We start from the raw sequence: 137,708 nt of genomic DNA, 5'->3' as shown, positions 1-137,708 counted from the left end.
AAATGATCATCATTCCAGTGAAGATTCCAGGTGTTGACTGCAAAATGGAGGTGGGCTCCAGATCTTCCTTTTCTATTATCTTGGAAACTGTGATCCAGAGTCCAATATGGCACCTGGATCCAGCTTGCCTCAAGCTGACTGCTTGGAGATGGAGAGGGAACAGTTGAAAAGAAGGGGCTACAGTCAGGAAGTGACAGACACTATACTATCATCCAAATGACAGATGACTAATAGAATGTACAACTATACATGGAAGGCCTTTATGAAATTGCGCAGAAGAAAAAAATGTCAGCTACCTGTCATCAGAAATTAAAGCCATCCTGCAGTTCTTAACAAGACAAAAGCTGAAAGCATCTGCCTTAAGTTACCAAGTAGTAACCTTGGCATTGGTTATTCAAAGGGAGACCGTTATTGAAGCATCCTCATATCAGATTTCTTAAAGGGCATCGCAGAAGGAGAGTCTGACAGTGAACCGATGATTCCCAACCTGGAATTTGAAAAAGGACTTACGAAGCCACAGTTTGAACCAATACCGTTCACACAGTCACCTTGGAGGACCCATGTGACACCAATACTTCAGGAGCTGCATTGGCTTCCAGTTGAATTCTGGATTAAGTTTAAGGTGTTGGCATCCATTTATGGCATCCGCGGTCTGGCCAGTGCCAACAGGCTCATCATTGTTCTGGGTCCAGTGTATCTAGGGGACCGCCTCTCAAAGTATGCCCCCCCCCCCAGACAAGCATTATGTTACACCAGTGCCAATAGGCTGGTGATCCCTGGCATTTGGCTTCGACCATGGCCAGGGCCTTTTCTGCCCTGGCCCGGTGGAATGAGCTCCCTAGCGAGATCAGGGCCCTGCCCGAACTCCAGCAGTTCCGCAGGGCCTGTAAAATGGAGCTCTTCTGCCAGGCCTCTCGCTGAGGCCAGCACACCCACTGCATGTTGTATTTTAGCAGATTGACAGGCCTTCTCCTGTATACAGCCCTCACACACACACATCTCTGTGTCAACATCATACAATGCTCCCCAGTATCCGGTTGTTTACACTTCGGGACCACAAAAGATATTAACCTGGTTTTTCCAGCTGCTGAATGTCTATTGTCTTTATTTTAATAGGAACTCTTTTACTAATTATAGTGTTATTATTGTATTATAATTAAAATGTTGTTAGCCACCCCGGGATGCAAGTGAGGGGCGGGATATCCTTAACACTATTTCGCGCTCTTATATTTGGGAAACAGCCTCCTGGGAGGACACTGTCCAGGGCCCTGTCCGTCCAGGTCCACCCTGATTTTTTTCAAACTTTCAAACAATATTATTAACTAAAAATTTCATATTAGTAGACATTCAAATAAAAAGCAATGGGTTGGATCCACTTTTTTTTTTTTTTGCTTAGTTTTGCCCAGTTGTCTTTCTTACCGCAGCCTCCATCCCACGTAGCTCCTGTGCATGCAGATTCCATTATCCCCAGAAAAGTCTTTTAGGGGGGTCAAATGGGGTATCTATTTTTCTCTAGTTAGAGAAGTTGGTTGGATCCAGCCTAGAATTTTTAATGTTGGATATAACAGGTAGCTAACCCTGGTGGACTTACGGCCTGACACAGAGGTCCCTAACATGGTGCCACAGTGCCCGCCAACATCTTCAATCTCACCCACTAGTTGGTTTCAGTGGGACTTCTGTCCAGCTGCACTTCTTATTGGCTGTGCAGATTAAAATAGCATTGTTTCAGCAGATGCAGCCACCACAGTGAATTTCTTTCACAACACTCTTTTCTGCTGGTTTTTTAAAATTTACTCCTCCTGTCTCTTGCACTTAGATTTTCTATGTATGTGAGATGTTGCCCATTTTGCTGCCAGCTCTGCCTCCCATTGTGGCCATTCTGTGGTTGTGCCCACTGCCTGGTGTCGGAATTCCAAAGGTGCCAACAGGCTCAAAAAAACTGGGGACAGCTGGTCTGACAAAGTAATCCTCAATGGTATAAGGACAAAACTCACTAAGTGAGCAGCATTGGATGAAGATGTATTAAAGTAAAAAAGACAAATACCCTTTCTGTCCATGACAGGGCGAGTTAGCTCAGGTCAGCCTCATTGGTCCTCAGAGACTTGGTCCTCAGGGACAGGTGTTAAATCCATGCCACATTTTCCAAAAATGCTTCTGTGTCCGAAGACACATCCCTAAGTAATAAGAGTGGAGACCAGCCCCACATAGAGACACTCATCTTGGGAGTGAACCATGTCCATGTGCCACAACCTGAATTCTTCCATTGTTCTGAGGTTTAAATCCTTACTGAGCACCTGAACAATGACAGACACGTTGTGTTATCTCCCCCCACCCCAAAAAAACTGCACCAAACCTTGTGAACATCAACAAGTCTTTTGAGATGGCAATTCCAAAGCCTTTTGTCTCCCTGAGTTTCTGAACTAATGTGGTTGAAAGCAGATGCGTGTACGGATTTTTAACAGCATCGGCTTTTTAAAATATTCACTTCCTATTCAGTTTTTAATTATTTTTTGTTCCTCCGTTTTTCCCTTTCAATTTACTAAAAACCTAGAAATGTAATTAGAGGGAGGCAGGGCTGCTCGAAAGCTGCCAGCATTTCTACATCATGATTAAATATATCAGCCGTTTCTTTAGTGAGAGAATGGAAAGGGGGGTGGGGTGGAAAGAACCAGGATTCTCGTAATTATCTCCCCGTTATCCAGAGAAGAATCGGTAACACGTACAGATAGACTTATTGAAAATGCAACACTAATTAAAAACTCATATAAGCTCCTGACGATCAAGACAGTACAAAAAAAAAAGTTGCAGTTATTTAATTATTTCCCTCTGTTTGCTAATCTTTGTTTTAGCAAAACAAACAAAAAGTACTCCAAACAAAACCCCACCACTGGTACACTTGGAATGACTTAATAGGACTTTTATCTGTGCAGCAGTCAAAGTAGACAATGGGAAGCTCAATTTGATTCACCTCTCCTTGGGAAATCATTGCAACTGGGTTTCCGAAGGTAATGTAAATAACAATGTGTCCAAAAACAAAGCTTAGCTACCTTCAGAAGATAGTTCTATTTCTAAATTTCATTTATTTGTTTTTCTCTTAATACTTAATTTCTTAATTAAAAGTCTTCTCATGTGCCCAGAGGCATCAGTATATCTTTTATTACTTTATATATGTTGACAAGCTATTGTGCTCCATCTTTCTATTGCCCTTGTCTTTCCCTGCCTCCGTGTGGAGTCAGAAGGAAGGCCGTCTGGTATAGGCATAACTGGTGAGATCAGAAGCTAAGCAAGATCGGTACGTGTATGGAAGACCACCAAGATGACTCTGTAGAGGAAGGCAATGGCAAGCCACCTATGCTTCTCACTTGTCTTGAAAGTCCCTTTCTAGGGTCACCATAAATCAGTTCCACTTACACGTGTGTACCCTTAAGACGGAATCAAAATACCCATTAACATGAGATGCAAATAACACTCAACTCACAGCAGAAATTCCTAATCTTGATGAACATGTGGAATGTTTAAAAGGGTAATCATGATCAAATAATGGCTGTTGTGGGACACATGGCCAGTTGCAAACTACCTACCATGATTGGGCGAAAAGAGACAATAAAACAATGTTGGGAGGTTCCAAGCCAAGTGCCCTCCTATGATGCAGGGAGCTTTTCCCAAATGGGTACTTTATGCTTCCTGAAGCTCTTCCCTCTCCAATGAAGTGGAAAGAAGGCAAGATTGGCCCTTCGCTTTGGGAAAGAAGAAAAGAGCTGATAGAAAACATCAGTAATTATGGCTACAGTTGCCAAGGTGGCACCTGGAGATCTCCCATTATTACGATTGATCTTCAGACAACTGAGCTGCATTTCCCTGGAGCAAAGCTTGCTGTAGTGGAGCAACTGCGTCTCACAGGGCGTCTGTTGTGGGGAGAGGAAAGGGAAGGTGTAAGCTGCTTTGAGACTCCTTTGGGTAGAGAAAAGCGACATATAAGAACCAACACTTTTTTATCACAGACTGCTGAGGTCCCTGCTGTCTCTGAACTCTGCCCTCCCCGGGTTCTTTCCCAACCTAACACTGGCCACCCTAATCATGGCTCCCACAGGCTCCGTATTGAAGATTACTGCCCAACATGATTGAGGCCATGACCCTTCTTTCCTCTCCCATATTTTTTATGCTTCCCCCCTCCCCCTGGAACATACTTTGCTATTGTAATGGTCAAATTGGCTACCTGGACTGTGACGGTTGGTGGGGGGTGGAACCCTATTTTATTGTGGTGTTCTAGTGTTTTACTGTTTCGATACCATGTTTTGATTCTATATGGTGTTTTAACAATTGTTCTAAACTGCCCTGAATCCACTCTGCAAGGATGGGCTGCATATAATAAAATGTATTAAATTATAAATAAATAGCCTGAACTTATTCTCTACTATGGGCAAAGAAAGTGACTCTGTTGTTCCCACATCCTCCCAAGAGCAGGGGGGTTATTTGGGGGAGGGAAATAACCCAGCTTGAGGGCAAAGAGGACAGCACAGCTATCCAGAATCAGCACAATGGAGAAGACTGCCTCACCAATGCAATTTAGGATTGTGTTGCTCCTATTTTCATGCATTAATTAGAATGGAATTAAGGTTCCCTCTCTTGATCGGATGGAATCGGGACCATAGCATGCTCTCCCCCTACATTTAACAGCATTTCCCCAGCCTCAGAACATTATCTGGGATTCCTTAGTACAAGTGTTACAGTACAATCCTGAGAACACATTCTTGGGTGTAAACCTTATTGAATAGACCAGAGTTGGGGGCCTGCTTAGGATTGCGCTTTTAGCAATACTATGGCATATATGTTATCCCTGTTGCAATTTGTCTCTGTACTTTTTATGAGCCTCTTGTGGTGCAGAGTGGTAAGGCAGCAGACATGCAGTCTGAAAGCTCTGCCCATGAGGCTGGGAGTTCGATCCCAGCAGCTGGCTCAAGGTTGACTCAGCCTTCCATCCTTCCGAGGTCGGTAAAATGAGTACCCAGCTTGCTGCTGGGGGGTAAACGGTAATGACTGGGGAAGGCACTGGCAAACCACCCCGTATTGAGTCTGCCATGAAAACGCTAGAGGGCGTCACCCCAAGGGTCAGACATGACTTGGTGCTTGCACAGGGGATACCTTTACCTTTACTTTTCTACATCACATCTGTATTTTAATTCCAGCATTTTGTGGCCCTTTGACCGTGCTGTTTTTATCTTTTTGCTTCCTAATTATGTGCTTGGTAAATTGGGAATTGCTTCAAGCATGTGATCAAATGTATCCAAATCTTCCAGGTTTACACTAGATCAGGGGTTCCCAACCTTTTGGCACATGGGGGCCGTATTAGCATGCCCAGTGTCTAAAGAGGGCCACATCTTAACCCAAAATTTAGCAACATTATTAACCTACTTATTTAGATCAAAAGTAAACATTCAAAGGTAAACAAAGAAATGTTAATTTTAATGCAATCCATTTGGAAAAATATTTTACTGTGGAATCCTTTTATTTAGCTACAAATGCTTACCTAGTCAGTGTGATTTTTGTGGCTGTTTTCTGTTAGCCGAGGCATTGATGTCCAAGTCAAGGTTTGTGACAGACACTCTTAAAATGTCACGTAAATATTCATCTGTAAGCCTTGATCTACACTTCAATTCCACAATTTCCATCTTGGAAAAGGTTTGTTCACAGATGTATGCGGTGCCAAAGACGGTGAACATGCCTGCAGCAAATGTCTTTAGGCTGATAAATGTATCAGGTGGACCAGAATAGAAATCAAACAGACTATTTTCTCTGTAAATGTCTCTGAGATTATCACTGGCTTGCAAATCAATTAGTTCCATCTGAAAAAAGTTAATGGGACAGGATGAACAGCAGTAGATGGGGCCTCCTGAGGCAGGAAGAATGGGTTTGAGGGAAAATGCCCTGAGGGTGATAGCAGCAGACAAGCAGGTTGGAGGGCTGCACGGAAAGACGTCCGGGGCCGTATGCGGCCTGCGGGCCTCAGATTGGGGATCCCTGCACTAGCATAACCATTTGTTTATATTTATGGTGCCACAAGTTGTGGGACTAATATACTCCCCCCTTGAGGGTAGGCTCCTAATGTAAGGAATGGTATTCCTCCAAGGCAATTCCCCAAATGACATTCAACCCTGTCCTCTCCGTGACACATGAAGCACTGACTATGCCACGTGTTGGTGAAAATGGAGAGCAAAGCATCTTGCTAAACTCTCAGCATGTGCATTTCCAGCTGTGGAATTTCCACACCATGCCATCACCTGCAGCATCAGGGAGGCTGCCATTCTAACGTATGTAAGCGGGCAGGCCTTGTTCAGTTGACATTTAGGCTTATTGTTATTACCTCTAAATGAGATCTGGAGATTAATTGCGTTCCATTTGTGTGATGCTCTGTCTATACCGTTGGGGAGGGGAGGGAATCAAAGTTCGTTTCTTAAAGAGGCAGACATTATACTTTAAAATATGCAATTGTAGGGAATCAGCTCCCCGGTGCCTTTGAATCCGTTCTTTGTTTCTCATTAGAAGCATTGCCGTCCTCTCTTCCCTGGTGAGGCTGGCTCTTGTTTTCCGCAACTGGTTGCCTTGAAGATGCTTTTGATCCTGGATTCATTAAAAGTTGATCCTGCTGCTTCCCAACAGTCCTAATGGCGTGTGAAATTATTTCCTTCTCCTGGAAGCCCCGGCTAATTCAGCTGGTTGTCCATAGAGCTCGGGGAACTCACAAAACGTCGTCAAAGCCCCTGAGTTATTCTGATCTGCTTCCCTCTACAGGAGAGAAATTAATCTTCATCGTTATCTTGGCAATCCGCTTTTGCAAAAGGAGAAATGGGTAACTGACTGGAGGCTGATGGGGGGGGGAGCGTTTATTGGTGTGTTTTCCTTCTAGCTGCAGGTACGCACGGAAGGATAATTGGCCAAAGGGCACGGCAGAAGAAGAGGAGGGTGATCTATCTAGTATGACAAGTGGCGATAAACCAATTAAAAAGCAACCACCACCACCCCAAATAAACGCGAGAAGAAAGGAGGCCTTAATGGAAAGATTGGGGATGAAACAAGGGTGGCAAGAAATGTTGTGCAAGGGGACAGTTATTGGTTTATCGATGCCTGAGGAAGAAAGAATAAATGTGTTTAAAGGGCCAGTAACTCTTAAAAAGAGCACACACACACAGAACAGTCTTAAGAAGGATTCTCAACAGTGAATGAATTTCACTGGCTTTCCTCACTAGATGGGGCTGGAATAGTTCCAGGAAGACCAAACCGTCCCCAAACAATTATGGGAAGAATTAGATGATGTTATGAGTGAGAAACTCCATCTCCCAACCACTTCATCTCCCATGCTATCTTTTAAGTAATCTAGCATGGTCAACACTTCTAACAAACAAAAGAGGGTTTAAAAAAAAAACGTGAGATTTCCTTGAAATCAAATTTCCATTCTGTAATTTGGGGTCCCCAGCATAGGGCTTGTGAGCACCATGGTGTCTGCTAATACCTTTGCTGCCTTCCAAGTGTTTTTAGGAAGTGGGTGGAATCAGTTAGGGCATTTGCCCAGCAAGGCTTCTGATTGGCTGGACAGATTTTTTAAAACGTTGTTTTGTCACAAGGATCTGCACTGTGTTCATGAAGTTAAGCTGTGACAATAATTCCATGGTTGGCTGCACCTCCTGTGGCAGCCGTTTTGTTACTGCGCCCACAGTGCTGTGCCAGAATTGCAAATATCCCTGCAGGTTCAAAAAGCTTGGGGATCCTTCTCTCATGGGAATTTTGTGGCATTTGTGAATGCCACAAAATCCCCTCCACTGATTTCAGTAAAAGTTCCCTTTTTACTGAGTTCCCTTTTTACTGAGAACCAGCCTTGTGCCACACAGAGCTGCTGGCTCCCAGATGGGAAATTCTTGGACATTTGGGGTTGGAGACTTAAGAAGGGTAGAATTTGGGGAGGGAACTCAGGAATATCATGCCACAGAGTCCACCGAGCAGAATCTACCATTTCCTTCAGGGGAAGTACTCTCTCTTATCTCTCCTATGAATCGTAGTTCTGGGAGATCTCCAGCCCCCCTGGAAGCATGAATAAAGAAGAAACATTTGCTTCTGCCCACACTGGATAGAAAAACTCAGACTTCCCCAGTATCCACTGCAAGATCGTGCCTGCCTGCCTCCCCTTGCCCAGCTCAGCCCTGTCACACGCACTCCTCCTGCGTCCAAACAATTTTATGCGTTAAGAATACGAAGCTGCATCAGGGACCAACAAAGACAGGGCAGGATGAAAGGAAGAAGAGAACACGCTGCCAAGTACTTTCCTCCATGGATTGGTTGGAAAGCAGATAAAGCTTCACCTTTCTTAGCCTCTCTATCAAGCGGCCCCTTCCCCTTGAACGGGCCCGCTGACCCAGAAGCGTCACAATCTGTTTGATTCGGTAGCCATAAGTAGAGTCCACTTGTGTCTGTGGAACGACCAAGAGCTGACAAGGGTCCTCCGAGACTTCCTGCCAAAGTGTGATTTTTCAGAAGCGCAACCAGCTTGCGGCATCTTGACAGCAGGCCCGGCCTCTCCTGTTCAGCTTCTCGAGGTAAGCCATCCACTTCTATTAGGCAGGCCACGGCTAAGCCGGTCATGATGGGAGCATATACAACAGAGCAGGGGTAGTCAACCTGTAGCCCTCCAGATGTTCATGGAGTACAATTCCCATGAGCCCCTGCCAGCGTTCGCTGGCAGGGGCTCATGGGAATTGTAGTCCATGAACATCTGGAGGACCACAGATTGACTACCCCTGCATCAGAGGACACCTAAAGCATTAGAAACTCAGTTATCTTCCCTGAGAGGTCTAAAAAACATCACTCTGGACCACTAGGAGGCTAGCGTAATTACAGTCAGGGCTGAAGAGAAAGGGCTGGTCCTCAGTAACCACCCGGCCTCACCTTGCAGCCTCCTGTGTACTTTGGAGCAGGGGTAGTCAAACTGCGGCCCTCCAGATGTCCATGGACTACAATTCCCAGAAGCCCCTGCCAGCAAATGCTGGCAGGGGCTTCTGGGAATTGTAGTCCATGGACATCTGGAGGGCCGCAGTTTGACTACCCCTGCTTTGGAGCAAGAGAAATCACAGGTAGCTGTAGTGCAATAAATAAATAAATAAATAAATAAATAAATAAATAACACTGCTGGTGACAGGAATAACTAATTACTAACACAACGTAACCACTGTGCATAGACTTCCCAAAACAGTGCTACAACTTGCATTTGCTTCGATATTATGAACATTTCTAAACGGTATCTTGCTTGCTAATCGGTACTACGAATTTCAACATTAGATATTGGTACAAAAGTACAATATCAGACCAGCTACCAGGTAACACTGTTGCTTCGAAGTGTACTTCGTCAACGATTGTCAATTTCAGAATACAAACGACAGAGAGCTCTTCACAGCCAAAAAGCCTCCAATTGCTCCAAAGTAGAGACCAAACTATAATGCAGCATGCGTGCTTGCAAGGCTGAATTTACTATCGCTGATTAAGAACACTTGAAACACAGCGTTGACCGAGCCTTGGCTGATATTGTCCTTGTATACAATATCATTGTTGAAATTTATAGTATTGATTAGCAAACAAGATACCCCTTTTTAGAAATATCATAACATAAAATCCATACCATCCTTCTGATGATGAGCTGAGCCTCTAACAGGCCCTCAATGGAGGACATGCCCCCAATAGGGTTATGGCACTCCCCCACTGCTGGCCAATCAGAGGCTCTTTCCCGCCCCCCCCCCCCCTTGTCCTCCACCCTGCCGCTCCTGGATCTTGCCATGAGGAAGAGTTGGCAGGAAGTAACCTGGGGAGGTGGGAACAGCCATCCCAGGGTCCTTTGGCCTCTTGGCCACCAGGTGGGTGGGGAGGCCATCTGGCTCTGTTCCATTGTGGCTGCACTGAACTCCCCAGCCTTCTGGCTGAGGGGTGGGTCTGCCTGTGCTCTGCCATGCGTGTTCCATGCTCCCAAGCCCCACCTCTCTCATCCCCACCTACATCACAGGTTGTTTTGGGGAGATGAAAGGTTCACTGTGCCAGAGAGCCATGTCTAATCAATCCTGACACATTTAAGGTTTTTTTTAACAAAAATATTTTTAAAAATGTAAAAGGATTTTTAATCACCATGCTCAGAAAGTTGATATTAATGAGGTCCTGTCTTAAGTGTCACACTAATCCACATGAAGATCCAGTTCACTTCGTTTCGCCAGACTTCTGGTTCTTCATGAATAAAAATGCGAAGCCTGCAGACTGGATGGGTAGCCGTGTGTGTGAACGAGATCTTGGGGGTACTCTTGGACTGTAAGCTAAATATGAGCAGACAGTGTGATGTGACGGTAAAGAAGGCAAACTCAGTCTTGGGCTGTATCAACAGGGGCATCACATCAAAATCGCAAGATGTCATAGTCCCACTGAATACCACATTGGACTGACCCCACATGGAGTCCTGGGTGCAGACAAAATGGAGAGTGTTCAGAGGAGAGTGATGAGGATGATCCAGGGCCTATGGACCAATTCCTGTGAGGAAAGGCTTGGGAATATTCAGCCTGGAAAAGAGGAGGCTGAGAGAGGATGTGTTTGAAAGGTGACTGTTGGCAGCAGAGGACAGGGAACACAGTAATGGCTTTACTCTGTGTGTAGAACAGTACCAGGTAGATATCAGGGGGAAAAATTTCACAGTCCAAGTAGTTCAGCAATGGAATCATCTGCCAAAGGAAACGGTGAACACTGGTGGTCTTCAAGTAACAGCTGGACAGCTAGTTAAGGATAAGCTTTAAGCTGATCCTGCATTGAGCAGGGGGGTTGGATAACCAGTGTGGTCCCTTCTAATTCTATGGTTCTACAACATCTGGAGAGCCACAATTTGGCCAACCCGCCCCTATAGGGTTGCAATAATCAACTGCAGCTTGACTGCACTTCATGTTGTTGCGCCTCCATTTTATCCTACCAACAACCTTGTTGAGGGAGGTAAGGCTGAGTTGAACAATCTTCCCTGGCAGAGTGGGGATCCCACTTGGGTCTCACAGATCCTAGCTGGACACTCTGGTTTTGGATTTGTTCTAGTAGACAGGCCCAGGGATTCATTTCCAACTCTTCCCTGCAAGTCTTTTTCTCTGTTACTGAAGACTCGTCCTGCCTAACTCTTCACGGAGAAGCTCGGAGGCAGCCTCGGAGGCAGGGGGAGGCAGCCTCATTGTCTTGGGAAATTGCTTCGGTGTTGTTGTTTTTGCGCTTAATGAGTATTGACATAGGCAACTGGATCTGCACCTTCCACGAATCTACGTTTCCCTGTGAGTTTGAAAGACCAGTTCTGGATTGAGAAGCAGAGTGAACAGCAAATACGTTGCTTCTGGCAGGTTGTTAAATCAGCGTCCACGGCTGCGTCACATTCGTTATGACATTTGGGCTTTTGCAGAGCCTGAAGTGGTAATTGCAGCATGCACGGGATCCTTCCTTTGAGCAAATCAAAGGCAAAGATAATGTGTCCCCAGGGACTCTCCGCTGGTAGTTACAGCCTGCAGCCCTTATCCAAAATCCCTGGCACTGGATTTTCTTTCCCACAGTGGTCTCCATTCATCATAATGTCGCTCGTAAAGCGTAGGGATTCTTTACTAGGAAACAGCACATGGCCAAAACAAGAGTCTGTGAAATTGTAAGGCCCCGAGGCCAAAGAGGAGCTTTGCACAATGCTGGCAAAAGTGCAGAATTTGAACTGTTTCCAGTTCTGTGGGTGTTTTGAAGCTGAGGTTTGAGGAATACCCTGGCAGTCCCAGGTCAACTTGCCTAATTCAGTCCCCCACCCCTCCCCACTGGGACACTGTCAGATGAATGTCGGCAGGGAAATGAGTCACCATTTGCTTTTAATGGTTTCCGCTCAAATTAACATCAGCTACAACACACTTCTCTGTTTACTGAACAGGCAAGACCCACAAGCGGCAGATGGTTAGTCAAAGGTGTTTAAACAGGCGGACATCACATTTCCCCCATCTTTTCTCTTTTTCCCAGGAACCAGATCTGACTAAGCCATGCACCTCTGCACCTGCTTCATGTTGGCTGACAGCTGATCAATCATGCCAGTTGCTGTTACTTAAATGGGCAGCCGGTCTCCCAAGATCATGACCTTTTGAATGGCTCGTGTCAATTGGGGGTGTTGCCCATATCTGCATTGAGAGTTGCACATGAAGTTATTATAAGCGAGGTCTTGTCTTAAATGCCACACTGTATGTAATCCGCAGGAAGATCTGGTAAACTTTGTTTCGCCAGACTTCTACATTTCCAGTGGACTCAAGAAACCAAATAGGAATGATGCCTGGTGCCCCAAAGGAAAAAACTTCACATTTACCTATGAACGATTTGAATATTATGAAGAATTCTTCTAGGACATTGTAGCTGTGAGGTCCTTTCTTCTGGCACTATTCAGACATTGTTCCTATTTGGTTTCTTGAATCCTAGAGTTGGAAGGGGCCATCCAGCCCATCTAGTCCAACCCTTCTCATTGCAGGATCAGCCTAAAGCATCCAGGAGAAGGATCCGTCCTGTGTTGCTTAAAGACTGTCAGTGAAGGGTCGACTCACCACCTCCTTAGGCAGCCCATGCCACTGCTGAACTCTGCCGGCTGTGAAAAATTTTGTCCTGATATCTAGCTGAATGGAGGCCACCAGAACTGCACACAGGACTCCAGGTGAGGTCTGGCCAATGCGGTGTACAGCAGGACTAGGACACCTTGTGATTTTGAGGTGATGCCTCTGTTGATACAGTCCAAGACTGCATTCGCCTTCTTTTCTGCTGTATCACGCATGTCTGTGACTACAATTCCCATGACCCCCTGCCTATAGTGTCTTCAGCACAAGAGATGAAGTGGTTTCCCCATTGCCTGCTTCTAAAGTGAAGAAGAGCCATGTTAGTTGCTTTGGCTCCCTCACCGGGAGGGGAAAAAGTAGAAATCAAACAAATAAAAAAGTTGCTAATGCCGAACAAACTTTTGCTGTCTCCAGAATGCTTCTTTGTTTTCAGTCTCAACAGGAGTCTTTGTGGCACTTTCCAAGACACACAGAACATTCCAGCCTAAGCTTTCATGGACCGCAGGCTGCTTCTTCGAATGAACCAAAGGGAGTCTTTCATATAGGGTTAGGTGGAAAAGACAAGAGCGTCAGAATGCCAGATAAAAAGAACCCGCACTGCAGCAGGGCCCTAATCCATGAAAGCCAAACTAAAAATCAATTTATCTTTCAAGCACTAGGAGAGGCCCCTGTTCATTTCTGCTGCGATGGACTAATGTAGCTCCCTTTCTGGAATCCTTAGGCTCAGGGATTCATTTCTAAAGGGAGGACCAGAGGAGAAGAGACAAATCCCCCAACTCTGGAATTTCTCGTTCTCGAAAGAAGACAAGAAGTCCAGCGGCACCTTAAAGGCTGCCTGTTCAAGCACGAGTATGTTGCATGAGTCAAAGCTCACCTCCTTGGATGCATGAAAGGCAGTGCTGCCAACCTCCACATGGAGCCTGAAGACCTCTTGGAATTAAAACTGATTTCCAGGGTGTAGAGATCAGTTCTCCTGGATAACAGAGGACGTTTTGGAGACCAGCGTCTATGGCATTATACCCTTGTGAGGGTCTCCCTTCCCAAGCCCTGGCCTTCCCAGGCTCCACTCCCCCAAAAACTCCAGGCATTTCCCAGCACAGCAATGGCAATCCTAACAAAATGCCAGGCTTTAATAAATAACTTTAGTCTTTAATAAGTCCAGTAGCACCTTAGACTTGTAGGCAGAGTTTAAAGGAGTGAAGCATCGGCTGCTTAAAGAATAGTTTATTGTGAAGAGAAACAACTTTGTAAAGAGAGAGAGGGGGGAGAGAGAGTGTCCCAGCAGTCTAACTGACTAGCAGATGTCTTCATCTGAAGGCAAGCAGGGTGGAAGTGTGCTTAAAGGAGCAGGAAGTTTCCAGTTGAGCTAATCAGGAGAAAAATACCTGAAAGTTCCTAATCTCAAACATGCTAACTACAGATCTCTCTTGCTGTCCTCCTGCAGGGTAGTCTACATATGCTGTTGCATCACACATACTTAAATTTACAGAGCTTACATATTCCAAGCAGACTAACACAGGTCCCCTCGTAATCAAGGTCCTGGAAGTGTCCCAGACTTAGAGATGTCGGGTAAAACACATTTCAAGTTGCACCGGGAACAGAACACCATGCAAGGGCTGTTCTCCCTTTGAAAACCGTCATGCCAGCAGCTGGCCAGAGCTGACTCTTCTACACTCCCTCTCTTTTTAATGAAGCACCAGCTGGATCCAAAACCAGGAAAGCTCCAGCTGAAACTGCCAACATCCAGGTTCTCTTTCATTCTTCCCTTCTTGTTTCCAAACCAATCCGCTCCTTTGATCTTCCTGGCTGGTTCCACAAGGAAACGGTCCCCAAATTTGGCAGCTGGGTTCCATAACGAAGGACTTTGGCTAAAGGAGGGGCTATTTTCCCCTTGGCTGACCTTTAGGGAAATACAAACGGGAGTTGGTGTGTGTGTGTGGGGGGGGGGGACAGGATTATAGCAATGCCACCCAGTGTAATCTCCTCCTCAAAAATATCTCTGTCATTTGGGAAAAGAAAAGCCTAGCTGTGTGCGTGAATATTGGGGTTGTGGAGGGAGAATGGTGTTTTGGGGGTAAAGCCAAGGGATATCAGGACAGCTTAAAAACGAGCTGGAACCTGGGGAGGAGCAGGGAAGGGTGGGGAGATGCAGGGGAAAGTCAGCCCACAACAGCCACTGAGGAAGGGAGATCAAGGTCCCATCTGGAAGGGCGAGAGGCCAAAGGCACAGAGCAGATGGAGGCGGGTAGCGACAGCTGGTGGAGACGGGCTTTCATGTGTAAAGTTTGCTCCGCAGAGAGCTTGGCACTCTGACTTCGAAGGCCTCCTTCTGTCGAAAGCCCCTCCCCGTGACAGCGCCAGGGAAGGGCGCCTGAGGAGGCTCAGAGAAACAGGCCCCCAGCAGTTCTCAAGGGCTGCTAGTTAATTAAAAAGGGATGCCTTTGGAACAGCGCTGTAATGTCAGTCTTGGCCCAAGTTCGGCGGGGAGCGAGCGGGAGCTGAGCTGTGCTTCTTCCATGGCACAATAGAGCCAATCCGTCTGAAAGCAAACTCCGTCTGCCTCCGTTGCCTCTGCCTCAAGAGACTTGGACAAGCAAGTGTGAAGATGCGGACACACACCATAAACCAAGAGGCAAGCTATTATGGGTGCTTATGCACAGCCCAGGATCCCTTGAGAGCGGTTTGAATGAAGGCAGGGAGATGCTCGAACGCCCGTCCGCTTCGGCTCACGCTCCGTTTGCTGGTTGCAAACGGAGATGCTTTTTTGTGGATCGGTTTGGTCACCTGCAAAGAGTTTAGGGCTGTTTGAGCCCTTCTCATGAATTCTGGCAGTACAGAGCCCGGGCTGTTGCACACAAACAGAAAGAGTTCCCCTTTCCCCTGCCCCCCCCCCAGCTGTTTGGCTGCCAAGAGGCACACAGCAATACTGTAGGGTGCAGTCAAGTCGCAGCTGACTTACAGCAGCCCCACAGGGTTTTAAAGGCAAGAGACGAACACAGGTGGTTTGGCTTTGCCCGCTTCTCCGATCAACCCTGGACTTTCAGGTATTAACCCGGACTGACCCTGCTTAACTTCCAGGATCTGACATGCGCCACCCAGGTCAGGGCAACTTTGTATAAACAGTGCAGAATCAATCATCTGGTGATTATTAACACTGTCGTTTTGGAAAAATAAAGGCCTTCCATTTGCTGTTGACTCAAGTCCGTGTTGCAGACATCAGCTCATGCAGGGGCGTTTTTGTACAGACTTATGGGATGGGGTTGGATACCTAAAAGGTTGAGGGTACACGGCGCATACATTCAAAAAGATTTAACAATATATATATATCTTTAATAATACAATGCACTGAAAAAGTTCATTAAAAACTAAACAGGCCTCGAGGCCACAGAAGTCCCACCCTCCTCTGAGTCAGCTTGGTTGAAGTGGTTAGGAGTGTGGACTTTTAATCCGGTGAGCTGGGTTTGATTCCCCACTCCCCCACATGCAGCCAGCTGGGTGACCTTGGGCTCGTCACAGCACTGATAAAGCTGTTCTGACCAAGCAGGAATATCAGGGCTCTCTCAGCCTCACCCACCTCACAGGGTGTCTGTTGTGGGGAGAGAAAAGGGAAGGTGATTGTAAGTTGCTTTGAGATTCATTTGGGTACAGAAAAGCAGCATATAAGAACCAACACTTCTTCTTCAGTAATATCAAGGCTCTCTCAGCCTCACCTCCCTCACAGGGTGTCTGTTGTGGGTAAAGGGAAGGTGATCGTAAGCTGCTTTGAGATTCCTTTGGGTAGAGAAAAGCGGCATATAAGAACCAACACTTATTCTTCAGTACACATGAGAATACAGTAAACTCTAGGCTGCATACTTTAAATATACATAACAACAGACTATAGACTTAGCAGCATTGATTGGGACAATAACCACTGATATTGGATCATACATATTTCAGCCACAAAAGCCTCCTTCAGTGGTTCCAATTTAATATCACAAACGCATTGTACGAAGGAATCTATATGGTAGTTAGCAATGGAAGATATTGTGGGGGCTTTCCAAAATCTATATTGTGGCACTAGATTTTGGGAGTGCTACATCTGACTCTGGCCTGTATAGCCACCCCAAAGGGAATGAGAGAAGGTGTAATCATACTGAATACAGCAGTTCTTTCACCCACAGGGCACAAAAATCTGTTCTGCACTGGTTAATTATTATTATACGTAATATAGTGTGTAACCTCTATGGCCTAAAGGCCCATTTTGTGTTTAATTACCTGTATTAATAGAGATACATTTTGCACAGTCTTTTTTACATATGCTTGTAACCTCAACCATTTAGGTATCCAGCTCCATCTGGGTTGGGGTTTTGCCCCTTCCTTGGTATTGCTCAGCCTTACAGGAGGCACAGTTCCTCCCAGCCAGGCCACTCAGTAGAATCAACTCAGCTCCTGAAGAGATGACATAACAACAAACAAGAAGCTAGTTTGGATCAAGCCCTTGGCCCATCCAGTCCAACACTCTGGAGTCACACAGTGATCTAAATCCAGGTGCCATCAGGACGTCCATCAGTGGGGCGAGAAGTCCAGAAACCCTCCCACTGTTGTCCTCCAAGCATCAAGAATGCAGAGCATCACTGTCCCAGACTCCATCTCCATCTTGTGGCCAATAGCCACGGATGGACCTTTGTTCCATATGTTTATCCAGTCCCTTCTAGAAGCTGGCTATGCCTGTCCCCACCACTTCCTGCAGCGGTGGATTCCACGTGTCAATGACTCTGGGTGATAGTAGCCTCCACAACACGAGGAAATGGAATTCGACCATGGCAGCTACTCCATAGCTGCAAAGCAATAGGCTCAATGTTCAGTTCATGGGCAACCAATGTTCAACATGGCACATCAGCTGCAAAGTTCACAGTATCCCTCACTGGAGCTTGCCAGAGCAGCTTCTCCACTGCAAAATTTATTCCCTTCCCTGCTTTAAAAAGCAACTGTTTGTTAAGTGGTGTAGCACTATGCTTTCTTTTCCTTTGTCATTTTGAGCAAAAAACACCTACACCACAAACTGTTCCTATAAATGGCTTCTGACCCATATAGCCCAAATTATATGGACCATTTCTCAGAAGATCACGGGGCAGGGGAAGGCAGTGGGATAGTGATTTGAATATCAGAACTAAAAAAAAAACAAACAGAAAAGGTTGAAGAGGAGGTAGAGTGGCATTGTATGTGAGGAGAGGGCTTGCCTTCAAGAAATACTAGAGGAGGAGAGTGACACTTCTTTGGAAAGTATCTGGTTGAAGATAAGGGAGGGGAAAGTGGTTGGCCTCTGCTACAGACTGCCCGACCAAGGTGAAGCTGTGGGTGCTGCTCTCCTTGAGCACCTTGATATCTGGGCAATGGGACCTTGTAATTATGGGTGATTTCAATCTCCTTGATGTGTACTGGGAAACAATCCGTCCAGAGTCAAGCAACTTTCTGACCTGCCAGCCCAAGATTTCATTTATCAAATGGTGGGAGAACCTAGAAAAGGCTCAGCCATACTTAGGTTAATACTGACCAAGAGGCAGAAGCCGGTAGAAGGGGTGAAGGAGGTGGGAACCCTTTGGGGGAGTGACCCTGTCCTCCTAAAATTCCTATTGAGATGCGGGGCCAAGGAAGTTCATAGTCAGACATATCTGTTAGACTTTAATAAACTTAATGAGACTTGATGAGAGTCATCCCATGGACAATGCTGGAAGAGAAGGGAGCTCTCCTTAAATGAGCTATTGCATGCTCAAGCCATGACTATTTCAGCAAGATGGAAACATGGCAGGGATTCAGGAAGCCCATTTGGATGAACAGAGAACTTCAGGAGTAGCTAAGGAAGAAAAAGGAATTGTTCAAGAAATGGAGGGAAGGACAGACCTCTAAAGAAGTGTATCTTAATAGACACTGTAGGTCAGCTGTCAGAGAAGCCAAACCTGGGAGTGAGCCGAGACTGGCCAGAGAAGCTCACTAACAAGAAAAGCTTCTTCAGATATGTTGGAAGGAAACATACAGTAAATCTCTAACCACTATAATAAGTGTGGTAAGGGGTCCTGGGAGGAGTTGGGCCTTATCGTTTAAAGCAGGGGTAGTCAAACTGCGGCCCTCCAGATGCCCATGGACTACAATTCCCAGGAGCCCCCTGCCAGCGAATGCTGGCAGGGGGCTCCTGGGAATTGTAGTCCATGGGCATCTGGAGGGCCGCAGTTTGACTACCCCTGGTTTAAAGGCTAATGGGCACTCTTGACTGTGTCCTGCAGCTTGATTGGCTGCCCGCCTGATAGCCAATGGGTTCTGCAGTGCATAGCTCAGGTCTACTATCAGACTCCCATGCCCACTGCTTTTGTATGTCCCACTGGAGAATAGATTTGTTTAACTAAATGTCAATCTTCCTTCTCAGTGATCCGAAGGCGGGGCAGTCTACTTCTTCCCACCCCTTAGGATGACTGGGATTCTGGATAGCCCTGGATCTGTTCAGCAGTGGGAATGGGACACCCATAAAGTGTGGGGAGGGCAACTAGAGATATGATGGAACGACTTGCAGGTTTGTTGATGGACAGCAACAAGTTTTCTGAGTCTCCTACCGTATAGACCTAGGGGAGAAGGTTGTTTTTTCCTGTAATGGACTGCTCCAATCCGAACTGAGGACTCCTGGGAGAAGCCCCTCCCCAACAGGGATTGCAAGAAAGCTCTCGGCCCTGCCGCCTGGAAGATGAGCTTATCTCAGGTGTAAGGCTGCCCCGCCTTTGGACCACCAAGAGGGAAGATTCATGGTGAATGAAATAAATGTTCCGTCCCAACCGGTGCTGATCATGGGGAAGAACTGTGCAGACTAGGGGTAGTCAAACTGCGGCCCTCCAGATGTCCATGGACTACAATTCCCAGCATTGGCAGGGGCTCCTCGGAATTGTAGTCCATGGACATCTGGAGGACCACAGGTTGACTACCCCTGGTGCAGACAATTGTGCAGAGACAGAGATTGGCCCATTGTCCCTCCCTGTGCATACAGTCAATTGTGTATATGTGTGGAGGACTGTCTGTATGGGGCAATAGGACCCCCCCCCCTGTAGAAAAACCAAAGATTAAAAGAATACACCGGGGAGAACAGAAATGGAGGCACAGTTCTCATTCCCCTCGTTTTATTTGTTTTAAAGCATTCCTCCCATTCTGTTAATCATTTCATCCCCTTGTAGCTGCCCATCAACCCCAACTCTGATTGCAGGGGGGGTGTGGAGTAGGCAGGGCACTGGGGGGGGGGGAGTTCGCCTCCTTGATTGTAATCAGCCCAGCCAACCCAAAACGTTAAAAAAAAATATAATAGTTTGGAATTTAAAAAAGCAAGAGACAAAACACACATCTGCACCCCATCCTCCCTCAAGCGCTTGTCCTGAGTCCGTTCTGACAATGGTCGCAGAGAAATAAGATATTTAAAGTTAACAGTTTGTGATGCTTGAGGCGCTGAAGAGAGCCACCCAAAAAGACTTCTCAATGCGAGGTTTTCTTGGAAGCTTTCCCAAATTTGGCATCCAGTCCAAGTCCTGCAAAGAAACCAAAGGAAAATAGTGTTTTAAGGGATCGTCCTGCAGAATGGTTGAACGAAAAAGTTAGGAGCTCTGTTAGACCAAGGCCAGTGGTCCATCTAGGCCAGTGGTCCATCTAGGCCTGATCTAGGCCATCATCCCATTTCACACACTGGCCTGGAGGGCCAACAAACAGGGCAAAGAGGTCAAGGCCATCCCTTCCATGGAGGCCACCAGCAGGGGATGGGATGGGTAGGGGTGCCAGATCCCAGTTTGGGATACTCCTGAAGATTTGGGGCTGGAGCCTGGGGAAGACAGGGACCTCAGTGGGATACAAGGCCACAGAGTCCACCCTCCAAAGTATCCATGTTCCCCAGGGGAATTAATGTCTATAGTCCTGGAGATGAGATGTAATTCCAGCGGATCCCCAGGTCCTACTTGGTGGGTGGCATCCCTACTTACAACACTGGGTTTCAGAAGTTTATTACCTCTAGATATGGAGGTTTTCTCCAATAATCCCGGCTAGAAGCCACTGACAGATCTCTGCTCCATGAATCTGACTAAACCCCATTTAAAGTCATCTCGCCTGGTTTGTTTTATTTCATTTATTTATCTAATAGGATTCAAAGCCTGCTCATAAGAGTGAGCTTTGAAAGAGGGGGGACGCGGCAGCCTCCAAACCCCTGACCATCTTTGTTGCCCTCCTCTGGACACCCTCCAGTTTGTCTACCTCCCTCTTCAGCTGTGGTGCCCAAAACTGAACACAGGACTCCAAGTGAGGCTGAACCAGAGCAGAGTACAGCGGTACCATCACCTCCCGTGATCTGGACACGATACTCCGTTTGATACAGCCCAAAATCCCATTTGCCTTTTTAGCCACTGAGTCACACTGCTGACTGCTAGATCCTTTTTGCACATGCTACTGCCAAGGCAAGATTCCCCCATCTTATACTGGTGTATTTGGTTTTTCCTACCTAAATGCAGAACTTTACATTTGTCTCTATTGAACTTCATTTTGTTCAGTTTAGCCCACTTCTCGAGCCTATCAAGATCATCCTGTATTCTGATTCTGTCTTGCAGTTGTGTTTGCTACCCCTCCCAGTTTAGTATCATCTGCAAATTTAAGTATCCCCTCTAATCCCTCATCCAAATCATTTATAAATATGTTGAACAACACAGGCCCCAGGACGGATCCCTGGGGTACTCCACTTGTCACTCTTCTCCAAGAGGATGCTGAACCATTAACAAGTACCCTCTGGGTACGATCTGTCAACCAGTTATTGATCCACCTGACAGAATAAGGTTCCCTACTGCATTTTACCCACTTGTCAACAAGAATCATAGAATCACAGAATCATAGAGTTGGAAGGGGCCATACAGGCCATCTAGTCCAACCCCCTGCTCAACGCAGGATCAGCCCAAATCATAACAAGAATATCATGTGGATATTTAAAAGGTTCTAAACGGTCTCCTAGCTCAGGCTAGCCCTATCAGAACTCAGAAGCCGAGCAGTATTCGGATGGGAGACCGCCAAGGAATAGCGGGGTTGTGATGAGGAGGCAGGCAATGGCCAATGACTGCTGAACGTCTCTTGCCTTGAAAACCACCTGGGGTCCTTCCATTGGGATGTGGCAGCACTTTCCAGCACCAAACATTTCCCTGGGGTGCCTCTCTTTCAGGACACCTAATCAAACCAGTCCCCCCCCCGTCCCCCCCGTGTTCTCACCCCTCCATTGCCCGGAACAGCAGTTAAGCAGCCCTCACTGGGTGGTTGTTTTGGTTCCTCTACCCCCTGCTTTCCTTTTACTTTACAAACTAGTCTTTCCCCCCGAATATGTGGGGGCATTAATAAACTCCTGACTGTTTCCTTGGCCTGCTGAAAGGCCTGGGGGTCAACCAGCCTGCTGTTAGAGAGATAGCAAGCTGGGTCTCCGCAAGCAAACTGTATGGGAAGGATCAATAAATTCTTCCCCTCCATCTCCCCAAATCTCCCCCTACAGAACTGTAGTAATTTCCAGAACCTGAGCATGCCGATTTCTCCATCTCTGCCCACCCTTAAAGGGACATTACAGCTGCTCTGAACATCCTGTGCCTCCTGAAGCATCCTCGGTCCTCATCAGACTAATTTACCAAGTCGAATTTCTCTGCAGATGCAGAGAGTCCTCCAAGGAAGCAGAAACCTCTGTCTCTGTCAGCGGGTGGCCTGGTTTTACTGCTTCTGTGATCTTGGCAGAGGCTAACCTCTTTACTATCAGAGGCAGCAATGACTATCTGTAGGAGAGTTACAGCCCGGGATCAGGGGCAACGAGTGAGTCTCTGACATTTGGCCTCTTGGGTCTCTTTCCTTCTGGTCATAGTGATCTGGCAGGGTGCTCCTGGGCAGTTCTGTTTCTTCAAGGCTCGTGAATCTATTTATGGCTTCATTACAGATCTGCCTAAACCACTGGGCCTCAGTACGAGTTAATCAATCTTCCTAGTATTCTGTTGTTCTACAATGTTTATTACTATCACTATCTTGTTCTCATTGTTATTGTTCTTACCACATCACTATAAACTGAGTTAATTGTACTGTTCCCATTTTATGTAAACCGCCTTTGGGGTGGGCGGTATATAAAATAAATAAATAAATTTGAATCTAAGTTCTGTTTGAATGCTAATTTCAATCCTTGCTGCAAATTTATTCTGTTTTATATAAGGGTATATAGATAGATGATATCTTTCTTATATTCAGTAATCCAGGAGCATTTGATGAATTTATTATTTGCGCCAATGACTTCCACCCTATTATTAAATGTACTGCAGCCTCTAACTCCTTCACCGTTTCATTTGGGGTCCTGCTTTATGGGCAGGGGTTGTGTGACAGGGTCCTAACCAGACTGCCCCACGACATGCCTATTAAAGCTTCTGTCTCAAGGGGAAGTGGGATACAAACCCCCAAAGGCAGAACAAACAGCGGAAGACTAGCCAGGAGTCCAAACCTTACCCAGGAACACCAGAATGGTGCCCACCCACTGCAGGTTGGTGATAGGATTGGCAAATAAGATGACCGAGGCCAGGATGGTGAAGAACTTGCGGGTGGTGGTGACAATCGAGCAGGTCAGAGGACCAAAGTAGACCACAGTCATGAAGATGAAGCTCTGGATTGGAAGGGAGAAAGGAGCAGGTAAGGAGAGGACAAACCGCTGCCTAGCTTCGGGGATGGACAACTAGAGCTGTGAAAGCATCATTCTTCCAGCTTGAAAAAAGGGGAAATTTTAGGGGACAAAAACCCTTTCCATAAAATATTCTCTGGTTTTAAATGTAACATTTCTAAGACAATGTTTTACTCAAATGAGTGGTACGAAGACTTATGCACAAACATTACAGAAGCATTATTGCTGTGTCAAGAGTATTCAACACAGCTGCAAGGATATGTGGTTTAAATGGCACCAGTGTTGTTCCCACAATGAGCAGGACAGACTGTGCAGATGACAATGCATGGTTGAAGAGGTCAGCGTGTTCAGTGCTGTTACAGCCAGCTCTGATCCAAATCTGCAGTCTTTAAGAGGGTGACTGTAGGTAGCCTTTCAAGTCCAAGTAATGTACCTTCTTCTGTTTGCCAGCTTGGGGGAGTGGCTAAGAGTGGTGGACTTTGATCTGGAGAGCCAGATTTGATATCTCATTCCTTCACATGCAGTCAGATGGGTGCCCTTGGACTAGTCATAGTCCTGTTAGAGCTGTTCTCGCAGAACAGTTCTGTCAGAGCTCCACTTACCTGTTTTGCCCTTTAGGGTGCCTTCCAAGGCAGCTCACTTCAGTGCTGCTGAATTTGGACTGGACTTCAGGGGTTACCAAATGTCATCTCTTGCTCTTCCTCCTCTTGAGATGCTTAAAAAGGGATCACAAACTAACTCTATCTCCTCCTGGTCCAAAATAAGGGGGCAGAGTTTGCATTTCCAAGGCCAAAACTTCCTGAGCTCCCTCATGGCATGCAAACCCAGGTTCTACTTTTTCCCCTTGAAAACAGAATGAAGAATTGGAACAAATAGAAGGCTGGCTTAAAACCCAGGACATGCCACTGAGGAGGAAGGAGTTGGATTTATACCCCACTTTTCACTTCTCAAAGCAGCTTACAATTGACCTTTCTTCTTTTCCTCACAAACAGACACCCGGTGAGGCTGGGAGAAACTGCTCTGTGAGAACAGCTCTAACAGGACTGTGACTGGCCCAATTCACTCAGCTGGCTGCATGGGGAGGAGGAGTGGGGAATCCAACCAGGCTCTCCAGATTAAGAGTCACCACCCTTAAAAGCGCCATATAAGAATCAGCTCTTCTTCTTCTTCTTCACCACTACATGAAACTGAATCACCCCCTGGGAGGCATGTTAACAGGCAGCTCACCTGGCCCAGAGCACTTGTGAGTCCAAAGAGTCCAATGTTGTATATGATGCTGGGGTAACGTTCTGTGAAGCTCAAGAACTCCCAGAGCTCTCCTGTGAATAGGATACCTGCAGGGGAAGGGGGGGGGGGAAAGACTTTAAGAACCAGATGAACTTCTTTGCTGTTTTGATCAACCAGGTGCCAGCCTCTTAAACCTGCATATATCTCACATCTGTGGATAAAAAGCACCAGAACTGGAAAAGAAGCCTGAGCAACACTAACAGTCCTTTATCCAAGAATTCAAAGCAAGACACACAGATCACGTCAGCATTCTCAGGTTGGTTCTCTTTTTCCCTCACTGGCTGAGGTGAAGCACTGCCTTCGGCTCCACCTCTCGCTTATGTGTGTCGGGTGCACACGTGCAGGCAGAACACGGATTATTGTTGCAATTTAGCGAGCTCCATCAAACACCCATGGCACTTTACACATGGCGACCCAAACATCCTACTGTTAATGGTGTTGCTCGGGTCTTGAAAACTGAAGTTTGTGTGGCTTCCTCTACTGAATCCACCCATCCCAAGCTGGGTCTTCCTCTTTGCCTTCAACTTTCCTAGCATTATTGTCTTCGGGGGGGGGGGGGGGGGTTGTAGCAAAGGGTTAAAACCAGTATTAAAGCATCATAAAACCCTAAAATTGACAAGGCTCACCCACCGCCATTCACTTTCAATCTGGCCTGCAGAATTGACATAAGCAAGGTAAATCATACCAAGCAAAAACAAAGCCCCGCTTGCTCCCAGATCCCAGTCCAACACCCAGCTGGCTCTCTGGCACAAAGCGGGGGGGGGGGGGGGGAGAGGGAAGGAGTGAGGGACACCTATGAATGCAGCTAAATTTCCCCTGGAGCCAGTTCAGAGCTGGGCCATTCAGACAACACGACAAAATCTAGTTAATGTGCTTGCTTTCTTTGGTGTTAAGCAGGTTTTGTAGATGGCAATTACTAAAGGGCTGGCAGCCTTTGGCAAGGTCCACAAGAGCAGAATTTTACAGCCTGATCTCAGCCAAGCAAGTTCAGCCCTGGCCAGCACTTGGATGGGAGACCACTGAGGGAGTCCAGAGTCACTACACAGAGACAGGCAATGACAAGCCACCCCTGAAACCTCTTGCCTGGGAAAGCCGACTAGGGGCCCCTATATGTTGGCTGCTACTTGACAGCAGATAATGTTTGTCACTTGTGGCCCTTCTTTGCATACCCAGAGAACTGCTGATTGCCACTGTGGGATGGGAGGTGAATTTCTTCCAGGCCAGGCTGGATTCTGGAGATTTTGGGTGAGGGGGATCATTTGGGCATGGAACTGGGGTCACTGTGGGTAGGCAGGTAGTTGTGAGTTCCTGCTTTGTACAAGGGGTTGGACTGGATGACCCTGGAGGTCCCTTCCAACTCTATGATTCTGTGACATCACTCCCCAGCCCAATCAGCTGCTCAAGCTCTTCTTCTGATGTTCCAGAACATGCCCAGCAGAGCAGGAAGGCCAGCTGTTCACTAGCAGGCCCTCCTAAGACTTCAGCCTCATGGCCACTGTGGGAATAAGGCCTCTGCTACACTTCCCAGGCATGGGGATCTCTGCAACACCCTTTCATTTATCCACAGTCTAGATAGGATCTTGCTGGCAAAGTGGAGGTCAGTCTCTTCTCTCCACTGACCCACCTTTGCAACTGCCCGGGCCTCATTCTCCAGGAACCCATACCTCTCCCAAACATTTCTATCCACCCTACTCTCTGAGCTCGAATGGTTCACCTGTAGCCACATCCTCGTTCACCGGGCAAACCGGTCCTCATCCAACATAATGTAGAGGCCGTTTGCCAGGGAAGCCCAGGAGGACACGGCAGCATCCTTTCCACTCCAAGCTCAGGGTGCCAATTTTGCCTGCCTGAGGTGAAGGACATCCTCATCTTAGGGATGTGACACATTCCTTCCAGCACATGTCATCTTCCAGACACACCCAAAGGCCCTGAGCTGCTTCCACACAGGCAGACATGGCTCAAGCCCTCCCCCAAGGAAGATTGCTGGGTGACTCTGGCCAGTCATTCTCTGACTGATGTCCCAGGGCTGCTACAGGGATGGGGGTGGGAGTGTGTGAATGAAAACCCCATCCCTCACTACGAACACCTGGGAAGGAAGGGCATGAGAGGAACCACCCAAATAGAGAAATACAAGCAAACGGATGAAGAATTGGTTGTTTTCTCCCGTATGAAGCCTCAAATTAGCTGATGACGGCTTCCCCTTCCTCTCCCCACGGCAGGCACCTTGTGAGGCAGGTGGGACTGAGTGGCAGAACTGAGACTGGCCCAAGGTCACCCAGCAGGCCTCATGGGCCTCAAGTGGCTTACAATTGCCTTCCTCTCCCCACAACCAGCACCTTGTGGGGCTGAGAGAATTCTGTGACCAGCACAGCAGGCTCCATGGGGTGGAGTGGGGGATCAAAGCCAGTTCTCCGGATTAGAGTCCCCCACTCTTACCACCGCTCCACCAACCAAGGCATACGCCTGATCTCAACCAGTCACGGGCGTTTTCAACTCACTGCGGTGACAGGAAGAGCTGCCGTAGTAGTTTCTGGGGCTCTGAATGTCTTCATCCGGAATTTCAGATGCAGCCTGTCACAGATACGAGTCCCTTTCACTTCCACAAAGGGGGGCAAGGTTTCTTTTCCTCTAGGATCATGGTGGTCAACCTGTGGTCCTCCAGATGTCCATGGACTACAATTCCCATGAGCCCCTGCCAGCAGGCAGGGGCTCATGGGAATTGCAGTCCATGGACATCTGGAGGATCACAGGTTGACTACCCCTGCTCTAGGACTCTGGTTTTCAACCTTGGGGTCCCGACCCCAAGTGGGGTTGCCTAGCCGTTTCCACAGGGTCACTAGGACAGGTTGGTGGCAGCAGCAGAGCCATGGCACTGGCCACCTCCAGATTGTTGTGCGCTTGCATGCGTGCCTACGTGCGCCGCCCCCACCGCCGCAGATGGGGTCGCGGTGTTACAGAGGTTGTCAACCGCTTTTCTAGGATGTAATTTCAAACTCGCATTGCCATCTCTTAGGCTGGTGGCAGGCCTTTTTGGTTCTAGCCCCAACCCTTTGGAACCAGTGTCCAGAAGAGATCCATAAACGCCTTCTTGGCCAGGCATCCAGGAAAGCTCATAAAGCTGTTTCCTTTAGAAAGGCCTTTTGACCACGGACACTCAGATTTCAGAGGCTGTCCCTGGATCTCACCAGCTTTTTTGCTAGTGAGGAAACAAAGAGTGGTTTCCTCCAACTACCCCAAAAAAGCTCTGCAAGGGATTGTGAGACCTTCATAGAGAGAAATCACACAGGACCAGGGCTGGAGAAAGGAGAATTGGGCAATATTGGTTGGTAAGGCTAGCTGGATCCATCCCATGATGTTTGCGAATCATAGAACTGGAAGGTACCTCCTGGGTCATCTAGTCCAGCCCTCTGCACTAGATAGGACACTCACAACCCTCTCGCTCATCCACTGTAACCTGCCACCCCTTGGAGCCTCCACAGAATCAGCCTCTCCATCAAATGGCAATCCAGCCTCTGTTTAAAAATCTCCAAAGATGGAGAACCCACCACCTCCCAAGGAAGCCTGTTCCACTAAGAAACCGCTCAGGAACTTCTTCTGGTTGTTTACATGGAATTTCTTTTGAATTAACTTCATCCCATTTGTTCTGGTCCGTCCCTCCGGGGCAAGAGAGAACAACTCTGTTCCATCCTCTATATAATTACTTGAAGATGGCTATCAGATCCCCTCTCAGTCATCTCCTCTCTAGACCAAACAGATCAAGCTCCCCCAACCTTTCCTCATACACCTTGGTCTCCAAACCCCTCACCATCTTTGTTGCCCTTCTGTGGACACGCTCCAGTTTGTCTAGATCCCTCTTCAACTGGGGTGCCCAAAACTGAACACAGGACTCGAAGTGAGGCCAAACCAGAGCAGAGTAAAGCGGTACCATCACCTCCCGTGATCTGGACATGATACTCCATTTGATACAGCCCAAAATCCCATTTGCCTTGTTCAATGTATGGTCTACTAAGACAACTAGATCTTTTTCGCACAGGCTACTGCCAAAACAAGTCTTCCCTATCCTATATTGGTGCAGATGGTTTTTCCTACCTAAATGCAGAACTTTACATTTGTCCCTATTGAACTTCATTTATTCAGTTTAGCCCACTTCTCAAGCCTATCAAGATCATCCTGTATCCTGATTCTGTTTTTTTCCTACCCCTCCCAATTTAGTATCATCTGCAAATGTAATAAGTACCCCTCTATTCCTTCATCCAAATCATTTATAAATATGTTGAACAACACAGGCCCCAGGTCAGATCCTTGGGGTACTCCACTTGTCACTCTTTTCCAAGAAGATGCTGAACCATTAACAAGTACCCGTTGGTTACGATCTGTCAACCAGTTATTGACCCACCTGACAGAATTAGGATCCATACCGCATTTTACCAACTTGTGAACAAGAATATCATGTGGAACCTTATCAAAAGCGTTACTGAAATCCAGATAAACTATGTCCACAGCATTCCCCTGCTCCAGTAAGGTAGTCACTCTCTCGAAAAAAGAGATAAGGTTGGTCTGACATGACTTGTTCTTGCGAAACTCATGTGTGGACTATTTTTAGTGAGCCACCTTGGAATCCTTCCACTGGGGGGGGGGCACATATATAAAACGCTTTGATAAATAAATGAAACAAAAATGTAATGCTGGATTTAAAACTTTGCTCTTGATCCTACCTACCCCTACGATTCAAGCCATGTTTCACAGAGGGAGGGAGCCTCCAAATCACTCCCGTTCTGTGGAGTTTGGCTGCAAATGTTCAGAGGCAACAGGCTTTTTTTTTCTTTTTTTTGCAGCTTCAAGTGGAATTGAGCTTTGCGCTTTTCCCCAGCCTTTTGTGTTCTTCTTTAAAAAAAAAACACTATAGAGGGAAACAATCATTCTCCAAATTCATCTGGCTGCAAGGGACCGCTCCTTTTCATTAATTATCCAACCCTCGACGGAGAACTTTGAACAATTGCACGCAGAAATAAATGACGAGGTTTCAACGCGTGCCTGTCGAGCAGAATGGGGAAGAAGGCAGCCCCGCCAGCCCCCTCCCCCGGTTGCTGGAGCAAGGGAGACCCCCAATGATGGCACAGACCACTAATGAGCAAGAGCAGACAGCAGACAGGAAGGGCGTTCTGCGATGGCAGCTCTGCTCCAGGGCTGTCTGAAGAAGGGCAGAGGCTGGCTTGGTGGCTTCCCCTTACTAGTGGAGGGGTCGAGTGGAGCTGGGGCAGAACACAAGCACCGGCCTGCTGGGTTTCACACTGACCCACTGGCCCATCTCACTGCCCAAACAATACTGTACGTACCTCTGCGTACATGCACACATCATAAACAGAACTTTTCTGGCCATGTGAGAAAGGCACATGAGTGAATCGCTGCCACAGGAGTAAGCATACTGGACCATGACTGTGCATGCTTTAGAAAAAAGTTTACGGCTGACGTTCATTCCCTTGGTCATGGACTATTATTGCCAGGCTACAACTTGATCATTGTTGTAGTGTTATTAAGGGCTGAGGCATGGCTGGTCAGGGACGATATTTGTCAGTTTTTTTTTGTATGTCATTACAGAGCCTCTTGTGGCGCAGAGTGGTAAGGCAGCAGACATGCAGTCTGAAAGCTCTGCCCATGAGGCTGGGAGTTCGATCCCAGCAGCCGGCTCAAGGTTGACTCAGCCTTCCATCCTTCCGAGGTCGGTAAAAAGAGTACCCAGCTTGCTGGGGGGTAAACGGTAATGACTGGGGAAGGCACTGGCAAACCACCCCGTATTGAGTCTGCCATGAAAATGCTAGAGGGCGTCACCCCAAGGGTCAGACATGACCCGGTGCTTGCACAGGGGATACCTTTATCTTTACCTTTTTAGAGATTATCAATGACAACTGATGTTATTACAAAAGAGCGGAAGAGAAGTCACACAGGATCAGGCCAATGGCCCATCCAATCCACCACTGTCACACAGTGGCCAAAGCCCAAGGGCCATCAGGGGATCCAGCAGCAGGACCGGGACTCCAGAAACTCTCCCCCTGTGGCTCCCCTAACATTAAGAATGCCAAGCATCACTGCCCTGGACACACAGTTCCATCTATACCAAGAGACTAATAGCTCCTGAGGGACCTCTGCTTCATGTTTATCCAGTTCTCCTGATGCTGTCTATGGCAGCGAATCCCACAGGCCAATTATTCTTTGGGCAAAGGAGGACTTCCTTTTATCCCTTCTAAGCAGTCATTAATTTCACTGACTGCCCACTAGTTCTGGGCTTGTAAGGGTCAGCCTTGGTTTTTAATCTATTGTGAAATAAATACCTGTATGTGTTACTTTTTAGTTGACCAACGGTATCATCTGCCCTGCTTGTTTATGTTCTCTTAACTTTTAGGTGCTCAATTCCATTTGTTTTAAGTCAAGGGTTTTGGGGGAGGGCATCTTTTTCTGGTTTGCTGTCTTACCACCCATCAAGGAAATATCCACCCTGACCCACGAAGTGCAATCCATTAAGAGGAGGAGATGTTTGAGCACAGCAATAAACATGAGGTCAGGGAAAGACTGTCTCTTTTTTCGGTAACAACATGTGTTTTAGACTGTGGTTTTTAATTGTAAGCTTGCCTCATGCAAGACTCTAGATGCTGCATAGAAATAGTCTAAGCAAATCAATCAGCAAATGAAATAGTAGGCACAGAATGATTTTATGATTTGATCGGGATTCTCACTGCACCAAAAAAAAAACATGTGCTGGGCCACAGAGGCACAGCAGTGTCTGTGCAGCCTTCCACTGGTCCCACAACATGCATTTCCCTCCTTTGCACTGCCAATAGAGTCCTTACCAGCTCCTAGGAACAGCGTGGACCAAAGATTAACGTTCAGCATCATGTGATTGGAACCGGTCTGGTAGTGTGCTCTCATGTGGTCTTGAGACACTCCCGTCAGTCCGTCCAGTGTCAAAGACAGCAACTGAAGGGGGGGGGGGAGAATCACACACAGGTGCTCTTTACACACACTGTAAATAGCAGCTTGCTTAGCAAGTGGGTTTAACACACGTGTAAATGCATGCTCTGCACAGTTATAATGGCATAAATAGGGACAAATACCTACCCCTCAAAGTCAAAAAATGACTCCCATCAGCTAAGCTGGTCAGTAATAAAAAATATAAAAAGTGGCCAAGTTTTCCACAACATTCAGCTCCCAAGATGTGCACTGCTGCAGTACTTATGGCCACCTGCCCTTCACCACCCCCATAAATATCTCTAACCCCTGCCCATCATCTACTCTCTTTAGCAGACTGGCATGCTGTCCACCTCTGCCACAAATAACAAGTGACACGTTAAAGGCTTTCCAATCAATATCAGGCTGCTGGGTGGTTGATATCCTGTGGGTTGGTCTCTCATGGCTGTTGATGGAGCAGGTCCTCATCTCATAGGACCATGTAGTCTCCTCTTGCAAGACCTAAGAAGGTGCCTAACTGGGCCTGGGGAGGTCTATAAAAGGGGGAGGGGGCAAGGAGGACAGGCCAACTCTGGTTCCCAGCTCCAGAAGGATGATGTTGAGGGTGGCCAAGAAAACCCCTTTCCATGTTTCTCTGATGGAGACTGGGTAGAGGATGCAAGGAATGAAGCCCTGACACCAGGCTTACAAAATATGACATGACAAAATTTGAGCCCAATGGCACTTTTAAAAGATTTATTCAGGGTGTGAACTTTCATGTGCAGGCACACTTTCCCAGATAAAAATGGAACAAGAATCATGAGAGTACAGATATCTATTAAAGGTAAATCAGTGGCAAATTAGTAAACTGTGTCATAGTATACGAATTATGCCATTTGATAATTCTTTGCTAAAACAGCTCATCAGTCCTTTTGAGTTCAGCTGCAGTTCACAAACACACTGGAGGAATAAAACTGTCCATGTTAGTAATTCATGGCAGACACTTTCCCAGTTGTGTAAAGAAATAATTAAAAGAGACTAGTTGCTTGCCCTCTCCGTCTCCACCCAAGCGTGGAAGCATCCCTGCAAGAGACAAGCCTTGCTACCCAGTTACCTTCTCCTGAGACCAGAGAGTTAAATTTGAAATTACATTACATATTACCAACATCACATTACAGTCACATCATCCCCAAAAATTAAAATAAAAAGAAGAGGGGATTGTAAGGAATGTGTATATGAATTGGATGAGGTTAGTATGCGTAGTGAGATTAAAAAATACTATGTCCTTGTTGAGTCCAGGGTATGACATTGTTTTGAGTGTTGTAATAACTTGCATTTCTGCTATCTCCCTTTCTAGCCTGTTCTTGAAATTGGCACAGACAACCTCCCAATCTCAAACAATTCACCCACAACAATGCAGGATCTAATTTGAACATGGACAATGGTACGGGAGCTTGCAACAAACCCAGATGCCAACTTTGCCGACACATACACTCCAATAGCACAATCACTGACCCTAACAACATCACCGACACCTTCAGAGGCCTATTCACGTGTGCATCTTCTAACATTGTATCTGCCATTAAATGCCAACAATGCCCCTCTGTTCTCTACATAAGACAAACAGGTCAAACTGTCCACCAAAGAATTAATAGACATAAGGGGCCAGCCTCGGCCAGGGAAAGGAACAGGATTCCTTTCCCAGCAGCAAAGCCTCACTCGGCCGTGCGCTCACCTCTGAGGCCAGGAACGTCTAGGCCAGGCCAAGGGGCCAATCAGGAGCCGCACAGACTGACATTCGCTTTGCGGCTCCCGATTGGCCCCTTTGAGTTTTTATCCTGGACTTGCCCCGCCCCTTTCTCCGCCCCCAATGCCCTTACTCTTTTATTTTTACTGCTCCCGCAGATTATCATATGGCATAATGTGGATACTATGACAAGTTTACTAAATTGCCATTAACTTGCCTTTTCCATATATCTGTAGTCTTGTGATCCTCGTTCCATTTTGTCTGAGGAAGTGTACCTGCACTTGAGCGCTCACGCCTTGAATAAATCTTCACTAGTCTTAAAGGTGCTGTTGGATTACATTTTGTTGTGCTACTTCAGACTGACACGGCTACTCACTTGAAAACATGACATGCTTAAGGTGCACACCAGGGGCTCCAAGCCCATGAGTACCATGGGGCCCACAGACACCTCCCCTAATGCCCACCAAGTGTTTTTGGAAAAGTGGGTGGAGACCAGTGGGGCTTTCCCCACCAAGGCTTCTGGTTGGCTGCTGGCAATCTGATTGGCTCTGCAGACTTTTAATAATAATGTTCATTTGGCAGCACCTGCAGCCACCACAACACAAGGATCTCTGCTGGGTGACGGAAAGCAAGCCGGGGCTGCCATTTGGGTGCTGGCTCTTGCAGCAGCTGCTTCCTGGCTCCCACCCTGGATCACTTGTTCGAAGATGCCCGTAGGGGAGGGGTAGTCAACCTGTGGTCCTCCAGATGTCCATGGACTACAATTCCCATGAACCCCTGCCAGAGAATGCCCCTGAAAATCATGCTGGACTTGCCCTGACTGTGAACTTCCCCACATATCCCTATTTCCTTCTGTCTGAAAATGAGCAACTGTTGCACCCGCTTGTGACCCCCTCTGCCTCGTGCCAAGAAACAAACTGGCACCCAGTTAGGGCCTGCCTTGGGTTTCCAGTAGCAGCTACCCAGTCCCTCCTCTCACCCCCCCCCTCCATAACGGGAAACAGTCTCTGCAGCCAAAACGGGCTTCCAAGAGGTCAGAGCTTACCAGCAGGAGCTCCCCATACCCAAAGAGATGCTCATCCACAATGTCGCCTCCCTTCTTCGGCTTGTACATGAAAAGGGCCACGCCTGTGACAATCAGTAAGACACACAGGTATTTGGACACGGGGTACTTCTTCCTCAGAACGGTCACCCCTAGAAGCATGACTGCAGAGAGAAGGACTGTGAGGAAAAAATACTGAACAGCACCCCCAGAGGGCCCAGTTCAGAGATGTTAACCAGCCAGTGGCCACTGAAACCGTGTGCCACACCCACTTCTACGCAGCAGCAAGGATCCCATTTCTCACAGCAATGCGTGTGAGTGCCCATCTTTGGCAACAGCTGTAAAAGCCCTTACCCCTCAGCAGGGGGCGTCATACTACCACCCTTTCCCTCTCCTGTTTGAATGCAAACATGGCAAAATTATTCCCCAAACTACTTTTTTATGATTGCAGAGTCAAGTTTTGAATTAGCAGAAAATGAAGATGGATTTGGTTATCCACAAGCCCTCCTGCCCTCACTCTCCAGGGGACAAATCTGTGGGAATTCTCTGATCCTTTGGCAGAATCCTGTTTGAAGAAGACACATGGATGGCCACTTTCTAAATTGTCCACTTGTGGATGCAAGCCAGAGTATCGCACCAAAGGTGACCTTTTACAGAAGAAACACCAAATATTAATAATTCACCAACTACTTGGTCTTCCTCCTGATTCTAGAAGCTCCCAAGGGGTTAGATCCCATGATCTGGACCCAAAAAATGCTGTCATGGATCTTCCACAGGAAAATTAGTTGTGGATCCGACATGAAGTAACAGCCACATGAGTTAGGGGAAGGGGGGGGAGAGCTATGATATGCTAGGGGGAGGGAATGTAATCCTGATGGGGGTGAGATTTTGTTACCTTTTGCCCTCCATATTGCAGTTACCCAACCCATACGGCCACAAAATCTGTACAACCCCAGAAATAAACTTTCTTGGGGTCAGCCTCAGAGGCTGATCTTCTGTATTTCTCCTCCCATTGCAGCCCTCTGAAGAGGCATTTCTGGGGGTTGCAGGACCTGCTCTGGCAAGATGCCACTGAGCATGGGGGCTGTAGAGTAGACTGGGCAGAAATGGGGCACAGCAAAGTAGGGGTGCTTCTGGTCAACTTCCCTTCCTCACTGCAGCCCACCCACAGCTCGATGTCCAGGTAGAGCCCAGGACGCCTAGGTTTCTGGAGATTGCAGAAGACAGCTGTAGGAGGAGCACCTTCAGTATGTATAATATCCTCTTCCCTTCTACCCTATGAGCCACCTGATCTCCACACCAATTCCCTTCCTTGTTCCCATTCCTCTGCCACCCCAGTATACTGCAAGCACAAGGCAACTGTCAATTAAGAACATAAGAAGAGCCAAGCTGGATCAGACTATGAGTCTGCCTAGTCTAGCACCATGTCTCATAGTGGCTACAAAACCCAGGTGCCATCAGGAGGTCCACCAGCAGGGCAATGGGATATCGCCTCTGTTCATCTCTTGCCTGGACAACCCAATGGACTGATGGCCTCAGGAATAGACAGCTTTAATCTATCAAGGGCTACTAACCATGGTGACTGAAAAGAATCTCCACATTCAAAGGCATTAAGCCTCTGCATCTTAGAGCCAGGAGGCTGCATCCGTGGAAGGCCTCAGCCTCCATGCCGTGCTGTTGGCCACTTGGGAACTGATTGGCCACAGTATAGGACAGGAGAGTAAACAAAACGGACCACTGGTTGGATGCAGCAGGGCTCTTCTTAAATTTCTACACCCTCTTGCAGTAAATTCCACATTTTAATCAGTCTTGGTGTAAAGTTGTCCTTTTGTCTATCCTGAACCCACTATCCATCAGCTTCATTGGAAACCCTCGAATTCTAGTATTTTTCGGGGGGAGAAAAAGTTCTCTTTCTCAACTCTCTCCACCCCATGCTTGTCACAGACTCTTCAGGTTTTCCTGAGGGAAGGTGCTCCAGCCCCCTCAACATCTAAGTTGAAGCATGATCCCAGGGGTTACCTGGCACAGCATACACACAACGTCAATTATAGCAAACAGGCATCTCACCTGGGATTGGTTTACAGGACTTCCCAAGGACCTATACAAGAGAAGAGAATCAATTATTTAGTTTGCAAAGACTAAATACGCCGCCTGCCCATTACATTAACATACAAGGCAGCTCACCTAACATTCAAGGAACCAGGCACCAACAAAAACTCTCAGCTCATAGAAGCCAACAGGAGCCCCCCAGATGAACTACAATTCTAGTGTGTCCTCACCTTTGGATCTAGCAGGCTGTCTCAACTGGAGTTTCGTGAAAGCCTGGGGGGTTGCAACAGCCCCAGAAGGGTTCAGCCAATTGAATGGGAGTTGATTTTAAATATATTTTAAAAACTTTTTCAAAAATTAACAGGCAATATGACCATATATGGTCTTGTCAGCCTGACCCCCCTCCCAGTGGCCAATGATGGGCATGGAGTGGGTAGGGATTGGCCCCGGCCATGCTAATCCTAGCTGGCCGAGGCTTGTTGCGTGTGGTAGTGACTGGAGTCCAGAGAGGAAAGCACTTTCACTTTAACTCAACTGTGGAGAGGAGGATGGAGTGCCACAGTCCTGCCCCAGGCTTGTTGCTGGCATTGGGGTGGGTGTTGGGGCCACATAGAGCCACATAGTCCTGCTCTGGCCATTTCTGTAGGCTCTCTTTGGCAAAGAAGAGCAGACTGGCAGGCAGCCTAGAGTGCAGGTATATTCACAAATCATATGAAAGGAGTTCTGTGCTGTCACTTCCTGTGCTATGGGAGTGTCCTGGTGTTGCCACATCTGGTGGGAGTGTTTGAGTGATGTCATTTCTGGAGACATGTGACTTCTGGGGGAGTGGCCAGAAGGTGTGGCCTGCTGACATGACTTCCAGGTTTCTCGAAGCCTGAAAAATGTTTCAGGGATTTCTCAATGGTAAAAAGGTTGAGAAAGGCTGGGTTATAGAATCATAGAGTTGGAAGCAATCATACAGGCCATCTAGTCCAAGCCCCTGCTCAATCCAGGATTAGCCTAAAGTATCCAGGATAAGTATCTATCCAGCTGTTGCTTGAAGACTGCCAGTGAGGGGAGCTCTCCCCTGATCCAGCAAGGTAGTAACTTTCTCAAAAAACGAGATAAGGTTAGTCTGACATGACTTGTTCTTGAGAAAGCCATGCTGACTGTTAGTAATCACAGCCATTCATTTCTTACTAACAGGAGAAGCAGAAATCCTGCTTCACCACTGGTATAACTGGCAAAGGGCTGCACACTGGTTTTAAGAATCTTTGCCCCATCTCAGAATTAGAGTTGGTACCTAAACAGCAGCCTTGCCCTGGTTGGAGCCGCCTAGCCCGATCCTGTCAGACCTCAAAAGAAGAACAGTTGGTTCTTATATGCCGCTTTTCCCTAACCGAAGGAGGCTCAAAGCGGTTTACAGTCGCCTTCCCATTCCTCTCCCAAGCAAGGTTGGTTCTGCTTAGTGTCTGGATGGGAGACCACCAAAGAAGTCCAGGGTTGCTATGCAAAGGCAAACCTCCTTTGCTCACCCTCTTGCCTGGAAAACCCTATGAGGTTGTGACAAGTCGGCCGCAACTTGAAGGCACTTTCCACCATCTCCAACCAAACAGTAAATCCATCAGCAGCTACCTTCCTTTGACGAAGGTCTTTTGCTCTTGCTATATACTTTGGCATTGCTTTCAGCACAAGAGAATGCTGAGTGCTCTTAGCAGAAAGGAGGTCTCTTCCATCTGCTCTGACCTCCCCCACATCTCCCCCTTTGTCAGCAACCTCCCCCACTTCACCTGTGTTGGATAGTTGACAAACTGCAGGGCCGAGTTGCTGGACACCATGGCTCCCAGGTAGGAAAGGGAACAAGCGCCGTACAGCCAGTTCTGCGTCCGATCCACCTTGACGGTATCGAAAAACTGGATCACTGATTGTAGAGGGGGAAAAATACGCAATAGGTACATTGACTAGGGCTTCATTTTATGGTGTGTGTGGTTTAAGACCAGCTGAAGGACCAGGAATGTTCCAAAGAGTGAAGGAGGAGGATGAATTTGAGAGCCAGCATGGTGCAGTGGTGAAAGAGCAGTGGCCTCTAATCTAGGGTTTGAGTCTCCACTCTTCCTTCACCATGGGCTAGTAAGTTCTCTTGGAGCTGTTCTCTTAGAGCTCTCTCAGCCCCACCTACCTCACAGGTTATCTGTTGTGGGGAGAGGAAAGGGGTTTTGCACGTCACTTTGGGACTCCTTTGGAGAGTGAAAAGCGGGTATAACAAAACAGCTCTTCTTTTCTAGGGCCCACCTGAACTTCAAATGAAACTGAAGCCACCCAAGGCAGGCAGACCATGTTGGGAGTACTTTTAGGGCTGCCTGGGAGGGGGGGGGGTCATGAAGCAAACACAGTCTAAGGCAGGCTATCTCAAGAAAGTTCAGCCCAAACCACGTAGGGCTCTTAGGGTCAGAAGAGGCACCTTGTACTGAGCCTGGGAACAATCTGGAAACCAATGTAGACAGTGCAGCAATGGCTTACTATAATAAATAACAATAACAACAATAGACATTTATAACCTACTCATCCCCAAAGGCTCAGATTGGGTAACAACAAATGTGTAAACAATAAAATAATACAATGCAATTATATTATACTATAATCATAAGTATTAAAATCACAAATTAATTACTTTCCCGTTTAAAATCAAATCATTCTAGAAGCCAGCTCCTTCTCACTCTAGGGAGAGAGTGGTGTATGCATGAATTTGACAATCAGTGTTTGATGGTCATTTGATGGATGTTTTGAGAAGGAGGGCCAGCATTTCAGTGTTACTTCTAGCCTCAACCGTGGGCCTGATGGAGCAGCTCTGTCTCGCAGGCCTGTGACCCTGTCCTTGGTCTCACAGGGCTCTGATCTTTCCAGTAGGAAAGGCCCTAGTCCTGCTTGAGGCCAGTTTAACCTCTTTGGGGCCAGGAATCTTAGAATCATAGAGTTGAAAGGATGCTCCAGGGTCATGTAGTCCAACCCCCTGCACAGTGCAGGAACTCACAACTGCCTGCTCACTCACGGTGACCCCAATTTCACCCCCAAGTGATCCCTCCAACAAAAATCTCCAGCTTGGCCTGGCTCTTGAGCAAATTGTAATAATAATTATTTTTTAATGTTCAGGACTTGTAACTGATGAAAGAATCTCACTGAAAACGAATATTACCGTTTTGAAAGAAGTCCTACAGAATAAAGAAATAAGGAAATCTACAAGGGGAGGAGGTGGTCCTGCAGGTAGTGTTTATTGCTTTGAAGGTGATAACCAAAACCTTGAATCGGATTCGGTCCTCAATATGGAGCCAGTGCAGCTGGGAAAGCACAGGTCAAATGTGTGCTCTCCACTGGGCCCCAACAAGGGACTGGGTCATTGCATTCTGGGCCAGATGAAGTTTCCAGGGCAACTTCAACGGCAGCCTTGTGTAAAGTGAGCTTCAGCAATCCAGCCTAGAAGTGATCGCTGCGTGGATCACAGTGGCTAGGTCTGGTGCCAAAAGGTAAGGAGCTAGTTTATGTACCTGTCAAAGATGGTGAAATATCTGGCTTGCAATGGCTGTGACCCTGGGCCTCCACAGATGGGGAGGAGTTTAGGATCAAACCCAGGCTCTTAACAACGGCCAATGTTGTTAACTGGACTTGTCAAGCTGAGAGTTGGCTTTGCCTCATCCGGAGCACACTGACCCAACCAGAGGACCTCCGTCTTAGCTGGATTTCACTTCAGCTGACTCTGCTTGAGCCAAAATACCACGACCTCCAGACAACTGGCCCATGAATTCCCCCCTCACACACACTCTTCCACACAATTCCCCTTTCGCCCACCTTTGGGAGTGATAATTAAATATTGGCTCTAAATCTTAAAAAATGGTCCTTAAAGCCAAAAAAGAAAAATACCATCAGGCAGAAATTCACCCCCACCTGGGTTTTGATTTTCTGAACTATGGCAAAGGCTTGGAAAGGCAGAAAAGAAAAAGGGCACACCCTCTTTGGGGTGTCTCACCCCACTTCCCTTTTTTCCAGCCATTTATGAAAGGACAGAAGTGGGGAAAAGGTCACAAAGGGTGGATCAATGATTCCCACCCCCCTGCAAACGGAGAGGGAGTGAAACATGTTGGCAGCTGAAATGGGAGATGGAGGAGAAAGAGAGGAACAGGGGAAAACATCTCTCTTAACAACCACACTAAGAAACCCTTCATTTTCTCCCTGAGTGAGAGACCCAGGGAAACCCAGTTTCTCCCCATGTGCCCAAAGAAGGGATGATGCAAGCAAGGATGCTCCAGGAAGCATGGCGGGAAAGCTTAGCGAATGTCAGGTATTAAGGCAGCTGAGGCTATGCAAAACAGCAAGCTGTGAAGGACATACCTGAGTGAGAGGTAGGTGAGGCAGCACAATCTGAAGGACTGAAACCACATCCAGGGGTAGAAGGGGTAACAGAGTAGCTATGCCAGAAGGTGGGGAGGAGGCGGTAAGAGGGCTCAGCAAGACAACCAGCTGAATGGTCAGCAGTGGACACTGGCAAGAACGACTGAGAGAAAACCAGCCTTTGAAAAATGAGGCCTCAGAAAAGCTGTACAAGAGGATGCTGGAATAGGACAGGTTGTACCCTGGTTAAGGCGCAGGGGAGGAAGAGATAAGGAAAAGAGACTGGGGAGATGAGGAAGTAGGGGCACGGTGAGCCCAGCAAAGGCAGGAGGATGTGAAACAGTATGCACTAAAGACAAACGGGAGCCACTCCAAGGCAAGAAGGAACAAATAGTGGCAAAAGGAACAGGATCTTTGTTCACTGAACAACCCCAATGTATTTTGCATGCAGCTTGGCCAGGGGGGATTTACTTTCAGATTGATTTTCGCTTCCTTTCCACTTAAAACAGAATAAAACAGTAAGCACAATTAATGCAGGTCCCTTGTGCAGGATTAGTACTGGTCAGGGTCGGGAGTATGCATGTGGGGGCAAATATTATATTCATTTTGCATTGGGAAGTCCAGCCCATAAAATATCAGGACTTTTGTTACCATTTTGCAACATTGAGTTGGGAAAGCTTACTCTTCCTAGATACCAGGAAAACACCTGATTTACTATACAGTCCCATTACGCCCTTCCTGAGCTTGGTAAATAAACTGAAACAATAATTCCACGAGGCCCTCCTCCTTGAGAGGAGGCAGGGACAGGGAAGAGAGGCAAGGAAGTGCCCCCAGTTAGCCTGCTCAGACTGCTGATGGCCCTTTAAATCTTAAAGTGCCAAGGAGCTGAGGGTGAGCAGCAGCATGCACTCTCCTCTCTAGCTGCTTCTCCTGATTACCTGACACAATTCCAACATTATTGGAAACAGAAATAGGGGATCCAGAAATATGCTAGGATGGGGGACACTTTCACAGAATTGGATGCTGCCCACCCTATCCTGGAAATCCTGCATTTCTAACCCAATCAGCAGTGGGGATCCTGCAGCTGCAATACTTTCCTTCAGTACAAACAGCTTCCTTTCGACAAAAGGAACTGAGCCACCGGGCCCAACACATTTCCTCCCTAACTGCCCCTCCCCGTCACAGGCCCTGGGGCCGTTGCCTCAAACCCTGAACAGTTCCCAAAACGTTTTGTTTTAAAAAATTAAGCTAAGAAACACAGCAGGCTAGTGTATGGTTCCTTTGGAAATACTTACATAGTTTGGCAAAAACAGCATTGATCACACACTGGATAAAGACCAGGGACAAGGCATACCGGAATTTCTCCTGTTTCACTCCTTCCCCATATTTGCCTCTTGTACTATAAATTGAGAGAGGAGAGTCAGAGACAAAAGGTGGAGCCCTCCTGAGATACCCATCAATGCATATCTTGCATACAGATCATTTGCAAAGCACGTGTACGTGCTAGTTTCGTGGGTGGGCAGAAAAAAAGCATGGCAAGGTACATTTCATTCCTTAAGTGTTCCAGCTGCAGCCACTGGGATCTTGTTTTTTCTTGAGATCAAAGCATTTTTGTTTACTGAACAGAAGCCAAATATTCCTACCCTGCCTGGATGGTGTTCAGCTTAAGGCTGTCCACGAAGCCAGGAATCTGGGTGTGATTTTGGATACCTCTCTTACAAGGGAGGTACAGGTCACAAGAGTAACTTCGCTGGTGTTTTTCCACCTTCGCTAAGCTACTAGGGCCCTACCTGGCTTTGGCGCACCTAGCCAATGTGCCACAGTCACTTCTAGGCTAGACTTCCACAATTGGCTCTATGTGGGCCTTCCCTTATCCTTGACCCGGAAAGTACAGCTGATCCAGGACGCAGCTGCCTGGGTCCTCAAAGGTACCCCCTGGAGGGCCCATATTTCTCCCATCCCTTGGGAGCTGCACTATCTTCCGGTGGAATTTCAGATTTAGTTTTAAGGTGCTGGTTCTCACCATTAAGGCCATTCACATTCTGGGCTTAGCATACCTAGAGGAACACCTCTCTGCCTATGTTCCCCGAAGAGTGTTATGCTCTGGAAATTCCAACAAGCTAGTAGTCCCTGACCCCCAGGAAGTACATCTGGCCTCAACCAGGTCCAGGACATTTTCTATCCTGACCCCTATATAGAATCATAGAGTTGGAAGGGACCTCATGGGTCATCTAGTCCAACCCCCTGCACTATGCAGGACACTCATGTTCCTATCGTTCATCTACTGTAACCTGCCACCCCCTTGAACCTTCCCAGAATCAGCCTCTCCGTCAGATGGCTATCCAGACTATGTTTAAAAATTTCCATTGATGGAGAACCCACCACCTCCCAAGGAAGCCTGTTCCGCTGAGAAACCACTCTGTCAGGAACTTCTTTCTGATGTTTAGATGGAATTTCTGTTGAATTAATTCCTCCCATGGGTTCTGGTCCATCCCTCCAGGGCAAGGGAGAACAACTCTGCTCTATCTTCTATATGGCAGCCTTTTAAATACTTGAAGATGGTTATCAGATCCCCTCTCAGTCATCTCCTCTCCAGGCTAAACCGACCAAGCTCCCCCAACCGTTCCTCATACGTCTTGGTCTCCAAACCCCTCACCATCTTAGCTGCCCTTCTCTGGACACGCTCCAGTTTGTCCACATCCCTCTTCAACTGGGGTGGCCAAAACTGAACTCAGCACTCCAAGTACTTGGTAGTATGAGCTCCCAGAACAGGGACCTGTCAGAGCTGTCCCAGTTCCGCAGGGCCTGCAAGCTGGAGCTCTTCTACCCAGCATTTGGTTGGGCCCAGTGGTCCTGAAGACACCAAGGACACGCCAGCCTCTCTAGCGAGGGGACACCCAGGAGCACCCTAGAAACCGACAACCTCCTGCAAGCCAGAGCTCCCTGCGCCAAGCAGCTTCCACCCCGATCATCTCCAAGCGACTCCTCGGGGGAGGGCGGTGCAGACCTTTGACAGAGAGAAGCGACCTAACTGCAAGGCTACCGGCGGCGGAGGCGGCCCCTGCGGGGGGACCGGGGCCGGGAAGCGCTTCCTCCTCGGGCGGCTTACATTGTCTCCTGCAGGACGCCGTACCAGAAGTAACACACGAAGACGCCCAGGCAGCAGACGGGGAGGCGCAGCCGCTCGGGCAAGAAGGCGCCCCCTCCGCCGCTCACCCCCGCGCCGGCTCCCATGGCCGGCCCCGCACCCCCCTCGGCCCCCGGCAGCCTCAGCAGCAGCGGCGGCGCCAACTCCACGCACACATCCCGCAGCGGCGCACCCGGCGAGGCCACGGGGGGCCTCATAGAGGCGGCTGCGACTACCGCCCGCAAGGACCCCTCCCGGGGTGGCTGGCAGCCTGCCTGCTGGCCGCGCCGCCTCAGGAGCGAAGGCGGCTAAACTGGCAGAGCGTCCGGGAAGGCGAGCCTCGTCGGCCGAGAACCTGAAGACTGTGCGGCTTCCCACACACCCCTTGCCCCGTTGGCTTTGGCTGGCTTCGAGGGAAACGCCTCTGCAGGCACCGTGAGGGTCGGGCCCTCCGCTGGGTCCTGAAAGAGTTAAAGGCGACGGCATTCTACGCCGGCAGATGTGGAGCGCGCCGATTGCGCCGCGGAGGAGGAGGCGGGGCCGGCCGGCCGGAGCGGCCCTTCGTGGCGGGTTCCCATTGCGGGCGCTGCGCGGAAGTGGGCGGGGCGAAGGATGCCGAGGGGAGGAAGGAGAGCCCATGTCGTGGGGGCTGGACCAAGGCTTTGGGGCACGAAGCCCTGGTGGATAAGAGGCTAGGGCGGCATAGTGATGCACCTTGCTTGACCCTGGAGGGGTGGCCAAACTGTGGCTCTCCAGAAGTCCATGGACTACAATTCCCATGAGCCCCTGCTGGAGAACCCAGCTTGACCACCACTGGATCCTTCACAATGTTGTGAGGATTTAAATCAGGGGTAGTCAAACTGCGGCCCTCCAGATGTCCATGGACTACAACTCCCATGAGCCCCTGCCAGCATTTGCTGGCAGGGGCTCATGGGAGTTGTAGTCCATGGACATCTGGAGGGCTGCAGTTTGACTTCCCGATTTAAATGGGGGAGGGGAAAGGACAAAGCCCTCCCCCCCCCCAATCAGGGAGAAAAATGGGATAATGGTGTTTCTAGTGGTTGGTTTTGATATTGAACATTTATAGCAGCCTGACAAGTATGAGGTGGTATAACATTTTCTAAATAGGTTCCCATAGGGCTCGCTTTGTAAAGATGAAGTGGAGGAATTGTTGGAAACAGCTCTCTGTGCGATGACTCCTGACTTGTGAGGCTGCATACAGGGACTCTCCATAGTGATATAGATAGGGACACTGATCGCTCACCTTTGATCTCACTAAGCAGTCGGTGCAAACTTAAATGGACTTCGAGGAATGGTAGAGGACAGGAAGGCCTGGAGGATCATTGTCCATGGGGTCGCGATGGGTCGGACACGACTTCACACCTAACAATAACAAACCTGTCCCTAGAAGGTAATTTCCCATTTCCCCAGTCTCTCTCACTCTTCTCCATCTCCCAAGTCTGCAACATGATGGAAAGGAGATGCCTCGAGCATCTTTCCACCCAGCTATTTAGACTCGAATAGGAGCCTTATCTTTACCTGTATGTATGTATTAATTATTTGATTTATATCCCGCTGCTCCCGGCAAGCCATCTTTCGGTGAGTTATAGATAAAATCCCACATAAAATGTCAATATAAAACCCCAATTAAAACTCCCCAGCGGCAACAACTAAGTATGTAGAATTATGTTCTCCAATAAATAGTTCTTATATTAGTTAAGTACCACGTTGGTGAGCATGTCTTTGTTGTCTGACTGTGTGCACTCTGCACTACTTGCATATTAAGGCACTCTGCTAATTTTTGGCATATTAAGACTTTACCAATGCTCAATATCCTTCAGGAAGGATGGGATACTGACCTAATCATTTCTCATTTCTTGCTCCCTCTCACAATGTTCCTTTCAAAAGATATTTTGTTTGTGACTTAATCCCAGAACAAAATACAGGTTTAAGCTACAACAATAGCTGCTCACTAAAGGCACTACCAATAACTGGTGTGGGAATTTTTGCATTTGCGTATTTTTTTGAATGCAAAAATACAGAAATCGGACGTCTCTGATAGCAGTGGTTCTTCTGGAAATCTTCAGGCATGGAATCACTCATAATTTCAGATGAGCCTGCCATAACCAACCTTTTTGCAACCACTTGGTTTAATTGTACTTAGTCCATATATACTTGCAGTAAACGGCATATTACTTAGCCCTCTCTTGTAACCTCTACATATCCAAACTCAACACATGTGCTATCCTTTGTGGCTGTTAAAAAAGAGGACCTTAAAGATGACATACACACTTCTGCATATTGGACCCTGGGAAATCCAACAAAAAAGTCTTGACTCATGACTAGCTGAATTAGAAGGGACCGCAGGGACATGCTGCCACACGACTAAGCCATGCATTCTCTAAGCTATTCATTCAATTTTGAGAGGTACTTGGTGGGCTGAGCATTTTAGCCAGTACAATAGCCATAAGAAATGCAGAGTGACTCCCATCCCAGCACTCCCATCCCACCATTGTATGTCCTTATGCTCTACTCCCATTAAAATGACTAAAAGCCTTTAAATGCCTGACAAGTTTATTTTTGGACTGGTTTAAAACCGCCAAGATTTGCAAAAACCTCTGAACAAGTCAAATCAGTGAACTTCCCAGGCTAACATTCTTCCATAAGCTTTTGTGATACATCCTTTAATATACAAAACTTCAAAAGTAACTGCAAAAATACTGTCTTCCAAAAATATATATAATTTCTACCTCGGATTTGAAAAAAAAAAGAAACCTTTCTAATGCAATCCTGAGGTTTCGCAACAAGATAACAGATCATTTTCAATACGATTTAGAATCAAGGCATCACCAGGTTTAAGGCCTCCTGTGGGGTTGGCAGGGGGTGGAACAGGATAACTGTACAAGTGAACCTGGGATCTTTGGAGTGTTCATCTTCTGTGCAGGAAGAGGAGGGTTAAAGCTGTGCAGATTCCCCAACCTCACTGGCTAGAATAGTAGCAGTGTCAGTCTGGACTGGTCAGTTATGATCAACAGGAAAGAGAGATGCATGCTGAAAGAACTAACAGATTCATTCTATCTGAGCGCTTCAGACCCTCTTTCCCAAGTATCTGAGCAAGGAGAATCTCCCCGGAAACCATGCTGAGGGAGTATTTCTGCACTGCCTAAAATGGAGAACCATCTGAAAACATGCTCCCTCCAGAAAGGCATGCAAGTTGAATGCCTGCTTATTCAACTTCTTATCTGGGTACAGTATAATCAGCAGACTTTTAGGACTTGTGTTTTCCATCATGCACTCTACTGGGCTTGCTCTGTAGGGAGCAGATATCCCTGCTGAACTCTTGCTCAGTGGCTATCTGCCGCAGCAGTACATGTCAGCTCCTTTCACTACATGTGAACTCTTTTTGTGTTCCATGTTCTACACGAAGCCCATGCAACTCAGAACCATGTGAGAGCGCCTACCTCAGCCAACAACCTTGTGGATATTGGTGGTGCCCTCTTTGGACATCAAAAGAGCAAAAGGAAATTGCCATGAGGAAAGGAAGTGCTTTAAAGTACCAGAAATTGAGGGTGGGGGGAGAAACCTACAGTGGCTATAGAGCATCCACTGGGTGCTCAGTTTCTCAGTTCCAAGGCATTCCTTTCTCCACGGACCAAAGTGTGCTAAGGGGCTGATGATTTATTTTGCCTCCGCTCTGCCCATGGACCTTCAGACGACCAGGGAACTGTGGAAGAGGATAGTGTCTTCAGCCTGGTTCCGCTTCCAGGACTCCAGCGACGGCAAGTGAGGGCTCTCACTGAAGTCATCGCCCCTGGAGTCTTTTTGCAAGGCGAGGAGTGGGACCTTGGAGGTGGGCTGGCATGAGCACGTGCCCGGGGGCGCAGGGCTCGGAGAAGCAGAGAAGTCTGTGAAGAGGAAGTTAACGCTGGGAATCAGAGGCTTCACCAAGCTGAACTGGCAAAAGGCAGAGCCAGTTGGGTTGAAGTGGACTTTGTTTTTATCCGGACAGGAAGGCAGGAAGGTCTGATTGAGGCTGAGTGGTCTGGAAGGAAACAAAATCAAAGAAAAGGGGGGGATGAGTGCTAGTAGATTCTGGCTGCTCTTTGGAAGAAGACTCTTCTGCAAGAGACAGAGATTCTGGGTTTGGCACTTCAGTCATCTAGGAAGAAGTCACAGGGAAAAGCACATGGCGTGGGGCTGGAAGTGTGGTTGCCAGCACTGGGCAGGGGGGGGTTTGGGGAGTAAGGTTGTGTGCTCCTGCACGGTTTGGCCGCTTTGGCAATTGCTGAAGTAGCCGAATCACGCTGAAGCACTCAGCCCTATTGGGGAGTGGAGCCTGAGGAGGGTGGGGTTGAGGAGGGGAAGGGCTTTTGTAGGGTGCAAGGATCTAAAGTCCATTTTTCAAGTGGGCCATTTTCTCCAGGTTAACTGATCTCCATCACTGGGAAAACAGCTATAATAGGGGATATCTCCAGCCACCACCTGGAAGCTGGGAAACCTAGCTGGCTGGCATGAATGGGTACTTAGAAAGGGTGCCTAGCAACACAGCAGTAGATCTAGAAACCACATAAACAATCCCATGGACTGAACCAGTAGGCATCTGGGATCTTTTCACTTCTGCCCCTGCAAGTCCTGTTTCACTGAAGGTCCTGAAAATGACTTTCTGCACAGTAATTTAATTTAAGTAGATGCATAATCTTCATGACCACGAGAACTTAAAACCATTCTTCTGTCATTCACCTCTGCCACTGCTCTACTTTGCCATCATGGTACACAGGAGACATAGCATTGTTATGTAATCTTATATCAACATTGTATCTTGCATATAAAAGAGGCTACGGGGGGAGGGGGGCTTACCATGGAAATAGGCACCTTATGCAATCTGATGATGACGTGTGGGGTGCACTCCTTATCCTGTCTGTCCCAATTCTCACCTTTTAGGATTTTTTTTTAAAGATGTATCTGTTTCAACATTTAGATCAGCTCTGGATCACCCAGTGTCAATGAAACCCAACCTTCCTTCTACTCACGCGGCTTCCTCATAGGCACGGATTTTTTCGCAGCCCTCTGGAGGTTCCCTCTTGAATACGTAGGTGTGGTTGGGGCGAGGAGACAAGGCAAAAGCAAGGACTGGAGAACTGTTGCCAATTTCTAGCCAGAGGGAAAGAAAATGTGACAGTTTAAGTCAAGAGAGCCTAATACTCCAATTTTTAAAAGAAATGCAGAAGTAGGATAAGACAAGAGGGACTCCCATGAAAGGATAGATTTTAGGGCCAATTCAAGGTTTTGGGATACCCTTTGCAAAAGATCCTCAGGGTCCCCCTCTGCCCACCACCAGGTCCCCCTTATGTCTCCCCTTCCCCCTGGCAATCACAGCTGCTTGCACTGCATGCATGCCCCTCCCCCAACGGCAGTGGGTACTGAGTGGAAGCACCACTGCTCTGGCCAGTGGGAGTGCTGCCCCTGTACACTCCCCACACAAAATGTGCCAGTGGCACCAGGCAGCACGTGCTGCTAGGATTCTGCAAGTGAGTGGGCAGGGAATACCACATTCAGGTAGGCACCGTCCTTGTGAAGTGTGTCAAAACTGTATTTCAGGTCTTTTTAACTATCCGTTTTAAATATTTAAATCCCCTTTTAGTAAACAAGAATGGACACCTCTGAGATTTGGTTCCTCCTGAGTAGCTGTAGCAAGGTCTCTTAATTGCTTCTTTTCACAACTGGGAAAACGTCTGCCATTAATCACTAATCTTAACATTTTTATTCTCCTTATGCTTTTGTGAACAGGAATTGAACCCAAAGGACTGATTAACTCAGTTTGTTATTCTATCAAGGCTAAACATCTTCATTGTGATGTTGAGTATCTTCAGGATGCTGTTTACTAATTCACTTCATTGTGCAGGGGGTTGGACTAGATGACCCTGGCGGTCCCTTCCAACTCGATGATTCTATTTCATTATCTGAGGAAGTGTAAATGCCCATGAAAGTTCACCCCTTGAATAAAACTGGACTCAATTTTTTTTCTGAATTCCTGATATTATTGATAACGTGGCTTTTTTTTTTTTTTTGCAATGTGCCATAAGGCAATGTGCCTATATTTTACTTGGATTTTTAAATCTGTTTTATATGCCATTAGAGGTTTGATTAATTGGGTGGGGGTGGCAGTAGCCCCCCCCCAAAGTTCTGGGCTCCAGCGGTGGGCCTGCCTGAGGGTGTACTAATGCTCTATCCAGTTCTCCCATCTCCAGTTTCAAGATCTTCAAAGGGAGAGTCCCATATGAAACTGCTAAATGGGCCCCCCCCCCTATATTCCCTGCCCCTAGACCTGGCTTCCTCCCTGCGCAAGGAGCCACAGCCCAGTATTAGAGCAGTAAACGTCCCCATGCCGACACCGACAGGCGCAAAGTTCACTTTTGCTCCCAGACTCAGCGTCATCTGTGCAGCTTCTCCTGGCAGAATGCGACAGGGCCTCCTTCACTGCCAGAAGGTTTGCAAGTCTGGTAACCCATATAAGGAACGGGAATTTCTCAAATGAATTTTGAAGCTGGGTTTTCTCTCTTATCCACCCCCTGTCCCGAGGAGTCAGCATTTCATATTTCCTTTACATTATATAAGGGGGGCATGTGTGCGGAACAGGCTTAGAATCCTGTATAAGATCTGGAATGAAGTGTGAGAGTCCTCGTTTGAAACGCCAAGGCAACTTTGCTGGAAATGCAGATTGTGATTTTGTTTTAAAGCACAACCAACTGGAGCCTCTTCAAGAAAATGTCAGTGAAGCATCTGGCTAAAACAGGAGATGATGAACCATGGGAAAAAGCCTATATTCCTTTTAGAGTTTATACGTGGTTACTGGATTGCCAACTTAAAACAATGTATGGAACAGAACAGCACGAGGTCTTGCCTACTCAGAAGCATTCTGTCGGAAGCATTCCTGCTGCCTTCTGTCCACTCCCCTCCTACCCACCCCAGACAATAGTGCTGGTATTTGCCCAGTACAGGCTTAGTGGTGTGATAACTCATCGGCAATCTGGGCCTGTAAGGCTGGGAGAAAACTATCTCAAGGTGGACACGAATCCCCGCAGGCCAACCGCCCGTCCTTACCTTTCCCTTTGGCTTCCAGCGTGGGTGTTTCTAAGGCACCAGAGGAAGGATCTTCCGTGGCTGTGCAAGCAGGACTATGCGGGGACCACCCCGGAGCAGCAGAAGGGGATGGGGAAAGAGAAAGGCTGCTGCAGCTGCTGCTGCTGTGCTCCAGATGGGGCAGCAAGGAGTCTCCGGGGGCCCTCTGAAGAGGGGCCGGGGCCCTGTGGCCATCGGGGACATCCAGAATCTGGGAGGGGAAAGAAAACGTTAAACACAGAGGTAGACAGGAGAACACACAGCAAAGTCGGGGGGATAATGGTGGGCTTTGAGAGTCGCCAAGGAAGAGTGACAAAGGGAGTTAGCAAGCATTTCCTTGCAGGCCTTCCGCAACCATTCTGCTTCTGACAGCAGCAAACATTGCTAGCGGGGCAATATGCCAGCCTGCATCGGTGCATGGAGGAAGAGCAGCAAGAGTCACACCAGGAACAAAAGTCAGAGGCCACGCCCCAAAAGCGGGACTCTTCCCAAATTAGACCTCTGGCCATCGAAGTTCATGTTGCCTCAGACTGGCATCAGCCCTCCAGGGTCCCAGGCAGAGGTTGTTCACATTGCTCCTCACCCGACCCTTTCAGCGGGAGATGTTGGGGACTGAACCCGGGACCTTCCGCATGTAAAGCAACAGTGAGCCACAACTCCACTCCCAGTTTGGGGATCAAGAGCTGCACTTGACACCCGGAGAGGAGTCCGGGCCAAGCTACAACCCCGTGCAATGAGCCTCTGCTCGGCATTCAGAAGGTCCCGGGTTCAGTCCTTGGCATCTCCAGTTAAAAAGGAGCAGGCAGCAGGGGATGGGAAAGACGAGAGCCGTTGCCAGCCTGAACCTGATGGGTCTGATCCAGCAGAAGGCAGCTTGATGTGATCATGTGACACTGCAATACTAGGTGGGTGTGCTTGGGAAAGGAGGAAGTGAGTAAAATCCCGGCCTGCCCCCACTCTGATCTTGAGCTGCCCCACTAGGCCAGTTTCTCTCTCTCTTCGTTTGACCTGCAGGGAGGCTCCATCCCTTGTGAGAAGCCAAGCATGCCCCTGAGCCTCACAGCGTTATGAGCAGCTCGGAGGTTTCGTGGAGCTTCGGGGGAAAATCAAAAGCCAACCAACAGTGAAAGGTGGACCACTCCTGCCCTGTCAATCACCCAGGCCCACACAGGGCTTCCGGGCATCGGAGAGACTTCAGAGGATACCCACGTGGAGAGGCAAGCAGGCCAGCTGCAAAAGTTTGTCAATACAGGACAGAAGGGACCAGTTTGGAAATGCATTCCGAACTGGTCTGCTGCATTCTGGCTTCCAGGACGCCAGCTTGGTGCAGTGGTAAAGAGTGGCAGCCGCGAATATGGAGGACTGGGTTAGATTTCCTGCTCCTGCACACGCAGCCAGCTGGGTGGCCTTGGGCTCGTCACAGCACTGTTAGAGCTGTTCTCACCGAGCGCTTTCAGCTCCACCTCCCTCATAGGGTGTCTGTTGTGGGGAAAGGAAGGGGAGGCAATTGAAAGTTGCTTTGAGACTCCTTCGGGTAATGAAAAGCAGGGAATAAAGACCGGCTCTTCTTAACAGAACCTGGAAGCCTGCGTGTGCCGAAGTTCCCAACACCTACACCGTAGTGTTAGGGAGACGTCCTTTATTGGCACTAGCAGCGCAAAAGGGAAGAATGACTTGTTCAAGATAAGCAGAGCGTGCCGGAGAAGGTGACCTGGCCGCCCTTGTTCTCCGAAGCTGCCTTACGCCAACCCAGAATTTCCATCTACCAAGGTCAACGTTGGTGTTCTGATGCAGCTGCTCTACAGGGTCTCTGTTGGAGCTCTTCTGCATCAGCTGCTCCCTGATCCTTTTCACGGGACATGCCGGAGCTCTAGCCCTGAGCCACGGCCTCTCCTGAAAGGGGGGTTTCACGGCTGCTTGTGACTCACTCGGAGAAGCTCTTCATCTCCTTGCTCTTTCACAAAGGCCTCTTCCAACTCCCGGTTGAGACCGTCGAGGCTGTTGTTCAAGTGGCTGAAGGACACGGCAGGGGAGGCCTGAAAGGATGCCGGTGGGGAGACCTAAAAAAGGTAACATCCAATGAGGTGGTAGATGAGCCAGGGGCTACTTTTATGCACACAGTAAGTACTTCCCATGGATAGGGTCTAAGGCAGGGGTAGTCAACCTGTGGTCTTCCAGATGTCCATGGACTACAATTCCCATGAGCCCCTGCCAGCAAACGCTGGCAGGGGTTCATGGGAATTGTAGTCCATGGACATCTGGAGGACCACAGGTTGACTACCCCTGGTCTAAGGAACCTCTGAATGGGCCCCCCGGTGACTCTGACCAATTCTTTCCATTGAGTGGACATCTTTTGACTGGCAATGCAAGGGATTGAGGTAAGCAAGGCTGGGGGAAAGCCTAATACGTACAGAATAAATGCTAATGCATTACGAACAACCAGTGATAATAGAGTCTGTTAAAACCAAGCACAACATATTTTTCTTCCTGAATGTGAGTGCGCCCACCATAGAGCTATGATTCCTTTTAACCTTGCTTGTGGATATTTGGACTACGAACAACCAGCATCAGAAAAATTATTTTTGGTACTCCCAATTTATTCTGATCATGAAGTGGGACTTCTCCACTGAATGAACTGGCTGCATTTTTTGTGCATGTGTGTTTAAATCTTAGGTCAGGAAATTCATATTTTGAAAAACAGCGTGTATTTTAATAAATTGTACTATGGAGATAGCCTCTGTGGCCAAAATGCATTTGGTTTAAATGGAATTTTTCAAATCCCTCATTCTTTTTAATACATTCAAGCTTTGTTGTCCTTACCTGGATAGCCCCAGCTAGCCTGATCTTGTCAGGGAAGCAAAGGAGGGTCAGCTCTGGCTAGTAGTTGGATGGGAGACCTTCAAGGATTTCTAGGGTTATATTTATTCTGTTCCTGTCTGCTTTCTGGGATGCCTGCTTTTTCTGGGCTGAATTTTTTTCTTCCCTCTTTTTCTTGGTTTTGATGCCAAGGACTGAACCTGAGACGTTCTACAAGCCAAGTGTGTTACTGAGCTAAGATCCTCTTTTCACGACAGACAGGTATCTCCTCAAGATATTGAGGACTCTTCTTGGGAGAGAGAATTTGACTATAAACTGGTGAAGGTAGTTAGCTGACAAGAAACGTTCAAGTCTGCCGTTGCTAAGTCCTTGCTTGGTTGTTTGCAGGCTCAAGTTGGACCTACCTTGACTGTTGGGAGCACCGTATGATCCCCCTGGATGGGGGAGGTCCGCTCCTTCTCTTTGCCATTCCTGGCGCTCAACTTTGTTCGCTGAAGTTGCTGCTTCAGTTTGGCAATCTAGGGAAACAAATAAGTCAAATGGCCTTTAAAGAGTTCAGCACTGCCCAAATGGTCACCCCCCCCCAATCTCTTACATTCAGTTGGCAAGAACATTTGTGCACAGAAACCATCCATCCAAGATACAAACCGCAAAAGGGTTAGGGCAGGGGTAGTCAAACTGCGTCCCTCCAGATGTCCATGGACTACAATTCCCAAGAGCCCCCTGCCAGCGGATGCTGGCAGGGGGCTCTTGGGAATTGTAGTCCATGGACATCTGGAGGGCCGCAGTTTGACTACCCCTGGGTTAGGGCAAGGACAGCATCCCAGGACACAGACAAAGCCACTCAATTCACCTGCATGGCTCACTTCCTTTTTTGTGGTTGTTTTTGTGCCGTCAGGTCACAGCTGATTTATGGCACCCCATAGGGTTTTCCAGGCAAGAGACACTTGGAAGTGGTTTGCCACTTTCTGCCTCTTCAACCTCACCCTGGGAAGTCCTTGGAAATCTTGCCAGGGTCAATCCAGTTTTGCTTCCAAAATCTGATGCAGAATCTGGCTAGCCTGAGCTGTCCAGGGCAGGACCTTCCTTTTTTTTTTACACCAGCCAAATTTCTTTTCTTTTGGAAAGAAAACAAACCTTAGACATTTAAAAAAGAACATGGAAGCCCCCCAAGACCAGTGGGGGAGCTGCATTTCAATCTCCCAGCACATTTGGGAGAATTCGGTCGCTTTCATACAAGTGTTTTGCTTTGACCTGGGCTTCAACGCGTGTTTGTCTTTAACTGGTGCTTCTGCTGGGGCCTTTCCCAAACCAGGCTAGAGATGACCTTTGCAGGAAGAGCATACTCAGAGCAGGCTGGGGTTCTATGCCTCCAGGCCCACATCAGCACCCTTGGGGTAGCCACACGCGCACACACATGCACCATACCACCAGCTGGCTTTTTTAAATCAGTTTTTTCCTTAGATGTTAAACCTTCCACGCAGACGTTTCAAAGGGAAGTGACCAGCAAGAAGCCGCTGAGCTGAAATTCATGCGCAGATCCGGTAACAGGAGGATTGCCCTTGGACTCAGCAGGAACTAGGGTTTTGCGATTCGGACGCCAAAGCAGCCTTTCCCGCCCAGAGCAGCCAGCCCCGCCGTGGGGGGGAGAGGGGAGGTGCGGACACCAGAGCACAGGTCGACTCACACATGCAGGCGAACTGTGCACCTGCATGTGTGTGTCGACCGGTGTGCTAGTGCCCGCACCTCCCCCAATCTGTGGTGTGGCATTGGCAGCTCTGGGCAGGAAAGGCTGCTTCGACGGCCGAATCAGACAACCCTAGCAGGAACTGTGTGCCGGAGATGTTTATTGCAGAAAGTAATCCCCCCCTCCGGTCCTTTCTTTGTTTATGCTATTTCCATTTGTCCTGCTATGCTAAGTCAATAGTGGGGAGCATCAACCACTCAAGATGGACCACTGAATCCCTTGACCACTCTGCAATGCCATATCCCAACAGATCAAGATGGGTAGCCATGTTATTCTATCTGTGACAGCAGAAAAAGAACTACGGGACTCTTGCTCTTTTCTACTACCTATATCCTTAGAAACCGATGTTCTGGTCACCTTTTGCAATAACCCCATCCCTCATCTGTGGATCTCAGTTTCTCTTTTTCTCGTCATACCTCTGAATAACAGTTCTTGCATTTTTCAAATGAGGCTCTGGCTCAAAAAAACAGGTTTAGAGGATTTCCCGCATTTTCATTTTACTTGCTATTACATACCTGCTTCTTCAGGGTTTTTTTTTCTCCAGTTCTGTATGTGTTTCTCCCCCTCCAGTGGTCAATCAGATATATTTCCAGCCCATCTCCTTCCAGGCCAGGGAGATAAACTGGAAACACAGCTGTTTGATATCCAACTGACCACTAGGGGGAGCAAGGCATGGGTGGAACAGGAGGAAAAAAGCAAAGAAGCAGAATTTAACAGTGAGTAGGAGGAGGAAAGGCTTTGAGTTGCCACCAGCCTCTTTGCAGTTTGGGCTAAAGCGGGCTAACACAGCCTGCCCTGAAGAACCTGGCTGCCCACTCAGTTTTGAAAATGGCTGCTTTGGCGGCAAGCAACTGCAGCGTCAATTCCTTTAGTGGATTTCATTTTGCTTTTCAATAACTGAGATCTGGGGTTGATGGTAGTAAGCGGAAGCAGCAGCCCCACCAAAGCCTCCCACAGCCTACTCTGGCCTGGGTGGGGCTTTTATTATGCAAGCGCAATGCCACTTTCTCTGAAGCCATCTCCCCTCCCCAATTGATTCTCCCAGCTCCTTGGACAATCTCACAAGATCCAGGTTTATTACTCAATGGGTGCTGTTTACCTACATTCCAGGAAGGCTTTTGACAAGGTTCCCCAGGATGGCTAAACTGGATTTTCAGAAGGTTAGGTGGGTGAGGAACGGGCTAGAAAACTGTACCCAAAGAGTGGATGTCAATGGTATTTCATCAGATTGGGGAGAGGTGAGCAGTGGGGTGCCACAAGGCTCAGTATTGAGTCCGGATGAAGGGGTGGAGTGACTGCTTATTAAATTTGCGGGTGACACCAAATTGGGAAGGGTAGTGAACACCCCAAAAGTGATAGAATTCAATGAGATCTGAACACGTCTCAAGATGCAATTCAATAAGGAGAAGGGCAGAGTTCTACATCTGGGTCACAAAAATGAGAAGCCTGAATACTGAATGGGAGATACAATTCTGGGTAGCCCTGTGTGTGAAGGTGATCTTGGGGTACTTGTGGAATGTAAGCTAAATACGAGCAGACAGTGTAAGGCTGTGGTAAAGAAGGCAAATGCAGTCTTGTGCTGAATCAACAGAGGCATCACATCAAAATCACAAGATGTCACAGTCCCACTGTATACTGCATTGATCAGACCCCCCCTGGAATACCGTGTGCAGTTCTGGAGGCCTCCCTTTAAAAAGGACATGGACAAAATTGAGAGGGTTCAGAGGAGAGTGACGAGGCCCCCCTCACTGGTGGTCTTCAAGCAGTGGCTGGACAGATACTTATCAAGGATGCTTTAGGATGATCCTGCATTGAGCAGGGAGTTGGACTAGATGGCCTATATGGCCTCTCCCATCTCTATAATTCCTTGATTATTTTATTCTTATTTTAAGACTAAAAGTTGCCAGCTTAGTGCAGTGGTTAAATGTGGTGGCTTCTAATCTGCTGGGTTTGATTCCCCACTCTTCCGCATGCAGCCAACTGGGAGACCTTGGGCTAGAAGAAGAAGAGTTGGTTCTTATATGTCGCTTTTCTCTACCCGAAAGAGGCTCAAAGCGGCTTACAATCCCCTTCCCTTTGCTCTCTCCACAACAGACACCCAGTGAGGGAGGTGAGGCTGAGAGAGCCCTGAGATTATTCCTTGGTTAGAACAGCTTCATCAGTGCTGTGTTGAGCCCAAGGTCACCCAGCTGTTGCATGTGGAGGAGCGAGGAATCAAACCCTCCTCGCCAGATTAGAAGTCTGCACCCCTAACCACAACACCAAGCTGCCCCTGATAATGCTGTTCTGACTGAGCAGTCCTGTCAGAGCTCTCTCAGCCCCACCTAGCTCACAGGGTGTCTCTTGTCAGGAGAGGAAGGGAAGACGATTTTAAGCCATTTTGTATGTATGTAAGTATGTAAGTATGATAAATAAATAAAATAAATAAATTTTGAGACTTGCTTGGGCAGTGAAATGCAGGGTAAAAAGACCAACTCTTCTTTTTCTTTTCCCAGGAAGTCAACATTCCCCTGAAAGGACCACTGATATTCTTTGCAAGGAGTTCTTTAGGGAGGAGATTCTCAGCTGAGGCGGGGCCTGAGGGGCTGGCCATGTGGCTCCTTCCACCCCACCTTCTGATGTCCTCATTCAGGGCAGATGGGAAGTGGAAGGGGGGCTCCATCAGACCACTGGAGGCCAAGGGACCCCCCATTTCAGAACATCAACTCCTTCATTGGTGCACAGAGACCTCTATTTCAGGCAGCTTGGCTCTTGCTACGTTTCAAGTGTTAAGATTTTTAGCTTTGTCTCATGGAGTCACACACAGACTTATCTTTTTAGGAGCAGCTGCAAGCTGTCCTTTTGGCAGAGGCCTCAAAACAAGGGCTCAGCCACCTCCACACAAGGCCTCAAAGAGCACATGGAAAGCTCGCAGATGGGAGCGGCCCTTATCCCTGCAAGCATCAGCCGGCTTGTGAGCACCGAGTTTGGGTCTCTTCTGCCCAGAACGGGGTCGACACTGCCATGCGTGCCGCTCAAAGACCTTCTGCCCACTCTGCCGTGGGAGATCTGGCTCCCTCTGCAGTCGCCCAGGAGGCCTCTCTTACCTCTCTGCGGTGACCCATGCTGCCCCAGGAGGCAGAACGCTTATGAAGGGGGGCTTTCCCCACCTCCACTTCATGCCAGGAGACAGGAGTCTGGAAAAGGAGAAAGCAGAAAATCAGAACTTGGCCAGACTGGGATTCCCATGACCCCACAGACAAAAGGCCAGCTCCCAGTGGTGCAATTTCGTCCTCAAAAGTTAGTTCTCAAGGTACCCCCCCCACATACACACACACAAGGAGGAACTATTCCAAAGACAGCTTTGTTCAGAACTTCCCCTCCAAATAAGAATTTTATTGAGACATGCGGGAGGTGGGGGGAGACACAAGTCCATACAGGAGGTCATGTTCCACAGGGACACTGTGGCCAATGGTTAACTTTCCACTGAGTATACGTGTGGCAGTGACTTGTGTGCATTCTTGATACATGGCAGCAAACAGACATTGTACGTGCTTGTCTACACGCAAGTGGTTCTTGGGTGCTGCACAAGAGCCGGCACAAATGGAAAGGCACTACGCTTTGTTTATGTTTCCACTTGGATCCACTGCAAAGTTTCTACTTGTACAAGAAAAGACATTTGTGTTGGAGTCAGACTTAATTGCTGGCAGAGTAATGAGCGTGGTAAAGGTACACGACCTGATTAAAGTGCAGATAAAGCTGTATTCAGGAACTAGCATACTTGATAGTGAAGAGGAGAGAGGCTGGCTTCTAGCTACATCACTAGCCGAGAGAGAGAGAAACTAAGCATGGAACATCTGAGAATGAGGAGGAGATTACAATAAAAGCCACAATCTGGAGACCTACAAGGAATAATACTGAACCAGAGAGAAGGTGCTCACCTCCCTATCCTATCTCATTGCCTTCTTGCTGCCCCCTGCAGGGTCTCCCCCAATTTGTTCACCAGACAATACCTATTCCAACATTTATTGCATCTCTGTGTGTTTCCACCTGTGCAAGATCTTGTGCAACCAATTTCTAGGCCCAAATCTACATTAGGGAAGCGCTGGGTGCTGCACAAGATCCGGCACAAATGGAACTGCACTAAGCTTTGTTTATCTTTCCACTTGTGCCTGGCTGAACCCAGGACAAATGTACATTAAGCAGCCTCAAAAGGAAAAGCCAGATGCGGTGGTGATGGAGATCTGTAAATGGAGTTCAGGGATCTTTCCAGGGGAGGGAAAAGCCTACCCTCTGAAATGCCCATGGGCTAACACTCTGTCCTTGTGTCCCTCCAGAAGAATCACGGCAAAGGTGCTTCCAGCTAAGAAGGCCTTCCAACAGTCACCTGCATTTTGGGCCAACCTTGTCTGCAGCAGGGCATGGCCCCTGGCCTTTCGAGAGAGCACAACAGGCAAACACACTGGCTTGCCAGCTTGATCTTTTGGAGCTATCCCACCCCGAAGGCTCAACTAATGCCACAAAGGAGAGTCAAACGGATTGCCATGAACCAAATGCTAGAATCCCGCATCTTTGTGCCAGTTAGCAAAACAGAAACAGAATGATCCCCACCCCCATCCACAGTTTCTGAAAATCAGGGTCTGTTAGCACACCTACAGCAGCATCACAAGAAAGTCCAGGGGGGCGATGGAGGAGAAGAAAAGAAGACGGCACCACACGATAGTGCCAAGAGAAACAGTACCGCCCCTCTGCAGAGCGACAGCCTTCCAAGTACACAGAGGTCTGGGGGATACAGGCTTCGAAGGGGACGGCTCTGCTCCAGACGGCACCATCAGTACTGGCGAGAGCTACAAGACAGCCAGGGCATCGCCACAGAAGAGTTAAGACGTCCTCTGAGGATTCCCACGAAGGCTTAGGGACCTGTCCATCAAAGATCAGAGCCAAGTATGTCTCCCCAGGCCGCTGCACTAAGCAAGAGACACGGCCGCAACTCAACAGGGCTGGCCAGCCTTACATCTTTGCACGCTTCCAGTGGCTTCCTGGGCAGACAAGGCCGCCTCGTGCTTGGAGAGACCTGAAGAAGCTGCCCCAAAGGAGGTGTGGAATCATAGACTTGGAAGGGACCTCCTGGATCATCTAGTCCAACCCCCTGCACTATGCAGGACACTCACATCCCAATCGCTCATCCACTGTCACCTGCCACCCCCTTGAGCCTTCACAGAATCAGCCTCTCCGTCCGATGGCTCTCCAGCCTCTGTTTAGAAATCTCCAAAGATGGAGAACCCACCACCTCCCGAGGAAGCCTGTTCCACTGAGGGTCCCTCGTCCAACCCTCTGCACCATGCGGGAAATGCACAGCTCCCTCCCCCCTCCCCCTGGGCCCCTGCTCTGTGCCCACCTTCAGCTGAATCATCCAGTGGCAGCAGCCCAGGATGCCACACCTCTGAGCCACTTCAAAAGCCCCCACATCTAAAGATTGTCACGAATGAACCTTTGCAATCGACAAGAGCCGGTCTGCAGAGGGAAGCTCTGAATTTCCAGAACTGCGAAGGCCGCTTTGCAGAAGACACAGTAGCTCGCAAGCAGAACGGCCCTACTGCCCAACCAGGTGTTTGCAAGACAACCGCAGTTTTCGCAGGGCCCAGCTGAAGGGGCTCCAATGAGTAGCAGCAGCAGCAGCTCTGCCCACGAGGCACCACCAGATCGTGCAACAGGGAGCCTCCTGCCCTGCTCTGAGCAGTTTAAAACAAAATCTGCCACCTGAAAACCCGCACGATGCCACTGTGGTCGGGAAGTCCATGCTCCTTCTCCCAAGGTCTGCATTTGCACAACGCAACACTGGAGGCCCTGCAGAGCAGGCAACCCTTTGGGCTTCCAGGCATTTTGGTCACACTTGCAGAGGAAAAGCCTCAGCCTCTCTGCCCTGTGGTTGGCCACGTGTGAGACAGGAGGCTGGGACTAGGTGGACCACTGGTCTGATCCAGCAGAGCTCTTATGTTCTTCTGAAGGCTTCGTTCTCTATCCCCTGTGGTTGGTCCTCCACTGTGAGAGATAACTTGTGAAAAAGTCTCTTTTTTTAATCTAGTTAGACCTTGTAAAAAAAAAAGCGCAGGGAATTTCAAATGTCTTCAAGTCAAACAAGATAAGCAATCTGTTCTTTTCATCTGTGGTCCCACCGAGCACATGCAAGTCAAACTGATTACGTTACAGTCACAAATCACGGCTTGCAGTTCAAACACCAGATGGGTGCGAGAAAACAGATCAAAAACATAGATTTTTTACTTCCTTAATATGCATATATTGGCTCTGACATCTCCTACTCTGAACAACCTAAACAAAACACGATAAATCAAAAGAGGTGTCGAAACCCTGTGGAATCAGCGTTCTCAGCCTGAAAATCATAGCTGCCTCTTGTTGCAGGCACTCTCTTGTTGTCAACACTGTTAAATTTGTCAGGCTGAACCAGGAATTGAAAGTCTTCCTCTGTGTGTTGCCTGCATTAGGAAAGTATGTTTCATTTTAGATCTGTCTCCACAGATTCTAGTCTTCAGAGCCTTCTCGCTGATTCCGAAGGAGACCTTACTGCATCTACAAATGATAGCACACAAAGCCCATTTTGCTGAGGATGTACTAAAATGTTCTCATTGAAGTCTATAATTCGCTTCTGGCATTTCGAAAACTTTGGTGACCAGGCAAAACTTACACCAGCCACATTTTAAATGACCCCTAGGTTGTATACTGTTATTCACTGGCTTCAAGAAATCAGCTTTTATCAAACTACTAGGGGCCAAGCCCATTGCATTCAGGAATACAAAAGGTGCTAGATTAGGGGGTGGAGTGGAAGAACTCTGTTGATGGCCTCCCCCCAGGAGCTGGAAAGGCCGCAGGCAGCTATTAGGGAACATACTGGCAGGGGCAGCTCTCACGCAGCAGGGATCTGCAGCCTCCAAGCCTCGGAGCAAAGTGGAAGGAGGAGGGGGTGGTCAGGGGTGGGGGACGGAAGGCAATTGGCTGGCTGCTGAACAGATAGGCAAGCTGGATGGAGGAGGAGGCACTCAGGGGAAGGACAGCCGCCCTGAGTGGGTGTTAAGTGCCGAGGCCATGAGACCAGCTCCTCCTCCAAGCCCTTATCAGAAATATATTATGTGGAACAGATTATTCAAGGAAGCAGTTTTCCAAAAACCTATAGCTTGTTTTCCAAAAACCTATAACATGTTATGAAATAAATGCCAATGAGTAAATATGATCTTACCTATAACTAACACTGTAAATTGTGAGGAAAAAGTTAATCTGCTGGTTCCAATAGTATCTGTTTTCTTCCTGAATGATTCTATCCTTGTGATAGGCCCCAACCAGCTAAAATTCTGACTGAGGAAGAGGCAGATCATAGAATCATAGAGTTGGAAGGGAGTTCCAGGGTCATCTAGTCCAACCTCCTATAGAATCCAGGAACTCACAACTAGCTCCCCACCCACATGAATCCCAATTTCATGCCCAGGTGATCCCCCCCCCCCACCAAAAATCTCCAGAATCCAGCCTGGCCTGGAAGAAATCCACCTCCCATCCCACAGTGGCTATCAGCAATTCCCTGGGTATTTGAGGAAGGGCCACTAGAGACAAACAGTGGCACACCCCTTCCTTCCCATCCACCCAGTCAGCCTAAGCTCATAAAATCAGCATTTCTGTCAGACGCTTAAAAACTTCCAAAGAAGATCTGAGAGCCTTGCCAGGGTCAGCCCCTGAGCTTCAGCCACTGCCAACAGACTCCGTCTCAGAAGCACCCAAAGGGCCCCGGGACCCTAGCCCAGAATCATAGAATCATGGAATCATAGAGTTGGAAGGGGCCATACAGGCCATCTAGTCCAACCCCCTGCTCAACGCAGGATCAGCCCAGAGCATCCTAAAGCATCCAAGAAACTGAGCCACAACCAGGCACAAGCACCCAGCCCCTCCAGCCTTTAGACAACCAGCCTGTGGCAGAAGTGCCGGCAGCAGCTGGCTCAGCACCCTTGTCTCCTGAGGCCTAAGAGCATCGACTTAGAAAGCAGCGCTTTGCCTTCCAGGAAAGGCTCAGGAGCGCTAGGCTGGCTGCACACGGCAGAACTGGTCCCTGAGGTGCTCTGCAGAATCCACTGAGAAGACTGAGGCAGCTGTGCAGGGCCAGAGGGGTGGGAGGCGTGGTGCCGGCAAGGTCCTCTGCCTCCAAAGCCTACTCTAGGATCACAGGGACCTGGCTCCCCTGAGTGACCTTTGACCTGTGACTCTTGACTACGGCCCTCCTTTCTGCCTCCACTGGACTTGGCCTGTGAGTGCTTGATGCCCACCAACTGACCTCAGCTTCTGGGGCCACGTTTGGCACAGGCCTGCCGTTTTCAACCTTTTTACCATGCGGGAGCCCCCGAAATGAGTTTTCATGCTTCGAGGAGGCCCAGAAGTGACCAGCTGGCCACACCTCCCTACCATGCCCCCGCCTTGGGAAGTAACATCACCCCCCCCCAAATTAAGACTCCAGGAGGACTGAGGTGGAGAGACAGGAGGAGGTTTAAGGGGGGCGGGAGTAGGCATGCAGGCGATGCCCCCTCCCAGGTGCAGAAACCACAAGACAACTCCTGCTTGGGACGGGGGGCGATGGAAGCAGCCAGTCCCCAAGCTGATGGCTGATACCATTAAGGCAGGAGAGGCAATGCCCTAGACCCCCTCCAGAGCTCCTGTGGATCCCCTCTGAAGCTCTTGCGGACCCCCAGGGCTCACCTGCACAAGATCTGGTCTGGTGAAGGGAGAAATCCACTCACAAGTGCTTGAGCTGCTAGGGGGGGGGTGAGGGGGGAGCATCCATCCCCCCCAACTCTGCACACCCTGCCTTCTAGGCCAAATCTTCTAACGTGGAAGGAAGTTTCTCAATATGTTATGCTAACAGTGGTCAAACAGCTTCCTCTGAGCAGGGGGAAGAGCAGGCGAGGGGTGCCTCGAGTCTCGAACCTGAGGCTGCAAAACCCTTCCTGCCCTCTTCAGAAAGGCTGCAACTGCAGGGCCCGCAAGGGCAGTGGGTCTGAGATGCCTGCTGATCCTCGTTTATCTCGTTACGCAAGAAGCGGCGGCAGGAGAGAAGGTGCTTCTGCAAGCACCCACATCCGGCCGGCACTCCAACAACTTGGCCGGCTCCCAGTTGAATTCCGGATCAAGCTTAAGGTTCTGGTAATCACCTTTAAGGCCCTACGCGGTTTGGGCCCAGTGTATCTGAGAGGCCGCCTCCCTGCCTATACCCCCAAAAGAGTCCTACGTTCCGCCACCTTCAACTGGCTGCGGATCCCTGGCCCCAGAGAGGCGTGTCGGACCTCAACAAGGGCCAGAGCCTTCTCGGACCTGGCCCCCACCTGGTGGAACGAGCTCCCTGAAGAGATCAGAGCCCTGCCCAGACTTCCACAGTTCTGCAGGGCCTGCAAGAGGGAGCTCCTCCACCAGGCATTTGCTCGAGGCCGACCGACTCAGAACACCTGCTGGTCCCCCCAGACGCCCGCCCATGACTCTCCCAAAGTTACTGTTAATTGTTATTTATATTGTAATTGTGGTTTTGTAATCTTTTGATGTTTTATTGAAAGTTGTTTTGATGTTATAGTCTGTATAATGTTCCATGTAAGTTATAGAATGTTCAGTGTAAACCGCCCAGAGCTGCAAAGAAGTGGGCGGTATAGAAATCTAAATAAATAAGTAAACAATAAAGGCAGGGAGGTCTTGTCGGTTCAAAGCACGTTCGAGGCATCATGTCTGCAGCCTGTGCCTCCTCCTGCAGCCTGTGCACTGCGTCGCATCCAGAACCCATATGGCCTGGGAGATAACGTCACACCGTGCAGGGGAACCTATGCAAAGGTCACACCAACCAGGCCTTGAATACAGACCAATATAGCCCAGACTGAGTTCAGCAAAACACAGCTACGCTATGGGTCCCATCACCCCCGTGAGGACTAGAGGGAGCAATTCTGAGCAACACTTCAAAAAGCAACTGGGCCTAGTGTGGTTGGATACTACTCCCTGAAACGAGGGGAAAAAAGGGTTCCTTGCACAGAGAAAGGTAGCATGCTAGAACGTTCTGCTGTAGCTCCTTTTCCCCTGATATATTAGGTTTCTATGTGCACTGATTTTTTTTTTAAGCTACAATCTGAAGTGGTCCAGCCCTGAAGCATAAGTGAAAATGAATGTAAACTGAATGTGAGGAGCACTAGTCTTTCTCTGAGAGAGCCACATCTTAGGAATCCTCTCCCAGGGAGGACCTGTGCTCCTCGGGAAACTTAAAACAAGAACCCCAAGCACACACACAAAAGCTGCGGTTATCTGTTGTTGGAAAGACAGCCCCCTTGAGCCTGCACTTGGGGAGGGAAGTGGTCTAGAAAGACTGCATTTCTTCATGCCTTCCATTTCTCCCCCGTTAGGACTCTGAGGGGCTTCAAACATTGTTCTCCGTGCCTCTGTCTTCTCATAACCACCACCCTGTGAGGTAGGCCCGGTTGAGAGTTTGCAATGGGCCCAAGGTCACCCAGTGAATATCCACAGTTAAAGAGGGGATCTGAGCCCGCCTCTCAGGATCCTATCTACCACATCACGCTCAAGGCTGGCCACAGTCAATTTTGCTTGCGTTGCAGTTTCAGCGCTGGAGTTTACCCTGTTTGGGTCTGTGCCAGCTTCCAAAACCTGGAGTGCGTTGAATTGCTTTGTATTAAAAGCTCAGAGAGCATCTCTCAGACAGGAAAGCCACTGCGGACTTTTTTATAGATAAAAAATGCCAAATCCTGCAGAGAGCCACTGAAGCCATGTTGTCTTTGAGCATCCCTAGTTTCATTATACCTATCGGGGGGGGGGGGGGGGGGAGATTTCTGGAAGAAGAAAACAGAATGCTGCATCTGTGCCCTGGCTGGCAGATTTCTTTGTGCCTTGGAGGGACCATTTCTCGAGCTATGTAAATATTTACTGGTTGCTAAGAGTGCCCCAAGGGCTGGGGGCTTCCCCCTCCATCCGGGAACACACAGACACCTCGTGCTGAGCAGACTCTTCCCCTCTTCCGAAGCAGAGCCCTCGTTTTAAAAGCAGCACATGGCACCCGGCCCGTTCACGTTATACAAGGGGTTTGGCCCGGAGCTGTGAGCGGAGTGGAAAAGGAGCCCATTCCAGGAGGAGAAAGGCCAGCTGCCTCTGCGGTGAAGCCAAGGAAAGCCAAGCGCTGCCTCCACCCGGCAGGAGCACAAGAAGGAAAGGCTTTCCCTAGAAAGCAATGGAAAGGTCAGCGCTTGATACCATGGGAGGGGGGAGGGGATAAATGTGTACCCAGCTTGCAGACTGAACTTGACACTGGAATTTTGCAGACATATGATTTAAGAGAAGTGCAGAAATGTAAACCTCTCCCACCTACCCACTCCCCGCAAGAAAAAAAAACACACACACTTGGCTTTACAAGACAATTGGCACCAGCTACAAGTCCTATATAGTTTCGATTCGGTGTGTGATTTGACTGGCTCAAATCCAGAGAACGGGAAGGAGAGGGTGCAGGATTCCACCAGCTTGCGATCATTCAGTCAGTTCATAGAATCATAGAGTTGGAAGGGGCCATACAGGCCATCTAGTCCAACACCCTGCACAACGCAGGATCAGCCCTAAGCATCCTAAAGTTCTCCATGCACAGCACAGCAGATCTACTGGGTACACTCCTCGTTGCACACAGATTGCTCATGGCTGCCTTTAATGCCTGTTTTTTGACTTCACTCCCATATTATGGTTTCATTCCGTAAAGACTTGCACGCACACACACACACACACACACACACACACACACACACACACACACACACACACACTATGCAGACACTTTATGGTAGGGGTGGGCAAACTGTGGCCCTCCAGATGTCCATGGACTACAAGTCCCATGAGCCCCTGCCAGCATTCACTGGCAGGGGCTCATGGGACTTGTAGTCCATGGACATCTGGAGGGCTACCGTTTGCCCATCCCTGCTTTATGGTATGGCTCAGTACAGACATAATGCAAAGCCATGACTTAATTCAAATTCAAATACAGGCTACTCCGCTAACCATGGCTTGTTGGGGTTTGCTAAGCCAGGATCTGAAAACGAGAAATGGCGTCTACCACGGTTCGCCTCGACTGCCCTGACCTGGGTAGCCCTATCCTGTTAGGACCCGGGAGCTAAGTAGTGGCTCTACTACCTGTGTGGATTTGTCGCTCATATGCGATAAAGCAGCTCCTTCAGCATCCCGAGGCCACTGACCAAGGAGGTACGAACCGAGGATGGCGTCCAAGGAGGAAGTCCGTCTCACCCTGGGAGGTCTGTTCCGGCAGGTCTTCTCCGTAGGGCCAGCAGCACACGGAACGCTGGCTGGGCAGGAGGGAGGAGAAAGAGAGGTAAGAAACCCGGGCCTTTCTAGAACTTGGGCTGCACTAGGAGGAGTAGGGCTGCCAACCTCCAGGTGGTGGCTGGAGATCCCCTGGGGTTCCAACTGATCTCACCTGGAGAAAATGCCCAGTATGGAAGATGGACTCTGAGGCACCATACCCCACTGAAGCCCCTCTCCTCCCCAGGTCCCGCCCTCTTCAGCCTCCTGCCGCAAAATCTCCAGGTATTTCCCAACCCAGAGGTGGCACCCCTAACCAAGACCCCTCCTGCAATTACTCATTTCATCCCATCAGCTGCCCTTCTAAGGGACAACCAAACTGGTGTCCATGGGGACATGGTGACAGCACATGAATATATGGTTTTTCCAGTCATAAGAACATAAGAGAAGCCAAGAGCCCATCCGTTCCAGCACACAATGGCCCAAACCATCAGGAGGCCCACCAGTGGGGTTAGACACCAGAAGCCCTCCCACTGTTGCCCCCCAAGCACCACAAATACAGAGCATCCCTGCCCCAGATAGTGCTCCATCTATGGTCGTTCATGCACCACCGCTCCATACATTCATTCCGAACCCGCTTGAAGCTGTCTAGGCTTATAAGACTGCAAGTCCCTGCTTTCTGTTCCTCCCTTGTTTTGCACCCAAAACAATCCAAGCTCCTAATATGCCGAATCCGGTGCCTGAACACAAGAAGCCATCAGAGAACCATCTGCCTCGAGAAATTCTCCTTTAAGCCCTTTGTGTGTGGTCCAGCACAAAGTGCAGACTGAACACTTTGCCTGAGAACACATTACTGAGTGGTAAAGACAAAACACTCTGTGCATGCTCTGCACCACCTAAAGCTTACACGTCGGAAGCCCCACGACTGAAAAACCAAGCTTCCAGGGCGGAGTGGGGTCCCCAGTGAAGCCTACACCAAAGTCATTGTGAGTCATTCAAAGTCATTCATACACCAAAGTCATTCAAAAGCACACATGGTTTGAAGAAGAAAAGTTGTTTTTTATACCCTCCTTTTCAGGACCCAAAGGAGTCTCAAAGCAGCCTTTCCTCTCTCCACAACAGACCCCCTGGAAGTTAGGTGGGGCTGAGAGAGATGTGACAGAACTGCTCTGTGAGAACAGCTCTATCAGGACTGTGACCAGCCCAAGATCACCCAACTGGCTGCATGTGGAGGAGCTGGGAATCGAACCCAGCTCTCCAGATTAGAGGCCACCACTCTTACTCACTACATCAATCTGGCCCTCAGGAAACTTGTAAGTACAGTACTGGGATACGTTTTTTCAAGCTTTGGAATCCAGATGTTGGTTGGCCCACACCTGTTGAAGGAGGGGAGAGATCAAAATGCCCAGCCACCTCTGTTTGGTAAACCGGCTACAATTAATTTATGAATGGTTGAACACCAATCATTCACAGCTCTAATTAAAAGGGTAATTATGCTCTTTAACTGTTACGTAAGGGAGAACAAGATTTAAAGTTAAGCAAAGAACACCCATTACAGACATGTTTTATACATGCCGAGACATTTTTTTTCATTATGAACTTTAAGGGGGGGGCAGTCTGTGTAGCTCTGTAACACAGCCGCTAATGAGCTGAAAGGATCTTGGCCTTCTTGTACTTTGGCCAGGTGACCTACATGGAAGAAGGATGGCACCGAGGTACACAGGTCAGTCCCTCCATGCCAAATCGACAAAATTTGGCACAAGACTGTTGCACCATCAGCATGCTTTTTGCTGAGCTTAGTAGACATGCTGACATGAAATCTGCAGCCAATTGGGAGCAGAGCCACATCCCTCCAAATGTTTCTTCGGGATAACAATTCTCGTAAAAGGTGTGCTCATCTTGGTTGTCCTAAAAGGAGACGCACTCCGCCCACCACAATAATCAAGGGCTCATTTTGCAGCTCCAAAAAGTCTCCTGAACAAACGAAAATGCAGGGTGCCAAAATTAGCACTAGTGGCTCAGGAACTGATGGAGACACATTTAGGAAGTTTCCACATTTTCAGGGGGTTCTGCATCCCATGTGCGGGAACATCTAGGAATGGGCTCAATTGTGTCAAGTCACCTACTCTACAATTCATCACCCAAAAAATTTAATTGCTACATTTTCATGCATGGGAGATGTTTTGGACTGCCATATTCCTGAAAGTAATACACCCCCCTGCGCATGTATGCGTGTACGTACACACTCTCTCTCTCTCTCTCTCTCTCTCTCTCTCTCTCTCTCTCTCTCTCACTATTTGCCCTGCCTTGGAAATAAGTACGTGCAGTACAAAGTTCAAAATGAAATTGTTTGGTGAATCCGTTATTATTTGCTCCTTGAATAATCCTGATAAGAACTGTGCATAGATTAATAGGGATAACCTTGGCATAGGTGTCCTCAACATTTCTGACCCTGTGGGCACAGGACGGTGGGCACTGCCACAAGATAGCCTCTGCGGCTTCCCATCAGTTGTGAAAACTCTTGTGCTGCCTTAGCAGCAGCTGCTTGCCAAAGCAACTTTGTAAAAAATCTGCACGGCCCATCAATTTTCAAACGTCCAGTCAAAAGCCTTGCTGGCCAAGAACCCCACCTGCCCCCACGTTGTTTCGAAAAGCATTTGGGGATCCCTGCCGAAGAAGTGCAGAATAATGGGCCACCCCTCGGAGACAGACCCACTGGTCCCTGCCTTTCCGGCCCAACCTCTGGGGCAGCCAACACCCAGAGGGCCTTCTTGATCCAGATCCTTTCTAAATTGGCAAGACTCGATCTCAGGACCTTCAGGGTGGACTTGGCCTGCCAAGATATGGACCCTTGCCTCTCAACTCCAGGTCTACCCACTGACTATCTTTAGCCATGGGAGAGGAGAAGGCAAATAGAACCTACAGGTTTTGTTCACACCTGAGGACCCTTCTGGTGAGGGTCATTTTCTTGCCCAATCAATGTGCAACTGCCAATCATGTGCCCCAAAGAACGCAGCACCCTGTTCTGCTGTCAATCATCATCCAACAGTATTAACAGGGAGGTTGTTTGTTTTCAGGGTGTGCAGTCTACTTACAGCAGTGAGAGTCAATGTGGCACCAGTTGGGAGGAAGGGGAATACCATGGTGCCTTCAGCTGCCTCTCCTGGCACCTGGTTGCTGCACAGGTTTTGGAGGATAACATCCAAAATGTCTTGAGTGGAACAGCAACTGAAGGAAAAGAACAACTCCTTGGCTGCTCCCCACCAGCTAAGTCAGGGGTAGTCAACCTGTGGTCCTCCAGATGTTCATGGACTACAATTCCCATGAGCCCTGCCAGCAGGGCTCATGGGAATTGTAGTCCATGAACATCTGGAGGACCACAGGTTGACTACCCCAGAGCTAAATAACTCAGCACCCATCTTGTCCCTGGCACGTACATCACAGCTATACACCCTCACCTCGGTCACTGGCATTTAGAAGAGGAATGGGGAATCAAACCCGGCTTGCTAGATTAGAAGCCGCTGCTCTTGACCTCGACACCAAGGTCAGACTCTTTAAGCTCAGAAACTTCCTCCCAGGGAACAAAACCCAATGTGCTGAAAACTGAAGGGAAACGTTAAAGAGGTGAGCCCAGCTTTCGTCTGCCTCCTCGATGCAAGAGCCACTTCAAAATGATGTAGGAGGCACACCCCCCTTTGTTTGCTGGCACAGAGCCCTCATTCCAAAGCAGCAGAAGACTTGTTTTCTATATCCTGCTTTTCACTACTCAAAAGAGTCTCAAAGCGGCTCACAATCACCTTCCCTTCCTCTCCCCACAGCAAGCACCCTGTGAGGGAGGTCAGGCTGGGAGAGCCCTGATATTAGTGGAAGAAGAAGAGTTGGTTCTTATATGCCACTTTTCTCTACCTGGAGGAGTCTCAAAGCGGCTTACATTTGCCTTCCCTTTCCTCTCCTCACAACAGACACCCTGTGAGGTGGGTGATGCTAAGAGAGCCCTGATATTTCTGCTCGGTCAGAACAGCTTTTTCAGTGCCATGGCAAGCCCAAGATCACCCAGCTGGCTGCAGGTGGGGGAGCGTGGAATCAAACCGGCTCGCCAGATTAGAAGTCCGCACTCCTAACCACTACACCAAGCTGGCTCTCAGAAGGGCAAGGCAGTGAAAAACAGGCAGAATTATCAATCTGAATCCTCAATATGCCACTACAGCAAGTACGATACGATAACATTTATTGTATGTAGCCAAAGGCCATTACAAAACACAATTAAAACAATATGGCACAAATATAAATAAATAAAACAATATTTATCCAATATTGTGTACCTAAAAATGTAAACATGGACCACTAAGTTACAATAAAAGGGATAAAATGGTGTATCAAGGTGGAGGCTCCTGTAAAAATGCATTAGCTCGAATCTTCCTGGCAGCCAGAGCAAAAAGTGCCACCCTATATTGTCAGGATCAGTCCCTGCTCTCTGCCATGAGTACTGTTCAGTGAACCTATATGAGATATAGGGGTCGACATCTGATAACAGATAGGTGACTTTGTTAAAATCAGAAATAGGGTGAGAGTTTGGTAATACCTTGGCAAGGAATTTGCCCCTGGGTTCGGAGTACAGGGGACAAGCCAAAACATAGTGGGGCAGGTCCTCCACAGATGGATTTCCACATATACACAGGCGTTGGGCTGTGGGTATTCGGAGATATCGCCCAGAGAGCATGGCTGATGGCATCATTTCAAACCGCAAAGATGTTAGGGCCATTCTAAGAGTACGTGTTGTTATGTTTACTAAATATGATGCTCTAGAGTGGTCTTTTTTATTTGTTTTATACCATGGGGCTGATTGTGATAGCTGAATTGAAGAGTGGTCAATCAGTGAGTCAGCTTTGAACACCCAATCCCGTATATCAGAAATATTGGCTGATGTATGCAGTAAGTCATCTAGTATAGCGTGAAATGCTATGGAGCTAAAAAAGAAAGAATGGAGCTAAAAAAATCAGACCGAGTCCTGTCTTTGCTCAATAAGAGCTTGAAACTTTGATGATGGTTTAAAGGTAAAGGTATCCCCTGTGCAAGCACCGAGTCATGTCTGACCCTTGGGGTGACGCCCTCTAGCGTTTTCATGGCAGACTCAATACGGGGTGGTTTGCCAGTGCCTTCCCCAGTCATTACCGTTTACCCCCCAGCAAGCTGGGAACTCATTTTACCGACCTCGGAAGGATGGAAGGCTGAGTCAACCTTGAGCCGGCTGCTGGGATTGAACTCCCAGCCTCGTGGGCAAAGCTTTCAGACGGCTGCCTTACCACTCTGCGCCACAAGAGGCTCCGATGATGGCTTAAAGAATCTGATTTAGTTGTGATGCCTTTCTTCCAAGATTTCAGAACAGCTGAGTGGGCACGGGCTTTGAGTGAGGGAAAACCAAGTAGCAAGTAGCAACTGAAGTCATAGCAGAGGTCCTCCTGAACTGTTTAAACCCCCTTCCAGAAGGCCAGAAGGGACAGTGCCAGCCAAGCTTCCAAGGGCAGGAGATCCTGCAGCCGTGACACCACCCCCAAGAAGGACCTGTCCCATGTCCCCAGTCCCTCAGCTTCTTAAGGCAGAGGCAGGCTGTTGACAGACAGGGCCATGCCGGCGAAGGCAGCCCTTCAGATACCCTAGTCCAGGGATAGTCAAACTGCGGTCCTCCGGCAGGGGCTCATGGGAATTGTAATCCATGGACATCTGGAGGGCCACAGTTTGACTACCCCTGCCCTCGTCGCAAGCAGCCTTTACAGTTTAAGGGCCGTGGTTTTGCCTGCATCTTGGGGTGCGCGTGTGCTTTGATGGCAAGTCACAGCTGACTTACAGCAACACTGTAGAGTTTTCAAGACCATTCGAAGGTTGGTGACCACTACCTGCATCGCCATCATGACCCTGGCGTTCCTTGGAGGTCTCCCAACCAAATACTGGCCACAGTCCGAGTTATGGAGAGATTAGTCTGGTCTTAATTCTGAGCCCAAGAAGCTGCCCAGAGAGAGCACTTTGGGGTCTTCAGAGAGATATCCCCCCTCACCTGCAATCCAACCTGAATTGGAATACAGCACTTTACTTAGGAGCACTTAAAACTTAATATGTATTTTCTCAGTAACACAACACCCCTGTAAGACAGGTCATGCCACTGGGCGGGGGGAGATGACTCCAAGGAAGGCTTTCTCAAAACCACCCAGCAAGTTCACAGCCGAAGGCGGCAAGTTCTGAAGGGAGCATTTTCTTGGCTCACAGCTCCTCCATGCTCCTAGCGAGGAGATCCATGTCAGAGAAAATGCCAGCCAATGCCCAAGGCTGAAGATGGTTTGCATTTCATTTACGCAAAAATTAATCTGCAATCATCACCCTGAAAGCAGGGATTCTCCTGGGGCACTGCCAAGGAGCTCTCTGGCCACTCCGATCCAGGGTGCTTGACTCACAGGAGTTCAGCAGCTATTTAAGGCCTCCCTTGACTTGCTGTTGACTGTGCGTTCATGTCTATTTGAGGCACGCGGAACTTGCACAATTCCCAAACAAGCACCTGGACTTGAACTCACTCAGAAGCCTCTCCTCCAGCCTAGGAAGCTCAGCCTGGCGAAAGCTACCTGCAGAGTCTCATAGACACCAACCATCCCGTACCCCTCCCTCTATTAACCCAGGGCCAAATCTAGCCCCTGCCATGTGACACTCCTTCCTGACTCGCCCTGACCACATCTGGGAGACCCGGGGCCGCCCACAAGCAGTGGAAGAGCTAAAAAGAACGCAAGTCCACAGCTGAGACGAGGCTGCCCTCCCCACGTCCAAGCGGCGTGGCCTAAAAATATACCCGAGGCAGCAAAAACAATGATCCCTGCAGGACAAAGATGGCTTGCGGGAGAAGCAGGGTGGAGTATCCTGTTTACTGCGTGGCTCCATTGTCATCCTCACCCACGAGGTTGGGACCAGCCCGGCTGAGCCCCACCTGCAGATCCTGGGACTGGTCCAAGCTCTGCTCCCCAGCCCCACGGCTCCCATCTGCTCGGTCATATCAAACTCACAGGCACCTCTCCAGGATGAGAGCAGGCCCCGATGTCAGTCTGGCTGCTGCCTCACCTCTTCAGCCCAGACTGCTGCCCCAGCCCTTTATAAATTCCCTTCTAGGTAGGTGAATTTATAAAGACAAAGGTGAGCGATTTCCCCACCTCGTCCAAAAAATCTAGATATCAAGGGCATCAACTGCAGCTGACTGGCAGTAGTTTCACAGTAGACAAACAGAAATACTTCTTTACACAGCAAGTCATTGAAATGTGGAATTTGTTGCCAGGGGATGTAGAGATGACTACGGGGTGGAAGGACAGATCTATCAGTGTCTGAGGAGAACCTCCACATGCAGGAGCACGAAGCCTCGGAATCCCAGAGCCAGGAGGTAAAGTCAGGGGAAGGCCTTGACCTCTATGCCCTGCTGATGAACAGCCAGAGGAACTGGCTGGCCATTATGGAAGAGAGGAGGCTGGACTAGATGGCCCACTGGTCTGATCCAGCAGGGCCCGTCTGATGTTCTGAATGGAAAAATTCCAGTGAAACATTTTATCTTTGGGAATTAGTGAGATGCTTTTTGGAACCGGGTTTTGAAAACTTCAGATCCGTAACACAGAAGTTATGTAGAAGTTATCTAAATCTACAGTATTTAATAATATTAATTCCATGTATATTGCAGGGGTGTACCCCGTGTTTTCATGGACATATTTACTGTTTAAACTTTGTCCACAATTAGTACACTGTAATACAGGATTCTCCAACAAGGTGCTCACGGGCAGCGCCCACCTGGCTTGTTCCTGGCTGCCCTCATCCAAAGGGCAAAGTTTCCCACTGGATGATCAGGAGGGCTGGGAAGCACCAGTGAGTGTGTGGCTCCATTCTGTCTTCCCAAGGATGTGTGAGGCAAAAGGCAACCAAGTTTGACTCTGCCTCCCAGGGCAGCCATTTGGGGAGGGGGGGTGCTTGCCACCCACTCTCAAAACCCCAGAGCTACCTACAGGCTCAAGAAGGGGGATGCCTGTTATAATACATACAACATAACTCCCCATTTTCAACTGCACACAATTCAGCTAGGTAACTAAACACACGGCTAGCCATCCGACGGTTCTATGGGACAGTCCAAATCACACCCTTCCTTTTTTCTATCACGACACAATTGGGGCTTATTTCAACATTTTCCTTTTCTCTTACCCGTCCAATGGCAAGAATTAAGATGCGCGTGGTGAGCAGCCTTTTGCTGCTCTCTCTCACTTTAGGACGGGGTACATCTGTCATTTCACATGCAGAAACCCACAGCTGTTATATTTAGAAGTTCCAAAGAGATGTGGTCTATGTTCAGTTGAATATGTGCAGCTGGCTAAAGGTCACTCAATGAACCCCAACTTCTGGGTCCTAGTTGAACACTCTAACCCTGGGGTAGTCAAACTGCTGCCCTCCAGATGTCCATGGACTACAATTCCCATGAGCCCCTGCCAGCATTTGCTGGCAGGGGCTCATGGGAATTGTAGTCCATGGACATCTGGAGGGTCGCAGTTTGACTACCCCTGCTCCAATCTCTAACACCACTGTGGCTAGCGTAGGGCGCACTAACCCAGGAAGAGCACCTGAATAAACCCACATGCGGACCTAATAGGGATACGATCCAAATACCACAGGAGGAATTCAGGTCATGGAACAAGATTTCTCACTTAGGAATGCCAGCCTCCAGGTGGGACCTGGGCATCCCCCAGAATTACAGCTCATCTCCAGACTTCTGGGGTCAGTTCCCCTGGAGAAAATGGATGCTTTGTAGGGTGGAGTCTACGGCATTTTTCTCCACTGGGGTCTCTCCAGTGGACACTTTCATCCTCCCGTGTTGTTTCCACTATTAGGGTGATCCAGCTGTGCTGCAGCTGCAATGGCAGTGGCCTTCATTCCCTTCTTTATGCAACTGTGGGTTGTGTTTCTAATAATTTTAAGCCCCGGCATACAAGTGCAAATATAACAGCAGCCACACGTTGTGGAGCAATGAGAGCAGCTAGCCTCAATAAAGCCAGGTTTAAAAGCTCAAGGGTATCGTAAGAACGTATGAAAAGCCCTGTTGGATCAGACTAAGAATTCATCTGGTCCAGCATCCTGTTCCACACTGTGGCCAATCAGTTCCTCTGGATGGGCAGCACCAGTAGGCGAGGCTGAGCCCTTCCTTAATAAGAACAGAAGAGCCCTGCTGGGTCAGACCAGGGGCCCATTGAGTCTAGCCTCCTGCATCACACAGTGGCCAACCAGTTCCTCTGGAAGGCCAACAACAAGGCACAGAGGCTAAGGCCATCCCCTGAGGTTGCCTCCTGGCTCTCGGATCCAAAGGTATAGTGCCTCTGAATTTGGAGGTCCCCCACAGTCCGCATGGCTAGTAGCCACTGACAGATCTGTCCTCTGTGAATCTATCTAATCTGCTTTACAGCTGTTTATGCCTGTGGCCATCGTGGCATGCTCTGGCAAGGAATGCCACATTTTAATCACCCGCTGTGTATTTCATTTTGCCCTACTGCCCATGGGCTTCACTGGAGGCCTTTGAGCTCGAGTAACTCAAGGGGAGTTGCTCAGTTCCCTAAAGGAGGGGAGCGACTGTGCTGCTAGAGCAGCACTGCACATTTCCTCTGACTTGGAAACCTCTGCATGGGTGGAAGCCTCCTGGAGGGCCCAAGATTAGGCTCCACGGCCAAGATATTGCTGTCAGGCACTCCATCCTGGGATCTCCAAAGGACCACCTCCTCCCCGTCTGCCGACTGAGATCTTTCTCACCAGCACCACTCCCTGTGACCCCTCCTAAAGAAGCACAGCATCCTAAGGCTGCCAACCTCCAGGTACGGTCTGGAGATCAGCCACCATTACACTTGAGCTCCAGATGACAGATCCATTCCCCTGGAGAACACGGCTGCTTTGGACAGGGAACTCTATGGCGCTGCACCCTGCTGTGGACCTTCCCCAAGCCCCACCCTCAAAACCTCCAGATATTTCCCAACCCAGAGTGGTAACTTTACAGCAATTGGGAGAGGGGGCTTTTCAGTGATGGTCCTTCACCTGCCGATTGGCCTTCCCATTGAGGCTCACCTGGTACCTCTCTTTTACATGTCAGGCTAAAACATTTCATTTTACCCAGGCTTCTCATTAAGGGATTAATCTTTTAACGTCTTTTTTAAACTAGGGCCCAAGACCATTACATTCAGGAATACACCAGGCTCTAGATTAGGGGGGTGGGGTGGAAGAACTCTGCAGATGGCCTCTCCCTCCCCCCAGGACCTGGAATAGCTGCAGGCAGCTGTTAGGGAACTCACAGGCAAAATGACCCTAATTTGGCTATTTGGCCATCAGCAGGGGTAGCTCTCAAATAGCAGGGATCTGCAGCCTCCGAGCCTCAGAGGGAAGTGGAAGGAGAAGGGGGTGGTCAGGGGTTGGTTGGCCACTGGACAGACAGGCAAGCCGGTTGGAAGAGGAAGTACTCAGGGGTGGGACAGCCATCCTGAGTGGCACTTAAGCCATAAAACACACTCCAGAAATATATTATGTGGAACAGACACCCTGAAAAAGCTTTATGATACTCCTCCTAAGCATCTCATGGTTTTATACAATTTAAAGTTAGAATTCTTTTTTAGTTGCTTTAAAAACTACTGTGTTTTTTGTTTTTGTTTCGTTCTTCTTTACTTTGTAAGCCCCCTCACACAGGCTCCTTGAATAGATGCTCACTAAATAAATAACCACAGAATTTCTACACAGAATTTATGCCCTACCTTTCTCCCAGGTGGGGACTGAAACTGCCTCCTGTCCTCCATGTGAGGCTGAGAGGGTGTGACTGGCCTGAGATCACCTAGCAAGCTTCCACGGCTGAGTGGGGATTGAAACGCGGGTCTCCCAGCTCCTAGTTCGATGCTCTAGCCAGGCGTAGTCAAACTGCAGCCCTCCAGATGTCCATGGAACGCTGGAAGGGGCTCATGGGAATTGTAGTCCATGGACATCTGGAGGGCCCCAGTTTGACTACTCCTGCTCTAGCCAGTACACCACATCAGCAGTCCAGCTCAAGGGACAAATGCCTCACTGGCTTCTCTTGGGCACACGGCACGTTAAAACCAGAGACGGCCACACTATGCAACCACCTAAAGAGCCTGCAGAATGCAAACTTGCTGTCCATCATCACACACGGAAATGGGCCAACCAGGAATATGCTTTAGGCTGCTTTGGGCTGATCCTGCGTTGAGCAGGGGGTTGGACTAGATGGCCTGTATGGCCCCTGCCGACTCTTTGATTCTATGATCTACCTATCTCTCTTCTGAGCACTGCTCCTCAGCATGGCATTCGCCCCGTGTTCCAAGATGGAGGGCTAAGACCTTGTGTGGAGGGGGCTGAAAGTTGGTAGGTGATACCCACCTTGAAACAGCTGACGCCAGAGGTGCAGGCATGCTGCAAGCCTCATACCAGGGACAGAAATAAACATGGCTCTTTTGGCTGACAGCAACTGTGCATGTCGGGCAGAGATCGCTGATCAACTGCTAATTAGGGAGGAAACTAAGGAAGCAACCTAGATAGCCCAAAGCTTTGACACCTGCAGCAAAAGAAGTTGCAAGATAAAGTGGAAATGCACCCAGGAGGATGCATGCAAACAGGGGGGGAAAACCTGCGCGGCTCAATAAATCTTGCCGGTGACAGAGGAATTTGTGTGTGATTTTTCTGGTTGTTCTGATGATGATTAATAAACTGGGAAGATAAGAACTTTCCTCTGTGTTTAATGCTGACCTCTAGTTGGAACACACAAATTCTTCCGTCACCTGCAAGATTTATTGAGCCACGCATTTTTCCCCCCTTTGCAAAAGAAGATGCGGCAATGCACACACCACAAGGAGGCTGGGAACTATGGAGGCAGGCAGGCAGGCAGGCAGGGGATCAAATCCTGGCCACTTTGGCTCCCTGCAGGATTTGTGCTGACTCTAGCCCAGATTAGCAGGAGTGTCTGGGAGGGGGGAGGTCCAAATTCAGCCACACCTGAGCCAACCCATGAATGTATCCTGCAATTTATTAATCTGCAACAGGCAAACTCCTTGGGCGTACAAAGAATTTCCCTCTCTCAACTTTTACTTTGCCCGGAGCCTCTTTGCTACTGGCAGCTGAAGAACAGCATTTCTTCACAATACCAGGCTCCGTTCCATCCGCTCCATGCAGCTCCGTCCACCCACACGGGTGCAGAGGGGAATTTTGTTCCCCGGCATCCAAACATTTCCACCCTGCCAAGAATACGCCCCAGTCCATTCTGTCTCTCAATCAGCAGGCTGCCCAGCTCTCCCCCCCTTCCCCAAAACACCCTACCCTGTCCAGGTTTTTGTGTGTGCAATTGCAAAGCAAATGTTTCCACATTGGCACCCCTCTTGGACTGGTTTCTTGCACCTAGGCAGCGAGGACAGTGATCTGATGGAGAGGCTCCAGTGAAACCCCCCCAGCTAGAGACGGGTGAGTCACCGCGGCTAAATAGCAAGTTCCTGAAAAGTGAAATATCGCCACAATATGCTATAAACCGGGGAGTGGAAGAAAGTCTCTTTTGCCCTGGTGGGAAGGGGAAGGCTGCCAAGACATTCCGTGTCCATGTTCCATTCCCCCACTTTGCCAGTTTCCATAACCGACTTTCTAATACAGGGGTAGTCAAACTGCGGCTCTCCACATGTCCATGGACTACAATTTCCATGAGCCCCTGCCAGCATTCGCTGGCAGGGGCTCATGGGAATTGTAGTCCATGGACAGCTGGAGGGCCGCAATTTGACTACCCTTGTTCTAATAGCTTACTAGCTGCGAGGGACCAGCAGAAGCTACAAACCCTGAGCTGCCTGGAGCTGCCGATGCCATGGTGCTAGCAACTCTACCAAGAGATTCCATTTTGTTCCGGCAAGCACCTTAATTGCAAGCTACAGCAAGGGTTTTTTGGGGGGAGTGGGAGAAGAGCTTTCTCTTCAGACAGCAAGGTTGTCTAGTTCAAACTGGACAACAAACAACAAGAAAAACCGCTAAATAAAAGGCAGGTTATTCACCTTTACTTGCTTCTGAAAAGCAGCTGGGTCTCCGCAGGAGCAAGAGAAGGCCATAAACCAAGGCGTTGGCTATTTCTGATTTCTCAAAAAGCCAGGCTGGTGTAGTAGTTCGGCCAGGCCCCGCGCTCCAGTCGCAGCTTAGTCCCAAAATTCGCTGGCTGAAACAGGGCCAGTTGTCCTACCTGAGCGGGTTGTCGTTAGAGCACAAACACAGGATGACATAGGCTGCCTTGCGCTCCTTGGAGGGAGAGAAGGATGAACACATTAGAGACGCATGGCCTTTCCAGCACCAATGCTCAGCTGTGAGTTCTACAAAGCCCTGAGCGAGCCTTGAGTACATGCAGCAAGAAGGTTCACCATTGAACCCCAGCCCACCTCCCCATATCCCGGACAGCCGAGGAGAGGAACCCGATATACTCAAGCCCCTCCTGTAGATTTGCTGAAAGGAGGCAGACGCTCCTCTCCACACCTCTGGCCAGGCCCATGGCGCTCCCCCTGAAGGCCAAGGGGAAGCTGCAGCTCCCAAGCACAGCAGCACGTTCACAACCGGTCCATCGGATGAATTTTACGGAGCCATAAAGCTGCTTTTATTAAGCGGCGGCTTAACCTCTCTGGTGCTCGAGAGCAAATCCTAGGGCGGCTTTCAACCCTACCTTTTAAGAAGCCAGATTTAAACCATCTGTGGAGGGAAGAAGCCAGGCAAGACGGCTTGGATTGCAAGCCAGGGCACCGGAGGGTACTGAAAGCACACCGAAAATGCGTGCGCTGGAGCCCAGAAACGGCTGACTGGGGGAAGATTTCTGAAGCTTACAGAACTAATAAATGAGCGTATCATCGCCTCCGATCCTACTCGCTTCTGGGCTGAGAAAAACTGATGAGACAGGAGATATTCCCCCCCCCCCCCGCCCAGACGGCAGCACGCTTCTTGTTAGCTACCCTTCTGCAACAGTGTGCTGAGGGCCAAAGGGATGGGCCCGGTGGGTCTCCCAATAGGATCTTTAAGCAGCACTATCTACAGAAAGCAGCCTACCCATTTCAGTGGGGGGCTTCCCCCCCACATCAGGTTGAGGCTGGTTTAGGGCAACCCCAGGGGATTTTCAAGGCAAGACCGCTCAGAGGTGCTTTGCCATTGCCTGCCTCTATGTAGCAACCCTCAACTTTCTTGGTGGTCCCCCATCCAACTGCTAACCAGGATGGACCCTACTTAGCTTCCGAGACCCAACGAGATCGGGCCGTCCTGGGCAAGGCGTCTCAGAGGACAGGCCTCTCATTTTGCGCGCTGGAAGGGCAAGAACACAATGATTTCCCTCTACCTAGAAAAGAGGCCAAGGGCAGAATGATAGACCACACACACACGCATGTTAAGCGGGGCTAGCAGTGGGTTTTCCAGTCCTTCCTGTCCTTGCTTTAGGTGTGCACTGGAAGGAGTATTTGGAAGGCTGAGAGGGAGGGAGAGATGAAGGAGGAAGTACTTAGGAGAGATACCTTGCCACAGTCCAGATGCTCCTCCCCAAGCAAACAAGCGGTTGGAATTTTCTTAGCGTAGAAGGCAAGCTTGGTGCAGTTCTCTGCTAATCTGGAGAACTGGGTTTGATCCCCCACTCCTCCACATGCAACCAGCCAGGGGACCTTGGGCCAGTCACAGTCTTGTTACAGCTGTTCTCGCAGAGTGGTTCCGTCAGAGCTCTCTCAGCCACTCCTACCTCACAGGCTTGACACATTCACTGATGCAAGGCCACACTGCAGGACCCAACTTGCAGCAAACTATACATAGGAGTATGAAGAAGAGGAAGGAGCACACCAAGCATGGGCAGCCTGGCTTATGTAGTTTGAATCATAGAGTTGGAAGGGACCTCCAGGGTCATCTAGTCCAACCCCCTGCACAATGCAGGAACTCACAACTACCTACCTACCCCAATTTCATGCCCAAGCGATCCCCCCCCCCCCACACACACACAAACCAAAAATCTCTAGAATCCAGCCTGGCCTGGAGGAAATTCACCTACCTTCCCACAGTGGCAATCAGCGATTCCCTGGGTATGCAAGGAAGGGCCACAAGAGGCAAACACTTCCTTCCCACCGACCCACAATCTGCCTAAGCTCTGGGTAATAATGATAACCCTTCACAAATATTGTAATGCAGAGGCAAGGGGATAGGGGGAACAATTTATCTCCCCATACTTTGCAATGTATGCCCCTATACAGCCTTTAACAGTTTGCAAAGCTTGCAGTGGGGGGGGGGGATCCATTACATGCAAAGTAGAGCTCAGCAGGTCAGAATATTTCTCACCAAACTAGGATTGTGAGGTCCCCCTTGACCACCAGCACACAGGGGGGAGGGGGCAGGGTTGCCAGACTCAGGTGGGGAAACTCCTGGAGATTTGGAGATGGCGCCTGGGGAGGACAGGGATCTTGCCCGAGAGTCCACCCTCCAAAGCAACCATTTTCTCGTTCTCTGTAGTCAGATCCTGGAGGCTGACATCCCGACACCAAACCTTTCCAGACCCTGCTTTTCTTTCAGGCTGACTTGATAGCTCCTTACCTATGTAGACGTACAGACAGTGGGCCATTCCACGTGCCATTAATGTAGCGTAACGCTTGCCTTTTGAAGACGCTACATTTTTGGCCTTTCGCATGACGTTACCCACATCTCACGTCGTGGCAGAAAATGTCTCGCTACATCTGCCATTTTATAGCAGTAGTTGGGCAATCAGATAAAGTGGATTCCCCAACCTATGTAGCACAAGCTACAAGAGAGCAACCAGCTGGCCACCAGCCAAATAAATCTCAACCTCCAATGTTGCCCTCACACCCACCTCCCTCTCCCTTCTTCAGGAGACGCGAGTTCTTTGGGTTTTTTAAGCGAACACCCTGGAGCAATGAATAGGTGTACAAGCATGCAGGCAAAGCCAAAAATAATTTTTCCCAGAGTTGTCACACAAAGCACGCCTCTCTAAAGCCCCCCCCCCCAAATTAGGAATTAGATTATTTTTGTATCAAGACTCTTGATTCCATAAGAGGTAGCATTCAAAATGCACTATGCATCTATGATTAGATGCATAGACGTTTCAACGGAGAAGGTTGAAATTAAAATAAAATTAGCAGGCATTATGGGCCCTTTAAAATGAGAAAGGGGATTGGTTGTCTGGCTTGACTGACAGGCGGAAGAGAGTTGTATATAAAGCGTGTTGCTCTTTTTCACCATTTCAAGCGAAGTGTATGAAGTGCAAAAAGGCGGCAGACAAAAGCAAGACAGGAGGAAGGTGAGGAATGGCCAGAGGCGTGATTATTTTTAGCTCTATGCCATTACGCTGGCGTAACGCTATTTTTTTGATGTGTGGAAATGCCCAGTGTTTCAGCACTGACAACTCTGCTCTTGAGACTCAGAGGCGGTGAAGATCCATAGCTAATCCCTCCAGCCCTTCTGAAAATAGCAACAGAGCCACTGTTTTTATTTCCATTTTCTTGTTTCTCTGCATTCTTAGGGTTGCCAGCCAACCAACCAACCAACCAAGAGGAAGAGGGAGGGGGAGACTAATTTTGGCTTCTGAGCCAGGCACCAAATATTTTGCAAGAAGGCCAAAGTTATGGACTGGCAAGCAGACGTCAAGGTCACCGTTTCCACAAGGGAGCGTTGTTTCAATGGCATGGTATCTGCACGTGCCCAGAAGGAACGCATTAACGGTCGCTTCCTGCACAGCTACCTGGCACAGCCACCCCGGAGCCAATGCAGGCAGCCTGGGCAGCAGCATACTGCTTGGCCTCCCATTCCTCTTCATGCCCAGTTCCTTCACCACACATTGGAAGCAAGCAAAGGGCTCAGGCACACGAGCACATGGAAAGATTTCACCATGGATGCTACTTTGAACGGTGCCTGTTAGGCTCCACCTAAGAAAGTATCTTGATAGCCAGAAATTGGACATTCAAATGCAGAGCCCCTCTCTCTGTGTGTGTCTGTGCATGCAGGAGAACCCACAAAAAACACACTGAGCAAAGCTGTACAAATACGAACGCAATTCCCACTTTGCTCTCTGTCATCAGCATCCTCCCATTTCTTCCTATTTCCAGACTTCCACCCACTCAGTTTGAAATTTGAATGAATGTTCACACCTCTAAGGCACTTTGTGGACTTTCCATTGCCTAATAAATGCCACCTCCTGCAAATGGGTTCATCTGTCAAGACCTGAAGGGCTGCTGGCCCTGCTAACTGGGACATCAAGAGGACTTTTCCAAAACCTCTTTCTGCAGTCAACAGCATATCAATGTATATGAAGAAGTTTAACTGGACAGTGATGGAGGATATACAAGAGAGCCAGCTTGGTGCAGCAGTTAAGCGTAGTGGCCTATAATCCATAGAGACTGGTTTGATTCCCCACTCCTCCTCCACTTGCAGCCAGTTGGGTGACCTTGGGCTAGTCGCAGTCCTTTGAGAGCTGTTCTCACAGAGCAGTTTTGTCAGAGGTCTCTCAGCCCCACCTACCTCACAGGGTGTATGTTGTGGGAAGAGGAAGGGAAGGTGATTGTATACTGCTTTGAAACTTCTCTGGGTAGTGAAAAGTAGGGGGGGGAAACCAACTCTTCTTCAACAAAGCTCTTATTGCACTGAGAACAGACAATTAAGAACATGAGAGAAGCCCTGTTGGATCAGGACAGTGACCCGTCCAGTTCAACAGTGTTGCACAGTGGCCAAAATCCAGGTGCCAGCAGGAAGTCCACCAGTGGGACAAACCAGGCCCATGTTAGAAGTCTCCCCCCCCAAGCACCAGAAATACTGCTTCCCCCATTTATCCAGTCCCCTCTAACTGTAGCCCTCACCACTTCCTGAAGCCATGCTTTCTACCTGTTAATTACTCTTTGGGTAAAAGTGCTTCCTTTCTTCTGTTCTAATTATGCTCATTATAATGCCACTGGGTGCCCATGAGTTCTTGTATTGTAAGAAAGGAAAAGTACTTCTTTCTCTAATTTCTTTACCCCATCTATAATTTTCCAAATGTCTCCTGTCAGGTGGGAGGGGGAGTCAGTTCAATTGCCTTCCAGACCACCTCCATACAATGCTAAAAGATCTAGCTCTCTCCAATCTCCAAGCACGGAACAGAGATTTGGAGGATTTGGGACTAAAAAGGCTTCAGGAATAATCTCCAGGAAGGAAAATTCTGGAATCTTTAGGAGAAGTGTCTCCACTAGCCTGACCTGGTCAGCGGGTGGGGAAAAGGGAAGTGATAAAAAGTCCTTGAAGCAAGGAGGAGGGGGCTCCGGTGGTGAGTCCATGAGAGCAAAAAGAACTCTTAATTGGGGAAGGCTGCCAATTACCAGCTGGACAGCTGAAGTAACTTCAAGGAGTTGGAAACCCTGTAGAGCAGGGGTAGTCAACCTGTGTCCTCCAGATGTCCATGGACTCCAATTCCCATGAGCCCCTGCCAGCATTTGCTGGCAGGGGCTCATGGCAATTGGAGTCCATGGACATCTGGAGGACCACAGGTTGACTACCCCTGCTGTAGAGACCTGTAACTTCCTTAACCAAAGGAGTCTGTCCTATATTGTAGCATATGACATGGGGAGGGAAGGAGAGAGAAGAACTGCATTTTACACATTTCTTCTGGATCCCTTGCTCAATCTGGTTATGTACTAAAAGTATGCTTGTGGATATTTCTTTTTCAAATAAATACTTTATAACTATGTATGCTGGTAATGGTTCTTTGTACCACACGGACCCCCACCGTCTTAGACATGCTATTGTAAAAGAAGCATTTGGAAAGGCCAGCAGTTGGCAAGCAGCTATTCCTCCAGGGTGCTTCTTAGCTGGAGCTGGAAAGAGAAAAGGGCTTAGAGAACAGGACGGAAAGAGGTAAGCTCTGTGGCTTCTCCCTTCATGCTTCCACCCTCTTTGCTCCTTAAATCAGACCCACCCAGCTATGCAACTGAAATTTAAGTACATGATTCTGCCGATGTTGTGTCTCATTTGGCCCCAACAGGCCTTGCCGTTGCTATAAAAACACTCTCCAGCTTGCTTCATCTTCTGTTCTAACTGAACTGAAGGGAAGTCCAAACTTGCAAATTCCCTTTCAAGACAGCCAAGCAACATTTTCTCTCGAAGAAGGGAGTGATCCGCAAGTGATGATCTCAAAAACAGAGATCTATTGCCCACCGCCTGACTACGAATATTATTGTCTTGGCTGCAGCAGACTAGAAAACATGAGCATGGATCTAAATGCACGTCAGCTGTCTAAAACAAACACACCCAGCAGTTACACTGGAGTAACTTACTATACATCACAATCCAGCTTCCCTTTTCTGTGCCTGGATTCAATATCCTTCCATTAGTAATCCAAACTCTCACCAAAAGGCTTTGGAGCACAAAACTACAATGTAAGGACACGATTTCATTAAAACAATTATGCTGAAATCCAACAAAAGTCCACATATAGTCAAATATTGGCCACACAGCACATTAACACAGTCACAGGCAGGTATATATTCGGCATTTTATCCAATGGCCTTGCCAAGCCAGGGAGGAGAGCGGTTTCTTTTAAGCCAGCCATAAGAGGCGCTCTGTTGATTTCACAATCCCCCACTGGTAGCCGAGAATTTTACATGTGTCAAATGGGCATGAGGCAGGTGGTTGGTCTAAGACAGGGGTATTCAAACTGTGGCCCTCCAGATGTCCATGGACTACAATTCCCAGGAGCCCCTGCCAGCATTCGCTGGCAGGGGCTCCTGGGAATTGTAGTCCATGGACATCTGGAGGGCCGCAGTTTGACTACCCCTGGTCTAAGAGAACTTCAACTATTACTTTCCTCCAAGTCTACTAATTGCATTGAGCTTAGACTGGCATGTAGATTGAGACCACCTTTCTGTCTGCCAGCAATCTGAGGTCATAGAAATCAAGGAGGCAGGACCAATATGGTCTAGTCCAGGGGAAGTCAAACTGCGGCCCTCCAGATGTCCATGGACTACAATTCCCATGAGCCCCTGCCATGCTGGACATCTGGACAGCCACAGTTTGGCCACCCCTGCCTGGATGCCAGGGCAACGGCCAACACATTTCCTTGCACCCACAGTGTATGAAGTACGCAGCTATTTTGCTTCGTAGGGCTTGTGATTCACCATTAAGAGATCTGAGATGCAAACTTAAATAAACATCTCATTTGTAGAACCAGGTTTCTTTCACATATAGCCAGCTGGGGGATCTTGGGCTACTCACAGTTCTCTTAGGACTGTTTTCACAGAGTTCTCTTAGAGCTCTCCCAGCCCCACCTACCTCACAAGGAATCTGTGGTGGGGAGAGGAAAGGGAAGGTGTTTGTAAGAAGCTGTGAGGCTCCTTTGGGTAGTGAAAAGCCTGAGCCTTCGGGGAGGGTGGTATATAAATATAAATATTATTATTATTAATAATAATAATAATAAAAAGCAGGGTATATAAAAACAGCTCTTTTGCCTCCTATAAAAGGCAGAATTTTAATTAAGTAGAACTTCTGCCTGAAATGTTGAAGTTACTCTTAAAGTTGCGCATTACTTCACTCTCTGACAGCCACTTTTGGTTGGCCCCACTACACTGAGTCAAAATTCCAAAGTTTCCCACGAGTTCAAAAAGGTTGGGGACCCCCAATTTTGGATAAAAATAAAGCTGTGTGTGAAAGCGCACATATATTCACTGAATAATAACAGAAGGGAGAATAAAAATAGATTTCTCAGCTTTACTTCCATCATTTCATTGAAGTCCGTAATATTTGACCCAGATAGGATGCGGAAGCCCAAATCTGCTTCCCCAAAGTACGAGCCAAGCCATGACGGTGAGCTGAGCTCCACACTGAATAAAGGGTCCAGCCCCCTCCCCCACCTCCCCAAGCAGCAGGGCTTCTGTGCTGCAAAGAAGGATTTAGAGGAAGGAAAGCTCAAGCCAGCGCTGCTTCGGCCGCAAGAAATCCTTCCCCATTTCTAACCTCCCTTGGCCAGCCTTCAATATCCTTGCAACGGCACAGCCAGTTTTAGCTTTTTATTTGTTATGCCGCTGGAATAACCTGAGCAGGCCAACACTGCTGTGCATGAAGGAACTTTGGCAGCAGAACAGCCTGCATTAAATCAACATGACCTAGATAAGGTCAGCACCCCCCCACCCCCAAGACAACCCCACGGGAATGCATCAGAGCCTGACTTAGGGACATGGCCGATTTTCTCACCCTGTGCCGGTTGGACAGATAGCCTCAACAGACGCCAGTACTTTCTCACATTGAACTCTCTTTGTCTTTATACACACACACACACACACGACTCCAAACACCTGTGCAACACCTCCACAAGGCACTTTCCCACATACAAAAAATAGCATGTGGACTCTCTGCCACAACTGTGTGACCTGCATTTCACAACCTAGGAGAAGGCTAGGTTCCCCCAGCACTACCAGCAGCTGGTTTGGCCCACTTGCCACTCAGTTCATGTTCCTTCCAGAATCCTGACTTACAGCAGGGGTAGTCAAGCTGTGGTCCTCCAGATGTCCATGGACTACAATTCCCATGAGCCCCTGCCAGCTTTGCTGGCAGGGGCTCATGGGAATTGTAGTCCATGGACATCTGGAGGACCACAGCTTGACTACCCCTGACTTACAGGACTGCTAGAGCATGCAGCAGCCGGGCATGCAAATTCCAAGGGGTCCGGTCTCCCTCAAGACCCAGGGAGTAGGCCAAGTCATACAACATCCTTACTTCTTATCCTTGGGTCAGGCCTAAATGGCAGGAGGGACCAGAGCAGTGTAGCGGTTAGAATGCTGGACCCCAACCAGGAAGGCACGAGTTCAAATTGTCCCTTGGCCACGGGGAGATCTTGGACCAGATAGTCTCGTTTCTCGGCCTAACCCACTCCACAGAAGTTGAGATGACAAAGGAAGGGGAGACGTGAAACGGCCTTCTAGTGAGTCAGACCCTTGGTCCGCTGAGGTCAGTCTCGCCTACTCAAAACTGACAGTGGCTCTCTGGGGTGTCGTGCAGAAGACTTCCACTTCACCTGCCACCTGCTCCTGTTACAGCTGGGGATGCCGGCCTCTGAAGCTGGGACCTGCACATGCCACCCAGATGTTCTTCACAGGGAGGGACAGGCCATATACGCCCTGGGGCTTTCACTAAATAATTTTTTTAAAATCTAGGATCCCTTGACAGCCCATCTTTCCAAAGTCCAGTGAGTCATCCAATTCCTAAACTTCGGCTGCTGTCACATTGGTCTCTCCTCCAAGTTCCCCTGCTGCATTCTTGTACCCCTCTCTGCTCCCCAACTTTTACGCCACACCAAATTCCTCCCGAACCCACCACGTTGCTCACCCGGCTGACCCTCCTCGCCACTGCCACCTACCCAAGGAGGGCCCTTTCTAGCAGCTCCATCCCTTTCCCCATGGCCATCTAATTTTAGACACCCTTTCTCAACTCTTATCAGCGCCTGGGACGAGACAACTCAGCCACAAGCCAACGTCCAGAGAACAGCCATCTGTTTGGATGTCAGTCCCTCCGCTCCTTAACCCAGGGCTGTTTTTCACCCTCTTGGCTCAGCTGGCAGTCACAAAGCTTTCCCACACTTCAGAGCATGCAACCGATTTACGAGCATGTGCAAAGGTCAGAGGGGCTTTGCTCCATTATGGAGGGATTCAGCGGCCATTCTGCTGCAGCTTCCCTGGCTTTGGGGAGCGAACCCCTCTTTACAGCCCACTTGCAAGTTTGGCAGGGCTCAGGATGCCTGTGGACTAGCTGAGTGCCCCCTTGGTTTCCCCACCCAGCTTGGTGTAATGGTTAAGAGTGACAGCTTCTAATCTGGAAAGCCGGGACTGATTCCCCGCTGCTCCGTCACGTGCAGCCAACTGGGTGACCTGGGGCTAGTCACAGTCCTGTTAGAGCTGTTCTCACAGAGCAGTTCTGTCAGCGCTCTCAGCTCTCTTACAGTTTGTCTGGGGTGAGGAGGGAAAGGGAAGGCAATTGCAAGTCACTTTGAGACTCCTTCCGGTAGTGAAAAGGTAGGTACAAACAGGCCAACCCTTCATCTTCTCTCTTTCCCTACTCCCTTCTGCCTCCCTCCTTCCAGATCACTACCCCCCCTCCCCGCTCCTGGCCCGCAAGGACATGCACCCACCCCATTCCTTGACCTTCGGCCTAGCCCAGGGCATCCCTCCCATTGCTTCCCCGACAGCCGCCCCATTCCCAGCCCCCTCTCCTCGCTCTCCCCATTAAGAGGAAGGCGAAAAAACACAACACGAGAGCCTGGCAGGCGCCCTCCGGGCTACTCCGCTCCAGCAGATGGTTCCGGGAGCCACAACGCACTTGGTGAGCTTTGCTGGGCCGGCGGTGCTCAGCAGCCCCCCCCCCCTCTCCGGATGAGAAAGCCAGGGAGGGGCGAGCGGGATTCAGACTAGGATCTGGGGGGGGGGCAATGAGTTCTCTAACCCCACCCCGGCTATCCCACCGCACTCGGTGGCTCTGGGCCATGCACTCGCTCTCCGCCTAGCCTACCTCACAGGGTCGTTGTGAGGTTAAAACGGAGGGAGGAGCGTGGCGTGTAAGTCACTGAGGGAAGAGACAGGCAGGAGAGAGACTATAAAAACAGCGAGACAAAGCCGGGGCCTTCGGACTCCTGCTTATTGGGGGGGGGGTCAACACGGCTACCCCAAGCGAAGTAGGATCCCATGGGCTCACTGCCCCCCCCATCCCTGCCCCGTTCTCCTCGAGCCTCCCCTTTACCTGCCCGCCCCCCGTCTCCGCCTCGCCGCGGCTGCAGCTGGAAGGGGACGGTGGCCCTGAGCGGCTGCAGCCCGCCTCGGCCGCAGGAAGCCGACGAAAGCCCCGCCGCCATCCCTGGGCGCAGGCAGCCGCTCCGCCGCCACTCGCCCGCGGGACTCGCGCAGCGCTGCACGCCCTCCCCGCCCACACCGTCGGGGGCCGGCCCGAGGCCGCGGGCCGGAGCCGCTCATTGGGCCGCGGAGGCGAAGGGGCGCGGCCTCCACGAGGCACGCCCACGAAGGCGGCCCCGCCGCGACCAAAGGTTCAAAGGAGGGGGCGTGGCCGACGGGAAGGCTCGGGGCTTTGATCCGTCTGTGCGGAACTCGTGCGAGACGCCGCCTAGGATCGCGCGGCTCCGCAGGGAGGGCGTTGCGTGCGCGACAGACGGGCGCTTGGCAGCACTCGCGTGGGCCTGGCGCCCCCGGGGCTCGAGGAAGTCAATGGGAACGGGGGCGGAATCCTGCTTGCCAATGTGGCTGCATAAGCCACAGCTCCGTAGGTGTGAATGGAAAATAGGGGCCGTGATGAGGACGAGGGGCTCTTCTGACTTCCACGGAGGGAGGGCCTGCATGCGCGGATTTCCTTAAGAGTTAAGGAGCCGGGGTCGGCGTCCCGTCTACCTGAAACTAACTTCAAGGTTAGGTCTGTTACAATGACAACAAACAGGAGCCTTGTGGCAAATCGAAAACGTCACATCTTATTTCAGCATTAGCTTCTGAAGTGGACTTCACTTCATTAGATGCATAGAGCAGTGTCACTTTGCACATTTAGAAGCATAGAGTTGGAAGGGACCTCCAGGGTCATCTAGTCCAACACCCCCCCACACAAACACACGGAGTGCAGGAACTCACAACTACCTGCCCACCCATGGTGACCCCAGTTTCATGCCCAAGTGATCCCTCCACCCAAAATCTCCAGAATCTTCCTTATAGCCACTTGTGGGAGTGGGTTGGGAGTTGAGACTCTACCCATATGGAACTGCCTGTCTGGTCTCACAATGAGTATTCCAGGATCCGCACTGACAGTTCCACACCCCAGAATTCAGTTTTGACAAGAAACCATAGCATAACCCCAATACTTTCTACACACAACGTATAAGGCTATGTTTGCCACCAATAATCAAGTTCTTCGTAAAATATTTCAGAGTAAATTTCAGTGTCCAGTGGCCAACAATGTTTTTATTCAAGGTGTAAAGCTTTTGTGTGCATGGATACTTCCTCAAACAGTGAAACAGAAATAATCATCAGAGCACATAGACAAGGAAAGCAAATTAGCAGTAAATTAGTAAACAGCATCATGAAGCACAATCAAATGCCTTGCCATAAGAACAAACTTGAGTTCATCAGTCCTTTGGGCTCAGTTCCCTTTCCTAAAAACATAAAAGGGATAAAAATGAAACATTTTAGATTTATTCATGATGCTGATTTTACTGTACTCTCTCCTTATGTATGTACTCTGATTATTTCTATTCCATTGCTTGAAGAAGTGTGCATGCACACTATAGTTTACACTTTGAATAAAACTTTCCTCTTAAAGGTGCCACTGGACTCTAATTTTGTTCTGCTACTTCCGACCAACACAGCTACCCACCTGAATAAAATATTTAACTCAGTTGGCAAGAGTGTTTTACTTCTATTCTTGTACTGGGTTTCAATTTTTGGAATCTAACCTGCTAGATAAAATACAACATGCAACAATTCTCCCTACCCCCCCCCCCTTTTAAATCAGGTTTCTAGAACATAGTGTCAAGTTTCCTGTCCCTGCCAGTTCAGGCACCTGTCTCCCCCACTCCCCCTCAATCCTGTTCATATTTGCCTGCAATACTGGCTAATCACAGGCAAGAAAGTTTCACCCTCTAAATCAGATTTTATCAACCAGGTTTTCATGAAACTCTGGAGTTATTTGATAGCCCTGACATGTTTTCTGAATGGCTGGGGATTAATTTTTAAATACATTTTTAAAATGTGTTAAACATTTATCAGGTGATATGACTATATATGGTCATGTCGACTCACCCTCCCCTCCCAAAAGGCCCTGATAGGCCTGGAGTGGGTTGGAAGGGGAGTGGCCACAGGTGGGTGTATACACAACTATGCTTCCTAGCCACATTCTACAGCAGGGGTAGTCAACCTATGGTCCTCCAGATGTTAATGGACTACAATTCCCATGAGCCCCTGCCAGCATTTTCTGGCAGGGGCTCATGGAATTGTAGTCCATGGACATCTGGAGGACCACAGGTTGACTACCCCTGTTCTACACAATCGCATCATCACGAAGAATGTTTCAGGGGTTTCTCAACAGTAAAAACGTTAAGACAGGCTGTTGTAGACCCACAGACCCAACACATATGCCACACACAACTGCAGTCTCCTTAACCAACAAGCTCGCTGCTAATTCCCTGCTTCAAACTGTAGGCCCAGGTGCCTGGACATGAATGATAGACCTGAGAAACAGGTCAGAGGCCTACTAGGTGCATGAGGTCAAAGGAAGTATTAGAGCAATTCAAAGTAAAAATCATCAACATTTCGATAGAGATATAGTCTCAGTTGCTTGAAATAATGTTTGTGAATTTTAAAATGCAATTTTTATTGATTCTTTTAGCTGGAATGTTTTAAATTTTATACTATTTTAATTACCAATTAATACTTTATGTACATTGTAAATTGATTACTGGTCTAGCACCATAATAAAGACTATAGATAGAAGACTTTGAGCCCTGCTTGAATTTTTAGGTTGCACAGTTATTATACAACTGAGGAAGTCCAACAATGAAACTAGCTATTATCTGGGATACTACACTTGGTGATTTTTTATTATTATTAAACACTCTCATCAACATCTTTACTCTTGTATCCTGCACTTCATGGTAGATCAGGGTTTGTGATAACATAAATTAAAACAATCAATTTGCTTAAAACCCATACATTAATTAAAGCCATAAGTTCACATTAATTAAAGCACATACATTCTATCTGCTCCATTCAGTAAAACCTAGGGGGGGGGGTGGTCCAGATCTTCTTGGAGGGCCTGTCTTTTTTGTATTTCATCAGGAGGGGGGTGTCACATTTTTTAACGTTCTCCCTTGCCATCTAAAATCCCTGCAAGTAGAAAACTAGCACAGTGAGCTGTGCTAGAACTGTCCTTAATTTGCTAGTTTTTCTCCTGTAGAATTTTTCCCAGTGTAAGGGAGCATCATGGATTGCATCCCTTCAGTTTATTGTTAGAACTGGCACAACCCATCGGGTCTTTGTCTGCTGCATGTATGTATCAGACCAATGCTTTGGCCCAACCCTGGTTTCCATTATTGGGCTCCTTCGGGGATTATCACATGCTTCCCTCACCAGTAAGAGCCCGCAGGGTATAAGAGTGGCTGGCTGGAATCTGCCTGGCTCTATAATGTCAAGACCACTGAACCAGTCACACACCCTCAGTCTAACCTATCTCACAGGACAGTTATACACACACAATATACACCTTTACTGGCATACGAAAAGAAGAAGTTTTAGCCACAGATAAATTGAATAGTAAATAGTAAATTACTGCCAAATACCATATATAAACAAATAGTACAAAATAAAACTTAGGAAGTTCCTCCAATTAAGATATATAAAATAAACATGATACATCATCAAGGTCTCAGTCAGTGTACCTGAATCTTTCTCTAGTAAACAATAACTAAAAATGCCGCAACACACTGTTATTTCAGGGATCTTATCAGGTAATAAATACTGTGTCACATGTACAGTTAGATTATTTGGGGCTTGCAAAATGAACCCAATTAGGTATGGCCACTGTTTGAAAAATAGTGGACTGTTTAATAATATATGTATAATTATTTCTGGTTCACCAAGGTGGCAGGCACACCCACAGCTGGGTCTAATAGATTTGAGAAACATTGGGTCATATAGTTCTGAGAAAGACAGAGACCAAAAAACTGGGAGAGCACGCCTGATTCATCCCTGCTCCAATGAGCTGTTTCTCAGCTTCCCATATCCTTTAGATCATCTCGATAATATAACTCTCCCCTGAATTGGCCAGGGAGTAGATGTTTAGACCAATAGTATTAGTTTTATCAAAGATACATTGAGACCGTGTATTGTAAAACAATGAGGGTCAGCTAGTAAACCAGCTATTAAACGGGTATGTTCTGACCAAAAATGAAGGCATAACCAATATTTAAATGTGAAGATCCATGCTCTGGACTCTAGCAGGTGCAGTCCCAGCTCAGCACACAAAAGGCGCATATCCAATAGGATTTGGGACACCTAAAATATGGCCCCCCAAAAAGAGAGGCACTACTACGTTCAATCTTCTCATTAAAAGCTTGGATCCAGAGAGGACTCCCGTATCACAGGACCGTTAGGATAAAATGGAGGAGAGAATGATGTAATCTGCTTTGGGCTCCTGCTGGAGAGAAGCGAAATAAGGAGTCAGTTCTGCTGACATCAATGGTACTTATCTAAAACATTTCTGTGCTGCCTTTCCGTCTCCCCCAAAGGCAGCAAACATCCAAAGAGGTTGAACTGCAGCTGCATTTAAAATATTTAAAATAAACCATACCTAAAGACACACAGAGGAAAGCCAAGAAGACTTAATGAGTAAATGATTAACAAGGAAAATAAAAGTCACCTGCTGTGAAAGACAATGATTGCCATAAGCAAAGCTTACTGGGGAGGGATTCCAAAGTTTCCGCACCACAACAGAGCAGGCCCTTTCTCGGATTCCCACCTGTCTAGCCTCAGGTGGCAGGGGCTCCCAAAGCAGCATCTCTGACGATGACCATAGTCAAGTAAGCATGCATCAGACTGAAGCCTTGGGCAACTGCACCCACATAGCATATCCACGCAAGGTTTTAGACGGTGCCTAAATGGGAAGAGACAGAACATGATGCAGGAGAGCACATGTGGGTCACATGAGTTTCCTTGCCACATGCCACACTGGCATGCTACTGTGTACCCACACAAGACTGGATTAAACTCAGGATTAAATGCAAGACACAGAAATCTAAGTATGAGCCAGGGCACCCTCCCTTTTCAAGCACAGAGAACAAGAGCAGAATGGCAGCTCAGCATGAGCACAAGCGAAGGGCAGGAAGGCAATCAGAGAGGTGGCTGGACAAGATACTGTCTAGCTTGCACAAGAGGAAACCCGAGTGCGTTAACAGCCATCTTGAAGCATAGGATCAGGTTGTGAGGAGCAGAAGCTCAGTCAGCGCTTCTCATACCAGCAACCTGACTAAGTGGGGGGGGGTAGTTTTTCACCCCAGGCCCGCTAGATTGTACCATGCAAACAGTTTACTTTGGAATAAAATCTTGCTGGCCTCTGATTATTTTTGCTGCCACTGATTCACACAACTATACCCTCTGCAATTACTGTATTTGCAACCTCATACACAACAAGGAGTGACAGCTGTTTGCAAGAATGTGGCTTTTAACTGTCTTAAACAAAAGATCTATTGCTGCACTTAATCATACGTTGGGGGAATCAGCTAATGCAAGTTCTGACAGCCGTCTGGTGACAAGATGGTGTGCTGAGATGTGGGCTAGCTGTGAGGCCTGCTTTCCACCTTTCACAGAGCGCTTCCCCTGCAAAGGAACGGGTGTGGAGAGCATATCTTTCAGTGCAGTTGCGGTAGACTTTCTGAAGCTATGCCTCCAGCAGATAAAGAGAAGGGCAAGCAGCAAGTGTCCCTGCCTTGGCTGCACTCCAGCCTATCTGGAAAGGTGATAACCTCGCCACAGCTCTCCCTTCAAGACAGGCCTTCTGATATCTAAATCCCCAGGAGTTTGTCAAGAGTCAGACAGGAGCTAGGTGGGAGACTTTTGAAGGGATTTGCAGCCCACTAATGGATGGATTTTGCCAGTTGTTTGTAACAGTCATCAGCCCCCGCTGCATTTATTTGGAAATGAGCCATTCATTGGCATGGAACTTCTACAAAACAGGCATGGAAAGGGCTGGAGGCAGAGGATCATAGGCATGCTTAGTGGGTGATCAATTTCAGAGGAACAGCTGTGGTAGCCTCCACTGCAGCAGACAGAGCCCTGTAGCCACCTTAAGAGATATATATAACATGCTAGCCTTCGAAGGTACCACAAAAGGCTTTGGCTTTTAATGATGAGTGGGATCCATTCTTTCCCCACCACATGCTAGGACAAGGCAGACAAGCAGGCAAATCATTTCACGCACCTCATGGGCAGCCCACTCGGATGCTGCCACTGACAATCAACTATGATTCTAGCAGGGCGGCCCTAAACAAGAATGACTCCATCTAAGACCATGGACGTCAATGTGCTTTGATGGATGGAACTCTTAAGAGCTGCACTGTGGGAAACTAAGAGGCTGCTGAGCTCAACTCCCACCCCTACCCCAGCAGTGCAGGAAATCTAAATCCATCACCGGTGGCTGGTCATATTCTGCTTAGAAATCTCTAGAAAATTGTGTCTGAAACCTGCCTGCATCCCACCAAGTTACCCACAGCCTTCATCACAGCAGTTCCTTTATGGCAGTCTTCTGTCTTTGCTTTCCCAGTGAGGTCTGTGTGCCATTGGACCTCTTCTGTATTCAAAAGGGGCCACATAGATCCATTATCTTCATTCTTAGTCTGATTTTCTCACTGGGAATCAAGGCGGATTAAAGGTAAAGGTATCCCCTGTGCAAGCACCGAGTCATGTCTGACCCTTGGGGTGATGCCCTCCAGCGTTTTCATGGCAGACTCAATACGGGGTGGTTTGCCAGTGCCTTCCCCAGTCATTACCGTTTACCCCCCAGCAAGCTGGGTACTCATTTTACCGACCTCGGAAGGATGGAAGGCTGAGTCGACCTTGAGCCGGCTGCTGGGATTGAACTCCCAGCCTCGTGGGCAAAGCTTTCAGACGGCTGCCTTACCACTCTGCGCCACAAGAGATTCACAAGGCAAATTACAAATATGATTTTTTAAAAACCTCTTTCATTCCATCAGTAAGTAGATTACAGAACACAATATCAGTCAATCAGTCAACAGATTAGAAGACAACGATCACCTTTGAATCTAACAGCAAGGATTCCTGCTGGGATAAAATAATGCAATTGGGCTGAGACTGTAGAACAGGGGAAACATAAGCAAGAATGATGCATGCAAGTAGATCGTTTAAGGCAACAAAATGATGTGCAGGGAAATGTTTATCCCTAATAACAGTAGAGCCTCTTGTGGCGCAGAGTGGTAAGGCAGCGGAAATGCAGTCTGAAGCTCTGCCCTTGAGGCTGGGAGTTCAATCCCACCAGCCAGCTCAAGGCTGGCTCAGCCTTCCATCCTTCCGAGGTCGGTAAAATGAGTACCCAGCTTGCTGGGGGGTAAACGGTAATGACTGGGGAAGGCACTGGCAAACCACCCCGTATTGAGTCTGCCATGAAAACGCTAGAGGGCGTCACCCTAAGGGTCAGACATGACCCGGTGCTTGCACAGGGGATACCTTTATGTTTAATAACAGTCACCTCCTGGGTGGATCCATTAGACCAGGGGTAGTCAACCTATGGTCCTTCAGACGTCCATGGACTACAATTCCCATGAGCCCCTGCCAGCCAATGCCGGCAGGGGCTCATGGTAATTGTAGTCCATGGACATCTGGAGGACTACAGGTTGACTACCCCTGCATTAGACCACAGATTTGTTCCCTTAGCACAAATGCCCTCCTCTGTAATTCCGGGGTACCTGTGTTGGGGTGCTGCCATTGATGGGGGTCTACACAGAGACTGAAGGGAGCTGTTCTATAGGGGGCTTTCAGGAGGATCAGCAGTATTTTAATAGAGAGCATCCATATATTTGATGGGTTTTGTACTCCCTTAGCCTTGTTTGGGAAGACGTAGTGTCTTTCCTGTGCGTTTCAAGTCATCATCCAGAGTCTGAAGTACAGCTTTGACCAGCTGCAAGAAAGGGTCCTGCTTTCAGCTAGGATACTAGCATCTTCCTCTCCCCTTGTCCTTCCTACACCACACTGTGCAACTTCATAGAACAGCTGAAACTATTGCACCAATGGAGATGGATGGATCTTCTGGTTAACATTGGCTCTTTTGTTCTAGTGCAAGACCACTCTGAGCTATTTAGATGGACAGAATAAATAATGCATTAGACTTGGTATCTTACCCAATCAGGCTACACTTTTAGGACTGCAAAATTTGCTTGGGCTGTGATGAACTTAAGCCATGACATTAAAAGGAAGCTCTAGTCTATGTTTAGACTGAATTTTATAGTTAGCTTCTATTCTATGTACACTAACAAAGAACAACAAACCACAGTCCACATATTTTTGTTAGGACCAGCTCCAGTAACAATGGCTTGTTTGGGGATTTTGATCCAGTACTGCAGCAAATAGCATTCGTTAACTTACAACAAAGTGTAAAGCCCCTCTTTGGAACTTAATTGCCAAGAAACCACAGCCTAACCAGAATGTAGGGAGATCATCAAGCCGCTGACAACTCACTTGTGGAGTCTCACAAGGAGCAGACCTCTCTCCAGTTTAGTTCAACATTCTTATGCATCCTCTTGTCCAACTGTTATGGAAGTTCGGGCTGGGTTGTCATCAATATTCAGATGACACCCAGCTCTTACTCCTGATGGCTGCCCTGACTCCCCCCCCAGAAGCATTAGCCAGCTGCCTGGAAGCAGTGATGAGATGGCTCAAGCAGAGTCGTCTGAAGCTCAACCCTTCAAGGACGCGGATTCTGTGGCTGGGCAGGAAGGGTCCAAGCGAGGAAGCATGCCTACCCAACCTGGGTGGAGTGCAGCTATCAGTGGCTCACTCCGCCATGATCCTGGGTGTGATTCTTGTTGCCTCCCTCTCAGTGGAGGCTCAGGTCATGAAAGTAGCATGGCTGGCATTCTACCATCTTCGCCAACCAAACTCCTAGCACCTTACTTGGCCCCATAGTGATACACACAATGGTCACCGCTAGACTGGACATCTGTAACTCGCTCTATGCAGGCCTGCCTGTAGCCTTGATCCAGAAACTACAGCTGGTCCAAAACTCAGCAGCGAGGGTTCTCACAGTAACACCTTGGAGGTCCCACATCCAGCCCATCCTCCACCAACTGCAGTTGCTACCAGTGAAATTCCTGATCAGGCTAAAGGTTTTGGTAATCACCTTCAAGGCCATATGCAGCCAGGGCCCAGTGTACCTGAGGAACCAACTTTCTGCCTGCACTCCCCAATGAGCCTTGTGCTTGCCACCGCCAACCTGCTAGTGATCCCTGGCCCAAAAGAAGCCCACTTGACCTCAACCAGGGTCATAGCCTTCCCTGTCCTGGCCCCCACCTGGTGGAAGGAGCACCCAGCGATCAGGATCCTGGTGGAACTAAAACAGTTCCACAGGGCCTACAAAAGGGAGCTCCTCCGCCAGGCATTTGGTTGAGGTCAGCTGGAACCAACAACACCCACACGGGTCCTGAACCTCCCTCCTTGGAATCTATGTACTGAACCTAAACCACAGACCTGATGATTACTATCCCATTAAACTGTTATCTTTGTCATTGTTATTACCATTTGTTACCGTTGTTGTTCAATGTATAGTTCCCTATGTTCTGTGGTTCTCAACTGCCGCAACACCAAGACCCCAACTGCAGCGGCGGGCTTGGGGGCGCACAACAATCTGGAGGCAGAATGGAGGCGGCCAGTGCCATAGCTCTGCTGCTGCCGCAACCACCCGCTGCCACCAGGTCAATGCAAACATACATGTTAATTCTGGGCAGTCCTGTAGAACTAAGTGCTCATTCCAAATAAGCATGCATAAAATGGATTGAAGATAATGAGTATGTTCAATAGGATTTACATTAGTGTGTGTGTGTATTTGTGCGTGAAGGGGAGTCTGGTATTAGTTGATCTGCAATGCTCAGGTTCCACTCATATCACCTTTTGGGTATTAAAGCACACTGGACAAGATGAAACTTGATGCCTTGCAGGGCAACCCTATGCAGGTGTCAACTGGCTGAAAACTACTAAAATCCACAGGTTAAAAACCTGCTGACTAATGGGGGGGGGGGGGGGGAAGTGCCCTGGAAAGATTTTTCTGCAAGAATGTATAAACTTTGCAAAAGAGGCTAAAATGACTGTTATCAGACAATGTTCACTTGCAATATCATCTACAGAGCATGATTTTCCTTTAGAAGTATTCTTCACACACCTTAATTTAGGAAAAGGGAGTCGAGCAAATAACTGTATGAAGGCTGGGCCACATTCTTTGAGCACGGTTACAACTCACGAGCTCTCGTTACCAGCCAAACAGTGCCTCGTGGTCACTCAATATTCCAAGCACTCCTACACAAAAATAATAATACAAGCGTCAAGCCGCTCTCGCGAGATCCATTTCCATTGGGGAATGCTCTGGGGGCCCTAATAAAAAAAATGGCCAACAGCGGCCAAAGGTAAATGCGACTTCTACAGCGAGTCTTGGTTACTCCCCCAGCGACCGTTGGAAAATGAAACAAATAACCTGCCCAAATCAAAGATGGCTGCCACTTTCACGACTTAATACGAGAACGATGCCCACGACCAAGATGGCCGCCGCCCTTCACCAGCGTCGCCTTCCCAAAGTCGCCGAGCCCGACTCTAAGATGGCGGAGGGCCGCTGTCGTGAAGTGAGGCTTGTCTGCGTCACGTGACAGGCAGGACGGGGGTGTGTATCCCCGTCGTGTGTCCCGGCGGAAGAGTGAAGGGAGTCGGCTGAAAGGTCGCCGCTGGAATAGCAGGGAAACCGAAGCGGCGCAGCCTGGCGCTGGAGAACCGGAGACACGCCAGTCACCACGGAGACAGCTGGAGCCAACGCGGCGGCCGGGGCGCAGCAACCTTCGCTGCCTCCGCCGCCTCCTCCTCCAACGAGGATGTCGCGCAGGAAGGTGAGAGAGCGCGGGCCGAAACAAACCCTTTCCCCTCGCTTCTCCTTTACCCACATTAGACCGTCAGGCCCGAAAACCAGTTAAAAACGTAGGCCTTCAAGCCCTCGTTTCATCTCGCAACGCCAATGGCTACCGCTGCCTCCCGCCGCGTCTTCGTTGGTCAACTTCGCTGTCAGTCACGCGCACCCCCACCCTCAACGGTTATTTGTTTCCCTCCTCCCCTTCAGTTTGCGCTCGAGCCCACCTCCCTTCCTTCTCCATTGGCTCTGCGGCTGAATGCTCATTGGCTGCCCTCCCTATCATTTCCTACTGGCGCGGTTTTCTCCCCCCTTTCCTCATTGCTGGCTTCCCAACGACTTCATACTTGGCCGTGTGCCTGTAGAGCGGGTGTTGAGGTCGGCGCTGATTGGCTGAGAACTCTGGCCTGTATTGGCGTCTCTGAAACCCTGCCCGGCTCATTTTTAGTCCCTGTTTCTCATTGGACGGCGAGGCGTTCGAAAGGCCTACCTCCTCTGTGTTTCGATTGGTGCAAAGGGTAGATGTTGGGAGAAGGTTCAAAACAGAGCAGGCAAAATTGAGTCGACCATGGGGGATGGGCAAAAAAGGAGGGTTAAATCTTCAGGGCCTAATTGTGTAGATCTGCGGCCTCCCCCACTGGTTTTCTAATGGCCTGGGCTGCTTTATCTCTATTCCCCTCTCTCCTCCTCCCCTTGTTGCTTTTGAAATCCCAAGATTTTTTAAATTGTTCAGCAATTATGCCTACAGTTCTGTGTATGCTTACTGGGATGGGACTAGGGTTTGCCTCTGACTACATCTTTGAGTCAGGCTGCCTGTAATAAAATACATGAGAAGGCAGCTTGATCAAAGCTGTTCTGTGGGGCAAGCCCTATGCATGCTAGTTTCAGTAGTGGTTCTCTGCCAAGGGACTTTGGGCATTGTGGAAATGCCAAAGGTCTAGCCATATTAGGCCACTGCACAAAGCATGTGTAGCATCTTCAAGATTTATCGTGGCAAAATTACACATTTTGCAGATAAACATAATTCTAACGTCTTTTCATTCCTTTGTGGATCTCAGGTTCTTCCTTCCTTATTAACTCCTTACAGCTGCCTTCTGAGGTAGATTAGCGGAGACAGAGTAGGCCCAAGGTCAGTTGTTGAATTTTATAGCACGGGAGGGATTTTAATCTGAGTTGTCCTAGCTGGACACGTTACCCGCTAAATCGTGTGTGTAAAATATATATTTGGGAAGGTGGCTGGAATTCCCTCTAGCCTCACATTTCTGGGTATTTCTGTTCAGTGTTGTGTAGTGGTTAGGAGTGTGGACTTCTAATCTGTCAGGCCAGATTTGATTCCCTGTTCCCCACATGCAGCCAGCTGGACTCACCACAGCACTGATAAAGCTGTTCTGACTGAGCAGTAATCTTGGGGCTCTCAGCCTCACCTACCTCACAGGGTGTCTGTTGTGGGGAGAGAAAAGGGAAGCTGCTTTCAGACTGTTCCTGGTAGAGAAAAAGCAGTATATAAGAACCGACCTTCTGGGTAAAACAATTTTTCAAAGAGTTTCAGCAAGCAGTCAGACAGTTGTGAACAAGGGGAGGGGTTGTGGCTTGGTGGCAGAACACCTAGTTGCCATGCAGAAGGTCCCAGGTTCAATCTCTGCTTACATAACAGGTGATGCAAAGGACCTCAGCCTGAGAGCAGCTGCTAATTTGAGTAAATGATGACGAATTTGTTTTTATACTCCGCTTTTCACCACTCTATCACTTTCCCTTCCTCTCCCTCACAACTCTGTGAGGTAGTTGGGGCTGAGAGAGCCCTAAACAAACTGCTCTGTGAGAACAGCACTAAACTGTAACTAGCCCGAGGTCAGTCAGCTGACTGCATGTGGAAGAAGAGTGGGGGATCAAACCTGGTTCTCCAGATTAGAGGCCGCTGCTTTGAACCATCACACCATGCTGACAATACTGACCTTGATGAACCAGCGCTCTGATTCAGTATAAGGCAGCCTCATGGGTTCTGGTTGGAGCACGAGCCTGGTTGGCCATTGGACTTATTACATTCTTTCCTCCCATCCCGAACAGAAAGCGCAAACATAAGCTTTTGCATTTCAGAAGTCCTCAGTCTACCTCCTGCTTTAGAATCTGGGTTACTGAGAAGAGAAATATGGTCTGATTCATTGAGGAACTTGCATTTGCACATGGCAACAATTTGAACATAGAGCTTCCAAAACCGGGAGGTCTTCAGTCATGGCCTGTGTCCAAATGGAGGAGAACAGAGTGCAAGAGCCTTGCAATAACCTGGGTTTAAGCTAGTCACAAATAAAAGCACTTCGAGCATTGAAGGACTTGGATCTATCTGTATCCAGGGTTCTGTTTGTATCAATGGGAGCTTTGTTTCCCTGTCGCTGTGCAGCTTCTCCTGCCTTCTCTTCTTTCCCACCTCTCTACCCCCCAGCACCTGTTGTGCTCCATTTATCAGTGTTACATAAGCGGGATACAGAACCTGGGGAAACAGAAGTGGGAGGAATTGTGATTAAAGAACAGCCCAAAGCACAGCAGGGGAACTTTTCTGTAATATTATAGTCCAAGGAGGTAGTGAGGCAGAAATCCTCCACCTAAAGGGAGGGCCTTGTCTGACCCTGAAAGGGAGCTGAACAGAGACGTTTGCCTTCCCTTATGGCTTGGTCTAAATCAGGGGTAGTCAAACTGCGGTCCTCCAGATGTCCATGGACTGCAATTCCCCTGAGCCTCTTGCCAGCGTTTGCTGGCAGGGGCTCATGGGAATTGTAGTCCATGGACATCTGGAGGGCCGCAGTTTGACTATCCCTGGTCTAAATCTTCCTAGAACCATCTGCTGCGCAAAGCACCTGTCATCTTCCCCTGCTATGGCTGTGAAATATATGTATGAAGCGGGGTGTTCTCTGTTTTTTGCATGGATAGCATCTAGCATTGTGTTCTTTTGTAGGCAGTGATCCTGAGATCTCAACAGCTCAGTACAGGCAGACATTCAACAGATGTCACTGTCACTGCATTTCCGTGGCATGCCTGCAAACACCGTATCTGTTGAGTTTCTGCTTGATGAATACTTGTTGAAGTCTTAGGAGGCACGCCAGAAACAAGTAGTGGTCCTGATTGTGTAAGTTCATTAGGGAAAGTGTTTATAATTGGTTCACCTTTGAGTTCCTCCCAAATTCCCGATGATATGAAAAAAAGAGCCAGTCTATTAGAGGCCGCCAAATGCACCTTCATAGCAGCAGACAACAGGGGCAACAGCTTTCTGTGGTGGCAGCAGCAATAACAACCTATTTCCAGGCCAGGGAAAGCATCCTGTGTTCATTTTCTGTTATGTCACACTGCTGTAAATGACACAGAAACAAGACCAGCTTAAAAATAATAATAAAACCTCCAGCTGTTCCTGTAAGGAATGATTTCTCTGTCTATCCCCTTTTATCCCTCCTTCCAGCGAGCTCAAACCTGACATTCATAATCCTTCCCCCATTTTTTGCTCCCAGCAACTCAGGGTAACTGGCCTAAGGTCATCCCGTGGGCTTCCTGCCGGATTTGAACAGTGATCTTTTCAGGCTTCCTCTGCTCTTCTGACCGCTGCATTATCTTGGCAGTCTGATGCATGATGGTATCTTGGGAGTGCTTCTGTGGTTTAAGTTAAGAATGGATGCGTTATGCTTTGCATTTCGGCATGGTGTTAACTGCAGCCATTTATGAGGCTGCTTATCTTTGAACCTGCTACTGACGCCAAACCTCTTTGAGGAGCCTCAGATGACACATTTGACATGCATCTGAACTCTGAACTTTCAGAGAAATGCGGGCAGCAGTTCTGACGGGACCGAAGACTCCGATTTCTCTACTGATCCGGAACATACAGACAGTTCAGAAAGTGATGGAATGACACGCCAGTCGGCACGGGTGACCCGCTCCTCTGCCAGGCTCAGCCAGAGCTCTCAAGGTAAGTGTCCAAACAATTGCTGGGGGATGGGAGGTTTTATAGTGGATTTTTGGGAAATTAGGATTATGGGTGTGTTGGAAGGTTATCCTCTGGGCCCCTTTTGCACTGTGGAATGCACATAGATATCATCACAAGGGCAGCATTTTTTTTCCTGGTTAGTACTGTCAGTGGGAGTTCACAGTACATGATGGAATGGGGCACAGAGCTGGGGAATTGTTGTAAACTAATGGTGTTATCAGTCGAGCGCCTTAAGATTCTTGAACTGGAGTTTGAGATTTGGAGTTTAATCTTTTAACACCAGAAAAAGATGTGCTTTAGTGGCACTCTCAGTGTTTCCATACATAAAAAGAGCCCTGCTCAGTCAGACCAGTGGTTCCTCTCGTCCAGTGTCCTGTTGCACATAGTGGCCACCCAGTTGTCCTGGAGGACCAACAAACGGTGCTTGGAGACCTCATGCTGCCTCCCAGCCTTGATATTCAGAGGTTATCAGCCTCTGAATGTGGAGCTTCTTTTTCATAGAATCATAGTTGGAATGGCCCTCCAGGGTTATCTAGTCCAACCCCCTGCACAGTGCAGGAAACAACTACCTGCCCACCCACAGTGACCCCAATTTCATGCCCAAGTAATTCCCCCCCCCCAAAAAAAAACCTCCAGGCTCCAGCCTGGCCAGGAAATTCACCTAACCATCCCACGGTGGCAATCGACAATTTCCTGGGTATGCCAGGAAGGGCCACAAGAGACAAACACTGGCACATCCCTTCCTTCCCACCCACTCACAATCTGCCTCAGTTCATAAAATCAACATTTCTGTGAGATGACTATCTAGCCTCTGCTTAAAAACTTCCAAAGAAGGAGAACCCACCACCTACCAAGGAAACCTGTTCCACTGAGGAACTGACCTAACTGTCACGAACTTATGGATGTTTAGCCGAAAATTCTTTTAAATTAATTTCATCCCATTGGTTCTGGTCTGACCCTCTGGGGCAACAGAAAACAACTCTGCTCCATCTTCTTTATGACACAGCTCAAGTATTTGAAGATGATTATCATATTACCTCTCAGTTGTTTTTCTCCAGGCTAAACAGACCAAGCTCCCTCAGCCTTTCCTCATACATCTTGGTCTCCAAACTCCTCACCATCTTTGTAACCTTCCTCTGGACATGCTCCAGTTTCTCTACATCTTTCTTCAGTTGTGGTGCCCAAAACTGAACACAGGACTCCAAGTGAGATCTTACCAGAATGGAGTAAAGCAGTAACATTACCTCACGTGATCTGGACACTATACTTCTTTTAATACAGCCCAAAATCCCATTTGCCTTTTTAGCTACCAAGTCACACTGCTGACTCATGTTCAGTGTTTGGTCTGCTAAGACCCCCAGATCCTGTTCACACGTACTCCTGCCAAGACAAGTATTACCCATCCTATAGTCTCTTTATATTGGCGGTAGAGAGTCTCACCCCCCCCCCCTCCTGTAGTTGAGGATGCGGAAACCAAATGAGTAAGATTAAGCCATTGTTGTTGCCACTATTGTAAATTTATTGGATCTTATTGTTATTTATGGTTTTAGGGGGCCTTCGGGGGGAGGCGGGGTATAAATACAACAACAACAACAATAATAATAATAATAATATTCTTCATATCCACAGTTATTGTGACTACTGCCTCATAAGACATTCAAGTGCAGTTATATTACTTATGGAGGATGGCTTGTCTGACCAGTGAGCTCATGACTGTGTTGCAATTTGTACTTGAGACAGGCTAGCTGAACTGCTCATTTATTTTAACCCTTGTCATCTCCCTCAAACTCAGAATTTGAGTCTGGCTATATTAGAGGGACAGGTAGGTACTCGTCTCTTTCTTGAGGACTTGTACATTTTGCTGTCATGCAACCCTTGTTTTTTTTCTCCCCCCCCCTTCCACTAGATTCCAGTCCAGTTCGTAATCCTCAGTCATTTGGAGCAGAAGAACCTGTTTATTCTACCAGGAGGGTAACCCGCAGCCAGCAGCAGCCTGCACCTGTGACACCTAAAAAATATCCACTCCGGCAGACCCGCTCATCTGGATCTGAAACAGAGCAAGTGGTTGACTTTTCTGATAGAGGTCTGTAAACAGGCTGGGTGAGGATGAGCAGGGATGCTGATAAGCAGCATGGTCTGAAGATGCACTGACTTAGTTCTTACAGCATTCAGAACTGAGTGTGCTTTGCAGAGTGTCTATGAAGCTCAATCACCAGCTAGTGGAGATAGGCATTAAAAGTTCAGAGTAGCCCAGAAGTGTGCAAGACTTGTGTTTCCTGTTGCCTTTCAAGGACAGGGAAATGTGGGCACCCTTGATTACGCTAGAGAGGAGCCATAGTCCCTAAAGGAGTGGCAAAGGCAAAATATTTCATTTAAAATATATTTATTTTGGGGAAGGAACCAAGTGGATTTAATCGTTCTGGAATTTTGCAAAGTCTTGGAAATAGAGCCAGTGGCTGAGACAAGATGTAGCAGTCACTATATACACAAAGTTGAGGTTAAACTTGTCACGTGATATCAGGTGTTACCGGTGTGATCTCAAGGACTGCGCATTGTGCTCATTTCTCAGAGAGATGCTATTTTGATCTTGCTTTTATATCTCTGCCCTTTGGGCTCTAGATGTTGTCTTTTCGCATGTATGTTGTGAACATGGGCACAGTTGAGATTTGAACATGAGTTTCTCACACCTAAGGCTTATCTCCTCCCTGTGGTGTATCACTGGTTCAGTGTCTATGGCGTGCTCTTTAGTAGGGGTAGTCAACCTGTGGTCCTCCAGATGTTCATGGACTACAATTCACATGAGTCCCTGCCAGCAAACGCTGGCAGGGGCTCATGGGAATTGTAGTCCATGGACATCTGGAGGACCACAGGTTGACTACCCCTGCTCTATAGCACTTTGACTTCGAGCAGTGTGCTGGGGTCCCTGACATTAGAGGCTGAACCTGGCAAAAACATGCTGAAATTGCTGCTTCTTTCTTTTGAAGCAGGTGTTTATGTGATGCCTTCTTGCCCTGAAAGCTAAGCCCTGAAACATGAGTGTTTCCTCTTTTGAAATTAAATATGATTGCTTCAGGTTTGCACCTACTTTCGTGTTTGTGTGTATATATATATATATAGTTGTAATTGTAATGTAATAATTGTAATAGTAATATACATTGTGGTCATTATTCTCCCATGTGGCTCCATATCTTCCTCCAGATTGTGGGCGCTTAAGGTGAAGTCAAGCATTGCTGCTATTTTAGAGCACTCCAAGCATATGGTTGGAGGGCCTGTGATTCAACAGACCTTGCTGACACTGGGCTGTACTGGGTTTGGTTAAGTTGTTTCCTGGATGGAGACCTCATGGAAGTGAACACATGAATTCCATTCTGAAGCCTCATCTCTCTAGTACATCTTGAATGTCCATTGAGCCAATTACAACTTTTTACCTTTAAGCATTGCCCTGATTCGGTATCTCTCTCAGAGTTTTGCTCAGGGAGAGCAACAGTATGTCCCCATTACAATATATGGGTTTTAGGCCTGCTATTCCCATCACGTCAATCCCTCTTCTATCCTTTCTTAGAACCATGTGCCCTCTTTTGCCAAAATTTGACTCTCTGCAGACACTAAAAATGCTGCTGACCATGACGAGTCCCCACCCCGCACACCAACTGGGAACGCCCCATCCTCAGAGTCCGACATCGATATCTCCAGTCCCAACATGTCTCACGATGAGAGCATCGCCAAGGATATGTCCATGAAGGATTCTGGGAGTGACCTGTCTCATCGCCCCAAACGCCGTCGCTTCCACGAAAGCTACAACTTCAACATGAAGTGTCCTACCCCGGGCTGCAATTCCTTAGGTACAGTGGCACTTACCCTGTGGTCTGAACCTCAATGATCGGAGTTGCCTCTGATCCCCCTGTGTGCCTTTTCTTGTTGTCAGCCTTGTTCTTCTCACTCTCCCACAGGACATCTGACGGGAAAGCACGAGAGACACTTTTCCATATCTGGATGTCCGCTGTATCATAACCTTTCGGCTGATGAGTGCAAGGTAATTTCCATCTCTTAGCCTTCTACCATTCAGTCTGTGATAAAGACAGGTATGGAATCTAGGGATAAACTAGAAAGATGGGGAGAGGAAAGACAGTCGAGGGAATTGCAGAGGAATATAGTTCATAATGGGAGGTCTCTGTCATAGTATATATATTATTACATATGTCATCTGCTATATTCGTACTGAGGACCAGTGTGTTGCAGTGGTTAGAGTGTCAGTTTACGATTTGGAAGACCCAGATTCAAATTTGCACTCTGCTGTGGCAGTTTACTGGGCAGCCTTGAGCCAGTCAAGTTCAGCCTAACCTACCTTGCAGGGTGTTTGTGAGGACCAAATGGAGAAGGCGGAGAATGTTGTAAACCAACTTGGGTTTCCATTTCTGTTTACAGACTCCAAAGGCACCCACGTTCAAGTCTCCCCTTAATTCTGTTTTTAAAGGCACAGGGCCTTCCGTAACTGAATAAAAACTCACATGGCCATTTATGGCAATCTTCTCTGGATTTCCAGGTGAGAGCGCAGAGCCGGGACAAACAAGTAGAGGAAAGGATGCTGTCCCACCGACAGGATGACAATAACAGGCATGCCACCAGACACCAGGTAAAAACATGTATGCAGGTACTCTGAACCCCCTACTAGACAATCGATTTCAGAAAGGCGCACCTTTGTCTTCTCTGAAACAACCGAAAGCTGTTTTGTATAGAAATCATTCTGTCTGAACACAAACTCACTTTTCAAGCTGCACAGATTTCAAAAGCTTTCACCTGGCACTTAAAAGAAAGTAGTGTGTGTGTCCAGCAAGCCTCTGGGCTGCGCTGCAGATATATAGGTTAGAGGAGTGTCCATCTCCCAGAACTATTTCCCTGCATGTGTGTCAGGACCATGTTTCTGTCTCTTTTTTTTCTGAGAAGGTGAGTTTCTCTGACCAGGTGAAGATGTCCTTTACCTCCCAGTGGAGTTTTACATTAAGATTAGGGCTCCTTGAGGTTGTCTATGAAGTATTGCTGTATACAAGTAAATACTTCTTCGTACAGCAAGTGATTACAATGAAGAATCTGCTGCCAGAAGGTGTAGTTATGCCCATAGCCATAGAAAGCTTTAAAAGGGGATTTAGATAGATTCGTGAAGATTTCTATCAGTAGCTACTAGCCATGGTGACTAAAGGGGAGCTCTATGTTCAGATGCAGCCAGCTTCTGAATCCAAATGGGAGGAGGCAACAATGGGGACGGCCTCAGCCTCTGTGTCCTGTTGTTGGCTGTAGTTAGGAACTGGTTGGCCACTGTGTGAGACAGGGTGCTGGGCTGAATGGACCCCTGGTCTAATCCAGTGGGGCTCTTGGAAGAACATAAAAATAGCCCTGCAGGGCCAGGCCAGTGATTTACCTAGTCCAGCATCCTGTCTTACAGTGGCCAACCAGTTCCTAACTACAGCCAACAACAGGACAAGTCTTTTACATCACCAGCACAGTGATCAGGCCTCTAAACTGCCAGATCCATGTTCTGGGAAAGAAGAAAATGCTTTGTACCACATCATACATGACAGTCAAAGCCAGAAAGCTGTGGCATAGGAAGCTGCCTTTGACCAGTAGCTTATCTGCTTTGGTCAGAAAGGGGGGGGGGGAGGATTCTCAGCATATCTGAATTGTCCTATTTCTTTTTTTTCTCTTTTTTCAGTGCACATTTTGATCTTCTTTTTGTTACCTTCATAGGCACCGACTGAGAGACAGCTGAGATACAAAGAGAAAGTAGCAGAGATGAGGAAGAAGAGGAACGCAGGGCTGACAAAGGAGCAGAAGGAAAAATACATGGTACAGAAACTTCTTCCTCTGATTCTCCCTGGAGTGTCGGGAGTAAGGAGTTGGGACATTCCCCGGTCTCATAGCTTCGTGTGGGATGTCCTCTCCCTGCAGAAGAGGCAGAGTTAAATTAGCTCCCCATCGGCATTATGCAGATGATAATCCTGGCCTCCCTTGCGTGTTTGTTGTACCTTTTGCAGCACGACTGACTAGATTTATTTACTTTATAGTCTTTCTCACTGATAATCAAGGGGGATTAGAGGATATCAGTAGTGCTGTCAGATAGCATAAGACAGTCAATGACCAGTGGTAACAGGATTACAGCATGCAAACGATTGAAGGTAGATAGGTCCACCAAGAAAGGATCACAAAAGCAGGTGAAAACTACAACAAACATTGCACTGAACTGTGTCCTCTGACCTCTTCATTCAACTATAATGCCAGTCTCTTTTCAAAAATGCTCTCTTGAACATTAGCTTTTCACATTCTGGAGAATGACAGAAGTGTAGAAGTCTGTGTGAGCTTCTCAGGTGGGCTGTTCCATGGGGTGCAGTTGGTACTGGTTGTCTCAGTTAAGAGTTATACTGGAAAAGCAAATTAAATGCAAAAAAGACATTATACCAGCCTTTTATCTGAGAAGATGCCCCCCCCCCCAATGTACACACCACTTGAATGACAAGGCCACATAGTTCCATGCAATGGTTACCTCTAAACTAGACTGTTATAATGCACTCTGTATGGATCAGCCCTTGGACACCTTGAAAACTCCAGTTAGTGAAAAATCCTGCAGCATGGCTACTTGGTGTAACGGTTAGGAGCACCTAAAGGGCCAGAAGCTTCCTTGTTCAAGTAAAGCCAGCTCGGTGCAGTGGTTAGGAGTGCTGACTTCTAACCTGGTGAACTGGGTTTGATTCTGCGCTTGCCACATGCAGCCAGCATGGGTGACCTTGGCTCACCACAGCGCTGATAAAGCTGTTCTGACCGAGCAGTGATCTCAGGGCCTCACCTCCTTCACAGGGTGTTTGTTGTGGGGAGAGGAAAGGGAAGGTGATTGTAAGCCGATTTGAGACTCCTTCGGGTAGAGAAAAGCGGCATACAAGAACCAACCCTTCTTCTACAGGTCAACAGATGGAGCATGCATTTCATACCCATTCTTCAGACTAGTCCTGGTTGGTTACTTGTCAGTTACCAAGTTTAATTCAAGGTCCAAATAATCCGCTACAAAACCTTCAAATGTTTGGACACTATATAAAATTAATTTATTTTATTTTGTTACTTTTATATGCCGCCTCAGGGCGGTTTACATGGAATATAAAGAATTATACATTGAACTCAGTATTGCCAATAAACTAGAATATAACAATGGTGACAATAGGAATAGTAACAGAAGATAACAATTTAACAGAAGAGTAATCAAACAGGTCCATGGAATAGATTCTGATACGTGAATTCCAGGGAAGGAGGTTCTGTCTAATGGTACCCTATCCTATTTGGGATGGATAGCCGTGCTTTAGAACTAATGTGTATAAAATAGACACCTGTGTATGTATTACAGTGAAATGGTTATCTAATTATTTTGAATCAGTTTGTGAGTTCCAGCCTCACTTCCCATCCTCCACAGGATCTCCTAGCTCTGCCATCTGGGTGGGGTGGGGTGTCTCCCTTCCTTTGAACTTGACTTCCCCACCCTGAGCAACATGCTCCTCTTCCTGATCATAAGTCCATGCTGAGGCTCTCCACTTTGCCAAAGCAGCCTCCTTTCACAATATCATTCATTAGCATTCTTTCCCCCAGCAAGTGAGGCTGGAGAGTGGAGGACTAGTGAAAACTCACTTGCCTGAGGACCAGGGGAAATGAGGGGGTGGTTAAGAGCAGCAGGGCCTAATCAGAAGAACCGGGTTGGATTCCCCCACTTCTCCACATGCAGCGGGCCAGTCACAGTTCCCTCAGAGAAGTTCTTTTAGAGCTCTTTCAGTCCCACCTATCTCACAGGATGTTTGTTGTGGCAAGAGGAAGGGAAAGGTAGAATCATAGAATCACAGAATCATAGAGTTGGAAGGGCCCATAGAGGCCATCTAGTCCAACCCCCTGCTCAACGCAGGATCAGCCCAAAGCATCCTAAAGGTCTTTGTAAGCCACTTTGGGACTCCTTTAGGTAGCGAAAAGCGGGCTCTTCAGCACTCTATATTTTTAAAATGTTTTTTTTTTTTAATCATTGCTTCAGGAACACCGGCAAACCTACGGCAACACTCGAGAACCCCTCCTAGAGAACTTGACCAGTGAATATGACCTTGAGCTTTTTCGCCGAGCGCAAGCCAGAGCCTCAGAGGACTTGGTGAGTGGGGCTGGGGGGTTTTCCTGGGAGACACCTGAGTTCACCTCCCAGGCTCAGAGCCAAAAAAAGCCCTGCTGCTTTAGAGTCCGAATCACTGCAGTGGGGTTTTCACAAACCCTTAAGCAAGTGTTAGTAGACATGAGCAAGGAAGAAAGACCAGGCTCTAGATCAGGGGTAGGCAAACTGTGGCCTTCCAGATGTCCATGGACTACAATTCCCATGAGCCCCTGCCAACTGGCTACAGTTTGCCCACCCCTGCTCCAGATCATATCCTTGCCATATGACTTAAAACGGGTAACAGCCATTGTGTGCAAATGGGTGGGTTCCTTCTGGCGAAGTTGTCTGCTGTCCAGGTTTTTGCATAGAGTTAAACGTTAAGAGAGAGATGAGTGGAGAAACAGGCAACTGATGCTGCAATTAATTAGCTGTGGGTTTTCCCAGCCAGAAAGAGCTTTGAGGGGAAGGACAGAAAGGAAAAGATGGGGCAGAGCCATGGGAATGGCAGAGGTCCTGCAGTGATAACACACAGATCCTCGGTATGATAAGTTATGGGGCAGAGCATACCTGCTCTCTCTGCTTACCTGCAGCTTCAGCCCTTCTTTCATCACCTGTCAGTATAGTGATGTTAATAACCTTTTGACAACAGAGAGAATTGGAATTGAAGTTTATGGAGGAGTGAACAAGAGGGTGGACTAATTTGGAGCACCGTGAAAAGACACAGCGGTAGGCCATGGGCTGGCAGTCTTACACAGAGGGCAGCACACTGGGGTCCCTCTGCTATTCAAGGCCACACTTTGGTCCTCCTTATGCCTGGCTCCTCCTAGGTATGTCCATGGGTTTTCTTTGTCCCTTCCTTGGATTTTTTACCTGCCAAACTGATCACCTGGACAATTCAATTTCTCTTGTGGCTTGCTAAATGGACGTCTAGGGGGGCTTACCAGTTATGAGAATGTGTGTTGTCCCAATAAAGAACAAAATGAGTAACAGTTGCCTTTGGGAACCACAGAGGATACAGGATTATCTGACCTGATAACCCAGGATGGGCTACTTACTGGGGAGTTGCTTATTTAGAAACGTATGACTGCTCCTAGAGCTTTAAAATATTTCAAGCAGCAGAGAAGCTTTCCTTAGTGTGATTAAGCCCAGAAAGAGGTACTGCAAGACACCACATGGCAAAAATGCACTGTCAGCAACTTGAGGGGCAATTGAATATGGGGCCTCTCTACAAAAGATTTGCAGATTCTGCAAAAGATTTGCAGATTAAAAGAAGAACAAATTCTGAAAGTGACCAGTGGAAAACCTGAACGCTCATATAGCCAAGGACTTTGATGGTTTCTCTCTGGGGGCACGGAGATCCCCAAAAGATCCCCTCCCCCTGTCTCACCTAATTTTTTCTGGAGCATCACTTTTAAACAGTGATGCCAGCTTGAGAATTTATGGGGAAACTCTGAAGTAGGTAGATCCAAAAGAACCTGGAACAACTGTACCTCAGAAAAATATGTTGGGTAGGAAAGAAAAATCTCACGCCTCCCCACCAGAGAAGAAAGTTACAGGATTCTGGATTTTTCCCTGGGGGGTGAAAAAATCAACTTCAGCAATGTAATTTTGATGGGGGGTGGGGAGGCAGGCTTTAACTGCAAAGGAGCGTGAAGGAAACAATCAGTTTTCATCTGTGCACTCTTCATCCACTCTGATGCAGCTGCCCCTAGCTGCTTGGGGTTTAAAAAAAATAAGTAAATAAATGAATATATAAAGTGCTGGAAGGAATCGCCGTGCATCATGCAGCTTGACCCAGATAATTGTACAAATTATACAAAGAGAGTGTCATCCCCCTCCCACACACACATACCCCGCCGCTGCATCAGGCCTCAGTGCTACTTGCCTGCAGTCCGGAGGCAAAGGAAAGCTGCTCTCTGTCGCCTGGGGGCTGGTGCAGAAAAGAGTCTGAGTGTGTGCAAGAAGATTTAGGCGTCAGTTTCAGTGTGGCGATGCTTTTGCTTGGAATAAGCCTCGCTGCGTTTCAACATAAGGCAGCGTCAGGCATCCAAAGCGTTTGCCTGGGGTGCAAGCTGGCGCGGCTCATCTCCTGGCTCAGAGAGTGCCAGAAGTCCTGGGGCAAGGGAATGAATCTGTTTTCCTGCCTGCTTAGCGCTCATCTGATGCTTGCTTTCTGTGACGTGCCCTCGGGCGGCAGCTTCAAGGAGAGATCAGAGGCACTTCTGCCGGAGAATACCGATCAAGCCAAGGGAGAGGTTTAAATTATCTTCAAAGGGGCTGCTGCGGTAGAGAACGGAAGCCCTTCACCTTGGAGGACTGCTGAGAATAGGCTGCAGCCTCCAGAAGCCATTTTCTTAAATGGGGGGGCCTGATGCTGGCTTTACGTCTACTGACCAAGGGGTCGATCCCACTCACTTTTGACAAAGGAGGCTTTGTGTGGGGGGTGGGCACCTCCCCCCCCCAGGTTTGTGTTGGAGCTAATTTTTTAAAGCATGTTGTTCACCTGCGTAGCTCAAGGGCAGGAGAGCAGTGGCTGGCCCATCAGGCTTCCATGTTTCCTCGACCTGCGGCTGCTCATCATCACAGCTGCTTAAGGGAATAGCCCCTACTCAGTCAGGGAGTTTCACATTTCCTTAAACATATTCCTTGCCTCACTGCTGTGCTCAGCATCCTAATTTTCCACAGGATACCTCATTAACCTTTAACAAAACGAAGGCGTTTAAAAATATTAATTTTTGTTTTAGTTATTTAAATAATGTATTTGTTACTATTCTCACCCCCATTCCCCCAGGCATAATTCAAAGGAAGGTGGGGGCAGCTTTGCAATTGTAGGGCCAGGAAAGGACATCTTCACACACTAACATAGCAGATTCAGAATTCAACTTCTTGACCATTTTCAGCCTTGTTTTTAGAAGAGTTGGTTCTTATGTGCTGTTTTTCTCTACCTGAAGAAGTCTCAAAGGGGCTTCCAATTGCCTTCCCTTTCCTCTCCCCACAACAGACACCCTGTGGGGTTGGTGAGGCTGAGAGAGCCTTGATATCACTGCTCGGTCAGAACGGCTCGATCAGTGCTGTGGTGAGCCCAAGGTCACCCTGCTGGCTGCATGTGGGGGAGTGGGGAATCAAACCTGGCTCGCCAGATTAGAAGTCTCTACACCAAGCTGGCTTTACTTGAACAAGGAAGCTTCTAGCCCCTTAGGCTTTAAAAAATCGCACAGATTTGGGTTAAAACTTGCACACGTGGTTGGAGGGGGCCAGTGGTCAATGTGTCTTAGTTATTTATTTGGTTTATATGCTGCCCTCCTGGCAAGCCTGCTCAGTGCAGTGTACAACAATAGACAATAACAATAGTATGAGTTAAGAATGAATAACATTATTAAACCATTTTAAACCACATTCTATAAGTAGTATCAGCATCGGTTTAGATATTTTTCTAGTGCAATTGCTGTTCAATGATGTTTTTGTGGGGGGTATTCTTTATAGGGGGCCCATTGGATGTTATAAGCAAAAGCTTAGCAGAAGAGCTCCATCTGACAGGCCCTGCAGAACTGTGCCAGCTCCATCAGGGCCCAGGTCTCCTCTAGGAGCTCATTCCACCAATTGGGGCCAAGACTGGAAATGTCCTGGCCCTGGTTGAGGCCAGAAGTACTTCCTTGGGGCCAGGGACTATCAACCGGTTGGTATTTGCAGAGTGAATTCCTTTTCAGGGGACACAGGCAGAGAGGTGATCCCTTAGGTATGCCTGGTCTGTGAATGGCCTTAAAGGTAAGTACCAATCCCTTAAATTTGATCCAGATTTCAACTGGGAGCAGAAGTAGTTGCTGAAGGACAGGCCAAATACGAGCACTCAAAGATGTTCTTGTGAGGGCCTGGGCTGCTGCGTTCTGGACCAGTTGCAGTTTCCGGGTCAAGGATAACGGTAGAGCGAGTTACAGTGGTCCAGTCTAGAGCTGACCATTACATGGATCACTGTGGCTAGATGCTCCTTGATTCTCTGTGTGACAGGAGGAATAACTATGTAAAATAAGCAAATCTGTGGACCCTTCATCACCTTAATTTTCATTCCCAGGCTACAGACTCCAGTTTTTCTCATGACTTTATTTTTAACGCTAGTTGTTGTTTTTTTATGGAAAAGGAGGAATACCCAAGAAGGCAAACCCGTGTTGTCTCTTTGCATCCACAGGAAAAGCTGCGACTTCAGGGCCAGATCACAGAAGGCAGCAACATGATCAAGACCATAGCCTTTGGCCGCTACGAGCTGGACACCTGGTACCATTCTCCCTACCCAGAGGAGTATGCGCGGCTTGGGCGTCTCTACATGTGCGAATTCTGCCTCAAGTACATGAAGAGCCAGACGATACTACGCAGGCACATGGTAAGCGAGACTGCAGCCACTTCCTGAAAGGCAAGCTCATACGTTAAGCTTAATAATTGCCAGAGTATCCACTGGGGCCAACGGCAGAGTACGAAGCCAGGCATGCCAGTTAGGCACAATATTGTGAAGCTGCATGCTTGGATCCTTCCCGGTCTTCTTAAAAAAGAAAGAAAACAGCCTTCTGTCTGACCTGGGAAAGCTAAAACCCTTCTCCTTCATGAGCTAGATTTTTGCCTGTGGGAAGTTTTTTTTAAATTATTATTATTGTAATTATTGCCGACCTCTGTGACAGCCGACCTCTGGAATCCCCATAGGGTTGTCAAGTCAAAAGATGTTCAGAGGTGGCTTGCTGTTGCTGGCAACCCTGGACTTCCTTGTTGGTCTCCGGTCCACATATTAACCGGGGCTGACCCTGCTTAGCTTTAGAGAACTGATGAGATCGGGCTAGCCTGGGAAGAGATCTCCCACTGCAGTCTTGTCATACGATGTGTCTGAACATTGCAACTGAGTATTAGAAAGCAGCTTCAAATCTACTTTACATGGGAGCTAAACGAAAAGTTGGTGAGATCTTGGGCTGATCTCCCGTTGTGGTTGCAAGCTCACACATTCAAGCAGCAAGGTTCCCCTGTATTATCCGCAGGTCTGCAGTTTTAGGGACCATTCCTTCATTGGGTCAGGGAGGTGGTGTGGTTTTGAATGCGTCAGGGTGGTCATGAGTGGGAGTCTCTTCTAGGTTCATCTTGGGCAGGGTAAGAAGGCCAGTTGCAGTGTTGTCTTTTGAAGGGTGGGGAGTGTAGCTTTCTTGGGTTCTCCTCTCTCAAGGTCCTTTAATGCCAAGGGATGTTTTGGCTGTCTTGCAGAATTTGTTCAAGGCCACAGTATTTATTTAATAACATGTCAACTACCCAAGGCACTGTACAGCTTGAAATAATGGTTCGGGGACACTATTCGGTTTTATGGAGAGGGTCAGTGGCGGAAAGAGGAAAAGGCGTCTGGGAGCTAGACAGCACCCTGCAGGATTTTTCCCGTCATAATTTCCCACCTTTTCCATTGCGCTAAGCCTCCCAAGGGGCCAGTAAAAAGATCTGAGGGCCTTGATTGATAACAGAAGGATAATGAGGTCATCTGACAACAACAAAAAGGGCTTGCTTTTTAAAACTGAACAAGAACAAGGTCTCTCCCCACACCCCTAACAGACCGCTGAGCCATCAACCAGGGGTTAAGTTTCAAACAATACAAGTTTCAAACAATACAAAACCCTTTCTTGGGCAGGTTTTAAAAAGTACCTTACTCTGCTGCTTCTTAGTTACACGCTAGACCTGGCAAACTTTGCTGGAGTGCTGTCGCACCTTTTCTGTGCTCAAATTACCCAGACAGGGGACCTTAAGCAAAAATCTGATCCTTCCCCACGCACCTGCTAGCCTAGCCCTTCCTGCTCCCTCACAACTTCTGATCCTTCGGAAACCTAACCAACTTAACCTCTTCCTGTCAAACCTGAGTTCTTTCCTAGTACCCAAGTTCTCTTGCCTGCTTCAGGGCACTGTTCGCATTTAATCCTGCATTGCTGGAATCAGTTTCTGTGCTCTGCTGTCATGGAGCCCCTCTGTCTCTGTCATAAGGAAGTTAGATCACGGAACTAGGAGAGATGGTTTGGGCAGAGTCCAAGAGCAGCTGGTCCTGAGCAAACTGAGTGAGAAAGCATTTCTGTCTTGCCTCTGCCCTTGATAAGATCAGATACAAAGGCTATTCTGTCCCGTCTGTTTCCCTCAATTGCTGGAGGGAAACCTTGAAGTATACCAGGGGTCCCCAGCCCTTTGGAGTTTGTGCCACCCCAAAATGGCCACCAGAGAAAGCAAAGCCAAGCACAAAATGTCCCGCAGTGAGGTTATGTATAACTCTAATAGTAACTCTTCAGCATTTCAGGCAGAGGCTCTGCTTAACAGGATGCCTTTCAATCTGCACAGCCAATCAGAAGCCCTGCTGAGAAAAGGCCACCTGACCCTGCCCACTTTGTTTAAAGCACTTGGTGGGTGGCAGGAAAGGTGTTGGCAGGCACTGTGCCCCCCGCGAATGCCGTGTTGGGGACCCCTGAAGTACCCAGGCAATCCGAATTTAGGGACCCCTGATTTGCCACTATGCAGTTAAGATTTTTCACCGGGGAGCTTAAGAGTGACTCACTTTCCGTGGGATACTCCAGTTCCTCCCCCTCCTTTCATTCCCAAGTACTTTGGCAGGAAAATCTTGGCAGAAGCAAGGCCCACCTTCTTCCTCCCCTTGGCTTCTGAGGAGGAAAAGAAGCAGGTGGTTAACTCAGCAGCTGGCTCCTGATCTGTCTTCTGGCAGAATGGGAAAAATGGCTTTTTAGCTAAGAAAGAATGGCCAGTGTTCTTTTTGGAATTGAGCATTTCCTGGCTCACTGGCCCACCTGGAAGGATTATCATGGGCAAGGTATCCTTTCTTATGGCAGATTCAGTGGAAAATATTGCTTTGGGGTGACCCATAAAAACATGCCAGCTTTGCCTTCCTTTTAAAGATCAAACTTCTATTCTTCAAACCTTTTTTAACGCATTCCAGTTGTCAGGGCTTTCCAAAAGGTGAGGGCACACTTTCTGGAGGAGCTGTCTTTCTGAACTGCTGTTACCTGTTCTACTTCTACATTTCAGTCTCTTAGAGACACACGGTGGAAAACTCATTGCTGCTGAAGAAACTTTAAAAAATCTTCTCCCTAATGGGGACTCAAGAGTGGCCAGTCTCTCTGTCTCTGTCTCTCTGTCTCTCATATATATCTCCCATCTCGTATCTGGTCATATCTGGCTTTCTCAGATCCTAGATATGCTAGCCACAGCATTCTGGCTATCAGATCTTTTGGCCACCTTTGGCATGGTCTTCTGCTCTCAGGTGTCCTTTAGCTTTGCCATTAGACAACACAGTACAGCATCATGTTGTTCTACACAATCTTTTGCCTTCATTAGAGTGTCAGAGGAACAGGGAACTATTGAGGGCAATCTGCCTTAGAGGCTTAAGCATCCAGCACTTCCCAGAATGTTTAAGGGGGTTGGAGAGTCTCAAGATGATTCTACAAGAGGTCCCTGGGAGGATGTGGAATAGCAAACTCTCAAGGTCTTTGGGTAGAGGACGGAGGAAGGGGATTGGCTATGTTGAGCAAGAGGTCGCCGTCTATCTTTCCATCTTGTATTGTTGTAAGGGGTGTTTTTATAGGGTTTTATTGTTTTATTGTTTTAAATTGTGTGAACCTCCGCTAGCCCATTGGATGTGGCGGCATATAAATCAAATAAATAGAGACATTCCTTAATGCTCTTGGTGCAGCTAGATAGCCCCGATTAGTCTGACCTGGTCAGGGTTTGGTCAGCCGCATTAGTACTTGAATGGGTGGCAGCCAGGGCAGACAGAGGAGGAAGGCCATGGCTGATCACGATTGCGCCTTTCTGTGAGAGCCCAGCTGAGACTCAGTTGAAGAAAATCTTTTTATTGAGGATATAACAATGCTGACATCTCTAATCTGGGGCCAAGGGACCAAGCCCTATGAAGATAGGTTGAGGGACTTGGGAATGTTCAGCCTGGAGAAAAGGAGGTTGAGAGGGGACATGATAGCCCTCTTTAAGTATTTGAAAGGTTGTCACTTGGAGGAGGGCAGGATGCTGTTCCCATTGGCTGCAGAGGAGAGGACACGCAGTAATGGGTTTAAACTTCAAGTACAACGATATAGGCTAGATATCAGGAAAAAGTTTTTCACAGTCAGAGTAGTTCAGCAGTGGAATAGGCTGCCTAAGGAGGTGGTGAGCGCCCCCTCACTGGCAGTCTTCAAGCAAAGGTTGGATACACACTTTTCTTGGATGCTTTAGGATGCTTTGGGCTGATCCTGCGTTGAGCAGGGGGTTGGACTAGATGGCTTGTATGGCCCCTTCCAACTCTATGATTCTATGTTTCTAAAGCTTTGCTAAGACTAAACACCTAGGAACTGTTGCTCCATCTTAACCTACAGCACCCCACCTGTCCATTTGGGTGCAAAACTTTCCAGATGCCATCCTCGGGGCAGTAAGAGACAAGTGGCACCTCCTGCCCCAAAGTTGGGAGGAGACACATTCTCACACATCAAAAGCTTTGCAGCCAGAATTTCTGGTGCAAGCTACACTAACCTAAACTAACTGCATTCACACTTACAACAATCCATTATACAGAATGAAAGGCAGATAAAAATATACGGCTAAAGTTTTGACACTGCTTTGCCATGAGCACCCTGTTGCTGGGGTCTCCATACATCAGCTGTGGCTCGGCACATTCTACTTGATATTCTTGCACACCACCCCCGAATGGCTAGAAGAACAAACCCAAAGGCAACCACTTAATACTGCCACTTGATAGCTATCCTTGGGAACAGTCAAACCAGTGCATCTGTTCTGCGGTGCTCGTAAATTGTGCTTTTAACAGAGCCAGTCTCCTGAAAATAGCTTCCCTTTAAGCCACAGAAGAATTGAACTGGGCTTGTGACCTCTGTGCTTGCAGGGCGAGGGGACACTCCAGTTTACCCTGTAACCAGCATATGGCTTTCCCTCAATTCAGGGTGGCTTCACCTTGGAAGCCTTTGATTGTCTGCACGTGGATGAGGTGAGCACAGCAGTGGGCCATATTCCTGTCCCACCCAAGTTGCTGGCAGGACTCCTGCATTCTGCAGGGGGTTGGACTAGATGACCCTGGAGGTCCCTTCCAGCTCTGTGATTCTGCGGGCAGGGAGTGGGTTGGTGGTGCTGTCAGCTGCCTGAAGGGGGGTGGAATGTTTCTTAATGAGATGATGTTTCTCTTACCTCAGTACTTGAAAATCTTTAAAAGCCCCTTTTTCCCCACATTAAACCTCTATTAAAAGGACAGGACATTTTTTTCCAGTTCTGTTTGCAGACCTAGAATAAGGAAATCCAGACACACAGATACATACCGGGTCTTTTCCTTCTTCCTTGGGTAGAGTTTTTTGACGTGTGGGGTAGCATCCAAGGATGAAGGAGAAAGAGCCCCATCAGCTGGCAACAGTCCCAAGAACAGTCCCAGCGTCGGTTCAACCCTCTGTAATCCTTCCCTGCAGTCCTCCGCTTACATTTCCCTCGCTCCTGAGAGGACAATTAATTGTGGCTGCTCATCTGTAAACTGCTAAATTGGCATCACTGATCTTGTTCAGTCTGGCATCGATACCCCCTGGCAGTTCCATGTTCCACCTCCAGAACTGCTTTCTACAGCAGATCTCTTGTTGAGCGGGGAACGGGCCGATAGGGGAGCATTGCACTTTGAACCAAAGCCAGTTCACCTCCTCTTTCCCGGACGCCTGGTGCTAGTTCACTGTCCCCAGCATCATCATGGTTAATTGCACAGGCATGCTTAGCTAGGCTGGCTACCTGAGAATCTGCAAGTCAGGCTCATTCTGTGCTGGGCTCCTGAAATGCTGACGGTTTGCTAATATGCCCAGGACCGCCTCTGAGCATGATCCTCCTTACCTTCTCCGATCTTCACCTCAGCGTTTACTGACGGTGCCTTCTCTCAACAGGGGCAATGGCCTTCTCAGTAGTGGCCCCTGTCCTATGAGACCAGCTGCCTGGAGGGGTGCATGCCCTGCTGGAACTCCACAGGACATGCAAGGCTGCTCTTTTTCAGGTGTCCTTTGGGTGATTGTAGTCTTACCAGGCCGCTGTTGTCTTCACGGTCCATGCACTCGACCCTGCTTGAGAGTGGATAGATTTTTAATCATTTTATATTTTTAACTAGATTTCAAGCCCATTGTATCTGTAAATACAACAGGCACTAGCATCCTCTTTGCTCCCCCCCACACACTTGGCAGTCCTCCCCTTGCTCAGCAGGCATTTTTGGGGCGGGTGGGAGCCATGGAGTTCCCTCCAGGACTCCCTCCTGCCCAGAAAAAGAGCAGTGAGCTTTGGAGAGGCCACAGCAGTCCTTTTCGGGATGGGGGAGTGATGTCGGGAACCCGGTTCTACCACCACCACCACCACCACCCTGCAGCCCTCCCGCCAGGGAACTCCCTTCTTTCCCCTTCCCCCGGCTCACCGACCTCCTATCCCGGTGGCGGTCAGGGGCAGATTGATGCTGATTGCACCAGACTGCGCCTCGCCAGGTTCATTGGGGGCTGGTCTGGCCTCTGTTTCCGGTCCATGGGCCAATCAGGATGCGGCCCATGCACCAGAAACAGAGGCTGGACCGGCTCTGCCCAGGAGGCTGCTGCACTCAAATATTATAAGAGGATATAAATTTGATACATTCCCACCCCGACACACTGACTACAGCTAACATATAGTTCACTCTCCCCACCCTAGCCCCCAATAGCAAAGAAGAAAAGTTTTCACTACCCAAAGGAGTCACAGAGCAACATACAAACACCTTTCACTGCCTCTCCCCACAACACACACCCCGGGAGGTCGGTGGGGTGGAGAGAGCTCTGACAGAACTGCTGAGAACAGCTCTAACAGGACTGTGACTAGCCCAAGGTCACCCAGCTGGCTGCATGCGGAGGAGAGGGAAATCAAACCTGGCTCTCCAGAGCAGAAGCCGCAGCTCCTTAGCCACTACCATTCATGCACGAATCTCTAGGCCTTTCGTCTCCCCCTGGTGGATCAGGTTTTGCCACCTGCTCTCAGCCTGAGCTCAGGCAACTTGCATAAGGTCATGAGGTGAGCTTTCGGATTAAAGAAGTGGCCATTCTTACAAACAGGAGTGAGGAAGGTTCTCCTGGAGGCAGATACCAGGTCTGTGAGAACATTTGACTATTTTCACCTCTTAGCAGGAAGAAGGGCTGGGTTTTGTACCTCACTTTTTATTTCATTACCTGAAGGAGTCTCCAAACGGCTGACAATCCCCTTCCTCTCTGCACAAGAGACACCCTGGGAGGTAGGCGGGGTTGAGAGAGCTCTGAGAGAATTATGATTGGCCCAAGACCCCCAGTTGGCTGCATGTAGAGGAGGAGCAGTGGGGAATCCCACCTGGCTCTCCAAGATGCCAAGCTGGCAAGAGAGGCAAATGGGTGCTTCCGACCTCAAGACCATATCAGGACAAAGCAAGTGGTGCTGTGTGCCTGACCCATTCTGGGGAATAAAAAGCCCACAGAGGGAACGTGATGGGCTCCTGTCTGCTTGAGATTTGAACTCGCTGTCTTCCCTTAACAGGTGTTTTGTGCTGTTCTGCCCTGCAGTTCCTCTGCAGAGCTCTGGGTGCCGTTGTGGTTCTCCCACCCATGTTATCCTCACAACAATCCTGCAAAGCGGGCGATGAGAAAGTGGCTGGCCCAAGATCTCCCAAGAATCTTCCTTGGCCAAAGGAGGGTTTGAACCCGAGTCTGAACAGAGACTGAGTGTTTACTTGGGGCTAGATATTTATACCTGCTTCCCCGCCCCACCCATGACAGCTGAAAGCAGCTTGCAATGGAAGCCTCACTCCAATTTCTTCTCCCAACAGCTTTACCGGGTAGCTTAGGCTGAGAGAGAGAGAGATCACCCAGCAAGCTGCTGCAGCAAGTGGAGGTTCAAGCCTGGCCTTCTAGATACTAGGCAAGGCTAAGTGCTGCGGCTTAGCTGGTTCTTCTGTAGCTGGAGGGAAGGAAGGAGCTTCCGCCTCGTTCTCTCCCCAGAATGACAGATGAGGTTCCTGGAGGAGAGGAAGCTGCTTGGGGAGAAAGGGGAAGAGAACCACTCCACACGACCCCACAGCCGGTCCTCCCACCGCCTGCCTGGGCTGGGGAAGAGAGTGGAGGAGGGGCAGCTGGCTGGAGAGGATGGCAGAAGGCCTGTACTCCAGGGGGTCTCATGGCTTCCTTGGCCTCCCGTCCCTGTGGCTACACCGGCTTCAAGGTGGAAGCTGCTTGCCAACCACGTTTCTGCACAATATGGGACAGGATGCCACACTGAGGAGCAATGCTCAGAAGAGCCGCAGCTGGCTTGTCAAAATGCAACCATGGGGCTCCTGAGCCCCTGAGTGGTGATTACATTATGCTCTTATCCAGGGGTAGTCAAACTGCGGCCCTGCGGTCCAGGGACTACAGTTCCCAAGGCATTTACAAGGGCACATTTTCAAGCCATGCCATCTGAGTATTTACAGGGCACATGCCAAAAAGTACCTCGTGGTCCGAGTCAGGTGGATGGTCTTGTACACTTTGTTCTTCATTGCTCCTTCGATGGGCCCGTTTGAAACAAACCGCTGGATCGATGTCTTGTAACTTTTCCTGGCTCATATGAGGAATGTATAAATATTTTATTGAGTGGTGCTATCCCTCTTGTAACCCTCAAAGAGACTACTTTTGTGTATCCATGAATACAAGGAAGAAATCAGTAATTCTGCAAGGACTCGGGCTCAATTATAATCCCGTATCATTTTCTGGAGTTGTTGTCGTTGAGTTTATTTCTATGCATCTTAGTTTAAACCAGGGGTAGTCAAACTGCGGCCCTCCAGATGTCCATGGACTACAATTCCCAGAAGCCCCTACCAGCGAATGCTGGCAGGGGCTTCTGGGAATTGTAGTCCATGGACATCTGGAGGGCCGCAGTTTGACTAACCCTGGTTTAAAACTTGATAAGTTTTAACCCTTCTGTTCTGGCACACGGTTATATGTCGGTGGTCATGCTGGGCTGTTATGGCCTGTGGCCACAGCAATCAGTTCTGTTTACTAGCAGGGTGGGGTTTAACCTGAATGGACTATTACAAATGAGCACTTAGTCATGCGGATATACACTGGTAGAGATAGGGCATGCTGCCTCTTCATCTCCTGAGCAAGCAAACAAACAAAAAGCACCATTGCCGGCGGATGGTGCAGGATTAGAAGCACCCAACTGTCCCCACGCATACACCCTGCGATATTCAGTCCCCTCTTGGTGCTTTCCAAGCCACCCATTAAAGGCCACACCTGTCACGATGCTTATCCTTTGCTCTCCACAGGCCAAATGCGTCTGGAAGCATCCTCCTGGGGACGAGATTTACCGCAAGGGCTCCATTTCGATGTTTGAAGTAGATGGGAAGAAGAACAAGGTAACGTATGTGGAGGAGCACTCAAAATAGGAGAATCTCACACCCGCACTTGCAGGCTCAGCTGGGACAGCTCAGCCAAAGTCATTTATTGACCGTCCTAGACCAGTAATCTTAATACAGAAATAATACAAAAAGTATTAAATTTACAAATAAGAGCAATCTAATCATGTCGTCCTGAAATATAGCATTAAAGTAGCTTTAATAAGAATCACTAAAAGTTGTGGGACAGCTCAGAATTCTGCTTCCACAGAATTCTCTTATGACAGGCATGTGCAGGAGGATTACACATAGGAACCTTTTGCTACAGCCTTTCCTTGCTATTGGAGGTTGAAATAATAGAGAGGTTCACCCTGGCACCGTGTGCTTGTAAGCCACGCAGTCTGCTGTCTGGAGAGTTGTGTTAATTTTCAAGTTCTCAAATTGTATCCAGCAGTATGTTGTTTAGAGTGAAGAAATGGTAGTTTTACACATCAGATATTTTTTTAAAACTGGGTATACATTTTTTTTGCCACTTTGAGTCACAAAGTAAAGCATCTCTCGTGGTGCTACATAATCGGATGCTGGTCTTAAACATGTGATATGATTTGCCTCCTTGCTAACCTTGCTTGGGCTTGGATCCAGAAGGGTGCAAGAGGAAACAAAAACCAGTTCAGCGCAATGCCGTTTGCACAAGATCTCTTGCTGCACCTGGCATTTTCCTCTTGATGCATGTCATCGTGCTTAGAAATGTATTTATTTACTTATTTACCTACCTACCAACCAGCCAACCACCCCTCTCTGTATCTAGGCTCAGGGCAGTGAACAACATATATTCCTGCAAAATTAGTTGCACACAATCTCACTTAAGTAGAAATGCAACTGGGGATGCAATAAGACCGGAGCCGTCTTCTGGCTCGCACTAGATAGAGCTCTTGTTTCATGCGGAGGCCTGTAGGCTTTGTGGAGCCATCACTGTTGAATCTTCCCTGCAGCTGATTCCAGGGCTCCCTGATGCTCTGCTGTCTCCCAGCCTTGCGCTTTCCCCCTCTGAATGACCTCCTCTCTCTGATGCCTTCCAGATCTACTGCCAGAACCTGTGCCTTCTGGCAAAGCTCTTCTTGGACCACAAGACTCTGTACTACGATGTCGAGCCGTTTCTCTTTTACGTCATGACAGAAGCAGACAACACTGGCTGCCACCTCATAGGTTATTTTTCCAAGGTCTGTTGCTGTGGGTTTTTTTTGTTATAGGGGGGGGGGGGGCGTTTCATGGCCTACTAGGGTACAGTTTGGCACCTTGTGTGACTAATCAGAGTTTTGTTTTTGATGAACCGTGCAGTCCTTTGCAAAGTAACTCTGCCTAGGATTGTGTTGTGGGTTGTGTACATATTTGCCACCCTCAGCAGAGCTACACCCTTCTGCGCACCTGGATTTCAGTGAACTTAGAGGAGTTTAGCTGTGTCTTAGGCATGCCCAGCGATACCAGGGTTCCCCCCCCCTTTGGCCCATGCCCTGTTCATCTGAATCTTTCCTCTGAGGTGCTTCAGGTCGCATCCCTTCCTTTGCCTTATCCTCACGTTAGGTAGGTTAGGCTGGGCATGTTCAAGACCATCACGTGAACAGTACAATGGAGGGGAGGATTTGAACCTGGTTCCTCTCCACCGTGCCCTGACACCAACAGCTTTTGAAGGTTCTGCCATTCCAGAATTGCTTTGTAGCGCAGCATGAAGGGATATGAGTAAGGGCTTTTCTGAGAAATACAAGTTCCTAGTCCCTCGAGCAGTTTGCAAGCCTCTGCTTGGTATTTTGGTTCCAATCCAAGCCTGTTCCGATCACATTGGAAAACCAGGCGTTTGAACCAGACGTTTTGCTCTCCTTGTGATTCTTGGGTGGGACCGCTGACCGGTGTGATCTTTCCTTTTAGGAGAAGAATTCATTCCTCAACTATAATGTTTCCTGCATCCTAACGATGCCTCAGTACATGAGACAGGGCTACGGCAAAATGCTTATCGACTTCAGTAAGTAAGGCACTTATGTTACTTTATTTTGAGCAGCTTCCTCCTCTTAGACAGGATCTACACCAGGGGTAGTCAAGATGTCCCTCCAGATGTCCATGGACTACAATTCCCATGAGCCCCTGCCAGCATTCGCTTTCCCCCTCTGACTACCCCTGACTTACACACACACACACATGCTGGAATGATACAATAAACCTTGAATGATCATCTCAGTAATGGAACAGAGCGTATATTAAAAATGCAGCAGATGATCGCTTAATGACGGGGTCTTTGCTAGACAACATAGTATAGTGGTTAAGAGCAGCAGACTTATTTGGAGAGCTGAGTTTATTTATTTATTGGATTTGTAAGATAGGTGGGACTGAGAAATCTCTGATACTACTGTTATGTGAGAATAGCTCTAACAGGACTGTGACTAGCCTGAGGTCACCTAGTTGGCCGCATGTGGAGGAGGAGTGGGTGTATACAGCGTAGAATAAAAACCTCTTGCAGCATTGTGGGGTCAGGATCCCCTTTTCCCCAGTACTGACAAGAGTGAGCACCTGCCTGGAGTCCCTAGCCTTTCTGTGCTCAGCAAAAAACAGTGAATGTGATTTAGAGGTTCCACTGGGAATTCTTTGTATAGAGAGTATTCTAAATAGGCAGTCTGGAGGTTGGCTAAGTCAGGCTTCCACTGAGTTCGGTTCTTCCCTTCTCCAGGCTATTTACTTTCCAAAGTGGAAGAGAAGGTTGGCTCCCCTGAACGGCCGCTTTCAGACCTGGGCCTTATCAGCTACCGTAGCTATTGGAAGGAGGTCCTTCTTCGATATTTGCATAACTTCCAAGGCAAAGAAATCTCCATCAAAGGTAAGGATTTGGGAAGGGGAGATGTCAGTAGCAAACTCCTTTCTGCTTGGTCCCTTGGCCCCAGATCATCCTCGTCGCTCTCCTCTGTACCCTTCGAATTTTAACTACGTCCTTCTTGAAGTGAGGCCTCCAGAACTGCACACAGTACTCCAGGTGTGGTCTGACCAGTGCCGTATACAATGGGACTATGACATCTTGTAAACATCATCTGTTTACCTGGCATACAACCCGAAGTCACAGAATAATTTATTCCAGGGACAGTTTTTGGGTCAGCCTTGGAGATATAAACGTTTTTGTTTGATTTATGGAGACATACAATTCTGTATGTGACTACGCACACACCTATATATATCTGTGGGGGGAAACCCCATCCTTCAATTTGTTAACTCATGCAAATCATGCACATTAATTAAGTATACTTTATTCTGTCTCACTTGATCATTTGGAAGCTTAAGGGACTGTGAGGGACATTGCTGTTGTTACCATGGAGGTCTTACTGGATGCTAGACATCTTACTTAGCTTCTCTGATTTCTGGTATTTTATGCTAGGCTGATTTACATGTTTTCCACCTGTCAATAATTCTCAGGGAGCAGAACTGTGGAAGAAGCTCTGTCCTGCATCTGTGGTCCTGAGGCAGCTGCACCTTTAAAGCCAGAGTTGGCAAGGAGATGAGGGGAGCTCTCTGTTAGGTTCTCTCAGTTGCCCTCTTTTAATTTTGCTTTCCTAACGGGATGGTGTGTCTTTGCTTCAGAGATCAGCCAGGAGACCGCTGTCAACCCTGTCGACATCGTCAGCACACTGCAAGCTCTTCAGATGCTCAAATACTGGAAGGGCAAACACCTGGTCTTAAAGAGACAGGTAAGAGTGCGTCTGCTCATTCAAGCACCATGCTGGCCTCTCTGTTAGATCTCGCCTCCAGTCTGCTTTTTGCTTTTTGTTTCCTTGCTATTCTGAATCAGTATCTATTTATTTATTTGTTATATTTATATACCACCCTCCCCTGAGGCTCAGGGCTGTGGACATGGAATGAAAAACGGTACATAGAACTGTGTTTCTACATAACATATGAATGAACTACAATAACAACATCAATATTAATAACCACAATTGAGGATAATAGACTAAACAATTCGAACAGGTCCAAGGTTCAGACTGGGTGCATGGATTCCTGGGAGGGAGGTGCAGGGGCCCTGTAGGTGTAGTGATTTCGATCGGCCTGGTGGAAGAGCTCCCTTTTGCAGGCCCTGCGGAAGTGTTTGAGTTCTGTCAGGGCCCTGATCTCCTCCAGGAGCTCATTCCGCCAGGTGGGGGCCAGGACAGAGAAGGATCTGGCCCTAGTTGAGGCCAAGCGGGCTTCTTTTAGGCCAGGAATCATCAGCTGGTTGAGGGCCATTCAGTCTAGGCCCCCACCTTCTCAGGGACTTCAAAAACACACACTCCTGACAGGTGCCCATTCAATCTCCTAAAGGCAGCATTTATATGCTCTAAGGCAGCATATTCCATGACGGAACAGCCCTCACCATCAAACAATGCTTTCTAATATTTACGTGGAACTTCCTTTCCCATCATTTGAATCCATTGTTCCCTAAAGCTGGACTAAACACGTTGGCCCCCTCTTTTACCTAATGGCCCTTCTCATCTCCAAGCCAGACATACCCAACTCTGTAAACCTTCTTCATCCCTTGGAGTTGTGCATTCTCTGTTTGCTGCTAACCCAAACCCCAATCCTAAGTAAAGATTTGGTTAACCTTGGTTGTTATCACCACAATCAAAAAGATGAGGGTGACCATTTCGCCCCCTTTTACCCAGATCTCCGTCACACCCACCAGGTCCACCTTTTGATCTACGAAATACGTTTGTAGGGTTGAGGTCTTATTATTGATGGACCTGGGATTACACAACAGCCCCCCTGCGTTTCTTGGGATGGGAGGGAGATTAGAAAGGCAGTGGGCCTGTCCATATTTCTGGTGACTCCGGGGAAACCAGAGTCTCCCGCTGTCGGGACATACACATCTCACTGTCTTTCTGTCCAGTTCACTGGGTAGGATGGATCCTCCTAATGTTCTTGTTGCTTTCTCTCAGTCTTGCCCAACTTCCTTCTTCACTGCATCCTCCAAAGGGCACGTAAGAAGTCATGTGATGGGCAATGAGACCAGAGTGGCCGTCTCCCGGACCTGGAGGGCCTTTTTCTGCCATCAGTTCTCAGCCGGCTTGTAGCAGCCCCCGAGGGGTTTTAAGGCAAGAGGCGTTCAAAGGTGGTTTGCCCCTGCTTGCCTCTAGAAGAAGAGTTGGTTTTCATTCCCCACTTTTCACTGCCCGAAGGAGTCTCAAAGCAGCTTACAACCACCCAGCCAGCCTTCCTCTCCCCACAACAGGTAGGTGGGGCCGAGAGAGCTCTGAGAGAACTTCTCAGTCAAACAGCTCTAACAGGTCACCCAGCTGGTTGCATGTGGAGGAGGGGGGGGGAGGCAAACCCGTCTCTCCAGATAAGAGGCCACCGCCCTGAATCACGACACCAAGCTGGCTCTCTGGACTTCTTCAAGCAGGGGTAGTCAAACTGCGGCCCTCCAGATGTCCATGGACTACAAGTAGGGGCTCATGGGAATTGTAGTCCATGGACACCTGGAGGGCCGCAGTTTGACTACCCCTGTCTTCAAGGGTCTGCCATTCAAGTACTATCCAGGACTGACCTTGCTTAGCTTCCAAGGTCGAATGAGATCAGGCTAGTCCTGGCCATCTGAGTCAGACTAGAGGTCTTCTGGAGGCAGTTATTTCATACGAGACACCAGGGAGCAGATTTTTAAAAAACCCTTTCATTCACTGCCAGGGTTAGGAGAAACAACAGAGGCTTTGAAACTATTTGCAGAGGCTTCGGCTGGGTTCCTTAAGTTGTAACATTTGCGTTGGCCGTCTCCTGTGCGAGCAGAACAGCGAGCAGCCAGCTTCTTATTGCTAGGTGAACATTGGCCTTCCCTTGACTTCAGGCAGTCACAGGGTAAGCGTGAGCTCCCCCTTGCAAAGGTTTCCCTCCGTATGTGGTCCTGAAACAGCCACACTCTTTTCCTTAAGCCAGAGGTAGTCAAACTGCGGCCCTCCAGATGTCCATGGACTACAATTCCCATGAGCCCCTGCCAGCGTTTGCTGGCAGGGGCTCATGGAATTGTAGTCCATGGACATCTGGAGGGCCGCAGTTTGACTACCTCTGGCTTAAGCCTTCTCTATATTGGCCTGTTTTCTCAAGAAAGACAGACTCTGAGACATCCAAAGTCTCCCGAGAAAGGCTTTTCAGCCTTCCCCTCTATGTAAGCACAAACTCCAAACTCTCGCTGTTTTGTCTTGCTCACACGCAATACAGATTTGGAGACAGGAGCCCTCTAATCCGTCTCCCTGGAAGTTCAGCCTCTACCTGATCTGACCACGGGACAGCCTTTTCTCTTTCACTCCCCCTTCCCAGGTATTCTTCTGCTATCCAAGAGCCCTGATTAGGCAGCATGGTGTCGTGGTTAAGAGTGGCAGCCTCTCACCTGCAGAGCTGGGTTTGATTCTCCAGTCCTCCACATGCAGCCAGCACAGTTCTCTTAGGGTTGTTCTCACAGAGCAGTTCTGTTAGGGCTCTCTCAGCCCTACCTATCACACAGGGTGTTTGTTGTAAGGAGAGGAAGGGAAGATCGTTGTAAGCTGCTTTGAGACTCCTTCAGGTAGTTAAAAACAGGGTATAAAAACCAACTCTTCTCCTCCTCCTTTTCCCCCTCACCCCTCCCTGCAAATACACACCAACCAGGCCTGCAGGGAACTGGTGACTGAAGAAAAGGGTCAGGACATTTGCCCATTCATCAGGCAGGTATGCCCGGTTATCACCAGCAGAACCTTATTGTGAGGCCAGAGGGGATTCCCCCCCCCCTCCTTCCGTTTCACCACCAGAAGCTCTGGTTGCAGTCCGCCCTGCTTCTTTCTTGTAACTTTTGCAACTCAGCAATTGAGGCTAGATCTGCACTATTCTCCACGTATTGCTGATGCAGGCAGGATGTGTGTATGTGCTGAGGTTTAAAGAAAGCAGTTTGCATGCAGCCACCTGTAATGCTGTGATAAAGGCCAGATTCAAACCGGGACTACTTCAGGCCCTCCACAGGGCTTATTTGAGGCTCTGAATGTTCAGTGGAGAGCAGAGGCTGGATCCGAGGTATACCGGATCTCGTTCTGGCATGTTTCAAATTGAATGTACTTTTGCCATAGCAGCCAGCTTGATATCTCTTCGTTTTGTCTGGACTTTTGGCTGGTGAAAGGCTTGAGGCAGCCAACCCTCTTGTCCAAGTACAGTTTAAAGCAACAGAACCTCAATTAAAAAATGCCGAAGTGGTATGAATTGGGAGGCTTATTCTGAATCCAATTCAGGAAGTGTTGCCTGTTGCAAAGTGCAGAAATCAGGAACGGCTTCCAGAGACAATGTTTGCATCAGTCCCATAAAGACCTTCACCCTCACCCCCTCTCCCCGTTCCTCCCCTTCCTTGCATTTCTTTTAACCTGATTGCTGTTTCCTTGTGATGGTAGGCATGTGCTCACCCAGTATATCCGAAGATAGCCAGGGTGTCCAGAACAAGGAGCCATGGCAGTTAAACATGGGCTTGGAGCCACAGGGTGGGGTGGATTTGAGATTTCCTTTGGCTCTCCCCTTCTGGCCCCTTCCACCGCTATTCAGGCTGTCTCCAGACAAACAGAGTTCTCTCTGTGGAACCATATGAAGCCGTAGACAAGACAAGCGCTTATCTGCAGGGAGGGGGATGAACTAGACCTGATGACTTGGACTACTTCTGCAAGGGTGCTGAGAACGCTGAATGTCCTTCTGCCTGGGGTTTAGAGCTCATGAGTTCAAGCTCCCAAGTTACACGTTGCCTCTGTGAGGGAGCAGTAGGAGCAGTACCCTACCCGCTGTCTGGCACCAACGGCGTGCCTGAAGATGAACACGGGCATGCTGCAAAGTGACCAGGGGTGCGGCGGGCAGAGGCACTGAAGTGCAGGAGGATCTAAGACTGCCTGCAGATGTCTCAGAGAGGCCTGGAGGGTGGCCGTGGGCGAGGGGCAGGGTGGGGTCAGCTCTCCAGTTCCCCACTGCTGCCACCAGGTGGAAGAACTGCCTGGATGCCGGTGCTTCTCCAGGGCAGCCGGAATTCAGAAGCCCAGAGATACCTGTGATGAGGAAGGCATTTCGTGTCTCGTTGCATTTTTTAAGGGGGAAATGTTGGGCACATGGAGGGAGGGGGATTAGGGAGAGGGAGGCGACTAAGTCCCCACAAAAGTCAAATTGCCAGAGTTTAGCATTGCCAGAGTTGAGAACCTTGGTCCTAGTAGACTCTCAGAAACGAAGGTCACTGTTTTCTGTGTCGGAAAATAGCCCTTGGTGTCCTTTCCAGAGATGAACCAGAAGAGCATGCCTCTTCAGAAGGAATTCCCAACAGCTCAACTGGTTTGGCGGGGGCAAAAAAAGTTTGTTTCTCTAACCTCCGGGGGGAGGGGTCCTTGGAAAGCTGATAGATGCAGATCTCTCTTGGCCCACCTGCAACTTTCTTCCGTGTTTTAACACGCCTCTCCTTCACTCCATTTTAGGATCTCATTGACGAGTGGATAGCCAAAGAGGCCAAGAGGTCCAACAGCAATAAAATCATGGATCCCAGCTGCTTGAAATGGACCCCTCCCAAAGGAACTTAACGGACCCACCTCTCCAGGAAGCGGGGCTGCCCCTCTCCCACCGGCCGCTGCCTCCGTTCCCTTCCCCAGCATTAAGACCTGCCCTGCGGGGTCCGTGGATGTGTCGTCGATGCCGAGCCCCCTCTTCCGTGTGCTCCCCAGGGGCCCTCTCCCATGGGGGACCCCTGGCCCGGGACCCCCCCTCGTCCACGACAGCAGCTCCTGCTTCAGTGGGATCTTCTTCCATGCCGGCCTCGGTCGAGGTTGCCAAGACCAGAGGGCTCCGTGCCCAGGGCTGCCGTGGTCCCGAGGAGCAGCCGTGCTCCCTAGTGTTGCTCTTTCCCGCCCGCTGCTCCTTGAGCCGCGGAGGTCACCTTTGCCCGTGGCGGGAGGCGTTTTGTGTCTCAGCATCTTCCGGGTTCCAGCCTCCCTGTCCCCACGGCCGCTTTTCCAGTGGGGATGCCTAGCCCTCCCACCCACCCTCCGGGCGCTGGTGGCAAGAACTCCACACCCGCTGAGCTGCCTCAGGACTTGCATCCTGCTGCGTCCGTCGGCAAGCCTGAGCGTGACCCGGGGGTCCACGCAAGGAGCCTTCCGTGCCACGTTGTTCATGCACTCCCCCTCAACCCTGGGCTCCGATTTCTGAGTTGAGGGACACGGTTCCTGTGGTTTTTTTTTCCTTTCTGTTTTGTGCGGTTCCTTTCCAGTCAGAACATTTAGGCCAGGGGCAGTCAAACTGCGGCCCTCCAGATGCACATGGACTACAATTCCCATGAGCCCCTGCCAGCGAATGCATTTGCTGGCAGGGGCTCATGGGGATTGTAGTCCATGTGCATCTGGAGGGCCGCAGTTTGACTACCCCTGACTTAGGCGGTACCTCTGCACCAGGCCCTTCCCTCATGGGATTGCGGGGTTGTGCAGCTGATCCCCCACAAGAGAGAGTCTGTGCGCGTGTGGCATGTCCTGGCGCATGATGTGCCATTGCACCTGCTCGGGCTTGCAAGGCTTCATTGGGAGTGAGGAATGCCAGTACCTAACGAGCACTCATGCTGAGCAAGGCCCTCCGTAGACAGCCACCTTGTCCACATGCTTTAGACCAGGGATAGTCAAAC

General features: G+C 48.6%; 3 protein-coding genes and 1 long non-coding RNA gene across 11 annotated transcripts; 1 reads left to right on the top strand and 3 right to left on the bottom strand.

Moving 5' to 3' along the window:
* Positions 1-19,739: 19,739 nt before the first annotated feature.
* Positions 19,740-44,499, bottom strand: SLC35B1 (solute carrier family 35 member B1). Of its 6 annotated transcripts, none has more exons than XM_077313603.1 (9): positions 44,228-44,499; positions 42,014-42,117; positions 38,126-38,256; positions 36,375-36,405; positions 34,311-34,471; positions 31,422-31,548; positions 24,517-24,623; positions 23,121-23,274; positions 19,740-20,155 (listed from the first exon to the last, which is right to left on the bottom strand). In XM_077313603.1, exons 1-9 carry the CDS (start codon positions 44,482-44,484, stop codon positions 20,103-20,105), a joined length of 1,125 nt encoding a protein of 374 aa, XP_077169718.1. In that variant the 5' UTR covers positions 44,485-44,499; the 3' UTR covers positions 19,740-20,102. The 6 variants fall into 6 exon arrangements, with proteins under 6 accessions (XP_077169718.1, XP_077169720.1, XP_077169724.1 ...); XM_077313605.1 differs by having other exon boundaries at positions 34,311-34,393; XM_077313609.1 differs by having other exon boundaries at positions 38,126-38,230; positions 44,228-44,244.
* A 1,902-nt stretch (positions 44,500-46,401) lies between these two features.
* FAM117A (family with sequence similarity 117 member A) lies at positions 46,402-102,823 on the bottom strand. 3 transcript variants are annotated; one of them, XM_077315532.1, is made up of 8 exons: positions 102,769-102,823; positions 67,715-67,884; positions 58,615-58,704; positions 54,186-54,299; positions 52,893-53,024; positions 50,947-51,175; positions 48,876-48,996; positions 46,402-47,887 (listed from the first exon to the last, which is right to left on the bottom strand). In XM_077315532.1, the coding sequence occupies exons 1-8, from the start codon at positions 102,806-102,808 to the stop codon at positions 47,554-47,556; spliced, it is 1,230 nt and encodes a 409-aa protein (XP_077171647.1). In that variant the 5' UTR covers positions 102,809-102,823; the 3' UTR covers positions 46,402-47,553. The 3 variants fall into 3 exon arrangements, with proteins under 3 accessions (XP_077171647.1, XP_077171645.1, XP_077171646.1); XM_077315530.1 differs by lacking the exon at positions 102,769-102,823 and adding an exon at positions 91,622-91,866 and having other exon boundaries at positions 67,715-67,880; XM_077315531.1 differs by lacking the exon at positions 102,769-102,823 and adding an exon at positions 91,622-91,807.
* On the bottom strand, positions 94,244-102,262 carry LOC143826659 (uncharacterized). The gene is made up of 3 exons (XR_013227082.1): positions 102,126-102,262; positions 101,813-101,946; positions 94,244-96,523 (listed from the first exon to the last, which is right to left on the bottom strand). It is a non-coding gene; the product is annotated as an uncharacterized LOC143826659 (long non-coding RNA).
* Positions 102,302-137,363, top strand: KAT7 (lysine acetyltransferase 7). Its single transcript, XM_077315529.1, has 15 exons — positions 102,302-102,524; positions 106,340-106,487; positions 108,412-108,588; positions 110,108-110,347; positions 110,456-110,538; positions 111,049-111,138; positions 112,248-112,346; positions 114,559-114,669; positions 118,850-119,041; positions 127,982-128,071; positions 129,130-129,270; positions 129,974-130,067; positions 130,767-130,913; positions 131,666-131,772; positions 136,516-137,363. Exons 1-15 carry the CDS (start codon positions 102,510-102,512, stop codon positions 136,615-136,617), a joined length of 1,836 nt encoding a protein of 611 aa, XP_077171644.1. The 5' UTR covers positions 102,302-102,509; the 3' UTR covers positions 136,618-137,363.
* The last annotated feature ends 345 nt before the right edge of the window (positions 137,364-137,708 follow it).

Source organism: Paroedura picta, chromosome 16 (genome assembly GCF_049243985.1).
Source record: "Paroedura picta isolate Pp20150507F chromosome 16, Ppicta_v3.0, whole genome shotgun sequence".
Classification (NCBI taxonomy): domain Eukaryota; kingdom Metazoa; phylum Chordata; class Lepidosauria; order Squamata; family Gekkonidae; genus Paroedura; species Paroedura picta.
The sequence above is the reverse complement of the archived record's forward strand: the minus strand, read 5'-3'. Positions and strand labels throughout refer to the sequence as shown.

Coding starts and splice junctions, on each gene's coding strand:
- SLC35B1 (XM_077313603.1), bottom strand. CDS start 44,484: ATGGGCTCTCCTTCCTCCCCTCGGCATCCTTCGCCCCGCCCACTTCCG. Junction 24,624..31,421: donor CACGCTGTTCCTAGGAGCTG/GTAAGGACTCTA, acceptor CTTCCCCTGCAG/GTATCCTATTCACAGGAGAG. Junction 20,156..23,120: donor CACCATTCTGGTGTTCCTGG/GTAAGGTTTGGA, acceptor GTTTCTTTGCAG/GACTTGGACTGGATGCCAAA.
- FAM117A (XM_077315530.1), bottom strand. CDS start 91,851: ATGAGCGGCTCCGGCCCGCGGCCTCGGGCCGGCCCCCGACGGTGTGGG. Junction 53,025..54,185: donor CGGTGCTCCCAACAGTCAAG/GTAGGTCCAACT, acceptor TACCTTTTTTAG/GTCTCCCCACCGGCATCCTT. Junction 48,997..50,946: donor GCTGGAAGCCAAAGGGAAAG/GTAAGGACGGGC, acceptor CCCTCTGGCTAG/AAATTGGCAACAGTTCTCCA.
- KAT7 (XM_077315529.1), top strand. Junction 110,539..111,048: donor TTTCGGCTGATGAGTGCAAG/GTAATTTCCATC, acceptor CTGGATTTCCAG/GTGAGAGCGCAGAGCCGGGA. Junction 131,773..136,515: donor ACCTGGTCTTAAAGAGACAG/GTAAGAGTGCGT, acceptor ACTCCATTTTAG/GATCTCATTGACGAGTGGAT.